The sequence below is a fragment of the Grampus griseus genome, assembly GCF_964374135.1.
Source record: "Grampus griseus genome assembly, chromosome: 1".
Classification (NCBI taxonomy): Eukaryota; Metazoa; Chordata; class Mammalia; order Artiodactyla; family Delphinidae; genus Grampus; species Grampus griseus.
The window spans coordinates 83316202-83442259 of NC_139017.1; the positions used below are offsets into that span (position 1 = coordinate 83316202).

The 126058-nt window shown below is 42.2% G+C and overlaps 5 protein-coding genes across 8 annotated transcripts; 2 read left to right on the forward strand and 3 right to left on the reverse strand.

The window, feature by feature from the left end:
- Positions 1 to 18422: 18422 nt before the first annotated feature.
- On the reverse strand, positions 18423 to 21390 carry OLFML3 (olfactomedin like 3). Its single transcript, XM_082672306.1, has 3 exons — positions 21015 to 21390; positions 20023 to 20308; positions 18423 to 19710 (listed from the first exon to the last, which is right to left on the reverse strand). Exons 1-3 carry the CDS (start codon positions 21126 to 21128, stop codon positions 18890 to 18892), a joined length of 1221 nt encoding a protein of 406 aa, XP_082528432.1. The 5' UTR covers positions 21129 to 21390; the 3' UTR covers positions 18423 to 18889.
- Positions 21391 to 23159: 1769 nt separating this feature from the next.
- On the reverse strand, positions 23160 to 70313 carry HIPK1 (homeodomain interacting protein kinase 1). Of its 2 annotated transcripts, none has more exons than XM_082648278.1 (16): positions 70129 to 70313; positions 58954 to 60031; positions 51391 to 51514; positions 45093 to 45212; positions 44226 to 44312; positions 43320 to 43504; positions 42916 to 42976; positions 41726 to 41951; positions 37797 to 37918; positions 36717 to 36851; positions 33944 to 34086; positions 33353 to 33535; positions 32654 to 32860; positions 30851 to 31092; positions 29041 to 29171; positions 23160 to 27954 (listed from the first exon to the last, which is right to left on the reverse strand). In XM_082648278.1, exons 2-16 carry the CDS (start codon positions 60027 to 60029, stop codon positions 27466 to 27468), a joined length of 3531 nt encoding a protein of 1176 aa, XP_082504404.1. In that variant the 5' UTR covers positions 60030 to 60031; positions 70129 to 70313; the 3' UTR covers positions 23160 to 27465. The 2 variants fall into 2 exon arrangements, with proteins under 2 accessions (XP_082504404.1, XP_082504403.1); XM_082648277.1 differs by having other exon boundaries at positions 42814 to 42976; positions 70129 to 70311.
- A 10946-nt stretch (positions 70314 to 81259) lies between these two features.
- Positions 81260 to 86337, reverse strand: DCLRE1B (DNA cross-link repair 1B; the record flags this gene model as incomplete). The annotated part of the gene is made up of 4 exons (XM_082648300.1): positions 81260 to 82341; positions 84695 to 84877; positions 85363 to 85528; positions 86149 to 86337. The coding sequence occupies 4 exons, from the start codon at positions 86335 to 86337 to the stop codon at positions 81260 to 81262; spliced, it is 1620 nt and encodes a 539-aa protein (XP_082504426.1).
- A 525-nt stretch (positions 86338 to 86862) lies between these two features.
- Positions 86863 to 97017, forward strand: AP4B1 (adaptor related protein complex 4 subunit beta 1). Of its 3 annotated transcripts, none has more exons than XM_082647237.1 (11): positions 86863 to 86937; positions 87159 to 87348; positions 89601 to 89825; positions 90472 to 90602; positions 91201 to 91348; positions 91891 to 92387; positions 93414 to 93497; positions 94391 to 94494; positions 95235 to 95442; positions 95791 to 96072; positions 96334 to 97017. In XM_082647237.1, exons 2-11 carry the CDS (start codon positions 87236 to 87238, stop codon positions 96759 to 96761), a joined length of 2220 nt encoding a protein of 739 aa, XP_082503363.1. In that variant the 5' UTR covers positions 86863 to 86937; positions 87159 to 87235; the 3' UTR covers positions 96762 to 97017. The 3 variants fall into 3 exon arrangements, with proteins under 3 accessions (XP_082503363.1, XP_082503362.1, XP_082503364.1); XM_082647236.1 differs by having other exon boundaries at positions 86894 to 87026; XM_082647238.1 differs by lacking the exons at positions 86863 to 86937; positions 87159 to 87348 and adding an exon at positions 87741 to 87804.
- A 4568-nt stretch (positions 97018 to 101585) lies between these two features.
- BCL2L15 (BCL2 like 15) lies at positions 101586 to 107230 on the forward strand (the record flags this gene model as incomplete). The annotated part of the gene is made up of 4 exons (XM_082661654.1): positions 101586 to 101712; positions 102033 to 102160; positions 106300 to 106524; positions 107111 to 107230. The coding sequence occupies 4 exons, from the start codon at positions 101586 to 101588 to the stop codon at positions 107228 to 107230; spliced, it is 600 nt and encodes a 199-aa protein (XP_082517780.1).
- Positions 107231 to 126058: the final 18828 nt, after the last annotated feature.

A 126058-nucleotide genomic window follows, 5' to 3' on the forward strand; every position in this document is an offset into this window, starting at 1 on the left:
GTGGCAGCAGAGGCCGGTGTGATGTTGCAACAGCCTGAGGGGCGCCGTGCGTTCTCCCGGGGAAGTTGTCCCTGGATCACGGGACCCTGGCAGTGGCGGGCTGCACAGGCTCCTGGGAGGGTGTGTGTGGATAGTGACCTGTGCTCGCACACAGGCTTCTTGGTGGCGGCAGCAGCAGCCTTAGCGTTTCGTGCCCGTCTCTGGGGTCCGAGCTGATAGCCGCAGCTCACGCCCGTCTCTGGAGCTCATTTAGGCGGTGCTCTGCCTTCTGTGGCAGACAGGGAAGGAATTCCCTCTCCTCACGCACCCCGAAACAATGGTCTCTTGCCTCTTAGGCAGGTCGAGACTTTTTCCCGGACTCCCTCCCGGCTACCTGTGGTGCACTAGCCCCCTTCAGGCTGTGTTCATGCAGCCAATCTCAGTCCTCTCCCTGGGATCCGACCTCCACGTCTTACTCCTCTGCCATCTTGAAGGTCTCTCATCACTCCCATTCTTAACACCTTCAACAGGTCCCCCTTGTTGCCAGAAAATGTCAATTTCCTCATTGAGGAAATTTAAAACTTTGTGACTCACCGCTGCCCAAGGAGAATGCTCTGCCCTCAACAATGTGAAACCTATTCGAATTCCCTGTGTGGACCCAGCCTCTCACCCTGTATTTTTTCCAGCTGCTCCCTCTGCTTGAAGTGTTCAACCCCTTTCCCTTCCCTCTCTACCCACCAAGTGCTTCCCTAACCAGCCTCGGGGTTGGGAGGGGCCAGGAGGTTCCCCTCTTGTGTGTATCTCTACAATAATGCTGCTCCATTGCTTTCTCATTGTTCATTCATCTGTCTGCCCTAGAGATGCTCTGAAGACTAGACTGTCTTTTTCAACTCAGTGTCTCTAGTTCTTGGTACAATTCCTTGCATGTAGTAGCGGCTCAATTAAATTTTAGTTTTAAAATGAGTGATCTCTTTCCTGCCCTCTTCAATCCCAACCCATTAAGCTAGAATTAATCTTTCCTCTGCTCTTCAGCAGTTTCTTGCATTTAATTTTTAGCTGTTATCACAATCCAACCTTCATTAGTTATGTGTGTACAGCTGTTATAGCCCCTCCGGGGATATAAACTAACTGTTCAGGAACATTGGAATTAATTTTTGTTTAATTAATTAAACTTTCCACCCTCATCCCCACACTACCTAGAATGATGCCTCTCACAGGGAGATTCTAATAGAATTAAGAGCACAGGCTTTGGGATCCGACTGGCATTTGATTCTTGGCTTCCAGGCCTGTGTGGCCTTGTCCAGCCATTTTACCTCTAAGCTTTTTTCTCCTTTTTTGGGAAATGGGGATGAGGATGGGGATGCCTGTTTTGTAGCGTTATTGAAGGAGTTAAATGAGCACAGGGCTTGCCCCTGATCAAGGGCTCAACAAAGGCAGCTGTGATCATTAGCGGCCCTGTGCAGAATTTCTCAAGTTTGTGTGAAGTTCTGTCCTTTATTTTTTTAACATCTTTATTGGGGTATAATTGCTTTACAATGGTGTGTTAGTTTCTGCTTTATAACAAAGTGAATCAGTTATACATATACATATGTTCCCATATCTCTTCCCTCTCCCTCCCTCCCACCCTCCCTATCCCACCCCTTCAGGCAGTCACAAAGCACATAGCTGATCTCCCTGTGCTATGCGGCTGCTTCCCACTAGCTATCTACCTTACGTTTGGTAGTGTATATATGTCCATGCCTCTCTCTCGCTTTGTCACAGCTCACCCTTCCCCCTCCCCATATCCTCAAGTCTGTTCTGTAGTAGGTCTGTGTCTTTATTCCTGTCTTACCCCTAGATTCTTCATGACATTTTTTTCCCCTTAAATTCCATATATATGTGTTAGCGTATGGTATTTGTCTTTCTCTTTCTGACTTACTTCACCCTGTATGACAGACTCTAGGTCTATCCACCTCATTACAAATAGCTCAATTTCGTTTCTTTTTATGGCTGAGTAATATTCCATTGTATATATGTGCCACAACTTCTTTATCCATTCATCTGTTGATGGACACTTAGGTTGCTTCCATGTCCTGGCTATTGTAAATAGAGCTGCAATGAACATTTTGGTACATGACTCTTTTTGAATTATGGCCCTTTTAAAGGAGAAAAAGTTTCCTAAGATCCCTTAGAACACATGTGCAAAGACATCGACTTAAAAATAAGTTGTATTTTTATAAATGGTGTCAGGACTTTTGTAAAGCTTACCATACGATTGAAAAGTCAAAATTCAAGCAATTGGAGAACTTGCAGAAGCTCAGACTGTGTCCACAGACTCAAATGGAGGAGCCTTTGTTTACTAAGTGGCCTTGGGGCAGAACCAAAGGCAGAGGCCTGAGGAGCAGTTTCCCTCCAGAAGGCGTTCATCGTGTTGGTCTGCAGAGCTGGGAGCCCTTTGTTCTTCCCGTGGAGGGAGTGGGGAGACTAGGGAGGAGGAGCCAGAAGGCCAGTGGTTTGTCCTTGGCGACTCTAGCCGGCTGTGGAGCTGGCCAGTGGGAGTGAGTGACCTCCCACCAGAGCCCTGGAGCCAGCAGCACCTTGCAGAAGACTGAGTGGAGATGAACTGTGGACAGAGGCAGAAAGAAGTCCAGGGAAAATGATTTAACTCAGAAATCTTTTATCTGCAGCAGATGGGAAAAATCACCTAGTCAAGAGAGGGTCATCCCAGCCAAGAAGAACCATGGCAACTAAATAGAAAGCCAGACCCCCGTCCCCACTCCTTCCTGGCCCCAGACTGGGCAGGGGCCGAGGAGCCTTTGGGGTCTGCTGCACTGCTGGTCTCTACAGGCACTTCTCAACCCCACGCCGCCCAGAACACACTCCTCACCTCCCCTCTCCCCTAGCAGAAGCCAATTTCTGAGACTTACCCTGGCCACAGACCCAGCGTGGAAACATCCAGAGATTCGCAACTTGCATTTCAAAGAGATCTCGAGAGCTCCCTCCCCACCAGCAACATATGGCAGCTTCTCCCACACAGTCAGACAGGTTTCGGCCTCTGTAGTAAACAGACCAACCACGCACCATTCCCCCTCCCCCAAACCTAAATAAAAGTCTAAATGATCAAGACAGCGCCTGGCAGACTCATTCTGCAAATGCAAACAGAGATCATTTTACATTCGGAATGAATCTGCAGAGGGCAGCGGCCTCTCCAGGCTCCTATTTCTCAATCAGAAGAGGCTATCAAGTTTGGAATGCTTTTTTCCTCCCGCTCAGGAGACTTTGGAAGGAGTACAGATGTGAAGCCAAGCCTGGCTCCCTAAAACGTCCCCAGTAGCAACTCTGCAGGGGCAGACAGTGCCCTTGTCCTACAGCAACTGAATGTGACACAGCTCCTGGGAGCCCTCCTTCCGCCGGCTGTCAGATCACCGGTGACAGCACTGGCAGAGGCAGGAAATACCAGGATCAGAACGCTGGAAATGTTCTGGATTAGTGGAAAACTAGCTCTGTTCCAAATCAGTGTAGTGTAGACCACGATCTGAACCTGAAAGAGAAACTCCGCTGTTGGCCCAGAGCCCAAAGGCCCAAGCAGAGCTCCCTTGTGTTCTATTTTCTTCTACCCCTCCTTTAACCCCCTCCCTCCTCCCTTCCCCACTGGAAATTGGAACAGTTTTCCGGAGGCCTGTTTGTGATGTGTGCCAGAGGTCTGAGTCTGATTTCTAGGAACTGTCCCAAGAAAATGATCTGTTTTGTTTTGTTTATATCTGTGTGTTCTCTTTGGAGTGTTATTTATAATAAACATGAAATGACTCAACAGTAAGGGACTGAGTAAATGACAGTATCCTTGTACACTAGAGTACCATAAAATCTGGGGGAAAAAATATGGGGAAAACCCCTGCTATGTTGGGAATTTTTTAAAAGCATTTTCCAAAACATTAGTTCCACATATTGTCAATGATATAAAGATAGAGGAAAACAAAAATATGTACAAGAGAGGACTGGAAAGCTATGTTGTCGTGTGGTAGGTATATGGATAATTTCTTTTTCTTCTTTGTACTTCTCAATTTCTCCACAATTAACATGTATTATATTTTAATCAGGTGTAAAAAGCAATAAATTGTCCATCTTTCTAAAACACAGACACATAGTTTTACCTAATACACATATTTGTATAGCAAACATCTTATCGTTTTTTCCTCTGAGAAAAGCCAGAGTTGGAAAGGGCAGAAGACACAGGGCAGGTGATGGATCAATGAAAGAATTACCGGTCGGTTGGTCTGTCTACATAATTTGTAAGGCCCCGTACAAAATGAAAGTGAGGGGGCTCCTTTTTCAAAATTAAGAATTTCAAGACAGCAATAGCAGAGCAATAAACCAAACATGGGGTCCTGTGTGACTTCAGGGGTCACACGCCCAGGAAACTGGCCCCGGTCACTAGCCTGGAGCAGGACACAATGGCCCAGCCGGTGAGGGCTTGCAGGTGGGCAGCAAGCCAGGATGAGTTGCCAGGAGGTCCCACTACTTCCTCACCTGTTGCTAAACAGATTTCATTCTTCATGAGTCCAGCTTCTCAGCAATCAACCTCTGGAACAGTGGCATACTTCATCACATACATGCAAATCAGAAGCCAGCAAAGATGACTTGAACCCTGGATCATAATCTCTTTTTTTTCTTTTTTTTGCAGGTAACTGCTTATTTATTCCATTTTAAGGATACCAGAGGGACTTCCCTGGTGGTGCAGTGGTTAAGAATCTGCCTGCCAATGCAGGGGACACAGGTTCAAGCCCTGGTCTGGGAAGATTCCACATGCCACAGAGCAACTAAGAGCATGCACCACAACTACTGAGCCTGCGCTCTAAAGTCCGTGAGCCACAACTACTGAGCCTGTGTACCACAACTACTGAGCCCACATGCACAACTACGGAAGCCAGCGCATCTAGTGCCTGTGCTCCGCAACAAGAGAAGCCAACACAATGAGAAGCCACCGCAACGAGAAGCCTGTGCACCGCAACGGAGAGCAGCCCCCGCTCGCCTCAACTAGAGAAAGACCCGCACAGCAACGAAGACCCAACGCAGTCAAAAATAAAACATAAATAAATAAATTCATAAAAAAAAAAGCATACCAGAAAGATGCCAAGCCGTCTTCTACCCTGAAATTAATGACAGTCCCTACTGAGAATAGAAAGTGGAAATTTTTAAAACAGTAATTTCTGATTGTTTTCTCTCCAGAATCATCAAGAACCCCTATTTGCACAGTTTCATGGTCTTTTTCTGGTCCCAGTCCGCCCCCCCCCCTTTTTTTCCCCAATCCCTTTATTTTGAGAGCAGAGAGGAAATTCATTAACAGATTCACTACAGAGCATTATTCATCCCACATGTCTCACTCAGCGATTTTTAATATCAGGAGTTACAGTAAATCACCCCTGAGTTGTGATCCCATGAATCTAACGAGGTGCACAGAGCCGCATCCCTGCTAATGACCAAGCGAAGGCAAGGTTGGAAGAAAGCGTGTTGATTCCCCTTCTGGGGCGGGGTGGAGGGGGCGGGGCGGCAGGCAAACTCATTGAATTAAATTACGTGCAAAGCAAATCTCTCCCTCTGCAGTCAGTTGCAGCAGCCGCCTGCTGCAGAAATGCAAACAAATCAGATTCAAACCATAGCCAGACACCTGCCTGAGACAGAGCTTGTGAAAAATGGATGGGGAGCTGCTCAGGCAGAAAAGCACACACTAACTTCTTCCTCTAACTTCTCCAGGAGACTTCACCAGGTCAGAGGTGGGTGGGGCAGGGCTCCAGTTCTACCCCTTGCCCCAGTGGCCAGAAGAACCCCTCTCATTTTCTAAAATATGGCACGTGGAGCTTTGACCCATGGCCAGCCATTCCAAGGCCTTTGAACCTCTTCCCTCATAACTTTTCTTCTTTTTATCTTGCTGAAAACTGGAACAAAATCTGAATGTTGGAAAATATTATGAGGAGCATCTATTCCACTCCTCTAACACTTGCATCCTCCATAAAACCCCACCCAACATTCATCCAGACTTTGCTTGAACACCTCCAGAAACAGGGAGCTCACTACCACCACAGGTAATGCAAAACATTCTGGCACAGGGCTGACTGTTCTTCCCTTTGTTAAGTGGAACTCCCTCTCTTTGTGTAACTTACCTCACCTCTGTTGAGAGCCTTGTTCTACATTTTTGGGCCAGATAAAACAACTATTATGATGACCTTTCTGATATTTGAAGAGAGTGTTCTTCCTTCCCATAGGTCTTCTTTTCAGTGGGTGTTAACTACACCAGTTCCCAGTGATCTTGGCCTGTGACAGGAGGCTCAATTTTTTTGCTTGTAAAATGGAGATAATAACATCAACTTTTCAGGATTGTGGTTGGCATTAAAAAAGAATGCATGCAAAGCATCTCACAGGAGGCTAGCACACAGTAGGTGCCTAACCAATAGAAGCAGCTCTAACTATCCTCTTCACCTAGGACAGAAAAGAACATTGCTTCTCAGACCTGACCACAGCAGAGCGGCCAGACTGTTTCCCCTCCTCTCCTGCTAACGCTGTGCTTCTATTCATTTGGCCTAAGGAATATCATCTTTGGGGGCAGCCATACCACACACACAGCACCTACTAACATAAACCTTATATCAACCAAAACCCCGAAGTCTTTTTGCTTTAAGCCTATCATGCAATTAAAGATGGTTGTGAAATAGGAAGATGCCTGTCTTCCTATTAATTAATTGCATGATAGACTTAAAGCATGGTAAGGGATCAAAAAAGTGAGGAGCTATTAGCTGTTAGCAGTGGACAAACATCGTCCAGAAGGAGGAGGATAGGGGATGCTGGCCGTGAGGTGACTCGCTGTGGACCCCGGCAGTTTCAGCTGGCCCTCACTTCCCAGCCATATATCTCCACCATCTCTCACTGCCTTCATGCCAAATTCCCTTTAGCGCTGGCTATTCCCCTCTTCTTCCTTCTCAAAGTCAGAGCTACTTCCCAGCCCATCACCCTCACCTTCCCAACAAGACAGGGATCCTTTCTAAAGCCAATGCTCTCCATGTCACTTGGTATCTCGTCTCCTTGCTCCTCTCCGAGAAGCCCTGTCCCTTCTCCTCCCCACACGTCTGTCCTCATCCTAAATAGGCTGGTTCTCTCTCTCCATCACACCGTCAGCCTCTGCCCAGACACCTGTCTTTCCCCTTCTGGAAACAAACACTGAGGATAATCAGGAATAGAGCAGCCACACCACACACACTCCTCGCTTTGAGGAGTCCTAGCGCCCGGTGAAACTGAAGACAGACATACCGTGATGCACAGCTTGCCCCACTTCCGGGGTCTATCGAGGACCTTCCGGGTGGGCACAGGGAGGCCTGAGCAAGGATGCCCCACGCTGTGTGTAAGAGTGAGAAGTGGAAACAACCCTCAGGAGGGGAGGGTCATGACTTATGAATACAGCGGTAGTTAAAATGAAGGAACCAGAGCTCTATGATCATCCTGGGCAGTCTCCAAAATAATGCTGGGGTTTAAAAAGATTGCATACATGTATTTATAGGAGATACCTTTTAGGTGAATTTTAAAACATACAAAAGAATTCTACAAGCTGCATTGGTACAGGTATGTGCAATAAACATGTTGTTTTAAACACAAGGGGATGATACTAACTGAAGGATGGTAATTACCTGTGAGGAGGGAAAGGGGCCAGTGAGGATGGGAAAGGGGAGGGTTAGCCAAATCTGTAAGCTTATATGTCCTTTTTTTTTTTTAAAAGAAAGAAAGAAAGATCTACAGCAAGCATCAAAAATGTTAACGTTTTAAGTCTGAGAGGTGGTTCATGGTTGCCAATTATATTATTTTCTGTACATTCAAAATATTTCATAATTAAAAATACACTGAAAAAAGAAAAGCCTTCCCTTCACCCTGCTTCTCTTTCTCCCTCCTGCCTCCTGACCACCCCGGCTGCCTGTTGAGCACGCAAATTCTTCAGTGAGCAGCCTTGTTTCATGACCTCCCCTCCCCTCGCTGACTTGTGCTCCACGGCGAAAGCCTCCCAGCCCCACTCCAGCTCTTTCCCTCGTCTTCCCGACCTCTCTGCATGTTTGAGGGTCCTGCCTGCCCCCTCCTTCTTGGTCCATCCTCCTCTCTCGGATTTAGAGATGAGGACTTTTCCTAGTTCTACTCAGTCTCTCTCCTACACTGGCTTCTCTTCATTCTCCCAGCCCCTGAGTATGCGGTGATGCTGCCTTGAACCTCAGATATTTTCCATCTGTGCTGTCTCCCTCGTCAGGCTCATCCACTTTCATGCCATCACCTCAGTGACAAAGGTCGAGGGCATGACCTTTGGTACAAGAGCCAGACAGACTTTGGTACAAGTTCTGGCTCTACCGCTTTCTAGGTGTGTGACCTTGGACAAATTGTGTATTTCAACCTCAGTTTCCTCATCTGTAAAATGGAGACATCGGTCCTAATCTGCAGGGTTGTTGTACTGTTAGCTCAATAAATGTTAGCCATTACTTGCACAGCTTCAACAAGTTTACCTCGACTCAAAAGAGCTCCCTCAGCAATATGGCTTGATCGGGGTCTTTTAACTTTTATTTCCCTGTGCACCCTTAGAGGCAATTTATATTCTCATGAAACTAACCTAGTAGCTCTTTCCTGAATGCACTTGTACCTGACCATCTCCACCCCTGGGGCCCTGCCAGTCCCCCTCCTGGAGCGCCCTCTCCGTCCAGCCCTTCCTCTGAGGCCACCTCAAATGCTACCACTTGATGGCGTCTCTTCAAAGCCCCCTCCTTGGAGTATGACCGCTTCCTCCTTGGAATTCTCATGAGGCACCCCTCTCTTAAGGCACTTATCCTAAACTCCTCAGGCAGTGGGTAGCAAAGAGAAACGTATACCTGTCTTATCACCTTACCCTTGGCCGCCTCCCACTGCCCCACCCCAACTAAGCAGTCAGTTTCTGAGGCACAGAAGTCATTACCATGTCTTCTCAGCCCCCAGCACAAAGCCTGGCTCTCGTTAAATGCGTTGGAATCATTGTTTTGAAGGCTGAAACCACTGCATTTGTGCCGTGTAGGGTGAGTGCCAAAGGCTCTGTAAACAGTGCTGCCGTTTATTATTTCTGTAGGTGGCAGGGCCCGGAGGTGAGTGCCCTGCAGAGGCTGCAGCCCAAGGCAAAGGTGAATTCGAGGGAGAATCCAGTGAGACTTGCTCCAGGGCACGCAAAGCTGGCAACAAGGTCCTGTTCCCAGGAGACTTGCAAAGAAAACTGCAAAAAAAAAAGGAGAACTGGCCTGGGTTCTGGCTGCTGGCCGTCCCACGAGGGAAGCTGCTGCTTCAGGGAGAGCTTACACCTGTGCAAACTCCCAGTGTCCGGGGCACTCACCTCTCAAGCTCATGGAGAACGAGCTTGGAAGGAGAGGACAGTCCTGGACCCTCCTTCCTCCTTTGTGCCTTCCTGCCTTTTCCTCTCCCTGTTCTCCTCAAACATCCACTGAACCCAAGAAGTAGGTACCAAAGCTATAAAGAGGAAGTCACTGTCTCCGTTCTCTGTTCTCTGAATCCCCCCAGAAAGGGAGAGTGTCACAGTCTAGTCTGGGGAGATGGGTCCATTAACAAACAATGACATAGAGTGAGACATAATGACATGGGTGCTGGAGCCAGGAGAGACCCTGGGGCAAGGAGGTCAGTTGGGATCCTCCTGCAGTGGTCCAGCTGAGTGATGATGACAGCAGTGGCAATGGTGTGCAGAGCGGTCCTGATGGGTGTCCCTCCAGCCAGGCTGAGGACCCTCCAGAAGTTGACCATCCCCCACTGCAGGAAAGGCTTGGGTAGAAGGTCCTCCTATAGCACAAGCCCTACCGCACTGCAGTGTGGTTCCTATTGATTCATCTTTTTAACCACCAGTCCAGGAGCTGTGAAGATATGTCCATGACTGTCTTATTCACTGTTGTGAGGAAGCACTTAGCACATAGTAAATACTTCACCAATATCCATTACATTTTTCATTAATCAATTGTCTGTCCAAGTGGCTTTGACACTGAAGGGTCCCCACTGATGCTGCCTCTCACACGGGCTCCATTCAGACTTCAACATCCCTCAGTGACCTTCCCAGACGCGGATGTGCATCTCACCCCCAGATTTGCTTCCTGCTCTATAACTAGGCATTGGGTCTCATTCTACACAGTCATGGTGTTCTGACTTTGCAGTCTGAACACCGTCTCTGACTTTGCATTTTCTGCCTGCTGATGACCACTCACAGCGATTCAATTCCATAACAGGGTCCAGGTTCCATAGGCGTCCTATCCCCCTTTTTGAGTCTGATACACCTACAAGTTCCTTTTGTTTGTAATAATCAACTTTCCTAATGATGACTTTTCATTTGTGCAGCAACCCTTTGCTCCTTCTTGCTGGACGGGCTCCTCAGCCTGTCCCATTCCTTGGCTGCCTGAAACCCAGCACATACACAAGACACTCTACGTTGACTCTTAACTGAGTAATCTGAGCAGTGAGCACTTGTGTGGCTGTATGATTTACAAAAACTTTCACATGCATGATCTCATTTCAGTCATCACACTGCCCCTGTGAGGAAGATATGAATATTGGTGTTCTCTTACAGATGAGGAAACTGAGATCACACAGGCAGAAAAGAGCTGAACTACATCTTGAACCTCAGATGTCTGCTCTGTGCCCTGCCACTGCCTTGTCCTCAGGGAGAGGGTAAGCCAGGCTGATCTTTCCCAGACCATGAATCAGTAAGTGTTGAGCTGCCTCCCTTGCCCTCATTAAAAACTCACAGAACATAAAATCCCACTTTGTGCCTGATAATTTGTCTGCAATTTACAGGCTTTCAGATGAATACTGAAGTCTGTTTAAATGAGATTACTCCTACCTCAACTTAAAATCCAGTGATAGGGACTTTCCTGGCAGTCCAGGGGTTAGGACTCTGCGCTTTCACTGCTGTGGGTCCAAGTTCAATCGCTGATCGGGAACTAAGATTCTGCAAGCCACGAGGTGCGGCCAAAAAAAAAAAAAATCCACTGATAAAAGAAACATTTCCCCGATGTCTCCCCTTATTTACTTAATTATTAAGCTAGTGTTTCTAATTTACGTCTTTAAAGATTCCCCTAGATATCTAAACAGTATACAACGGTAAAAAGTATTTCACCTCCATCAGGGCTAAGGAGGGCTGGAAAGGACAGAGAGAGGAAGAGAAGGGAATTTCTAGGTCATAATCAGGCATGAGAGGAGAAATCCACATCTGTGTGTTTACCTCCCCTCTGCTGGGAGGGAAAAATGCTCAAGAATCCAGGTCATTGGGTAGAGATTCCAGGGGGTAGAAACCATTGAATCCTCAGTCACTGCCAGCATAAAACATGCAGCTGCTTCACAAGTCACTGAGTAAACCGATCACACCATGCTAGAAGGCTCTGGAAGTGTACGGTGAGTTAGAAAACACTTGCATGACTTGAGGGTCCTAGACCAGATGACATTAAGGCCTCTTCCAGGTTAAAACAGGCTATGCTTCTAGTCTGCGGAATACTCTGCCACACTCTTCGTGATGCCAGTAAAGGTACCTGGCCTGTGTGCCAACTTTACGTCTTTCAAAGCCCTTTAACTCTTGTTCTGTCCCAGCCTGAGTGGACAGTCAATTAGAAACAGTGAGGGAGATTTCTCAGAATGGATCCAAAGGCTACAAGGTAAACTGACAGGTGACAGTGCGGGAGGAGAGACGAGACACACAAAGAAGAAAAGCATCATAGCCACATCCTGCACAGCATAATTGGCTCTGAAGGCGTCAGGGCACAGAGGCACAGCACAGTAATTGATGTTGATAACCCTGAGTCATCGAGAGGTTAAATCATAGACATGTCCCTGCGAGCTGATTGCTCAGCTCGTTTACAAAATATTTGTTGGACACCCAGGTTGCGCCTAACTCTGTCTGTATCCCCAGGATAGAGAGATGAATAAGGCATGGTCCCTGCCCTCAAAAGGCTCTCTGGACTTCAATTTCTTCAATTGTGAAATGAGGGAGCTAAACTCAGTGATTCCTAAGATTCCTTCCTGGAGGTCCTAAAAGCTTTATGCATTACGACTTGAACTTCCACAGTCCTACGAGATGGTAATCCAGGTAACATAATCCTATTTTGCAAGTGAGCGCTGAGACTCAGAGAGGTTAGCATCTGACTCAAGGTCACACAGTTAATGAGGAGCAAAGCCAGGACACTCAGCCACATGAACCAGTCACACTGAAATAGAAAGGTCTTCTTCCTCCCACCCCTGTGCTCTCTCCACACTGTCTTCCTTCCTCCAAAAGGGCAAGCGGAGTAGACGGAGAACAGCTCATGCATTTGACAGCTGCCTGAATTTACAGGCCTGGAATACAATATTCAGCAGCCACAAAACAAAAATCATGTGCAACTGGACACTAATAAATATCTGTAAGACAAAGTGCAACCAAAACGGCATCGAAGGATCTGGCAAAGTCAACAGCAAGATCAACAGCAAGATAAATCCGAAAAGTCAATAGTAATGGCTACTAGGGACACACACTGAACAACTAGAATATCTCTGAGAGAGAAAACGTGGTAGAAGGAAAAAGGCAGCTTGGGAGCACTATATTTAAAAGAAAAGAAAAGAAAAGAAAGAAAACCAAACACACACAGCACTGCTGGTGGAGTTGGTACAGGCACAGAGAAGAGGTGGGGATGTTCCCACACAGCCTGCTTTCTTCCCTCACCCCTGGCACAGGACACCTGTCAACCCCGCTGTTACTGATAATGTACAGATTACGGTGGGAAACACGTGTCCTGCCTTCTTGTAGACAATGTACAAGTGGAGAGAGAAGGCTGCCAGAGAGCCACTGGATCAAGACAGAGGGTTGATCACCAGACAGAGAGAATCAGCAGCATACTGTCCAATATGAGACAGCAAGTCACAGTCCTGGGAATGAGTATGTCGTGAGCAACTTTATTGTTCTGGATGCTCTGCTAGATATTTTACACACACTAGTCCACCCATCCCTCACAACAAGTCTTTGATGCTCAGACTCTCAGAGGATTGGTTTGCCCAGGATTACCTGGCCAGCGAGCGGCTGAGCAACCATTTGAACTCAGCTTGTGTTCAGAGCTCCAGTTCTCCCCGCTCCTCCACACAGCCTCCAAGACTAGGTTCTGGCCCTACTACCTTTATTAGCTCTGCAACCTTAGACGAATCATTAAATCTCTTATAATCCTCGGGTTCCTGAGAATTGCCTGTCTCACAGAATTGTTGAAAGGATCCGAGAAGATAAAAAGCACGAACATTTCTTAATCTGAAAAGACTCCTGCAATCAAGATGATATTGATAACAAGACAATACTTACTGAGCACCTACTATGTGCCAGACACCGGTTTACTGCTTTACAGGGATTACCTCGCTTAATTCTCACAGCAATCTGTGGAATTGGTATTCTCTACATCATACATAGATGAAGAAACCGAGGGTCACAGAGAAGTAACTTGGTAGCAAGTGGCAGGGCCAGGGTGGGAACAGACTTAACTACTCCACAACCCCTGCTGTGAACCAGATGCTGAACAACAAAGGTCTTCCCACTGCCTTCCTTCCGTAGTTTTATTGCCTTCCTCCCCCGTGGCCACAGGGCTTAGCTGTGCTGGCCTACTTTGAGACGTTCCCCTTAGATGTAGGAGCTAGAAATCGCCACTGTGGGAAGGCCAACACATTCTGCAGTTGAAGAGAGACTGCTTTCTGTTTTTATTATTTTTTTAATTAATTCATTAATTTTTTTGGCTGTTTGGGTCTTTGTTTCTGTGCGAGGGCTTTCTCTAGTTGTGGCAAGCGGGGGCCACTCTTCATCGCAGTGTGCGGAGCTCTCACTGTTGCGGCCTCTCTTGCTGCGGAGCACAGACTCCAGATGTGCAGGCTCAGTAGTTGTGGCTCACGGGCCCAGTTGCTCCGCGGCATGTGGGATCCTCCCAGACCAGGGCTCGAACCCGTGTCCCCTGCATCGGCAGGCAGACTCAACCACAGTGCCAGGGTAGCCCTGCTTTCTGTTTTTATCTGTAGCTTGTCTTTGTCCAGCTGAATTGAAAAATGCCACCAAGAACATTTACTGCTTGCTGGTCTGAGTTAGGCCCTGAGTTAGGAGACAAATCTGCCCAGAGTTCCAAGGGTTCACAGTCTCCTGGGGGAGCACGATACAAGTATTTACTGAGTCCTGTCTCTGAGCCAGGCTCTGGGTTAGGCTCTGGGGACACAAAGATGAGCAAGACACAACACACTGTGGTATCGGCTCCAACTGGGATGCACACAGGGTAAGTCAGGGCCCAGAGGAAAGGCCCCTGACCCTGCCAGGTGGGATTGAGAACAGCCAGAAAAGCGTCCCAAAGGAAGTGGGGCTTGAGAACTACATTCTGATTGTCTGCACTGCCAAAGAGCTGGCATATACCATCTCTGATCCTCACAGCAACAATCCTGTTGGGCAGATATTATTACCTTATAGATAAGGTATTAAATAACTTGCTCAAGGTATCAGAGCAGTAAGTAGCAGAGGCAGACTCTCACCCCAGGAGCTCTGACTCCAAGCTTGCCGGACCCTAAAGTTATGTCAGGTTGCCTCAGAGAACACTGTGCTACAAGCTACAATGGAGAAAGAAACGCCACACCATGAGACGTCAGAACAGGAGAGGGTAAGTGAGCTGCGGTCTGTGGGGTGTCGCGGAGGATGAGTGGCGTGGCGAGCCGTGGTACAATGATTCAGGACAGGCCTGCACAGATTCTTCATCACTCTAGTGAGTCCTCTAGGTCATGGGCAGGGAGAAACACTCTAAAGGCTGAAGGCCATGTGCCCGGCCATCCAGCGGATGGGGTGATTTTTTTGGTGGGAAGGTAAGGTGTAGATGAGGAGTTGGATCTGGGTTGTAGGAAACAGAAACCTACTCATATTAACTTGAGCAAAAAAATAAACACGAACAAACAAGAAAAGGGAGTATTTAGTTTAAGGATTCAGGCATTTTGTAGAACCCAAGGGCTAGCAATGTACTGGGACCACAGGAGAGCTGGTTTGAGATCAGACATGCACACTGGCCCTGATCAGTCACCCCTCACTCCTCTCCTGTCTCTGCTTCTGTCTGGTGTCTCCTTATCCTTTTCCCTCTGCAGTCTGGCTCTCATTGTCTCTCCGCAGCAGGGCAAAAGATGCTTCCAGACACTCTCTCAGACCTAACATCTCTGATCTGCAATTCTAAATCCCCGGGAGAGAGAATCTGATTTGTTCCCATTGGGCCACATGGCTATGGATGGGAAGGAAGGGTGTCCGTTCTCAGAGAAGGTGGAGCTGGGGAGGCTGGAGGTCATGACCCCAGAGGTCAGGCTGGAGTGTTCTGGGGAGATGTGTCCAACTCCAGATATCGTCAGACCCATGTTCTGGAGAGAGGGTGCTGAGAGGTCTTCGTTTTTACCTTCTCATTCTGCCCTCTAAAGTAATACACTGTCTGCCACATTTATAATTCTTCTGTGGAGTTATTAAATCCATAAATAAAGATTTAATCTTTTAAGCTCTGCATTGTGAGAGCAGAAGTTAAAAAGCAGGCAGAGGAAAGCTTACCAGCCTTGGTGGCCGGGGGTAGCAAAGGAAGACGCGTCCAGGCTGCTGGGGCAGAGGATCAGGAGAGGCTGCAGCTGCAGAGCGGGGCGAAGGGCGGAAGGACGGCCCCTGCCTCTGGCTGAAGGTCAAAAACAGCCCTCCTGGAGCAGAGACCACATTGCCGAGGCAGCCACAGAGAGGCTCAAGAGACCAATCCTGCAGGCTGGGAGAAATACCAGAACAGTTTCAAGAGCTCTCAAAATGGGCATGTTTTGACCTAAAGCAGGTAGAGAAATGTGGAGCAGTAGAAGGGGATGCTTCCAGGCGTCTCGGGGAAGGGCGCCTGTACAAGGAGAGGGATGAGAAGGAATCCAGAAAATCTGAGACTGGAGGAGGAGGAAGAGGGAAAGGCCTCTGCTTCCTGTTTAGCTCAGAGCCCAATTCCAGAGGAAGCACTGTCAGCTGAATCAACAACTTCATTCCTTATATATCTCTGCCCTCTCCCTCCGCCACCATCTGGGGCTCTGACAACACTGGCTCAGGTTCCCTGATGAAAATGACAAGGTGAACACGTTCGTTTCTCTCATGGGCAGACACCAAGACCAGCACCAGGGAGGAAAGGATATTGAGAACAAAGAGGAGAGCTGGGAAGTTAGGGTGGGGAGTTCTGAGGGCAGAATAGGGGTAAAGGGAGTCCTCTCAACCCTGCCTTGTGATAGAGAGGCAGTGCCTGGACCAGAGATCTGGCAGACAGCTGTCCCCACAGCAGCGGCCCTTCCTGCTTCTTGATGCTATTCCCACAACCCCATCCCTGGCTTTTACTGTCTTAGGGCCGGGTGTTGGGGACACACGTGGAACTTCTCTTTGGACTCTTAGCGCCTTTTTACCCCATAGGGCCTCTGCTTCCCACTGTCTTCCCACTGTCAACTCAAACCAGAGGTCATAACCCGTTTCTGTCAAGTGACATGTTATGGAGGGTCTGAGAAGGAGCAGTGAGGCTGCTTTTTGATGATAGGATTCAGCCACGGAGGCTCTGTCCTTGAGCAGCAGATAATTAAGCTTAATGAATTTGGACAGTTCACTGGATCTGCCCACACAGTTCCACTCACCGTCTAAAACGCTTCCAAAATAGCACTAGCTATTGTACACAAGCCAAAAAAGAAAAACAAAAAGGAAAAAGTAGTAAGTGACAAGGCCCCAGAGATTTCTGCCCTTTCAGAAAAGTCTGAGTGAACTTTTCCAAAGAAACTTTAAGCAAGAAAAAAAAAAAAAAAAAAAAAGCTGCGTCTTCCCTCATTGAGGAACCAGGGAAAAAAAGATGTCACAAAGACAGGCACACACGTTGTGAGGTGGAAGGACCCGGTGTTGGTACTCACTCCTCACACTGATGTCATCTACACACAGAGTCTCCGAGCTATTCCCTCCCCAGGGTCGTCAAAAAGCCATTTCTGGATCAAGATGCCTCTACAGACGGGGCCTCACCCTCTCACACAGTGGTGTCACACTAAGGAGACGAGCTCCCCCCATGTGTGCACGTGCCCACACACCCCCTCCTCGGGGCCCGGCCCCCACCGAGAACTCCCTCCCTCCTCCACGCCCTCCTCAGCGAACTGCGCGCTGCTAGAGCCAGATGTTCCGTGGGCAGACCCCTCTGTGGGCTGACAGGCGGTGATTACTGCTGCCAGCCCCACATTAGAGAGAACTGAATGGGAGCGAGCCTCCGCCCGCCCAGGCTCCCCACAATAGCGTCTTTGTGAGGTGCTTCACTGCCTTTCATTTCCCCTGCCTCGCCAACCTACGTCAGGAGCAGCTCTGCCTGGGGAGGGAAGAAGACAAAGGGAGGATCACAGGGTCCTGACTGATCCACCCTACCCCGGGGGTGGGGGAGGGGTGGGGGGAGAAGACCGGGTCCCTTTCTCCTCCCCCCCACAAGCGATAAATAACCAGGAGGACTCCCAGGGCTGCTTGAGGTCAACTTCACAGTCTAAGCAGTGGATCTTGTCCATCAGATGGCCTTGCTCCGGAGAGTTGGACATGAGGATGAGGCTGGAGCGGGGCCTGGTACAGAGCTCAGCAGATGCCTAGAGACTGGAGTCCGAAACCGGGGTCTCCTCCTGTCCTTTCTCCCTTCTCCCTTCCCCAGATGGCCTTCTGCAATTGCAGCCCAGAGGCCAGAGTGCTAGGCAGGAAAGGGTTAAGTTTCCGGGACTTCTGGACAGACTTCAGCCAGGTTCCAGGACTGGGGTAGGTAAGTGGGGGTGAGGAGGGTGGCGGGAGGGATGTGTTGGGAAACTGGTAAGACTAACATCTGGGACGTGGTCACTGCCCCTCCTCCTCACCCAAACCGCAGACGCCGTGGCAGCAGGAAAATCAGAGCGGTTCAGACCAAGCGCGATTGTGCAACCTGGCCCTGGTGATGAGCTTGATGCTGGAGATGGGAGTGGGGTTCCGGTCCTGGGGGCAGAGTCCACTTCAGATGTGAGGCTTAACGTTCTTACAGAACCCACACGCATTCAGTGCTCTGGTTTCCACATTCGACTAAACCCCATTGTCTACATCAAAACCTCGGAGAATTGGAATTGGAAGCTGTGCCCCTGGGCCCCAGTCTCGCAGCCGGAGGCGTGGTGCCGCTGGTGGTTCTGGGAGGGCTGCTGTGGAGGATGGTGGGCACCGGGGGCTTTTGCCCCAGCCTCTGGAAGTGCTGGTATTCTGCCGCCTCCCCAGGCACCTCCCAGTGAAGTCTGAAACTGGAGAAGCCCCTCTCGCTAGGCAAGGGAGCCCAGCCAAGTCCCTAATGCGGCTTAAGGAGCGGGGATGTGGCAGAGGAGAAGATGGACGATCACAGGGAGAAATCTGATCTGAGGGCTACCCCAAACAAACACAGGCAAGGAGCAGTGGATTTTCCTTTTAATGCAAAACGCTGCAGTACAGAACGAGTCCCATCCTCTAGGGCACTGAAGGGAGAAGGGAGAGAGGGCAGAGTCTAACATCTCCTCCTAGCCCTCTCTCTCCCCTGACTCGCACTGAGGCAAGAAATATTCTGTTGCCTGTTCACTGGGGTCACCTCCATATGTATAAGGGTCAGAGCTCTGGAACTGGCTCATCTTTCATCGGCCTGAAATCTGCTGACATGGGGCAAGACAGGAGTGAACGTTTAGGGCTTTCTCTCTTTTAGCTCTAAAAGGATTCCCCGAGATCTGGAGTCCCATGTGAAATGAAGGGGCAATGAGAATTTGGCTTCCATTGGCTGAAAATATGAGATGTGAATCACAACTTGCCCAGAATGACGAGCAGGAAATTTAGTCGGGATATAAATGTATGGAGGTGAAAGAGATTCAAAACACAAGACTAGCTCCCTCAAACTTCTTCCTCTTTCTTCCTCATCTCCAGCTTATAGACAATCTGGTAGCCATCATCCCAGGCGTAAAGCTGGCGCTCTCGGGGGTTATAGCGGAGGCTGGCGTGGGCACCATATCGGCGGGGGAAATAAGGGAGTGCTGCTCTTTCAGGGGTCAGGGTGCCACTGGCATCAAAGGAGCACTGGATGCGGGCCCGACTGGCAGGGCGGGTATTATAAACAACGTATAGGGTCCCACAGATGACAAAGGCAGCCTCAGCATTCTCTCTGGGACATGGTGTGTCCCACTGCTGCTCTGTGTCCAGTGTCTGCGGGTCTAACTTGGCCAGACACAAGTGCCTGTCGTCCTCCCGGGTGGCATAGACAGCCCAAAGGCCCTCCTCATCAGCCGCCAGGTCTATGTACGTGTCTGCCGTCAGCCCGTACGGGGGGATCAAACCCTCTGCTGGGAATACGGAACTGTCCACCACTGTTCGGTTTGCCAGGTGGAATTTGATGAGCTGCAAAGTGTTCTCCAACTCACCGCCCCCTCCAGGTCCTCCAGGGGGCCTCCGGGCATAGTAAAGAAAGCCACCATATACCAGCTGGCCCGTGCCTACCCAGGGGAAGGGCACCCGGACTCGGGAAGCTTTCCGGGCAGCCATGGCAAGGGTGAAGTCACGCAGCCTTGGGAAGACAAAGGCTGTGTCATTCTGGGTCCCATCTAACACGTAGATCTTCTCTGCTGGCCCCAGTGGATCCTTGGTCCACAGACCAGCTGGGCCACCAAACCGCTTCAGGATCTTCATTGATCTCACCTGAGAGATTGTGTAGCCACAGTCTGGTGGGAAAGGAGAAAAGCACAGGACAAGGAAAAACAGGCAAGAGTTAGATGCTCACTGCAGGAACCCCCCAGGGTGGGCTATTTGGAGAACAGTTGGGCCTTTGCCCAGTGGACGCCTCCACTCTCATGGAGGATTGGGACAAAGAGCACCACAGAGGCCTGGGTCCCCAGAAACTCTCCTTAATGAACCTCATAGTACAGAGATTTCCCTAAAACAGATTCTAGAAGACAGAGCCAAATGGACTGGGATAAGGAGAAAAAAGGGGAAGAACCAAGGAAGAATACAGGGGTCTGTTTCAGATTGCTTACCTGTCACCATATCGTACTTCTCGTTTCTTCTGCCCTTGCCTTTGGCCCCAGGGCCTCCAGTCACCTTCTCATCAACCTCTACACAGGGTAGGGCTGGGTTCTGGGTCTCCAGATAGTCCACCTCCCGCTCCAGACGGTCCACTCTCCCAGAGATGGTGTCAGCCTCAGTTCTGAGTGCCTCCCGCTCCTTCTCGGCCACCTCCAACAGCGGCAGCATCTTGTTCTTGAAATCCCGCAGCTCAGCAGCATGCCGACTACTCTGGTCCTGGCACTGGGCCAGCCGTTCCTAAAGGGATGGGGCAGCAGGAAGGAAGGCCGAAGGGTTACAACTCTCAGGCAGGGAAAGGCCCAACCAGGGAGTCAGGAATGGGAAAAAGCAAAACTCAGCCAGGCATCAGCATCCCCTTCAACCTCCACAGAGAGAAAACCAAATGTTCAAGACGCTAAAATGCGCAAAGAGCTCAGCTAAGATCCATCTAGGCCCCCATCCCGACTTTGCATCCTCCGGCCGTGCTGTGAGCAGTGCCACTGACTTCTCTGAGCCTCTAGGGCAGTCTAAGTGCATGAGGGTGAGAAGGGACCTCTGCTCCATTATACGATCCTCTTCTTGGGAATTAGGATGCTACAGACTCCAAGCTGTTAAAAAGGCAGAAAGTTGCAGATTCTCTGAGAACTTCCAGCTTTTAAAAGAATCACCAGCTCATCCTGAGATGCATTCCCATAATTCTAGCTCTCAATTTCCACTCTCTTCCCTTATCCCATCTAATCCCAGGGGTGAAACACAAAGGTCTATTTGCTTTGGAATTGCTTTCTGTATGTGGGGAAAGAGGAGGACTTGCAATTTTGAGGATCCTCTTATTAAAAGATGGAGTTTTCTGGAGGTTCTTACAAGAGCCCTAATTTGTCATCCCCATATCCCTGACAAACTGGTTGAATCAACAGGAGATGTGGAATCCTTCCAGGCTGGGCCAGAAGAGAAAGGAGACACCTACCTCTAAGGCAGCTAGTCGGCGTTCCATGTACTCCACAAGGTGGTGCTGCTGTCCTCGAAGGGGTCCCGACCAAGACAAAAGGAACAAGATAAGGAGCGGGGTGCGGGGCCCCATGGCTGCGGGCGAGTAGGGCCAGGGTAGACCAAGTGTGTAGTCGTGTGCACACGGCCTCTTCCACTCAAGCCGGCGGGTTAGCTTCGGAGGCCGGGCTGGGGGCGGTGCCTTCTCTCTTGCAGGATCTCGGGGCTCTCTCACTACTCTGGAATGCTTTCACAGTCTCTTTACGGGCCCCACCCCCTCCTTTCCGCTTGGATTGATCAAACACAGATGGCCCTATTGCAGAGCAGCCAGAAGGCTTAACCGCCTCCCGCCTAGGCCGTGGGCTCCCCAGGAGAGGAGAAGGAGATTGGAAACCCTAGGGCAAAGGCCTTCTGGGCAGTCACCCAGGAAAAGGAGCTAGCAGGGGGAGGCAGAGGCCCCGGAGGAAATTTAGCAAACTCTATTCCTGCTTTAGAATGCTTCCAATGCTGACTTAAGAACCATCCTTCGTTAATCCTTTCCTTTCCCAGCAATAACAGCATGGATTGTTTTCTGCCTTTAGTGGAAGCTGGAAGCAGGGGAGATGAGGTTTGAGGGGAAGGGGTGGGAAGAAAGGCCACAGTGGTCAAGTCTGTAGTACCTTCTTCTACAGCTCACTGGCGCCATCTTGTGCTAAGCACCTGGTGTCATCTCAGAATTAATAGGGAAACCAAGTTCACCTCCAGTGGAAAATTTCCCACAAAGCAAGCTAAGTAGATTGAATTTACAGGGGTTTTCATGATTAAAATGCAGCTTTCCCCACGGACTATCCAATTTCTTATGGGGCTATCCCAATCTCTCTCTGATTTAGCCTAAGAAAGAGAATGTATCTGAGATTAAAACTAAAAACAAAAACCAAAAAACTCAAAACAGGTCATTGAGAAATTAGTAAATTAATTCTTGATTATCTGGAAGTGAGACTGACTGCAGTCTTTCTATATACAGTTTTCCTTTGCCTGAAAGTTTCTAGGCATATTCTCTTACCCAAACTGGGGAGTGTTCAGTGAGTTCACACTAATTTTACATTCATTTATTTAGGAAAAAAAAATGAAAAATATATATGGTGCAGTTTAAATCAAAATAAACATACTCTGACTTCCCTACTAATGGGAGAGAACAGACTATTGATAACTTCTCTTGGTTATGGCCCAAAAGGGTGTTTCTAAATGTTTCTCATTTCCATATCCCAACTATGACTACAGGAGCCCAAAAAATTAATGGCCACTGTAAGACAGACTTGTCCTGAAACACATGCGTCAAAAGAAGTCAAATGAGCATAGCATTTATTCAGAGCCCCGCAGTGATGAATCTAGACAAATCTCTAATTCTTTATCAGGAGAAATTTTACTTTAATCACTCACTTAAGAGAAATCTGAGCCAAAGTCCTCCTCTAAAGAAAAAAAAAAACTACTCCTTGGACTTGAGGACATGGGGAGGGGGAAGGGTAAGCTGGGATGAAGTGAGAGAGTGGCATGGACATATACACACTACCAAATGTAAAACAGCCAGCTAGTGGAAAGCAGCCGCATAGCACAGGGAGATGCGACCATCTAGAGGGGTGGGATAGGGAGGAGATACGGGGATATATGTATATGTATAGCTGATTCACTTTGTTATACAGCAAAAACTAACACACCATTGTAAAGCAATTATACTCCAATAAAGATGTTATAAAAATAAAAAAAAAACGATTCTTCTAACAGTGCAGCTTTCTGAAAGGAGGGGAAAATAGCATCGTCTTGTGGTTATTCTTATTTGCATTCTGGTACTTTAGATGTTTGGTGGAACATGCTAGGAAGCAAAGTTTAATTAGCCTGTGTCAGAAGTTTCTGCATCTTTCAAAGGGCCAGATCCAGATGATCTTAAGTTAGGGCCCTGGACACTCCATTCTTGGGAAGTATTCCCTACCGACCCCTATTTATTTCTGGGGCGGAGATTTGTATGAAGAATGAAGTTGTCTCTAACACTCTACTGGCGTTCAGATGCAATGTATTTAGTCACTCCAAAGATGCCAATTGTTGATCCCCTTTGTACCCCTATAAGAGAAGTCAAAAACAGCCACATGAATCAGAAAATTTACCCATTTTATTGATGCATTGCAATTGCTCTACATTTTACCATATTATGTAGAAAATACTGAAAATACAAGCTACTTTGTAAAACCAAAGACAAACATTGAATCCAAAGATAAACTATGTTTTTACACAATGGACCCTTTTCCCGTAGTTAGTATTAAATTTTAAATATCTATTTCTTTTTGTTAAAATGATTATTTTACATACTCCCTAAGTACATCTGCATTACAAACATAGCTCAGTAATTCTCAGAAACTGTTTCTAGAGGCTTGTCATAAAAGGAAGCGCACAACCAGAAAAGGGAGAAAGCAAAAAAAGTTTAAATCGCACACAATAACTAGCATATCAAATACATTTAATAAACTTGGAATTCCATTGCAATATCAAGGATTCAAAGCGGAAATACTAACGTTACATATAATGTACATAAAATGTACTGCTACATGTAGTGAGATTATTTTTCAAGCTGAATCAAAACCACGTATTATATAAAGTTTAGCAACGAACAACCATGTAGACATGCTGCACCATCCATCAGTTAAAAAAAAAGAAATTGAAACAGGAAGCAGGCTTGGGTCATTCCTGTCACTGAGAGGCAATTTCATTTCCTATCCTAAAACAAACCATCCTAACCAGTGGGTTTTTGCATAATAATGCTGAATAAAACACACACTACTGCGCTTGCCTGGCTAAGGGCAGTCAAGTTTAGCCCCTCTAGTGGAGGACGATGGATGGTCAGAACTGTTTAAGTGAAGTTCTCATTCCTGGGGCTGGGATTTTAGCTGAGCACTGACCATAGTATCACTTCCTGGAAGCTACTAAAAACTCCAGAGTGATCAAGTGTCCAGATGAGCCTAGAGTGGCTGTACCTAACCCTTCCCATTTTCTCTCTCACCCTGAAGGGGAGAAGCTGGAAATACAAGTTCTGACAGGACTTAAAGCCTTAAGCTGGTCTGAGGTCAGGCCACTGTGACCTGGGCCAGCTGCTCACTTTATTCTTGGAGCCTCCCCCATCCTGTCAGGGCCAGCAATGTTAAGCCCCAGAGACAGAATCTAAAGCCACACTGAGCACATACACATTCAGCAGACACAGATGGATTTTTATCTTGGTAAATCTGAAATGCCAATTTGCAAAACTAATACTGAAGATCTCTAAAATTCTTAAAGCCACACACTGCTAGTAAGGTGATTATGGTAACAATATAAGCTCTTGGTATTGTCTTCTCCCCGTGAAGACTCCTATCTTAAGTGGTATCCACTTACTGGACTGAGGGTGGGGGGTAGGGTGAGCAGGAGTGGAGTGTTTTTTTCCTGCATCTCATTTCTTACAAAAACAACAAATCTTATCCCTTGTAAAGATAAGGAACAAAAAATATTTCCATTAGAAACTAGATCTGCCTTTGAGCATGAAAATGAGAATGCGCTTGGCAAAAAGAGACACAAAGATTGCACACACAGACCAGAAAACTGTATAACACTAGTGACAGAAGCTATACAAACTGCTTGGGTATCTTGATCAATATAATGCTGAAAACACAAAATAATGATAAAAAAAAAAAAGTAGAAAACACCAACATGTTCCTGGTAGGCTATACTGACTATCTGCCCCATCTTGAAAGCCCTTCCTCCTTACAATGAAGAAATTCCAAATACCTTGACAGCTCCTCGGTGTTCAACCTGGTACAGAGCTTGCCGACCAGGCTCCATGAAATCTCCCATCTCCATCCTGCACCTCCTTGACACCATCTCTACAAAGAACCAGTCCTAGACTTATCCCTCAAATACATAATTTTCAGTTCAGATGGAACATGTCTACATCTTAGGGTTAACCTTCTTCCCCCAAATCTTTAATGGGCAGGAACTTTGCCATCCCCAGTACTCTCTACTTGACCCAGATCCGTGTAGGAGCTGAGAGTACAAGGACACTTTCACAGTTTGAAGGGCCCCAAGAATACACAAGTTGTTAAAAAGAAACCTCAAAAGCCCGATGGCTCAACAGGCTTTGGTTCCTTCTAAATATTCTTCACCGGCTAAGAAACCTTTCTTTGAGTTCCCTGTCACCAGCGGCTTCACAAAACTCCTCCTCATAGTATTGGGGATGTGGGAAGCAATACAACAGGCTCTTTGGTATAAACACATCTGTTACATGTTTTTTTCAACAAGCAAATATTTTACTAGGAATATCAACTATTTGCAGGAAGGACTGCCACATGGGAAAAGGAAAAAATAAATCTCATCTAAAAGTGATTGCACATACTTAAAAAAAAAAAGAAAGAAAAAAATGCATATTTAATATTGGCTTGACTCCTCTCACCTGCTTCCCGAATTCTCACAGAAGCAAGGTAGCAATGCACAGTGAGAGAGCCACATGGGGAAAATGCTTCTGTGAGAACTCGGCTGAGAATCCAAAATGGAAAGGGGTAGAGGTGGCAGTAAAAAAGAGAAGCTGCTGTTTTTATTTTTCAGTGTCGGCAGGGAAACTGAGAACAATGCATATACACAACACAGCTATTAATCCTGTTCTGATAAATCCCAGTGAACAGCTTAGGGTCCACGGGGGCTTGCTGGTCCGTCCTAAGGCAAGCTCACTGTAAACTCTATTAACCACTACATTATCATATAAGGCACTACAATAAGGGAAGGAGGAGAAAGGGAAGGAAGAGACACACACTGAACAACTCCTCACCAGACACACCTGTGCAAAACAATTCCAAGGGTCTCCTCTCCTTGCAGGCAATGCCCCTGCTCACTCAGCACTACAGTAATATGCTCTAATATAATTGCAATTAGTTCACATACATTCCAACAAGTATCAGTTCATTTTGGTTTAAATACAATGGAGACATCAATTCCATCTCCGGGGTAACACTGGAGGATCAGAAACACACTAAATACACAATTCAAGTGTAATCACTACACATCTGATTACAAATAACATTTTGGGTTAGCAGGAAAAATTGCTTGTTATATTCTTCTAATCAATATGTACATATTTAATTATGCAAAATATTAAAACACCACCATTACAAAACTTCTAAAATATTTTTAAATTCAGTAATAAATTTTTAAAATATTTTTTGCAATTCCTACATGCACTTATTATATAAGTCTTAATAAGAGAGCATTCAATTTGCTGCTGGCATACAAAGAAAGCTACTTTAAAGTATAAAAGCTATACACAACGTTTCTTATCCGGTTTCAGATCCTTTAGCTTTCTCCCCAAATAAATCACATAGAATGAAGGGAGAGCTGAGGCAAAGAGAGAAAGAGGTGTATTATTGAAAATTCATACTAATATTCAGGCAAAGCTCATCGATGCCAACAACCTTTAGGCAAAGCTCATCAATGCCAGTATCGCATAATACAAAGAGATTTTGCATATAATAAAACAACTACCACCATACAATAATAACCACCTTAATGGCTTTTCCAATAATAAAATTTAAGCTAAATCAGAGAGAGAAGGACTTTTTAAAAATAATTTAAAAAGAATGCACAGGGTTCATTTAGAAAGAATACCTGGTGCTTTCACGGTAGGTATGGATTCTCTCACACTAAGTCACCAGCAAATGGTGAGCTGCCTTTTTAACACTACTTTAATAATAAACACAGGAGCAACTGAGAGAATCCCAACAGTAACAGAGAGTAGTATGTAACCAGTTTTGCAAAAATAACAATTTCCCACTAAATATAACATGACATGAAAACAAAATTGAAACACTGTAAGCTTAAATGTCCCATTAGCAAAGGTAAAATTTTGAGGAGAAATGCAAGATAGTAAAATACAGACTTGTGCAAGCTGCTCTTAAGATAAGCAATTAAGTCTTGGTTTTTAAACAAGCAGAAAGTAATGATTCTTCTTTTCTTGTTAACAGATTTCAAGTCCTTCTATCAGCATTTTTCCTCTGACCAGCAATTACAATAAAATAAAGTTAAATAAAGAGGAACTTCACTTGTTTTTAAAAGCATTTATAGAAATCAAGTCAGAGAGAGAAAATATTTTTCAAAGGTTAACTTCAGAATGATCTCTCTTCCTTGGTAACTGCAGATGATGGGCATCTGAACTCTTCCAAATACCAAAAATGCTGTCATAAAAATAAAGAATTAAAAAATAGGGCAGACTTTGGGAGACTACAACAATGCAGTCAACACTGAGACAGGTTCCCCAGAGAAAAGCCTTCTGCTTCAGTGGGCCCCTGCAGAGCAAGTTGCTGGCTAAGGAGTTTCAGGAGAGGGTGAGGGAGGAGCTCATCACAGCCCATTAAGAACTCTGACCCCTCCTCCCTCATACTCACCAACTACAAGTAAGAATACTGGCTGATCTTGGTAGGGCTCAGTGGGTATCCAGTGTAAATGGTTGAGCCTCGGGAAGACCCAATGTAAGACTGGGTGGCAAATTGGTGTTGGTACTGAGCAGGGGCCACGCTGGCAGAAGTGAGGAGACTGGGCCCAACACTGACAGGGACCTGGTGCACCAGAGTGCTAGGGTGGGTGGTATACGCTGCAGCATGCCTTGAGGAGCCCTGCGGGGAGAAGAGATGAGCAATGGAGCTGGTGGAGCCCAATGCAGCAGCAGAAGTGGGGGCAGCATACGTATACAGGTGAGGCTGGCTTGGCAGGTGAGCAGGGGCTGGGGCCAGGTGTGGGTGCCCAGTCGAATGTAGTGGGCTGCCATGCTGGAAGGCGTAAGGGGCTTGGGAGAGCGGGGCCACAAACGCCTGCTGCCTGCGGGGGGCAGGGTTGCTGCTTCTCTCTTGCGAGGTTGGAGCTGATGATGATTGCTGGTTCTGGAAGGAGGAAGAAGGAAGTGAGGAATCTTGAGGTCACCCTGGCTCAGGGCACCAAAGGCCAATTTGAGAGTTGAGGTTCTAACTCATACTGCTTCTGGGCTGCCATAGCACAGAATCTCCCAGACTGGCAATGCTGTCAGAAGTCAGCCATCCATCCCTCTGCCTCCTGGCAGAATAGATCGTAACCCAGCCCAGACAGCAGCAGTTTGCTCTCAAGTATGACAGAGGAAAGGGGGAAATCAAGAGTTCATAGGGTTACTCACTCCTGCAAGTAAATAACTGTCGACTCAACTCACCCTATTCTGGCATCAGTGACTGAATTTTTCCTAACCTTTCTTCCTTGCCATTGTTTTCTCTTGCTTTCCTCTAAGTTTTTCATATCCCTCTTGAACTGTGGAGCCCAAGACACATGCACTAACTCAAACTTACATTTGCACCTGCATGTGCTCTCTCTCTCTCTCACACACACACAACCACACAGTTACACCCTCATATTTACACTTTCTCACTACTAGTAGACATCATACAAGCACCAGAATTTCAGCTGAGGAAAAAGTGAACACAAATAGAATAGTGACCCTCCCCACCCCATCAGAGGATCAGATGGGGAGAAAAAAGCCCCAAATCCCAGACTCAAGCACCATGTAAGACTAGAACCAGTTGATTAAGTATCCAGAAAGCTTTTTCACTGTCTCTTGCTTCAAGTAAACAGAGTAAGGCTCAGGTTATTTATGACCCAGAAGATAAAGAAAGAGAATCTAGTCTCAATGCATGTGGTGGTGCAGAACGAGGCAAGAACTAAAGCATCCTAGGCACTTTCTAAATTCCACACATTTCTCTCATCTTCCAGGATAGACTAGGGAGGTCTGATGGAAAACCTGGAACGTACATTCTGAACACATTTACAGAGGGAATGAAGAGACACAACACATACAGATATGACACAGGCCATGGAACACCAAATTGTTTGACACAAAAGGGACTTCATTTGGCTTTATTCAGCAGTCCAGCCAGAAGCAGGGTTCTCCAGAGAGTAACAATAGCGGGGGCCCCAAACAGAAGGCAGCAGCCCCTAGTGCTTACCTGGCTAAGGTTGAGTGGCTGTGCTGCGCTGGTCCCCCCGCGCTGAGCTCGATATCCTGTGGGGGTGATACAGCATCCAGATGACTGCCCGCTCACTGAAGCCACTGGCTTGGTCTTACTGCTCAGGAGACCTAAGAAAGGGTCAGGCTTTAGTTATGAGCAGACGTGGACTCAGTATCACTGAGCTAAACCTCAGATGGCATCATATTAATCAGTCCATGTTTGTATGAGGTTTGCAAGAGTTAAGGTTTCATGTGTATCTTATTTCCTCAATTACATTTACACTAGAAGAACAAAAACTGTATTATCCATTTCTTTTCTGTCTTTCTACAAAGCTCCATAAAGATCTTCAAAAGGTTCACTTCAGTAAATATTATCTAATCTCCAGTAATGTGAAAGGTACTATTAGAAATATAAACACAAGTAAGACATGGTCCCAGCTCTCAAGGAGCCTAGAGTTTATGTAGGAAGGGATTAAACAAGTACAGAAATGACAATGTGAAGCTGAGTAAGATACTGGTAATATTTAGGAACATTTAGGTGTCAAAGGGGTTTAAAGGAAGACAAGATTATATCTTGTTGGGCATTCACTGTCTTCAAATTCTAAGAAACTGCAGAAAGTGCAGCTGAATATAAGCACGATCAATTTTCAAAATTTTGCTTCCTTCTGTGGTCCCACTAGGAAAACTGGAGCATTTATTCAGTGACTTGTGGAGCAACCTATTTTCTTTGGACCCAATAGTGGACAGAGCTCCTAATAATGTTTCTCAGTAGCCTGGCATCAGGAAGTTTTGCCCTGTCTGCAATGGACAGTTGTCTACTTCTCAGGAGGAGAACCACACGTCACCCTCAAACTAGAACACTGTTTATGTCTTCGGCAGTATTATAATTCATGGTAAAACACTAATTCATAAAAGTACGAAGAGATGGCTATATCGATGCCAAAATTTCACAGTCCTCGCCTTTGGTGTATAGAGTTGCCACTGGAAAAGAGCTGCCTAGACTAGGACTACATTTTTCTGGGCCCCCTTGCCTCTAGGTGGGGCCATGTGATGAGTTTTCACTATTTCCGGGGCTAAAGAGGTTAAAAACTGTGTGTGCCTCCTCCATACTTTCCTTCTCCTTCTGATTGGATGCTGAGGATTCCAAGGCTCTGATCCTTAACTCGCTGCCAGGCCTACCAACCAGGAGCACTTGCACTGGGAACTCACGTGACTAAGAAATAAATTTCTATTATGTTAAGCCACGAAAACTGGGGCTTGTTACTGCAGTTAGCATTTCATTACCCAATAACTGAACCCGGGAACCTAAACCCAGCATCTCACAGAGCAAAACAGATGGAGGTAATTTGGTTGATAATACAACCCACAAAAGCATCACTGCTATGCCACTGGGCGAGAAAAGATCTAAAGTACATATTGTTTTCCAAAATAACTTCTGCAATCACTTTTAATATTATCAGTTCCCATTCATTTCTGGATTGTCAAATCTGAACCACCTGTGGCAAAAAAACCTGCCTGTTAATTCTCCCTGCCATCTAACAAAAGTCGTATCTACCTTCTCCCATCAACAGTGAGTGTATTACTGAGTCTACAAACTCATTTTTATATTGATCCAAGCAAAATAAACACAGGAAGATAAACTGATGGCCAAAAACAATTTCATATCACAAGGAACTGATTTCTGAACTAGGCAATTTTTAGGAAAATCTACACCACTGGTCTGTACCATTGGCAAAAGCAGATTATAGCAAAATACTAAAGATACACACATCAAAGGAGCATTCAACTCCAGTTGTGAACAAACTCACCTGAGGCCTGGGTTGCTACAGTGCAGTCACCAAGCTGAGTTTTCAGTGGAGGTACAATGATGGTGCGGGTGCCAGCGCCATCCCCCACGACTCTGCCGGGACCCTCCGGAAGGGGTCCACTATTGCCCCGGAGAGCACTCAGGGTATCAGTGGAATATGGGCTGCTCAAGGAAGAGTCAGAGTCTGGAGAATCATTGACAGTGACATAACTGATGACATTAGACCTTGCCTTCAGGCCAGAGCTGAGGAGAAGAAAATACATGAAAATTCAACCCCCTTTTAGCAATGTTTCTTTGCTGGTCTCTGGTCTTCCCATAATAAAAATGATGATAATCATGATGATAGTAATAATAACAACAGTAGCAGCAACAAATTTCTGAGTGCTTATTATGCATCAGGCACTATTCTTACACTCTACACATAACTCACAACACTTCCATGAAGTAGGTACTTTATCCCTGTTTTGCAGATAAGGCAACTGAGGCAGAGGGAGATGGAGATTAAGAAACTTGACCAAGGTCACACAAGTGATAAGTTGTGAAGACAGGATTCAGATCCAGGACAGAATGACTCCAAAGTACACACCTCTAGCAACTATTCTATGTTGCCTCTTAGCCATTCCCAACAGCATTCTTCAAACACCACTTTATTTTCATATCACCCTGCTAGACTATAAATGGTTCTTTACTGTATCTAATCAAACTTCTCACTATAGGTGTTTTTAAAAAAAGTTTCTTCACAAAATGACCCCTACCTTACTAACTTTACCTTTTCCTTAATTTTTAATAGGCTTGCCTCCGGTCAAAGCAATCCTGCTGGTTACATAATTTTTGCCAGTACTAGGCCCCTTTTCTTCACTGGAAAGTTAACTTTTTTCTTCCCCAAATCAGTTCAATAACCACTTTCAAAACTTAGTTTCAAGTCTATTTACCATTTGTAAATAGCCATTTGTAAATACCATTTGTAAATAGCCCTTTTGAAGTATTTCATTCTAAATTTACTCTTTCAAGTTCATTTAAACTTCATTTACACGTGACTCCGTTAAGTCTCCTAAGTTACTTTCATGCGTGAATCCTTCCTCCTCAGGTAAAAGTAGAGTTATTGCTTCTTCTATATGCCTAACACCAAAAACACAATGAAGAAGAACACAGATCAAGGCAACTGACTATGTTCACACCAAGAGAGGTGTGTATCACAGTTCTTAAATGTATCCTATCTCTCTTAGTTAACTGCCCAATTAAGGACTTGGATTAAGGTGCTGGGATAAGAGGAAATAATCTGGTACTTAAATTCTTAAACTGAATGACCATATAGCAGAGGGGGGAAAAGAAGGTAGCCCTACTTAAAGTTCTACCTCTTCCAAAGAGGTCTGTTCAGATTAAAAAATTACACAAATTTCATATAATCTCATATCTACCAACTTGTTCCAATTAATTGTTTTTTACATGCTTCTGTTACAGTATCTGTTTTCAGACTCTAAAGTTCCTTAAAGGCAGGGGATCATGTCTGTAGTACATAATGTGCATTCCAAGCCAGAACAGCCTGACAACGTAATCTATACCTTCCATCTAATGTATCTGAACGACTGATTTAACTGATGAACATGTATAATATTACAGAAAACTTGACAATGCTCAGTTATGGAAACTTGAGTGTTCTGGCTCACTCATCCACGTCCATGCTTCCTAAATACCCCTTTTTAGTCCTTCCTTTCATAGCCAAAATTGAGCCACTTGTGTGAAGCCAACAGACTAAGACCAAGGGCAGGAGCCACAGAGCTAGGGAACCATTCACCTGTCTTACCTATTGGGCTTATATTTGTTGTCCTCTTCCTCATCAGTGTCACTGCGGATAGTGATGACACTCACAGGAGGGCTGGGAGTATCTGGAATGATGATTGGCTGATGCTGATCTTGTACAGGGACTAGGGAATTATAAGAAGATGTGGTACGGAGGGGGCTGCTCCCAACCAGAGAATAGACTTGAGAAGGCAGAACATCCAGAGAGGACCTGTAGGAAAAGGTCACAAGAAAGATCATTCAGTGCTTGGTCCCCAAAACTAGATATCTTTTCCCCAGAACTCTTTCCAATTTACTCTTTGATTCCTCCTTACCAAATCATTAAGCCAATATACTTAACTATAAAAGTCCCAATAAAAAATAAACTAACCACTCTAGCCAGGGTTTCCAGGACAAGAACACCAAAATTAGAATATAGATTTTATTTTTGTATGCCCTTTACCCCGTGGTTAAATTTCACTCTGTAAAGTGGGTAGAAAACTAAAAACATCAGCCAAAAGAAGGCTGGATTCAAAGTGGCAGCAGAGAGGAAGGATCAGCATAACCAGAACACCTCTGCGTGCATGCCCGAAGGTTAGCTCTTTTCAATTTGGCAGCTTCTTGCTGCTTCATACCAGAAGTGTCTATACTCCAACACTCCAGATGCCAGGCGACATATCTTTCAAACTGGCAATTTTAACTATCAGCCCTAACAGAGACTTACTTAGAAGAGACTGGAGCAGACTGCTTATTCTTCTTTGAAGGGAGGGAACTGGATTGTTGTTGTCTGACAACATGGGCAACGCCAACATTAAGGGGCTGAGCAGTGGCCAATGTCACATGGTTAGTCAGCAAGGATGGCTGCTGCATAATAGTGCTGTACTGGTTGCCATGAGAGTGGGCATTCCTGTATCATCAGAAAGAGAAGTATGAATGCTGAAAACACTGGGAAGGCAGGACCAAATAGGTACTAAAAGCAATTAAAACAACCAAATAAAGCTGTGTTTTATTTTTATAGTTGGGCACCTGGATTATAAGGCTTTAGGGGGTTTCACTGTATGGTTTATTGCATAACACTTTCTTTAAATCTGAAGTAAATAATTTCTGAACTTAGAACCTACTGTTTTCCTGCATTCAAAGTTTTCTTGTAACTCTGTCTCCTAGCCTGATATGGATTCTTTTCTTCAAGGATTTCACACAGAGATAAATCTCTCCTTTCCTTTACCTTCTTCCTGTCTCACCAAATCCTCAAGTAGTCCTTCCCTAAGGGACCTGCCCTTGCAAATTCTCCCAGAGAGGAACACAGGGCACTTGCCTCCAGTCTGTGAGCTGCTGGCCACTGCCCATGGCCTCTGGAATCACTGCAGTGGGCTGGACTGAGTTGTGTAGAGCTACCCCAGGCAACTGTTGCCAAGTTGAAGGCAGGAGAATTTGTTGGGTTCCTCCAGGCCAAGCCTGCTGTAAGGAAACAAACACAAAAAGATCCAGACTTGACTCACTCTTGGCTTTTTCTTCTGTTTTTTAGATGAAAGAAAAATTAATAGCTTAAAAGAAGTTTCTTGTAGATTGTTAACTTGCAGAGATTTAAAAAAGGAAGGTCAGAGGGGCTCAAGGTTACAAGTCTTATGAACAGGGAAAAAGAACACGCTGCCTTCTCTTGGCCACCTCCATAACCTGACCACCAGGGTATTAAAGAAAAGAAGATCCCTGTGGTTAAGAGTTTCTATTATACTGCAGAGTAAAGGAATCTGAAAGTTCAGAAGTAAGCTCTAGTTAAATGCTGGAGTAACGTTTTTGCAAAGAGTCTAAAAACATCCCAAGAAAGAGTTAAGACAACTCCCTTGAGATTAAAAATAGGAATTTAAAAATTTGAGTGCCAATCAGATAAAAGACATCAGGTCAATTCAACCCATAAAACAAAGAGGAGAATTGTTCCTTTTTAAAAGGGTAGTCCTTGGAAAATGGAGCCAGATGTGGATGACCAAAGGCCAAAATCCTTTGGCAAACAAGCTTAATGCCAGCAAGAGAAAGCTAACTTCATCATTTATAGCCATGTGATAGCATTTTTAAAAAATGCAATAAGAAAAATATTTAAGAAATAGATGCGGAGAGTACCATATTTTGTTTTTAGTAGTTTCCTAAATATGTATCATTTGTAGAAACATAACTCGACATAAAAACTAATCACTAAAAGAAAATATATTGTTTGTAGTTCTTAACAAGCCATGCCACTTGCAATAAATAGCAACAAATATGTTTTCTGTACTTCTTACGGAAATTGTGGCATTTCCTAGAAAAATGGGAACAGATTTGAAAGTCTGCTTTTTAAACCTGAATTCCACAGTACAATCACCTACAATGCTTGGGTACATATGGTTCTGTTTCTGGAATTCCAAACTGCAAGGCCATCAACACACTGTTTTAAAAATATTTCTGCAAGTAACAGATCCACTTGTTACAAATACCGGTTCCAAACAAGAAGCCTTCAAATCGGAGAAACTGCAAACATGTCTGCTACCATAAGCAGAATTCAAAACAAAACAAAACAAAACAAAAAGTAAGAGAAGTATGTTAAGTCACACCATGCGTCTTTCCATAAGCCAACACCTGCACAAGACAAAGCATGTAGTTTAATACAAAGCAAGAAATAACATTTCAACGTGAGGCAGAAATCTGGCGTTCCAAGCGACGAACTGTTTTGACAGAGGAAGAACAAAAATATGCAAAGCTTAGCAAATGGCTAGTGCAAACTTAAGAGAAGCAGCAAAGGAGAAGTGTCAACTAACATTCCCAACCTCAAAACTACAGGTGTGCAAGTTAAAACCAGTGGCTTGGATCAATCAAGTTGGAAATATATCTGACTCCCTCACACTCAGGGCTTATGCTTATGATGTAATTAATTTGGCAGTGACAAAGACTCTTAAATTGAAAACCAAAGAAATTCCAGCAACTAAAGTATGTATTCTGAAAGTGTTTTTCACTCACACGAGTCCTTGAGAAACAACAAAAGAAATTTAAAGCCACTCTGAAAGATGAACAAATATCAGGGGTCAACAGTATCAATTAGGTTTTCGAATGCTTATCTAATTTTAAATTTTAAATGATAAAATGCCAGATGTCAAATAAATAATTCTAACTCCCCCAAATAAACCAAACACATCCAAAAATCACTATTAAGGTTACAAATGCTGAAATATACCTCAAAGTCCTATTTGTTTGTTTTCCTATCTCTAAAACCCACACTACATTTGCTGCTATATTTAATAAATTTTCCCCATGACTTTTGATAACAAAGATATTCTTACATAAAGTTTTTCAGTATAAATAGGTCTTTTGTATAAAGACCTATTTGTAAAATAATTAATTTCTCCAAAACCCCTATAAACGAGTTCACCTTTGATTTCAACCAACAAATGAAATATGATCTAAAAAGGCTCTAAAGGGAAGATGTTTAAATGGAAGATATTAGCTGTCACTGATCATAAGTGGCAAAGAGTTATCTTCATGTGTTCAGAGACGGAAAGTTAATGTCAACTAATAAGGAAATAAAGTAAGAGCATCTTAAACATTTCTACATACACAAAAGTTTTAGAAGCTTAAAACAGTCAATAAAGAAGGAAGCTAACTTGCCAAGGAGTTCCAATTTTGGCCATCCGGTACCTGTAGCAGAGCCAAACTAAAGGCCATTTCCTTCATTCTCAAGGTTCAGAGGGTAAAAGGTAGGGCAGAGAAACAGATAACAGTGTTGAAGCTCTTCTGAGGCTACACCAAGAGCTTTTATCACACTAGGCTGGCAAAGAAGAATCAAGGGGTCTGACCCCTTTCAGAGCCACACTGAACATCAGAGTCAAACAGTGCTTCAGCAAATGTTGGGGAGGAAAACAATGAGACATTAAAGATGTAGCAAGAACACAGCCACAAGATGGCACATGCTTCCATGCCCTCTGCAAAGACTAAGTTAAAAAAATTTTTTTGGAGAAATGAGAAAACCAGAAGAAAACAGAACAAAAACAAACAGGAAAAAGTAAAAAAAAAAGAAAGAAACCAAAGAAACTCCGTTAGTAACACAATCAAGTGAGGGGAATTACCAGTACAGCGGCAGTCTGTTCAACCAGCGCCGGCCGGCCGGCTGCGCAGCTCAGAGTAAAGGGCACCGCATACTGCGGTGTGATGGTGGCTACTTGAGGGTGGAGAGTTGCTACCATTAGTGGTGTACAGCTTCCCTGAAATGTAGATTAGGCAGGTGAGTGAAACAAACACGGAGGCAGGTTATCTGGATTCAGAAGGGTTTTCATTCCCCCCAAGTTATTACCAACAATAAGCAGTAGTTTCATATCACTTAAAATGCATGTACCAAACATAACTTTCCCCTTCAACTCCGCACAGCATTGGACCACTAGGTCAAATGTCAATGGCCTAAAGCAAAAAAGTATGGGAATCCTTCTTGGGCTGGATTCAGAGGATCAGTTCTAAAAAACTCAGTTAACAAAGGCATGTATTAAGAATTCTTCCTCTTCCTACTCACAAAATCAGCGTTTTGGATTTCAGATTTGCTATGTGTCACGGGCCACAAACATTTATACACAGAATTAAAAATATAGTATTTGTTGCTTATATGAATATTTCATGAGTTTCTTGACCATCTTAGCTGCGTTTTGCATGGCAGGGATAAAGTTTTAAACCTTTCTACAGCCTAGTTAAACACAAGGAATGAAGGAATGTAATACTCGAAGAGGCATCCTGATATAATCCAGCCTCTCAACTGTGACGAAATTCTCAAAGAGTGAGTAATGGGGACACTAAGAGAGCAAAAGGGGAACCTTTTACTTTTAGAATCAAAGTGTTGTTACATGTGTCCTATACCTTTAAGAGCATCAAGATAAAAAATTAACTTCATCCCACAAAATTAAATTTACTCAGTAGACAATTTCTCAAAGTCTGGATATTTATGTCTCCAAGTCTAAGGAAGTCACTGGCAGAGTTGCAATAGTGTTAGGAATGAGTATGTCATTCCATTATAGATGTTTCATTTTAAGTCCACTGAATCGTGACCAAGAAAGATCTTACAGTCAAAGCAAATACCATTTTCTAGGACAAAATATCTGATTCTCAACAGTGCTTCAGAGAACTTCAGCACTATTGAGTATCCAAGCTGCTCTGTCTTTTACCTGTGTAAGAACTCCCGACTGTATCTGTAGTGGCTGAGCAGCTGGTGCCTGGGGTACAATTGGCACAGCGTTATCCATCCTCACAGGGAATCCAGAATGCTTTGTTGTTGCTTGTAGTCCAGCTGTAAAAAGTAACATCACAGTTATATTGCTTTGCTAGGTCTGGGGATACTGCTTGTTTGGGGGTTTTGGGGTTTGTTTTTAGCTTTTTGGTTTGAAAAATCTACCACCCAGGTTTTAGTTCTAGACACTTAAGACAAAGGCGTTTCACCAAAGTCTGAGAAGTTAAGAAAAGGGAGACTTGATTCCCTTCAGGTTGGATTAATGGAAAGATGCCTGACAGAGGGAGGGCTGGCTTCAGGAAATTCAAAACTTTTTTTTTTTATCCAACAAAGCTTAAAACACAACACTCATCCCACTCCCATTAACAGCAGAGGCAAAAACAAACAAAAAACCTTCACTTAGTAAGTTATGTTCAGCTTTTAATCCTAGAGGGAAAAAAAAAACTTAAGCATTTAAAAAGTGTAATCTATTAAAGGCAAAGACTTTATAACTTCTGGTTAATTAGATAAGAAACATTATGAAAAGCTCAATAATTTATTATCTTGGTTACCCTTTTATTTAGACTATTTTAAGGGGATGTTTTTACCCAACTGCTCAAAAATATATAACCTAGTTCACAATTTAGTCATATATTTTATCTTTAACCAGTATGTGAACTGAAGGAATTATGTCTAGGATAAAAATATTTTAAAAGCAGACATTGTGGTTTACAGAAACACTTTTTTGTACTTATTTTAGAAATCTGCTCTTGTCACTGACAGCTTTCTAAAGCTCTTCTCTAGCTAATGGAAAGCTAGGAAAATTAAGAACTTTTTGCTGCCTTTAGAACAGTGACCATGTCTCTTTATCATTTTATTCATTATCCTCTGGGCACAAATGTTGAATAAATGTTTCCTGCAATCAGGAGTATCTCATTCTGGGGAAAAGAAGGGCTCAAGATAGTTCTCCCTTTTGCCAAGACTTGAGAAGAGAACCTTCAAAACTTTCTTTTAAACCTACCCTATCAAGGCTTTCAACGTAAAGAATTTAAGTTTCTATAATGCCTCTTGATTCACTGATGCTTGCATTTTGTTAAGTGAGGATACAGCCATTTTAATTAGAATATTCCTTCAGTGACACTTTCTAGGCTATCACCAACTAATTTCTCTGAATATTACTATGGAGGTATCAAATGAGCATAACTCATAAACTCTAATATTGTTGTTTTCAGCAAGTTAAGTCTTCCAATTTTGCATTTCAGTAATTTAATTTAGTAACTAATTGTCACATGGGAAAAGATAATCCAGAAATGTACAAAGTAAAAGAGACTAGTAAAATCAGAATTACAACACTCTAATAATAACTTTTTTAAAAGTGCTACTTACATAAAAAGAAAAGGAAACAAATCCAGGTATCCAGATTAAAAAAAAAAAAATTGCCAGCCATTCTTCCTAAGGCAATGCTATCTAATCAGAAAGCTAAGTAACATCAAGGATTCTTGTCTATATTTCCATGGTTAACTACAAGACAACATTATTGCAATAGCCTCCTACGGCAAAATTTAGGAAGAAATGTTCACTACAGAAGCTCATCTTTGTGTCCCAGGATGATGAAATAAAAGAGGACAAAATTACAGAATTATAGTTTCCACTGAGCAAAATGTCTATTTTGGTCAACTGGAATACTATAGAAAGTAGTATTTATATACTGACCCACAAATGTGACTCTAAATAAGTATTAGATTGCTATAGTAATTTAGGCTAAGCCACAGCAGTCAAGCTAGTTTAAAACTAGCTTTTGCAGGGAACCCCAAGTGGAAACAAAGAATTAACAAAAGGCAACCCTTTGGGAAGGTTCTCCCTGAACCCTGAACTTGGATTAAAGTTTTGTTTTTATTATTTGTTTTGTTTTTTGTTTTTGTTGAACATAGCCCTTTAAATTAAAAAAAAACATGAAAGTATGGCAAGAAGAGTAAAGCTGTCAAATGGATGAGGGTCTATTCTCCTCTAAGTGTAGGCATCTTGTGAAAGAGCAGATGGTGAAAGAAAAGTAGGCAACCTGGTACAGAGGCCTGCTGGGCAGAAACCAGCATATGGCTGTGGTTGGCAAATGAACTGACAACTCCCTACAGCTCTTTGAGTTTAGACACTGAAAGGCAGTACAGAGTATAACACTTCAAGATGTATAAGCTATGGGCCCACTGCCTGGGTTCAAAATCATGGCCCTACCGCTGACTGGGCATAAAAACTGGGCAAATGAGGGAATCACGATCAGTTTTCTCACCTATAAATTGGGCATAATGACATTATCCACTTCCCAGGGTTGTTTGTGAGTATGAATACATACATGTAAAAGCACTTAGAACATTATCTGGCATGTAGTAACTAATACATATCAGTTTTCATTACTGTCATCACTTTCATTTTAAAACTCCCTTTCATTTGTAAATTTTAAAATTTGCTCTATCTAGCTCCTCAGGTTATTTAGACTTCCTAAATAGGAAAAAAATTTCCAAAGCTTATACTTCCCTAATTATACCAAAAGGGGTTAAACCACTTTTCCCCTCTACCTCTTCTCCTTACATTTTGTTTTGTTAAAGGAACTAAAAGTTCTTCTGCCTCATCTCTTAAATATCTGAGAAGCAGCAGAAAACTTCAGTTGCACATCTGAAAACTGTTCCAATGAAACTTACTTTGGGAAAGGTGAAGGGGAGAGGGGTGGCTATTTGCTAAGTTCAGTAGAAGAATCACTCAACATATGACAACCCAAAGTATAGAATTTACTACTATGAAGCATACGAAAAAAATAATTGGGTAAATTAGGCTAAATTTGCATTTACAGGTTTTGAATCTGCTCCTCCTCTCTCCCTGTGGTTTCTCCCTGATTTACATTGCTATCGCTCTCCTGTACTCCCGGTAATCTCTCAATCTCCCCTAGCCCCTCTTTTCCTTCTGTTTGCTCTGACTCTGTCAGAAACCAAACAAATAAGAGTCACAGTCAATAAGTAGCTGAAGTAAAAAGATAAAAATGCTAACTGCTTCTGTGTGAACTGCTATGAGAAGCTTGAATCCTGGTTTATTCCCAGAGGGCATGACATTGACTTTCTATTGGGAAAGTCAAGATGTCATCAGAATATATCCTTAAAATAATTTATTTAACCTTTTAAATAGCTCACCAGATCAATAAACACGGAACAACGAGAAAATGAGGAAGGATGGAAATGTAAAAATTAAAATCTTATTGCAACACATCAGGTGAGAGCCCCCTTCTTCAGCTATTCTGTTCCTCTACTGATAGGAGTTTGCAGGAACAATATAATTCATAAGCTGAAGCAGATAATCTTAATGCCTTACCCACACAAATACCTCAGCTTGTAGAATTTTTCAGTTCAATAATGATCTTTACTTCTGAATGTAACTTAAGAGGTTTCTACATTCTTAAACATGATTTTTACATTTTTTAATAGAATTACCTTTTATTTGGAATACTAATTTTATTTTATAATGGAATGATACAGGGAATAAGATTCAATATATAGTAGTTCTATTTCCAACAAGTTTTTTCAAGATGTATATACTCTGCACATTGAGAGATACGTGTTTATGCTAGATATAGGACATCAGTACAAGGTCTCAATGGGCAAGAAAACTGGTTATCAGGCAGTTCAAATAAGGAAACATTAATTGAATGCCTATGTGTCAGATAGCATCATAATTAGACAAATAACCAATGTAAAAAAGATCAACCTACTTCAGTTATCTTCATAATCAAAGACTGAGTTTAAACTTGTCAAAGATCAAAACTAAACAACTAGATACTTACTTAGGATCTGCCTAAAGCAGGTAGGTCTGATATATACCATATGATATAGGAGTTTCCCCACTTACTTTGAAAAGCAGGTGGACATACTATAAACGTTTGTTGGAATGGATCTGTCTGAGTGCAAATCTGGGTGGTTCCAGGCTGCAAGGAAACACCCTGCTGGGCAACTCCAGGAACTGGTGCTGCAGATGATGGGTACAAAGCCGACTGGTAGTTTAGCAGTGAGACATCTGAATTAGCCAGAGAAAGAGTAGCAGCTGCTGCAGTAGAACTGGAAGCTAGAACACTGGCCTAAAAACAAAAAGATACTGGTATAAACATTTTTACATACATAGATTCTATCCAGAAAAACTAACAATGAAGTTTTAAAATGTAATGTTAACTGGCTTTGAAATAACTCTCTGCTTAAGAAATTCTTCCTATCTGTTAAATTTAAGGTAGATTATAAAGCTGAAAAAGAAAACAAAGAATAAAAAAAACAGTCCTGCTCTGGTTGAGGCTATATAAATAAACCCCTACTTCTTCTTTCTTTGCAAAAAGTTACTGGATGTGAGATCCCACCAAATCTCATATGATCTTCCATTTAGAAAGTAGACCTAGCTAAGAAATTAGGAAACTTCCATCTTCAGAAACAAACTTAAATGTAAACATCACTGGCAAACAAATGCAAAACCACTCTTAAAGTTAATTATTGGAATTCACAGAAACAAAGAGTAGATCAGTAGTTGGTGGGGCAGGGTAGGAGATGGCTGGAGAGGTGGTCAAAGAGTACAAACTTCCAGTTATCAGATGAGTAAATTCTGAGGACCTAATATACAGCATAGAAAAAAATGATTGGGAACACCTTTCGATACATGTAATGAGAGCTATCTAACAAAAAGAGAGTCATTTGGCTGAAGTCAGTACAATCAACAGCAGTAAGTAGTATAGAAGCCAGGTTCCACTTATTTGGCTATGCTAAGACTATGAGGGCATGGATTAGGCCTTTGTTTTTAATTTTTGTCAGCACATGATGTGTAGGTATTATCAGTCTGAAAATTCTTACGAAGCTACAAGACCACCAAAGCAAAGACGGGTTTCTCTACCTCACCCTGTACTCTTACTAGTTTTTATCCCACTTAGGTCTGAGTTCCCAAAATCATTTACTGAATACCTGATTGTGCACTGTATTGAGTTGGTTGCTGAAGCTCATGGTTAGATTTGTGCTTGTATTTGGGGCAACATGCGTGGTGAAGGGACTCTTGATCTGACTCACTGTATCATACATGTGAACCCTCCGTTTGCAGATCTCCATGTTCTGAAAACAAGACTTAACACTGAAAAAAGAGATTAAAAATTCAATGAAATAAATGCCGAGATTTAAACAGATAGCAAATAACTCAAGATAAATACAGATTAATGGTTTTTTACCCCTGAGTACTTTCAGAGAAAATGAACCAAGAGTTTTTATAACCATAAAAAGGAAAAATACACATCTAATTTTTTTTTACACATCTAATTTTTAATTTCATGATTTTTCAATGAGAAGGAAAAGCATCAGTAAGCCAAATATGCAAGTATCAAAGCCACTACTCTTGTGATACTTCCATTTAGCTGTAAGATGGTAACTCAACAGAAAACCACATCATGGCAAAATGCCCCAGACCATACTATACTCACTGATTGCTATGTGGAAAATCCAGAAGGTGAGTCATTGTCACAAACTGATGGTTAAGAGTTTTCAGAGGAGTAATTCTCTTATCCGCATCAATTGTTAGCATTTTTTTTAACAGATCTATGTATTCTCTTCGATCCGCCTTCTCTGCCAACATATCTGTTCCCTCTAAGTCTGTGGACATGTTCACCTTACAAGGAAAATTTAGAAATATTATACTTCATCACTCAACCTTTAATGCTGACATTTAACATGTGCACTATGTATACATATTTATATATATAATATTCATATGTATAATATGTATATGTGTGTGTGTGTGTGTGTGTGTGTGTGTATATATATAGCTCAAGAGAAAAACCTGAGGAAATTTTTTCACAAATGGAAGCTCTTCTTATACTGTCTAATTAAAATCTTCAATTTGGTACAGTTTGTTGGTAGAATAAAGCTGAATAAGCTCTTTTCATTCAAAATCCAGATCAAAGAAGTTAAGTAAAAATGATTGTTATTACTTAAATATAGTTTCTATTGCTGAAAAGATTAAATGATATAGTATGTGTTTAGACAAAGTTTGGAACAAAAGCACTAAATAAATGTTAGCTCTTATGTAAGTATTTATTTAGTAGAAAAAATGGACAAGAAAGGAACCTTCGTAAATAATATTTCAAAATACTGACATGCAAAAGACTAGTTAAGCAAAAGCAAAGGAGAAATACGTAAATTCTAAAAATATCCTTTGCTAGGATTCAAACATTCTTTTAATATGTGGAAGAATATTAATGTATTTATGTAAAAAATGAAAACATATATTAGACGATAACAAATTGAATCTATCTTTAACACCAATGGAAGTGTATCTCTGATTAAAGAGATACATAAATGTCTGGCTTTCTGAAACTTTCCATGCTTACCTGAGCCATATCATCTAAACAATTAAAAATGTACTTTCGAGCTTCTTTTGATTTGATCCCAGTCTCCAATTCATGTTCTTCAGGTGTCTACAAAATACAGATTTTTAAAAAATTCCATCTGTATGTTTTCACCTCTTATTCTAAATTAAAGTCAGAATACAGAGATACAAGTGTTGTCACCTTGCCAACCAGAGATCACAAACGTGAAAGTAATTTACAACAAGAAAATCTTCTGGTAGAGAGATGGGACCTTGATACCTGTCCACCCTTTCAACAATGATAAAATAAATGTGCAAGCAATGATGTAGCACAGTTTCTGAAGAATGTCAGTTAAGAAGAGACATTACCATTTTTCTCTAAAAGCTACTTTCAAATGAAACAATATTTCAAATACTAACTATTCAATAGGCTCAGAGACAGAGTCACTGGGTTAATCAAATTACTCAGACATCTATTTGTTTTAAGAAAATAAGTAAGGTCTTAATATGGGCAGTTATAAAATTGTGTTGTTTTGTCATATTTATTGAGAATTCTCTAAAAAACAGCCACTACTAAATTACTCTAGTTCTTCCTATCACTTAATGATAAGCACTACTCTCCATACCCCCTTCTTAGCTGCTGATTCAAATATATAAAATAACCTCAGCCAATTGAACTGGCATTTAATGTTTTGTTTTTTTAACTAAGGATAAGGCCATACGGGTACAATGATATAATTTCTCAAAGTATTTGCTCCTGCAAATGAAAATTCCCACTGTCCCCCCTTTTGCCCCCCTCCACCTCAAGAATTTAATAACTAAACTTTGAATTCAAATTGGAATTAAGGAGTACAGGAATGAATAGTATAGTATAGCAAGGGAGTCAGACCTTAAGCCTCCACAGTGGGTACCCCAAATTAGGATCTCTGTTGAAAAACCTGGTTGTTTTTGTTCCGGCACTGAGAAGATATTCAGCTGGCAGGCCTTGTGTTTGTGAAATGTAACGAATCTGGAATGTCAAAACCATCAAAACATTGATTTGGAGTGAAAAGGTAAATTATTAAAAACTTTTACACTAAAATATTATAAATATTAGCTCTAGTCAAAAAAAAAGAAAGGTACTGCAAAGAAATTAACTATTTGATCAATACAAATGAAATTTATCTGTAGATATATATGCTAACCCACTCACAGATAATTCCCAAATATTTATTCAGTAACTTCCTTGTTACTATACCTATTATTTACAAGGAAAACTCAGTTTTGAAAATTTTCTGTGTGACCTTTTTTTTTGGTAGATTTCTGATACAGAGTTCAAAAAACTATAAGAAATTTCTAGGACAGAACAGAATAGTTTCCAACAAACTATTTCATGGATTACCAAGGTTTTGTTTGTTTGTTCATACATTATCAAATTTAAGAGATTAGGAAAAAATTTCCATAAACCTCTTCCTTCCTTGGCTACTCTAGCTCTTGTCAATTGTCCCCACTCTAAATTGCTCATACCATAAAATTAAACAATTTAGTTTCTCTATCCCCACATCAATAAAAGGCAGGTACTATGTTCATTCATTCAATTTTTATTTTTATTTTTAGTTGCATTAGGTCTTCATTGCTGTGCATGGGCTTTCTCTAGTTGTGGAGAGCAGGGGCTGCTCTTTGCTATGGTGCACGGGCTTCTCATTGCGGTCGTTTCTCTTGTTGTGGAGCACAGGATCTAGGCGCACAGGCTTCACTAGCTGTAGCACGCAGGCTCAGTAGTTGTGGCTCGCGGGCTTACTTTCTCCGTGGCCTAGAGAAATGTGGGACCTTCCCGGACCAGGGATCGAACCCGTGTCCCCTGTATTGGCAGGCGATTCTCAACCACTGTGCCACTAGGGAAGTCCCCATTCAATATTTATTGAACACCTACTTTGAACTAGACCAGCAGTTCTCAAAGTGTGGTTTGGGAAACACTGAGGGGTCCCCAAGATCCTTTCAGGGAGTCTATGAAATATAAACTATTTTCATAATAATACTAAGAAGTTATTTGCCTTTTTCATTTCTTTCTCATGGGTATAGAGATTTCCAGAGGTGATGTGTGATGATGTCACTGCTCTGATGGCTAATGAGACATGTGCCTGTATATTCTTGTGTTATAAAAGTTTCCCAGTTTTGGGACTTCCCTGGTGGCACAGTGGATAATACTCTGTGCTCCCAATGCAGGGGGCCCAGGTTTGACCCCTGGTCAGGAAACTAGATCCAACATGCATGCCACAACTCAGAGTTTGCATACCACAACTAAGGAGCCCACCTCCCACAACTAAGGAGCCTGTGTGCCACAACTAAGAAGCCCACCTGCTGCAACTAAGGAGCCCACGTGCCACAACTAAGGAGCCCACCTCCCGCAGCTAAGACCCAGTACAACCAAATAAATATTTTAAAAAATAAAAATAAAAGTTTCCCAGTTTTATTGTTCACATTTCTGTTTGCTTTCACAATTCTCCCTATCCAAAAAAGCAATCTGCTTCTTTCCTGACCTACTGAAAGTAAAACAAGAGATAATTTTTTTAACCATCCCCCCCTCCACATAAGAATGGCTATATTTAATGACGAAATTAGAAAGAAACTTTTAAGCAAGGAAATCTTACTTCTCACCTCTCCTCCCCAAAAATTTCAGTTTTAATTTCTAATGCAATATATATTAATAGATATAAGCTACATAAACAGGGCTCTTTGGGGTCCTCAACAATTTTTTAAGAGTGTAAAGCAGAGGTCAGAAAACTATGGCCTACAGGCCAAATCTGGCCGGCCGTCACAAGACAATTTTAGAAAACAGCAGGATATTACTCTGAATCTGTGAGAGGTACCTAACTGGAAGCCAAAATACAGCATTGGCAAAATAGAAAAAAAAAAAATTGATGTGGATGAGAACATTTTAAATGTGAACTTCTTTTCCATACAAAAAGGGAATTTAAAATCCAGGATAAAATCTGTACAATGAAATACTATGCAGACATTTTAAATGATAGGGTAAAAGTATATTTATCGACATTGTAAAGAAAGATATTTCATAATATACTAACTGAAAAAGCAGATTACAAATTAAATATGACCTCACTTAAAAAAATTACACTTCACTGATTCTAAGAGGCACATTTTTTCACATTAACATCTCTGAAATGAGGATATGTCTTAAAACTGATAGCCATGATAAATCATGGTTTAATTGGAAGCATTCTTTCTTAGAGGTACAGAAAAGTAGTTCATCTCTCAATCAACAGTGTCTTAGATTTGATGAAACACAGTATATGTATTCCTCTATGTCCATAAGTTTATATATGAAACATAACTATATGTAGCACATATTCATTCTTTCAGTAAGTACTTATTAAGCCAGGCAGTGGTGATTGTTAAAATAGACATGGTTCTTGCTCTCATGGACTTTGCAGTCAAGTGAGGGAAACAGACACTGAATGCATAATTCAAACTGAATTGGCATCCTGAAGAAAATAAACAGGCTTCTATAAAAATACATAACAAAGGAACCTGACCTAGACTGGGGACTGGTGAGGAAAACATCCTTGAAGAAGTGACACGTTAGCTAATAAATGAGTAGGGACTGACTAAACAAAATGAATGGGTGGTGGAGAAGCATTCCAGACTAAGAGAACAGTATGTGTGAGGGCCTGTGCTAGAAGGAAACATTCTTAACCAGTGCTGAAATGATGCCAGTGGGGCTAGTGCAAGAAAAGCAAGAAGAAATGGTATAAGATCAAATCTTGAAAGGAAGAGAGGAAGAGGAGAACAACCCAGGTAGAGGCTCAGAGGCCATATTAACGATTTAGCCCTTAATTCTAAATCATGGGAAACCACTAAAGAGCAGGAGAGTGGCATGATCAAATTTGTGTTCTGAAAAAAAATCACTCTGGAAAAAAGACGTAGAGGGAGGCCAGAGTAGGTAAAAGGGAGGTTGTCTAGTAGCCCATGTAAGTGATGAAGACAGCCTGGACGAGGGTAATAGCAATAGGAAAAAATGAGTATAATCAAGAGGCATTAGGACATACATGGTCAGGAGATACAGGCATGTCCATACATGCATGTGCACGCGTGTGCGCGCATGTCCACTCTCTCTCTCACACACACACTCTCTCTCTCTCTCTCTCACACACACACACACACACACACACACACACACACACACATAAACTGCAAAACTACATTTCCCTTCATAGAATTTATCTCAATTGTACTATATTATTATTTGTGTGATTATTTACTTAATGTCTATTTCCCACCACCAAACTACAGCCTCCATGAGGGCAAGGACAATGTTTTATTCAGCACTGTATCCCCAGTAACCAGAGTACCTATGACAGTAGTCAATAAATACATAAAGAAAATTAACAAATTAAAATATATAAATAAATACAAAATATAACAAAACGTAACAGGTTACCTTTGAGGGGTAGAACCACTAAAGGTTGAAATTTTTGTCTCTTGGCTTACTGCATCTTTTCTAATTTCTCTACAATAATGCACTTACAATATTAAAACATTAAAAATGTTTAATATTATAGAATGAAAAGAGTTAAACTGTGAAAGTAGAATGGGAACTATCATACAGATACTGCTTTTCACATAGCTTAAAATAAAGCAACAACAAAGACCCCACCTTTATGCAAACAAAGTATTATTGTCATTGTTTATTTGTTTGTTTGTTTGTTTTTTGGGGTTTTTTTTGCGGTACACACGGGCCTCTCACTGTTGTGGCCTCTCCTGTTGCAGAGCACAGGCTCCGGACACGCAGGCTCAGCGGCCATGGCTCACGGGCCTAGCCACTCCGCGGCATGTGGGATCTTCCCGGACCGGGGCACGAATCCATGTCCCCTGCATCAGCAGGCGGACTCTCAACCACCGTGCCACCAGGGAAGCCCTCCCTTGCTGCTTTTAATGTTTTTTCTTTGTGTTTAATTTTTGACAGTTTGATTAATATGTGTCTTGGCGTGTTTCTCCTTGGATTTATCCTGTATGGGACTCTCTGTGCTTCCTGCACCTGCTTGACTATTTCCTTTCCCATGTTAGGGAAGTTTTCAACTATAATCTATTCATGTACTTTCTCAGACACTCATAGAATTAGCAAGACACTCAGCGATTCTACTTCTAGCTTTATACCCAAAGAAACGGAAAACAGGGACTTAAACCCTGGTACACCAATATTCATAGCACCATTATTCACAACAGCCAAAAGGTGGTAACACCCCAAGTGTCCATCAACAGATGAGCACATAAAAAAACGTGGCATATATACATATACATACACACACACACACACACACATATACATATAGACATACACACAATGAAACACTGATCAGCCATAAAAAGTAATGAAGTTCTGATACAGGCAACAGCATGGATGAAAAACATCATGCTAAGTAAAAGAAGCCCAGCACAAAAGACCACATATTGTATGTGATGAATATGCTATGCTAGAATAGGCAAATCTATACAGACAGAAAGTAGATTACTGGCTCCCAGCGTGGTGGTGGGGTGGTTAGGGAAGAATGGGTACTGACTGCTAGTAAGTACTGGGTTTCGTTTTAGAGTCATGAAAATGTTCTAAACTGATTATGGCTATGGTTCACAACCCTGTGAACATACTAAAGACCACTGAGTTGCACACTTTAAATGGCTGAATTATACGGTATGTGAATTATATCTCAATAAAGTTGTTTTTAAAAAAACTCAGCTGTAAGAACAAGGATCCTGCCACAGGAATCTTTCTGTATAAGCAAAGATGCATCAAGATAAAGTATTCCCAATCCTGCTCTACAACAGCAACACCCTATTTATTCATTATTAAGCATGGGAAAAAAACAACTTTCTCCTACAACCCATTTTCACATTTGTGCACGAGGCAAAAATTCTCAAAACTAGTATATCATTTCTTTACAAGGTAACCCTCCATTGTACCTTAGCTCCTAAATCTAATTTTATTTGGTTCCACTTCCTAGGAATATTTACAATGCAATCTGTTTACTAAGGTTAAAGAGATGCCACAAAACATTTGGCCTAGGAATGGCACTTTAGAGGCTATAATTGCTCGGAGCAAGTTTTCTTAATCGGGGGGTCCACGAATTCCCTAACTTTGTATATAAAACATTGTGAGCATATTTTTCTGAGAAGATCCATAGCTTCATCAGATTCTCAAGAGTCTAAAACCGAAAGAGGAGAATCAATGGACTGGTTCAAGTAACTGTGGTTTTGCATCATTTAATCTCCCTCACACTTCTTTGTTGTTGTTGTTAAAATAAGGAAGGTGGTTCACGTCTCACAAGGTGGATGAAAGACTGAAAAATTACAAAGCTCAATGTAACTGGTTACTTATACGAACAACTCATTTTTTATGTCTCACTCAGAGACAAATCCAAAGAGTCAAATTTTTGGAAGTTGGTAAATATTACATCTACTGTAAAATGGACTGAGGAGTCAAAATTCCAGGTTGAATAGGGAAAAACACTGTTTTGCTCTTTTCTCTTTTAATGGTTTAAAATAACCATAGAACCATTTTTTTTTAAGAACAAAAAATGAGAATTCACAATTTACTTCCATGGCAAAACTTTTTTCCTTAGGACCAGTTTCTTAGGAAGTTGTAGCATATCTTCTAAAGCTTGTCTGTTTTGAAACATAGATAATTTGTTACAATACTTTTCAACTCATAAGATTTCCCTCCTAAATCCTATGTTACAGAGACCTAATACACATCACAATTTCTAGGGTCCAATGTGTTTCAGTATGCGGACAGTAATTACTTCAGTGTGTGTCATGTATAAAAAGGAATAAAGAGCACTAAATGAGCCAAAGTTTGCTCTTAAAATTCCAACTTCACATCCTTACTCTACTTTCATATCCTAATTCACAAGACATATTGGCTGACAAGTTAAGTCTCTAATAAATCATTATAGACCTGGAAAAGTAGCAACCTAAAGTAATATAAAATAAAATCCTTTTTAAAGTTTAGAATTGCAAATATAACTTCAGACTAAGAAGCAGGTAGAGAAAATTCTATTCTTTAAAAAATTATTTTTAATTGGACTATTCTTTCCCTACAACCTAAATAAATACTTCACTAGTACCTCTATTCCTCTAGAACCTTTCATCAGTAACTACTTGCTTTCTATTGCCATCCAAATAAACACTCTTACCTGATCATATTCTGAAGCACCAGGATAAAGAGGCCACCCCAGGAACAGCTCAGCTATCACACAGCCCAATGACCACATATCAATAGCTTCACAAAATGGTAATCCAAGAATAATTTCAGGGGCTCTAGCAAAAACAAAAATAGCAAATTAAAAAAATTACACATTATTTTGGGAAACTAACTATGTTGATTAAGTCTTGTTTTAGTATCAGGTAAAGGTACATTGATTTAATGAAAATGAAAACAATCTTTGGTATAAAATCCATAATTCCAAACTCTTGGCCCCAGATGTGTTTTGAAATTCAGAGCTTTTTGAATTTCAGAAAGGTACTACCCATGCATAAACTACATACTTTATAATAATCCCAATGGAGTTTAGGGAAGCATCCCATAATCAAACACATTAATACTTCTGCAACAAAACATATGAGCAATCACACTAAGCCAAATACTTTAAACAGCCTTACATTGATTCAAGCCAGGTCTTGCCAATAAATAAGTTTATACCAAACTTAGAAAAAGATTTTTAGCTTTGAAAGCTTTCTGAATTTAGAAATTACAGATAAGGGATTATGGACTTATTCTTTTTATTCTTACTTTTTAATTACAGAAAAATCAATTAAATGGCCTGATCAATAAATACCCCTTTATGACAGAAATGCTTTCTGTAGAGACACAGTGGTTCAAATCCTAATTCCATTATTTAACAGCTGTAGGCAATCTTTCTGAGCCTCAGGTTCTTTTTTTTTTTTTTAACAACTTTATTGGCGTATAATTGCTTTACAATGGTGTGCTAGTTTCTGCTGTATAACAAAGTGAATCAGCTATACATATACATATATCCCCATATCTCCTCCCTCTTGCATCTCCCTCCCGCCCTCCCTATCCCACCCCTCTAGGTGGTCACAAAGCACTGAGCTGATCTCCCTGTGCTATGCGGCTGATTCCCACTATGAGCCTCAGGTTCCTCATTCATAAAATGGAGATGAGTACCTCTTACTACATAAGGTTGTGGTAAGGTTAAAATAAATAAGTAAAAAATAATGATGATAATGATGTCGTTCAAATATTAAAGCTCTTGACCAGCACCTGGCACATGGTGTGTTATGTAAGTGTTAGATAAAACAATGACTATTATTATTATACCATCATTCTTTTAAAACTTTGAACTCTCTGTGTGCCTTCAGAAATATTCATTTCCACTAATGCTCCATGTGAGAAACCCAACCCTACGAAAACTTAAAGAGAAAATTATGGTAATACCATAAACTAAGAGCTCTCTCTATATGAATATATCCAAGGCAAAATTATTATCCCCTCTATGTTATACTTATAGAGGAGGAAACAGAGGCAAAGAGATTAAGTAATTTGCCCAAAATCACACAGTTAATAAGTGGCAGAGCTAGAATTTGAATCCTGGTGGCCTAGCTCTGAAGTTGAGTACATTATACTGTCTCTAAATAAGTAAAAGTTAAATACATACCTATCTATTTGGCATGGTGGTATACATGGTATTTTTCAAATTGTAACTAAAATTAAGAGATAAATGGATTCAAAAGGGGGATGATAATAATAGGTTATATTAATAATAGATGACATTTATATAGTACTTAGTATGTGCCACGCACTAAGTTCTTTAAAATGTGGGGTTCACTTAATTCTTACAACAATCCTATGAAAGTATATCTTATCACTGTTAAGTCATCAATTATAAGGTACACATTTTTCACATTTTAACATCTCTGAAATTAAGAAGATTCCTGCAAATGATGATATATTTTAGTTTAATGGCAGTGCCTTTACTTTCTTATTGGTACATAAATAATATTATATTTCATCTTACAATCAATGGCACCTTAGATTCTATGTAAGAAAGTATTATTTCCATTTTACAGATGTAGAAACTGGGCACTGGCAGGTTAAGTAACTTGCCCAAGGCTGGAGCCCAGGCAGTCTGGATCCAAGGTCTGAGCTCTGAAACACTTTATCATCTCCAAATAATTTCCTTTCCTTCTTACAAGTCACAGAATTTGAATCTGTAAGGACACTCCAGATCCAGATCCCTCATTAATCAGGAGCTAAATGGAAAAGCAGATCTCTCCATTAGGAACCATTGGCCATGGCTGCTCATGAAGTGCCTAGGTTTCCCAAATTTTATTCTTAAGTAGTATGTGCTTATTGTTGTGTTGTGTGTATGGGGGAGGGGGGGCAGACAAAGACTGAGTGGGGAGGGTATAAAGCTATTTCCCTAAATAAGAATATCCTCCCAGAGTAATTTTCTAAGTAGCCCCTAGAAAATGGTAAATTAGAGGACTCCAAAGGGTCTAAAAACTTTCCTGATCCTTGCACAGAAACAGCAGAAGATCCAGGCCTGCTGGGACTTACACTATTTGACAGCTAAGGGTGGAACCACTAATACCATCAGTTTTGGGGCTATTTAATGTGAACTGTGGTTCTGTTAGCCAAAGAAAACAAAAAAGTGATATTCCTATTGCAGGTGGCTAGAGCCCCATATTACTGATGGAATTTCAGAGTTCAATTAAATACAACCACTGTGGCATGTTTGATAGCATTAATAAACTAGAGGGTAAGAGTACCCAGAAACATAAAAGCCTTTCTAAAATTGAAAAGGAACACAATTTTTACTTTCACTGAGCAGACTCATTAATTTCTAAGTTCATGACAGTGCCAAAAATAGCTGGCAGGGAGAATGCAAATGGCTTTGTGCCAAAATAAAAACTGGGCTTAGAACATTCCTAAACATCAACTGAAGAGCAGCAGATTAATTTTGCCATTCCTACTATACCAGGAAGACATTTTAAAATCCAAAAGGCAGGTCACAGGGAGGGGCCAGGCCACCCAATAACTTACTTCTTTAAAAAGGTAGCCATAAGATGTGATAACTGTTAGGCTTCTAAGGCTTAAAGTTTAAGGGAAATTAAGAAAAACACTAATTCCATCTCCCAAGCCCACTAAACAAAAAAACCCTGAAGACTGACTGGAATCAGTTTTTCCATTTGGTCTTGCTCTGCTTCTGGAGTAACAAAAGCAGCTTAGTATTTCAAGTAAAAGCTCACCCAAAACAGTTAACTCTACCACATCTACCATGCAAAAAGGTAAGTATCAAAAGAAAAACAAGGAAAGCAGTAAAAATAAAGTAAAATAAAATAAGGCTGCTCAGTCTATTGAGGACTTTTCACTTTCATTAGAGCCTAAAAATGTTAGACTTATGTAAACTCCAGGAAGCAAAAAGACTTAAGTTATCTTCTTTTACTGAACATCATTTAGAGCAGGTTCACCTCTAAAGACTGAATGTTTTAACCTCTGAATTCAAATCAAGATTCTTGATAATATTTTCATTACTATATCATCTTTCCCCTTGGCCTCCAATATTTCTCAATCCCTCAATATAAACTATACACTGAAATTCTTGTTCTACTTCATCTATATAATAAGTTAATTACTCTTCTAGGTCCCTTTCCAGCTCTGACATCCTAACAACTGGGCAGTAAAAAAGATTACCTATTAAAGCACAGAAAAAAGGAAAACAAAACTAGCAGTCTTCCCTTTAGTAGGAAAATGGCATTAATTGTACTTTGGACATGGTGACTCTCCTCTTTGAAGATACATCCCATCCTTTGAGAACAAATACTAAACAGGCTCTCACTGCTATAACCAGGAGGTAGAAATAGCAATCCTTCCATTTTGATTTCCCAACTTCAAACTCCTTTAAATTGAAAACTTCCACCTAAGTCATAAAGCTCTATTTCACTGGAACCCAGAGCAAGCTAAGGTTGGAATCACTTAACAGCACAAATCATTCTCTGCTCATCTTCATGAACACTCTTGTTTCTTCCCACCCATCTCAGAGGCATCAAACCAAATAAGAGATGTTATATAAAGTCTAACTTCCTACATCTGTGGCTTAGGTGTTAACTGTGGTTTCAGTGTCAGATGAAACTGGATTGTTTGTTTGTCTAGGATAAACTGAAAATATGTTTTCCTTATCTAGATCTTGTCCTTCCGTACATAACAAAGTGACCTCAGCTTTAAGGCCAGCTAGCCTGTTCAGAATGGAAAAGCATTGAGCTTGTAAGCATGACAAACCTTTGTGCCTAAAACTCAAGCCCCAAAGACAGCAACTTTTCTTGGAATTAGTCTACATTTACATTTACAGTGGGCTAGGAAATAAAGTACTTTATTTTAACTGCTTGAATCATTTAGCTGTGCCCATGGCCAACAGAGACAGCATGGTGGCAAAAATTTACATCAACTGATAGTACTTTGGCATGTTATCAGCAAGATGAAGCAATGTAAACAATGCAATGTAAAAAGGAGGGTAAGAGGAAGGCTGGCTCTGGAGCCAGAATGCTTCAATGGTCAAAAGGATTTGAGAGGTTTTCTGAAAGACAAGAGGGTGAGGATTTAATGGACTCTAATAAAGCAACAATGCAACATGCACAGGACCACTGTGGATAAAATTTATATAAAGAAGGAATGCCTGAGCTGCTATTCTACTTGCCTTAGGCTCATCAAGTATTACTGTGATAGAGCTTTAGAAAACTATAAAAAGAATAGATAAAAACAGATTAGGGTGGATTGGAAGACAATGTTGTTAAGACGTCAATACTGCGCAAAGTGATGTGCAGACTCAGTGAAATCGCTATAAACACCAATGATGTTTTTTTCAGAAATAGAAAAGTCCATCCTAAAACTCATATAGAATTTCAGGAGACTCCAAAACAGCCAAAACAATCTTGAAAGAAAATAAAACTAGAGGTCTCACACTTCCTGATTTCAAAACTTATTACAAAGCTACAGTAATCAAAAAAGCATGGTACTGGCATAAAGACAGACATTTAGAACAATGGAACAGAAGGAAGACCCCAGAAATGGACCCTCATATATATGGCCAAAGGATTCTGACAAGAGTGTCAAGACCATTCAATGGAGAAAGGACAGTCTTTTCAGCAAATGGTGCTGGGAAAACTGAATATCCACATGCAAAAGAATGAAATTGGACCCATACCTTATACCATACAAAAATTAATTCAAAATGGATCAAAAACCTAAATATAAGAGCTAAAGCTATTTGAAGAAAACATGGGGAAAAGCTTCATGACATTTGTTTGACAACGATTTCTTTTTTTTTTTTTTTGCAGTATGCGGGCCTCTCACTGTTGTGGCCTCTCCCGTTGCGGAGCACAGGCTCCGGACGCGCAGGCTCAGCGGCCATGGCTCACGGGCCCAGCTGCTCCGCGGCATGTGGGATCTTCCCGGACTGGGGCACGAACCCATGTACCCTGCATCAGCAGGCGGACTCTCAACCACTGCGCCACCAGGGGAGCCCTGACAACGATTTCTTGAATATACCAAAAGTATAAGCAACAACAAAAAAGACAAATAGGACTTCATCAAAATTTAAAACTTTTGTGCTAACAACACTATCAATATAGTGAAAAGGCAACCCCATGGAATGGGAGAAAATATCTGCAAATCATATATCTGACCAGGGATTAATACTCAGAATATATAAAGAACTCCTACAACTCAGCAACAACAAAAAACAATCCAATTCAAAGATGGACAAAGGACTTAAGACATTTCTCCAGAGAAGACATACAGATGGCCAATAAGCACATGAAATGATGCTCACCATCACTAAACACTAGGGAAATGCAAATCAAAACTATATGAGATATCATTTCACATACATAAGGATGGCTATTATCCAAAAAAAAAAAAAAAAGAGAGAGAAAGAAAATAACAAGTGCTGGTGTATTGGTGAGGATATGGAGAAATTGGAATCCTCATGCATTGCTGGTGGAAATATAAGATCATGCAATGGCTGAGAAAAAAGTTTGGTGGTTCCTCAAAAAGTTAAAGAATTACCATATGACCCAGCAACTCTACTTCTAGTTTTATACCCAAAAGAATTGAAAACAGGGACTCAAACACTTGAATGCCAATGTTCATATTACATCATTATTCACAATAGCCAAAAATGTGGAAACAACCCAAGTGTCCATCAACAGATGAATAGATAAATAAAATGTGGTATATACATGCAATAGAATATTATTCAGTCCTGAAAAGGAATGAAATTCTGATACATGCTACAGAATTTCAGAGATTAACCTTGAAAACATTATGCTAAGTGAAGTAAGTCAGACCCAAAAGGAGAAATATTGTATGATTCCACTTATATGCAATATCTAGAATAGGCAATTTCGTAGAGACAGAAAGTCAAATAGAGGTAACAGGGGTAGGGGGTAGGAGGGTGGAGTAGTTACTGCTTAATGGTTACAGAGTTTCTGTTTTGGGTGATAAAAAACATTTGGAAATAGTGGTGAAGGCTATACAACACTATGAAGATACTTCACAACACTGAATGGTACATGTTAATGGTAAACTTCATGTTAGGTAGGTTTTATCACAATTAGAAAAACAAAAATATGTAGATGGCATATTTTCTGAGTCCCTATACAGGTTAAAATGTCCTTACATTATTTTCACACATAATATAAAATTCTTAGTTCAGAATTTCTATTTCCTCAAAATTTATTATAGGCATTTGGCATGTTGGACATATCTCTTGATAAAACTTATTTTGTGGGTTATCTTTTTTTATTGTTTCACTTCGTGATTGGGTGAGTGTACAATCTGTGTTTAATGCACGACCATTAAAATAAATATCAGATTCTTTAAAATTAATAACTAGACAGATAAATGACGTACTGAGAAATAAAAGCTCATTTAAAGACTTTCCCGTCTTCTCTCTTTCAGTAATGCTCCTTGATTACAGTACAGACAAAATTCTACATACCAGCATTTAAGTTCTGTCCCAATAATTATTATATATTGAAAAGGTAGCTTTATTAGAAGTATCAATATGGAAATATAAATCACTAAAGTATAAGGTGTTTGGGTCAAGGCCATTTTAGGATAACCAAATAAGTTCATATGCAAATAAGTTCAAAGGACTATGGAACCAAATAAGTTCATATGCAAATAAGTTCAAAGGACTATGGAGAATATTAAAACGAGAAGAGACCTTAGCAATCATCTAATCCAATTCTATCATGCAAGAAAGAAAATGTAAAATAATAAAACGTTGCTAGAGTTAAACTTGGAATTATTCCCAAGGCATCTTACCTGCCAAGAGAGGAACCTGGGAAAAATAGCAGCATATGCCCAAATTCATCACATATAAGTAAACATCTTATATATTTAAAGATACTTTAAAATGGGAAAATTAGGTATAACGGTAGTAAAGAAGGAACCAGATGCTACTATAATTCAACTAGGAACAACCTTCAGAATCAGACTGAATTAATTTTTCTAGAGTTAAAATTTCAGAAATAAAATAATGTTACATATAGGAATGCCACACACATGGAATATTAAATACTAAATATATTTAGGATAATACTAAAGTATATTATCCTATTCTGTGTTGAAATCTGTAAATAAATTCATTGTTATACATAGCCCTTTGTAATATATGTTAAATATAAAGACAGATCTCTAGTTGAAGACATGCTCTTTAGCATTTGCCACTTGCCTGTAGTAACGTGACTGTAAGTAGGTTGAGCACACAGCTTTGGAAACGTGACTAGCAGAACCAAAGTCAATGACCTTCACTCGGTAGGGTTGGCGCACTGGATCGACCAGCATTATGTTTTCAGGCTTAAGGTCAGCGTGAATTAGACCAAGGCTCTTGAGCTTCATCAGGGCTGTGGCCACCTGCTGCAAGATTGGTCTGATGTACTTGAGTGGCAGTGGGCTAAACTTGTTCTGCTTTAGAAAATCATATAAGTTCTGCTCCAGCATCTCAAACACAAGGCAGGTATGATTCTTATGCTGAAAGCACTCATAAGAACGGACAAAATTATACTCATCGGCATTTTCACTGCTTAGGCGGGAAAGGATGCTCACTTCAATCTGTCCTTGTCTGGCATAGGAGGGGTGGTTCTTCAAGATTTTAATAGCCACAATTTCCTTGGTGCTCCGCTTCCAGCACTTAGCCACCTGTCCAAATGTTCCCCGGCCTAAGAACTCCAAGACTTCATAGCTGTTTGTCATAGAGCAAAGGATCTCATGCTGGACCAGCTGGTAATCCCCTTCTCCACTGGAACTGCTACTCTTTGTGGTCACAGTGGTGGTCGTGGCAGCGGCACCCACCACAGTCCTGTTTTGCAGCATGAGAGGGGGATGTTCTTCTATGATTTGCACGCTACCGTTGCTGTCAACTTCCTCACTTTTTCTTTTCAATCCACATTTTTGATATGGCTCAAGCAAAGAAACGTTGCTTCTGTGAGTCAGGGTCTGGCTGCTTTGGAAGGTTGATGTAGCAGCACTGGCAGAGCTATCAGCAGCTGTTACAACAATATGCTCCACTGCAGGAGCTGGGAGGAGGAGGCCCTGGTCGTAAGCAGGGATGTTGAAATTTGCTACCTGGTGAGAAGAGTTGGCTTGCCCTTGTGTGGCTGGGAGGGTTTTGCTGTGGGTATAGTATTTGTCGTTGCTGCTCTGTCCAGAAACATCCCAACCAGAAGGCTCTATTTTCAGTTTCTTTGCACTGCAGAAGGCACTCGACGACACTGATGGGGGGGAAAACACCTGCAGCTGTGATGCCATACCTACACCAAGAAAGAGGAAGAATTAGGCCCTCAATTTTATACAACCCCTCAATTAGTATATCAGAAAACTTTCAGTTTAGAAAAAAACAAGTAAACGTATATCTGGCTGAGGTTTTATTTTATACATTTTCCAAAACATGTTTCCTATTATAGAAGGATAAACTTTTTGGTCTAATTACACATCCTGAATCACTTTTTTGAGACTCAGCAATAATAGGACATACTGTTAAAAGAGTATGAACATCTAAGATGGTTTATAAGATAAAAACAACAATAGCTTAGATGATTGATCACTTAGTATGTGTCAAGTGGTAGTCTAAGCACTTCATACACATAACTCATTTAATTCTCACCACAACCTTTTGAAAAACATACTATCATTATTTCCATTCTACAGATGAGGAAACTAAGACACAGACTGGTTAAAAGAATTTGCCCAAAATAACACAGTTCTTAAGTGGCAGCACTAGAATTCAAACCCAAGCTCTTTGGCCCCAGAGTTCATTCCACAGCTGTCTTCATTCCTGCCCTGATTAGCCCTTAAATCAATTATTTAAAAGTAGACATAGATGACATGCTTATAAAATTCATAGATGAACCAGATTTGGGCAGGATACTCAATATTGCTAAGTAACAGGTCCAAAAAGATCACAAAGAGCAGAAACCATAAGGTAAATCTAGCTGATGACATTTAACACAGATATTGACTTCCTACTTAGGTCCAAAATCTGGCTAGCACAAAGCACAAGGATAAGAGATACAAGGTTTCACAGGATCATATATGAAAAACACTTTGTTAGCAAGAGAAACATTATGTAATAATGTTCCTCTCCCCTCAAAAGCTAATTCAATCTTAAACTATATTCACAGAAAAAGTAGTGTCCAGAATGTAGCAAAGTGAAGGCAACCCACTCTGCTCAGATCACAAATAAAACAGTGTCTAGCTCTGCCCACTATGTTGTAAAAGGACCATTGATAAACTGACCAGAAGAAAGTAATCAGGATGAGGCAAAGCCCAGACGGGATCTTCTGAAGAACCTAGGGAAGTCATCCTTAGAAAAATATGGGGAAAAGTAATAAGAACTGCCCACCTTTCTGTCCCTGAATGTCCCACAGACACCTCAAGCTCAAAAAGCCCAAAGACTAATCCCAAAGCTAATATTTTCAGAATAAAGTCCAAACATTTGACCTAGCATACAAGCCATTTCATATTTATCTTCTTCCTTCTGAATCACATAACCCTCAGGTGCCTCGGGCCTCCACACTAATCCCTCTTCTCTTGCTCCACATGTTCCCTCTTTTCACTACTTCCCAGCATTAGTCATCTGCGAAAAAGTAACAAATTTCCCTCTCTAACCCAGACTTCTCTCTTGAACTCCAAATCCTTATTTTCAAATAACCACTCCACACTTCAACTTGGATATCTCAGAGACATCTCAAATTCAAGATGTCCAGAATTAAACTTCTGAGCCTCCACCCCACGCCCAGTTTTTTACCTCAATTATGAGACACCATCATGCATCTAACACCTCAAGCTAAAAAATCAGGGAGGCAATAAGTCTCAGTTTCCTCATCTATAAAATGGTGAATTAAATGATTTAATACACATGACATGCTTAGTGCCAAAAACTCACTTAATATTATTATCCTGACTCATTCCCCTCCCTTGTTTCCCTCTCTTAATCCCCATATCTAACCTATAACAAATCTTATCTACTTCCTAAGCATATTTCAAATCAGCCATTTTTTCTCTACCCTTATTGGAACCTTTCTAGTTCAAACTGCCAGGAGCCTCCAAACTCATCCTGAATGCACTCAGGGGACCTTTGCTTTTAAACTATGTATTATATATTGGAGGACTGCTCTTTGTTAACCATCTCCCTCCTTCTGCCTCCAGGGTCTTTCATTGCTTTAGGGATAAAATCCAAAATCCTCAACTTGCCTTAATAAGCTCCCCACAAATCTAGTTGCTGTCTTCCAAAATCTCCCCACCTCGATTCTTCCACCACTCCAGTCATACTGTCCCTTCTTTCAGTTCTTGGGAGGCCCTCTATGTTGGAGACTCTCTGCTAGGAAAACTGTTTCTTCCCTCCCTCCCTCCCTCCCTCCCTCCCTCCCTCTCTCTCTCTCTCTCACACACTCACACACACACACACACACTCCCCACAATCATCACCACCACTGCATTCCCACAACACCCTGTACCTATCTTATAACATTATTTATTTAATGTTACATCCCCGGATACTGTAAAAGTTCCATGAGAGCAGGTACCATATCTGTCTTGTTCTTTTGCTTTTATCACCAGAACCTACCACAGACTCTGACAATATACAGACACTCAGTATTTGCTGGGTGATTTGACCACTGCCTACCAACTTCATTTCTACTCCCTACTACTCATGTTAAATTGCAGGACTCTCAAATGCTTCTTTTGTTTTGGTTTTTTGACATCCCTCTCTTTTATCTGTGCAGTCCTTGAGATATGGGGGAAGCCTCCACTCTAGTACACACAGTGTAATTTTATTAGTCATAAGAGAATAAACACACACAACTAGAAAGGAAGGAAACATGACAAGGGATGTTACAGAACATAAAAAAACAAAGTGTACATTTCTTTGTGCTTGAATGCAACTAAAAACCATCTGCACTGGACCAGATAGCTAGAAGAAAGAACAAACCCTCAACCTTCAATTTCTAAAATGCTGTCTGGATTTACTTTAAACAAGAGTTTCTATAATTTATATGAACCTTGAAGAGAAAAAAAGTATAAATTAAAAGAATGTTATTGCGGGACTTCCCTGGTGGCGCAGTGGATAAGACTAAGCGCTCCCAATGCAGGGGGCCCAGGTTCGATCCCTGGTCAGGGAACTAGATCCTACATGCATGCCACAACTAAGAGTTCACATGCCACAAGTAAGGAGCCCACGGGTCGCAACTAAGGAGCTCTGGAGCCACAACTAAGACCTGGAGCAACCAAAATAAATAAATATTTTAAAAAAATGTTATTGCAATTTAACTCCTAGGTTACAGATTTACAAATCATCTTATTCTACCTATATCACTGACATAATACCAAACTATAATAAGAGAAAAACTGAAATCAAGTAGTGCCTTTACAAAATTTACCTATTAATATATGCAAAAATATTTCTTGTCATAATATCAAACTAATTTCTGAACAACGAAAAGGAAGCAAATTTTTGAAATTTGTTTTCCATCGTGTATTTGTTGAGTTACTACTTTTAACAATCTATCAAAATACATAAGCACAACCTCATGTACCTAAAAGTATTTAGTAAAAAATTTGAATACTATACAAAATTTGCAGTTTGTAGCTATGTATAGGAATATGGGGGCTTATACTGAAAAGAATTCAGGAAATGTAGCTCCAAGTTTTTAAAAGTATGATGATCATAACTGGACACTTTTCAAAAGTTTCCTCTGTTTACCAGAGGAATGTTAATGACAACCTTTCACCCAGTGAACAAAATAACAGATACTGATGGCTTCAAATTCACACTGAGTACTGCAAAAAGCACAAGTTCTAGGAAACTGCTCCAAAAGTTTAAGTATATAAATAAATATAATAATTCTTACTCAGTAAGACAAACTTAAGTCCACCCATAGGGAGATAACAACCCAGAATTTCACTGGCCTTCCCCCCAGCAAGGGTGTATGGTACTGAAGTCAATGTCATGCCACCAGGACTCTTACAGTGTGGCTGAGACTCAGCCTGACCTCAACAAGCACTAGGTGAGAAGAAAATACAGAATCAAAATTGCCTAGAAAAATCTATACTCTTATTTATATAACACTCTGAAATTCCGCTAAAAACAGCCATTTCTAAACACGAAATAAAGATACTATGTCCCCAAAAAATTTTTTCTTTTTCTTTTTTTTTTTTTGCAGGGGGTGGGGTGGGGGGGTGAGAGGCAGTTTTCTCCCTAGGCTGAGACTTCCCAAACAAAACCATGGAATAGAATTAACATCTGTGGGAAATTTACAATGTATCACACTCCGTTAAGCACATTACACTATTTTCAATTCACATGAGAACAGCTCCCAATAAATTAAAAGCTAACTTCCTGAAAATGTTTCCCCTCTTGACTCTAGCAATAAACTAGTCTTTTCATTTCAAACCTGACTTTCCAAGGATTTAACCATGGAAATATAATGACAAACTTTCCCACTGCATTAATCCCAAACTAGAACAAAAGGCAAAAGGCTACTGGTACTTGTACGTATTGCTAAAAAGAGAATTGAGTCTTGCTAGACTCCAAGGCTTTCAAAAACAGTCAAATTAACAGCTTCTCCACTCCCTGTCATGGGCACATCTATTTAACAACATTTACTGGGTGCCCCATCCTCTGGGCACTACAGTTAGATAATCTTACCATAAAGAATTCAAATATTATAACTATGAACGAAATAGCTGAGTATGACAATGGAGGTAATCATTTATCAGTGTTTTGCCCTTAGTCTTGACTAACTTCCATCTTTTCCTGGACATACCAATAATAAATTCCTAATGCTTTTGCTTGGAGTCATCTTTGACTTTTTGATACAATTTAACAATAGATGATCTAAATAACCTACCATCAGTACTGCATATTGATTTCTTCCTCTAGCACTTGTCCTCAGCTGACATGTACACAGATGTACGTATTCTCCAGCACACTGATATATAAAGAGTATTCATATCATTAAAGTGGGTAAATAAGAATACACATTCTGGAAAAAGATAAGATTGGAAAGAAAACTCTCACTGGAACACCAAATATCTCCCACCTACTGCACAATCCTGCACTACTTAGTTCAACAGCCTAACTTTCCCAAAATGGTACTCTCTAGCCCTTCTCAATTCATTCTTCACCTTACAATTGAAGGGTTTTTTTTAAGGTCCCTTCTCAATTCATTCTTCACCTTACAACTGAAGCTTTTAAAAATGCATTATCTATCCCTCATTTAAAACTTTAGGATAGGGACTTCCCTGGTGGCCCAGTGGTTAAGAATCCGCCTGCCAATGCAGGGGACACGGGTTCGAGCCCTGGTCCAGAAAGATCCCACATTCCACAGAGCAACTAAGCCCCTGCACCACAACTACTGAGCCTGCGCTCTAGAGCCGACGAGCCACAACTACTGAGCCCACACGCCCCAACTACTGAAGCCCGCACACCTAGAGCCCGTGCTCCACAACAAGAAGCCACCGTGATGAGAAGCCTGTGCACCACAACAAAGAGTAGCCCTTGCTCGCAGCAACTAGAGAAAGCCCGCGTGCAGCAACGAAGACGCGACGCAGCCAAAAATAAATAAATAAAATAACAAAATAAAATAAAAACTTTAAGATAAAGTCCAAAATCTCTAATTTGGATTGTCAAGCTTTATAAGATCTGGACCCTGATTATTTTTGTAGCCACGTTTCACTGACTCTTTCCCCCAGGCACTCTCTTTTCTAGTAATTCGAAATGTTTCTCCTGCCCCAGTTCCTTCATACATAACATTCTCTCTCTGAACTTCATTTTACCCTGTCTTCTCTTCTTTTAACTACTACTTATTCTTTTAGCCTTTACTTAAAGCTCACTTTTTCAATGTGGCACAGGCTGTTGGTCTGGACCACAATCTACTTTCTCCTTCATCCCAGGCACAAGGCTAGACAACATTTTACCAGTCCCTCCCTCCAATAAAAAGTGACGTATGAGCCTTTAGTGTTCCACTCCCTTTCCACCAGGAGGAACCCATGGAGATCCAGTTTCTGCCCTGAGACAACACTCAAGGGTTGGCAGAGCAGCAAGATGGAAAGAACATGGGTACCTGAATGATCATGTAGAGCAGAGTAACCTGCCCAGCAGGAATGCTCACTTCAACCTGGAACATTTACTTTAGGCTGTTACATGAGAGAAAAACAACTTTCCTTCAGCAAGACTGTTTAGCCAGCCCTACGCTGACAAATACATTCAGGAAAGCCTTCTCCAGACCACTAGGTTAGATTTCCTGATAAAGGCTCCCACAGGATCCTCTACTACAGAAGTAGTAGCACTTACCACACTTGTACTTATTTATTTCATTTATTCATTGAACAAACATATTTTGAGCATCTAGTATGTCTGCTGGCACTGTTCTAGATCCCAGGGATAACAGTGGTTCCAGATGGACAAGATCCCTTATCTCCTGGAGTTTACTTTCTACTGGGGAGATAAACACCTCTTCTCCAAGAAAATGGCAGCTAGTGATAAATGTTATGATGAAAACAAACACAATGACATGATCGAGATGGTGGGAGGGGGAGAGATACTCTTTGGTGGTCAGGGAAGGCACTGTAGGATGGTGGCACTTAAAGCTGAGACCTAATTGACAAGAAGAAGCCATCCCAGTGAGAGAACAGTTAGTGCCAAGATACATTCTTGGTCTATCTGAAGAAGAGACCAGAATGGATGGAACGGAACAAGGGAAAAAATAGTAGAAGCAGAACACAAAAAGGCAGACAACGGCCAGAATACATACTGACTTGCAGTTGCTCTGGATTTTTATTCTAAGTATGACTATTTGTAGTCATACTTAGAATAAATAAATAAATACTTATTTAAAAGTTGACTTCTCTTCTAAACTGCAAGTTCCATGATGGCAATTCCCAACAGCAGAATAGGTATCTTCTTCTTTTGTATCATCGGCATCGATCACAATGGCTGGCACACAGCGTGTGTCAAATGTTTGCTAGAATGAATGACTATAAAGAGATCACATTACTGCTCCAAATATAAACATAAGGGGATCTCAGAAGTCATTCTGGTTAAATTAGAGAAATACTCACATGAGATAGAAATTATAGTCTGTTGTCTACAAGAGAATATTTATTCTAAGTATAGTGATACAGAAGGAAAAAATAAGCTTGAAACCCTGAGGACGGCATTTGAATCAAAGTTCCCCACCCCCTTTCCTGTAGCACTTCCTTCACATGGAACCATGTGAAAGAGCCAGTTCCTCAACTAGTATGCAAAAATAGGGTGTGGAATAGGTGGTGGTAGCTGACAAAGAAGGAACTCTACAATTCTATGTAATTTACAGCCATTTAAACCAATTCTGTAATATTTTGGTAAACTGGCTGAGTGGCGTTTTCCTTCTAGGCAGGATATTTTTTCCTAAATTTCAATTGCTCTCTTAGATTTATTTGGAATGAAGAATCTATAGCAACAGAACAAAAGAAAAGTGTTTTTTGTATTTGGTAAAATGGCACTATCTTAGTATGTGCACAGGACAGTCTATAAGGTCTATAAAGTTTAGAATAAAGAAAACTATACCTCGGAGTTTCAATCATAAGAAAAATGACAAATTAACAAAAATGACAAATTAGCAAATCAATATGAAACATAAACACTAAGATAGAACCCTGTTTGGATCAGCCAGAAAAGGCCTAAGGAAAACAGGACTCAACTAAGGTAACGACAGTTTGGCAGATGGAAGGTAGAAGGTCTTAGATGAATGAGATAACTTTTGCCAGTATGCCAGGGGATATGGAAAAATGAAAAACCATTTAGAGTAATGCATTTGATTGGAGCAGAAGACACTGGCAAAAAAAGTACAGGGATTCTAACGGCTAAAATGGACCTTAAAAGACTTTCTAAAACCCTGTAATTCCAAGATGAGAAAAAGTAGACCCAAGAAAGCCAAACAAGTTTTACACAGAGCTAATGAGTAGTAATGCTGGCAAAGAATTCAGGTTTTCTGATTCTTTTTCATTAAGTATGGTGGGAAAGCACTGTACAAGGCGCTCTTAAAGAATCCAAAAGAAATACACCTAAGTTTCCCTATCTTCAAAGAACTTAAAATGTTGCTTAGGTGATATGACACAAAAAATATATATATAAAAACAGGATGTAAAAATTTTTAAGTGCCAAATTATGCTCTACAAAAATACATAAGGCATTTAGGGAGATAGGAGATTAGGAACAAAAACTAAAAAACAAAAAAGGAAGCGAAAAGCAAATCAGTGATTGTTGAAGTGGTACTTGACAGAAAAATTATTTTGATGACTTGTGTTCAGAATGGCATAACATTTAAGGGAAGAAACTGGGGAAGAATTAATAACTGTAACTTTTTAAAAAATGGATTGCTTTATATAGTCATGAAAATGAAAATAAAAGGGCCAATCAGGAAGTTCATGTTTGCAAAATTACTTCAAATTACAAAAGAACCAGTTACGATATATAACTAACAACAAGCTGCACAAGTTCCAACTGTAAGAAGTTTATAAGGCAGTTTTGGCTCACTGATTTCTACCAACACAACCACTGACTAAGCTGTGCTTATGAAAACAAAACCAGAGAATAAAAGAAGTCTATTTTCCAGAGAATTGTGAATGTTGAGATTATCTTTTTTTCTTTTAGGAGAGAGTTCTGGCTTGGTTTTCAATCTCAAGTTACCAATCAACTTGCTCTGCAATCCATAAAACTACAATGTCCAAAGACAGGATAAACTATTCATGAAGATATCGCCAGCAAAAGTCCTACTTACTAATCAGACTCAGTATGTTTACAACATCTCATTCACCATTCTACTGGTAAGATGTTTTACTGGCGTGGCTGCCTCCAGTTCCAGCCACAAGTACTTTACCAAAATATCCTTCAAGCCTGGAACAGTGTCTTAAAGTCAGTGATATCTTTCATCATACCATCATACCAGTTTTATAACACAGAACCCTGAGATGATTACAGGTATCTCCAAAATCACCAGCTGAATTAACAACTATTATTATGACTTGTTAGTAGATTTTTAGATGTTTTACAGAAAGCTTTAGACCTACATATGAAAAAGAGCTGGTAAAGATTTGCATTCTCTATAATCTTAAAAAAAAAAAAAAAAAGAACCCACTACAGACCAGGAATCAAAAATAGCTTTACACACAAACAAGAGCAAAACTCTAGGTTCTACTGAGGGCATCAGCCACTTAATTTAAACCCCACTTCATCAGAAGAAGGAAGCCATGCTGCTGTTTTCATCAGTTACCAGGAAACAAATAAGATAAAGGACAGATTGGGCAGAAGAGTCTACAGCTGAAATTAATATTTTGATGCAATGACTGAAAATTCCCCCAGTGTCACTAAGAAAAAGCATCTAGGGCTGCCTCAAAGAATATCTACAACTGAGTCAGGGGGTTAAGTGGAGGAAAGACACTGGAGTTTGGGGTGTTTTTTTTTCCCTCCTCTAGCCCCTCCTCCCTTCCCCCACCTAAACAGAAAAGAAAGCGCGCCGAGCGTAAACACAGGCCAGAGCTCACGGTTTGTCACCACAACAAATTGGAGGTTAGACCAGCGCTCTTGGAGACCGAGCCCCAAGTCTTGGTTGCTAGGCACAAAAAAACGGCCTCTTTCCCACAGACCTGTGAACAGCGGGGGGCCTTACCAAGAGTTTTGGTTGTTTCCCCGCCCCCCTCCCTTTTTTTTTTTTTTTTTTTAAACGAAAGCTTTGGGAAAGTGGCGTCGAACAGCAAAAGTTTCCCTTTGAGCCAGACATCTAGATCTGCCTTGCATAGATATACATTAGGTGGGCCGGTCCCACGCAGTCTCCACCATCGTTACAATTTACCAACCTAACGATTAAATAACAGCAGTGGAGAGGATAGGAGGACTCCCACACCCACATCTCCGCGGCCGTCCGTTCCAGACACCGCTTCCTGGTCCCCAACAGCACAAATAACCCCAAACACGGCACTAAGTAGAGCTGTGAAATTCACACGCACAAGCCACACACTGGGAACCGGCCACGACAGCCGAGAAAAAACCGGCCGGGTGAGAAAACGCCAGGCGGTCCCCTGTCATCTGAGGACAACAACACGCCCAGGAGAGAAGTGGCAGGACACGGGGGAGTTGCCCCGAAAACAAGCCCGCAGCCTCCCCACTTTCCTGGGAACGCTATCCCCTCCGCGGCCGTCACCGGCCGGGGCGCAGGGCTCGGCGCCTGGTCCCGGGTGGGGTCCGCTGAGGGAGGCTCCCCCCGCAGGCCGGGCGCCCCGGAGAGCCCGTGGCCGGCCCGGCCCCGCCGCGGGAAGCCGATGGGAGGTCGCTCCCTGCCAAGGCCACTGCCCCCCCGCCTCGACTCACCGCCGGTGTGTCTGGTTCTCAGCCGCGAGCTGGGGCTGCAGTGAGGAGGCGGCGGAGGAGACGAGATCCGGGGCCCCGCCGCCGGATCATCATACCCCCCGCGCGAGCCGGCCCGGGCCCCGGCCCCCGCCCCCCGGAGCCGTCCCCGCGCCCGTCCCACGGGGGGAGCCCCCTCAGCCTCCCCCCAGCTCCGCCGCCCGGCCTCTCGCCGCCGCCGCCGCCTCAGCACCGCGCGCTCCCGCCTCAGCCTCCCGCTGCCGTCCGGGGCCACCGCCGGGCCCCTGACTCCGCAGCCGCCGTTGTCGCCAGACTCGACGAGCTGAGCGCCGAGCGGCCGCCCCCATCCGGCCGGCCCCTCCTCGCGGGAACTAGTCCCCAGCCCCGCGCCATGACACCTACTGAGGCGGAAGTGTCGGAGAGCGGGCGGGTTAGGATGACTTCATAGTACTGGTGGGAGGGGGAGGGGAGTGGGAGTGGGAGTGGGGCGGCCTCCGTGGGGAGCCAGCGTGGATCGAGTGCGGGGATCGGCTCCCCGCCCCCTCCTCACGGCCGACTCCGCGGTGATTTAAAGGTGCTTGGTGGCGGTGTGGCGGTCCAGCTTTAAAATGTCATCCCCGCCAGTGTGACATCACCACCGCCTAGCGTGACACCCCCAGAGATTGGACAGCGCGCGGGGAGGCAGTGCTTACCGAGGAAGCCCCCTGCTGGTGAGGAATTACCTCAGTTTAGGCTTTGATGTATCGTTGCAATCTAGGGACGTTCTAGCTGCTTGACAGCGGTGTATAGGATCTGTAAGCCTCCACACGCATTAGGAGCCCCTGAGCGGGCTCTTCCCTTGCCTCCTTGGGAACCTGGATTTGCATTAGGAGGTGAGAAAGAATAGCTGTGCTCTGAACCCAACCCCCTCAAAACCTGCAGTGAGCTAATACACAATTTTCTCTCCTCTACCAGGAGATAGCAAAACCGGGTATTCAGGAAACGGAATGCGTTGGGCACACAACATTCTGGAAAAATAAACACTGCGTGAAAACTAGGTTATCCTAATAGAAAGACAGTTGCCATCTCCCTGGGCCAAGAAATTCTGGAAAACTTCAGATATACCTCTTGCTGATTCCTAAAGAGTGGGACATTTGTAGGGAGATGGTAGTATATTTTTTTCCATCCCGCAAGTGCTGGAGGCGACAAGGATCTGTGCCCTAGAAAGTGGCTGGGCAGCACCATGGGTATTTATTTGCATATACGCTTTAAGGAGAGGGCAGATGTGGCTAAGACAAGATTCTGCTATCAGGTTATATTTCTCAGATGTCATTCATTATACATCCTTGACCTCTTTGGATGGAAGACATAATTTTTGTGAAGATGTGCTAAAGTGGTTATGCTACCTTTGGGTTTCTCTCCTGGCTTAACAGCACTGGGAGCAGTTCTGTTTTGTTGGGAACAGGGAACTTTATTTCCCTAGAAGACCAGGGTTAGCAAGAGTATTCAATCCCACAGGGCAGGTTTGTTTGCTTATTTTCACAGAAACTTAGAGAGCATAAAGTCCTACAATGGACTGACCTGGGAAACCTCAAGACATGGAGAGTTGGTGAACATGCCTGCTTGGGGAGCTAGGAAAAAGGCAGAACTTGAGCTCTGGGGTAGAACAGATCCTGCTTGAAAACCAGGCTTCCAAAATATTAATTGCTTACCATGCCTTGGTTCAACCCAACTCCATGACAGGCCTCTAAGCTCCTACTCTCCCACATTATGTCCCTTTCCTCTTTTCAAACACATCTCAAAATTTGCCTTTAGGAAGACTTTCCTCTTTGACTCCCACTTGATTCTGGTTATTCAGTTCTGCATCATCATTTGACTACTTCATTTACTTCTTGTACCTTATTTATTTATACTCGTTGATCTCTATTTTCATTGTTCTTTGGTCATTTCCTCAGTCTGTCTCACTACACTGAGACCTTCTTAAAATCTAGTATTTTCCTCTCTCCAGTATTCGTATATCCATCCAACAAACTCTCCCTGCTTGATGCCAGGTACTCTCCTACACATTGACTCAGATGCAAGATGAATAAGTCATGATCTTTTCCCTCAGAAAGCTTACAGTACAGTCTAGTGAGGAAAAAAAAATGCATGGGGACATATATCTAAGATTTGAATGACAGAGTCAGGGAAGATCTTCAGAGAAGGTGATGTTTAAACATGGTACGCTTAAAGAAATTTCAGAGTTTAGTGTAACTAGAGTTCATTTGTCAATTCAGCAAGTATCTATTGAGTATCTTCTGTATGCCAGATGCTGTGTTAGAATTAAAGATAAGAAGAAAAGGGTATGGTCTGTGCCCTGAAGGCGCATACAGTTCAGCAGAGAAGTGGCAGAATATGGAAACAGGTAGGCCGAGTCAGATTTTGAAAGGCAATGCGGAGCTAGTGGAGGTTTAATCAGACAGGTAATATGAAGGAATCTGTGCTTTAAAGAGAGAACTGGTAGCAGTGAGGAGGATGGCAGGCTGGAGTGGGCAAAGACTGGACAAAGAGAGTCTAATTAGAAAACTGTGATGAGGGTTTGATCAAGCAGGGAACATGGAGAGAAGGGAGAAGATATGTGAACTATTTCCTCCCAAAGTCGGGCAGCTGGAGAGGGAGATGGAGCTGTTGCCAGTTGGAAGCATTGATGTGTCATCTAGGGTGTGATATCCCTCTAGGGCCTAGATTCAGCGTTGTAGACTAGAAGTCACTGAGGAGCTGCAGTGTTTAAGGCCAAGTAGGAGAAGCTGACCAAAAGGCTGTGTCTTGAGAGAAATTGAGTCCGAAAGCTAGGCAAACTATCCAAACAAGTAGTAAATCCAAGGGACCCAGAAGAAAAAGAGAATTCAAGTAGAAACCAACAGTTCTAAAACTGGGAAAACCAGATGAGAGTGAAGGCCTGAAGTAAAGAATAGGAGGCAGAACGTGGGCAAATCCTTTGAATCAACAAGAGAGAATCCTCACTGATTTTTCAAATCTAGACTCCAGGAAACTTTTTATTTGGAAAAGATTTCACACTCATAGAAAAGTTGCAAGAATAGTAAAAGGAGCACCCATATACCCTTTACTCAGATTTACTTATTAACATTTTGAGCCTGTTGCTTTAACATTTGCATTCTCAGCCAAATAGATTACACACACATTTTTATCTGACCGTTTGCAAGTAAATCGCATACGTCATGCCCCTTTATCCCTTAATATTTGAATGTCCTGAGAATAAATACATTCTTTTACAGACACAGTATGTACAATTATCAATTCCAGGAAACTTAACATTGATAAAATACTTTTATCTCATCTACCATCTGTATTCCAAATTTGTCAATCCAATAATGTCTTTCTTACCATCTTTTCCTCTTCCAGCACAAGATCCAGTTTAGAATCAAATATTCCACTTAATTGTCAGTCTCTTCAGTCTCTGTTAATCTGAAAGAGATCCTTAGCCTTTCTTTGTCTTTGATATTTTTGAAGAATACAGACTCCGTCTTTAAAATAACACAATGCTCCTCATTTTAGGTTTGTCATTTATGTTTATCTCATGTTTCTTCATTACTAGGTTCAAGTTATCCATTTCCGGCCAGAATAATGACACTGCGTTCTTCTCAGGGTATCACACCCAAAGTTAGATGAATGTCTCTGTCCCTCATTGGGTGATAATATTTTTTTTAATTGAAGTGTAGTTGATTTACAATAGTGTGTTAGTTTTCAGGTGTACAGCAAAGTGATTAGGTTATATATATATATTTTTTCAGATTATCTTCTATTATAGGTTGTTACAAGATATTGAATATAGTTCCCTGTGATATACGGTAAATCCTTGATTCTTATCTATTTTATGTATAGTAGTTTATATCTGTTAATTCCATACTCCTAATTTATCCCTTCCCCCCCCATTTCCCCTTTGTTAAACATGTTTGTTTTCTATGTCTGTGAGTCTGTTTCTATTCTATTCCACAGGGACGCTTCCTTGACCTTTATCTGAACTGCACTTTACCCCCATTAGCCAGTCTTATTTTCTTCTTAACAAGTATCACTATCTGATATTTATTCATGTATACTGCCTGTCTCTCTCTTTTAGAATTTAAGTTCCATGTGGGCAGGACATTTTCTGTCTTGTTCACTGTTTTATATCCTCAATGTCTGGAACACATGCCTGGCACATAGTAGGTATTCAATAAATATTTGTTGAATGAACAAATGAATGAAGGGATTTATGGACACTAGTTTTCACATAGGGTAGTTGCCAGTTATAGAGATAATATTTATACAGTATCTGCCGAACTAAGCATTCAGTGGTTGTCAGCCCCTTGAGGGCTATGAACTCTGCTTTATTCCCTCTTGGAGAGAAATAGTATTTATTGAGGAAGGATTGCCTAAAGGATGTGCAATCCATCCATTCCTTCAGATTGATTCATTTATTCATTCACCCAATGTTTATCATTAAGAACGTACTATGTATTCTAGACAGTAGGGATGAAATAGTGAACAAAACAGACAAAAAAAAAGAGTCCTGGAGTTTACATTCTAGTACAGTGAGGCACACACTAACCTCAATAGGTAAATGATATCATATGTGAAGTGCTCTATGGAGAAAAAGCAAGGCAGGGAAAGAGGGAGTGGCAGGCAAGGTGGTTGTAATTTTAAATACGATGACCAGGAATAGCCTCACTGAGCAAAACCTTGAAGGAGGTGAGGGAGCCATGTGGGTATCCTGGGTGGAAAAGATGGTAGGGAGAGGGAAGAAGTGAGGTGAGTGCTTACCGGGCACATTGCAGTAACTGCAAGGAGGTCAGTGTGCCTGGAGCAGAGTCAATGAAGTGTGGGAGACGAGGAGGAGAGGAACCGGCAGATGGTGGGCACCATTCAGACCACCAGGAGAACTTTGGTTTTTATTCTGAGTGAGCTGGGAAACCATCGGAGAATTTGAGCAGAGAAGTAACATGCTATGATTTATGTCATGGCTGCTGTGGGGACTCTACTTGTGTATTTGGAGAGGAGGGGGGCAGTGTTGGAAGCAGGGAGAACATTTAAGAGGCTACTGAAGAACTCGGACAAGAGACAAAGGTTGCTTGGACAAGGGTGATAGCGGTGAAGATGGTGAAAAGAAATAAGATTCAGGATATGTTTCAAGGTACAGTCAACAGGATATACTGACAGATGATAGTGTGGGTAGGAGGGGAAAGCAACAGGAAAGGGAGAATAGGAAACCAAGCTTACTAGAGACACATAATAGGGTTACTCAGCAGTATGGAACGCCATTCTGGTGTATGAGATCATGACTTTAAAATGAAACCAGTCAACCTGGTTGAATGATTTCTCCAGCAACATCTAGCTGCTCTAGTGCAGGCAAAGAGTAGATAGATATTATGATTTATCCAGAATTGGAGTTTTTCGAGGCAAGTTTGAGTGAAAGAGAGCAAGGGAGTGATATTATATTGATGGATTGTAGCATACAGTCCAGTCAAGGTAGGAAGTGAAGCTCAGAGAGAGCTTATGAACAGTAAAACATTGGCAATGAGGGTACTTGAGCAGATAAGCTGGGAGAAAAGAGGGTTTAAATTTGAGATTTCAGATGTAGTACAATTTATGATAATGACAGGGTGGTAAGGTAGAGAGAGGGAAATAAGGTCTTTGGAGATGAGGAGGTCAAAGAAACTGAGAGGCCAGAATGTTGAAGTCATCCAGGATGAAGACAGAGTTCTGAAGGAGGAAGTGAACAGGTGGAGATATGGGGAGAGTGGCACTCAGAGAGGGTGGAAACTCCTGGCCCTTTCCCACATCCTTTGCCCTATGCATCGCTTCCATCTGGCTGTTCCTGAGTTACATCCTTTTATAATAAACTGATGATCTAGTGAGTAAAATGTTTCTCTGAGTTCTGTGAGTTGCTCTAGCAAATTAATCAAACCCAAAGAGGGGGTCATTGAAACCTCCAATCTATAGTGATCGGTCAGAAGCACAGATGATAACCTGGACTTGTGATGAGCATCTCAAGTGATGGCGGGGGCAGGCTTGTGAGACTGAAGTCTTAGTCTGTGAGATCTGATGTCCTCTCCGAGTAGATAGTGTCAGAACTGAGTTGAATTATAGGACACCCAACTGGTGTTAGAGCATTGTTGGCTGGCAGGGGAACCCCTGCTTGCAATTTTGGGTGCTCAGACCTTTCAGCAGGTTTTCTCCAAACCTTATATTCCCGACTCCCTAAGCACCAGGCGTCTGGTCTCACCCTCATGCTTTGTTTCTACAGAACCTGGTTAGTAGGGTGAGTGAGCCTGACCCAATTTCCTTGGCTTCTTAGAAGCACACCTTTCAGTGAGCACATTAAGGATGCGGTTGTAGCACTGGAGACAGACTTCATCCTCCACTCCCCAAAGTTACTATAAATTGATGGGAGGAGTTAGGACTGGTTAGATAGCCCTAATACAATAGTGTTTTAAATATGTGGATACTGCAGGGGAAACACTAACCCAAGGCTAACCAGAAGTTTTGTGTGATTGAAAGATGATTCAATAAGCTATCCGTTTAGGGAAAGAACCAAGCCCAAGAATCTGGGAGCTTTCTGTGATATGGTGGGTCCAGGATGTGGTCAAAGAAGAGAAAGTTACCCAGGAATGAGATAGTCAAGGTGGAAGGGTGTATCCAAATAAAAGCATTGTGGCCAAAATAAAGACAAGCTTAACCATTCTGAGGATGAGAATCCCCCACGGGCAGCTGTAGATACAGATACTAATAAGGGCAAGCAGAATCATTCTGTAGTGATGTAGGTGGGATATCTTATGGAAGAGAAAGGGAGAAGTGCCATGAACCCAAGACAAAACAGCTTGTGGTGGTGGTGGTTAGAGAGGGTGAGAGGTGGGAACAGGTTACGGACTGACAGTTACTCACTAGTGATAGCATCGGAAATATGTGCACATACAGGGAACTATATTCAATATCCTGTGATAAACCATAATGGAAAAGAATATGAAAAAGAATGTATATATATATATATGTGTATATATATATATGTGTGTATATATATATATACACACATATATGTACATATATATGTATATATACGTATATATATATACGTATAACTGAACCACTTTGCTCTACAGTAGAAATTCACACATTGAAAATCAGTTATAGTTCAGTAAAATAATTTTTCTTTTAAATGGACCTCCAGATGGAATTTCTCCTGCTTATGAACCACTCCAAGAATGCAGAGAGAACTGTCTCTTTGGGGGTGGACTTGAGATAGAGAACCCAGGTCTAAATCCCTTTTCTTGAACAAGTGGATTCACTTATCTTCTATTTCCTACCACAAAGGGTAGTCTGGATCAGGAGTAAGAGATGGTTCCCCAAGGCCAGTCAGGCAGATTTTCTTCCCTAAAGGGACTTAAATCACTTTCAGTCTCCTTGTGGAAAAGTACAAGTTTTCCCACAGATCATGAAGCAAATAACTAATTGATCTCTAGGGAACTTCTTGTCTCCCAGTAACTTCAAGCTTCATTGCAAGATCTTCATAGATCTATGGGGTCATCCTTAAATTCTAAAAATAAATTAAATTGGCTTCTTAAAGATGTAGCAAAGCAGCATGTTTATATGAGGGAGTGTTGAGAAATGAAACAAATAAGACAACTGCCAATCTCTATTATAAACCAGACAAATTTAATTTAGAATAGTATGAAATCTTCCCATTATTTTTTTTAAATTTTATTTATTTATTTATTTATGGCTGCGTTGGGTCTTCGTTGCTATGCGTGGACTTTCTCTAGTTGCGGTGAGTGGGGGCTACTCTTCGTCGTGGTGTGCAGGTTTCTCATTGCAGTGGCTTCTCGTTGCAGAGCACGGGCTCTAGGAGTGCGGGCTTCAGTAGTTGTGGCATGCAGGCTCAGTAGTTATGGCTCGCGGGCTCTAGAGCGCAGGCTCAGTAGTTGTGGCGCACGGGTTTAGTTGCTCCGCGGCATGTGGGATCCTCCGCAGCATGTGGGATCTTCCCGGACAAGGGCTCGAACCCATGTCCCCTGCATTGGCAGGCAGATTCTTAACCACTGCGCCACCAGGGAAGTCCCTTCCCATTATTAATACAGAAACATGCCACCAACAACTAAATTCCTCAAAGCCCTTTGCTTCTACCTCCCACCCCCCCATCTGAATTCATATAGATCCCGCTTCTATATGGAAGGTATTCTATAGGAATACGTGTGACACAGCACATGCCAAGAGTTGACAGGTTTCCTTGTTGCTAGAAGATAACTCCCATCTGGGGGCCCTTGTACTGAAGACTACCTTATCTCTCCCAGCCACCTTCGAGTAGCACAGAAGTGAGACAGCTAGAGGCTCCCAGATGAAGTCAGGCTAAGCCTTGCCCACACAGCTTAGTAAATATTAATGTAGCACACAAGATGATTTTCTACGTACCATTCTAATGACACAATTTGAACTTAATGAGTCTTCAAGGTATTTTAATGCTATCCTCTTCTGCAGAAAGGATAGTAAGGAAACCTTTCTGGAGGGCACTGGGCACAATTTGCATCAAGAACTTAAGACTGTTGGGATTAGCAGATACAAACTACTATATAGAGAATGGATAAACAAGGTCCTACTATATAGCACAGGGAACTATATTCAACCTAATGGAAAAGAATATGGAAAAGAATGTATATATATGTATAACGGAATCGCTCTGCTGTACAGTAGAGATTAACACAACACTGGAAATCAACTATACTTCAATAAAATAAATTTTAAAAACTTAAAACTGTTATCCCACTTCCAGTAATTTACTCCAAGAAAATAAACACAAATGCCATGATATATGCATAAGAATGTCCATTGTAATATGTGTAATTGTGAAAAAAAGAGCACACAAAATGTTGAATAAAACAGAAATAGTTTTAATTAAGGTATACCCATATGATAGGGTATTATACAACTATTAAAATAACATTTTGAATAATATTTAATGATATGAGAAAATGCTTAAAATATTAAGAGTAAAATGCAGGATATAAAACTATATACAGTATTACCCCAATTTGGAAAAAAAATTATATATTTAATATATTTACATGCACAGAAAAAGACTAGAAGAAAACAATTGATCTACATGGAGGAATTCTGATTTTTTCTTTATATTTTGTATGACTTCCAAAGTTTCTTATTTTATATAGAGAATAATTTTTTTTTAAAGAACCAGAGGCTGAGAGAACCAATATTTAAAATATCCATCATGTGATAGGCACTGAGCTAGGAATTTTACCAATTCTCTAACCTCCAAAGCAATCAGGAGAGTTCCTGGTTTACAGATGAGAAACTGAGGCTCTGCTATGGAAGCCTGATATCTCTATTTGCCCAGGTACCCTGGATTCAAGCCCAGGACAGTGCCCATGTCCCCTGCTACCCCACATGCCTCACCTGCTATGGCTCCTAGTGGGCCCATGGGAGGCTTACAGTGAAGGTCACTGACAAAACAGAGCTGTATACAGCTTGCCCAAGAGAAAGGCCTTATTTTGCTTTCTAAACTCTTTGTATCTTCCTCCAGAAGTAGACAATTTCCAGCCCCCTGGACAAGAATCAGAGGCTTCTTCGTTGTGAAGGCTTGAAGCTCCATTGTGAAACAGTTTTTATCCATGTGCCCAGCTCCACATGCCTGTGCCCCCTGTGACTGTGGTATCTGCTGTCCTGCTTATTGGTTTGGCATTTTGTCAGGCTGTGAGCAGTAGGTCAGGGCAGAACTGCACACCCTCACCCCTTCCACCAGCTGGCTCCTTCGTCTCTGCCCTGGTTACTGAAACAAACAGGCTATGTCCTCCAGCTCCCTACTCAACCCAAGGATGGAAGGGGGGGACACTGGGTGGAGGGGGGCAGCAAATATCCCAGCTGTGTGAACAATCAAGACTATCTGGCAGCACATTTGATCTTTTGTAACCTTATTTCAGCCAAATAGTCAGGGCCTCTAGGCAGCTGGGAGGCCCATCTTACCCTAAGCCTAATGTTTGGCTGGGTTCCAGATACTGCCTTGGTGAGGGGTGCCCAGTCCCCCAGCTGGCTGTATTCCAGGTAGGTCCTCAGGGACACTAACTGCAAACTCTCACGGAGGCAGAGGTGGAAATTGTCTCCAGTTTTTCAAGGATCTTCATCACTTCCTGTTCCCTCCCAGAGGCAGAGACAGGAAGTGACTTGGATGGGGTCACAGCAAATCAGTGACCTTCAGGATTGGAACGTGCTGCCTGGGTCACTTTATCCTCCTGCACCACAGTTCCTAAATTAAAAAACAGAACTACCTAGGGACTTTTATCTAGGAAGAGACAGAAGGGGACATGGGGAATGACACATGACACACAAAACAATGGGAATAAACTGGTCCTTTTTGATCAGACTCTATCTCTTTCTGCAGCCACACAAGAGGACTGCATGTTCACAAAGTCTGCAGAGTGGTTAGGACTCTGCTTCCACTGCAGGGGGCGCGGGTTCGATCCCTGATCAGGGAACTAAGATCCCGCATGCCACACAGCCAAAAAAAAAAAGTTTGGAGAAATACTGGGTTAAACAAAGTTAAACAGATTAAATTACTGCAGGACTTCCCAGAACATTTAATGTGCTCACATATACTGTAAAGGGGTTATAATGTAAAGTGTTTCTTAAACACAAGTCAATTATAGAACTAAGGATTCCATAGACACTAGGATTCCAATGAACACGCTTTGAGAAGTCTTGTTACAGGGTGGGCATGTACCACAGAAAAGTAAGGCCCCAAATAAGCCATCAGCCACTATCTTCAAAAGTGCAGTGTTGGGCTTCCCTGGTGGCGCAGTGGTTGAGAGTCTGCCTGCCGATGCAGGGGACACGGGTTCGTGCCCCGGTCTGGGAAGATCCCACATGCCACGGAACGGCTGGGCCCGTGAGCCATGGCCGTTGAGCCTGTGCGCCTGGAGCCTGTGCTCCGCAGCGGGAGAGGCCACAGCAGTGAGAGGCCCGCGTACCACAAAAAAAAAAAAAAAAAAAAAGTGCAGTGTTGATGTGGCACTGCCCATTTGTTAGTGGTAGAAATACAAAGAGTGCTAACTTTGAAAATAAACAACTCTTGATGAATTTTTTTAAAAAAAGTGCAGTGTTGGATCAAACAAGGTTGTCATTCTGTACTCTCCTGTCTGTACTTGAGCAAGAGTTGATGGTATTTTTCCGCTTGCTGGTCAAAGCCCCTGGAAGAGAACCCTACCTGGAGAAAGTTCACTGGAGTCAGAAGGTATTTGAGTGCCAGGCCCCTGTACTCAGGAGCCAGAAGAGGGGCAGCCTTGCTGCTGTGAGACTGGGGAGAATCCTGGCCCATCCAGGCTCTCTGGTTCCCGGTGGCTGCTGAGCCCGCATTGTCTCCCCTGGGTACCAAGTAGGGCCCTACACTGATTTCCTCCCCAGTTTCCGGAGAGGAAAATTCTTTATCTGTAGACCCTAAGTGCACTGAAAAACCCGAGGGGGCAGTCAATACAGTCACCATCTTCTGGGACTCGGAGGAAGGGACTGCACCCTCCCATTCTTTGTTGCGGATGTCCGGGAACGGCTGCTTCTTGATCTTCAAAGGATGGTGGGAGGGCCGCTTCTCAAGCTCCCCAGAAAGGTTCTCATTCTTGGTCTTCTTCAAGCCCCTGTCAGCTTGAGAGTGATCAGCATTTTCCTCAAGGGATTCAAACACGACACCCTGGGTTCTCAGTCTCTTTAGCTTCCTTTCTAACAATAGCCAGAGAAAACTTGGATTTCTAGAGGAGGAACTCATGTATTGCTGTACAGAGTCTGGAATCAGAGGCACAGAGAGCCTGGGGCTCAGGCTGTCCTGAAAGTAGTCCCTACAGGGTTGTCGCCTGACAATGGGCACCACCTGGCAAGGCCTCAGTGCTTCGACAAAGGCACGGAGCTCAGGGTAGGAGGAATGGTCAGAGTAAGGGATGATGTGGATATCGGGGTGGGAACGGTAGATTTTCCGGCTGGTGGGGAGGATAGCAATGGTAGGGTGGGTCTGGTTCCAACGCAGCATAGCCGAATGGCAGATCTCCATGTGGTCCACGGCATGGATGCGGCCAGCCTTCTCCTCCACTGTGAACACATCTGCCAGGCCCAGCAGCTGCACTAACTCCAGGCGCCGAGGACTCAATACCACCCAGGTCCGAAACTCCAGGGCCAGCTGCTCCAGCAGTGACTCTTTTCCCAGGCTATAGAGTCCTGAATAATGTTCAAGGGATTGGGGAAAGTAAGAGAAGGAAGAGGATGAAGCTAGTAAGTCAACCAAATGTTTAATAGAAATACACAAAATTAATGGGACTACTCCCTGACTGTCTATCGGGAAGGAGGTGGCATTTGAGCTGAGGTATATGGAGGGTGGGGTAGGGAGAAGTTTAGCACAGAATCCACTCATTCATTCAGTTCAACAAAGGAAAGCATCTATCAGGTGTTAGGCACCGTGAAAACAAACAAAAATCTCAGTCCTCAAGGAGTGTAATCTATTTGGGGACCCAGAAACAATGCATGCTACAGACATGCACAGAGTATTATGAGGGCACAGAAAAACATCTACCAGTTGATAGAGTTAGGGATAGCTTCCTGAAAATGACAACTTAGATAAATCCTAAATGATGGGTGCAAGTTAATCTGGCAAGGGAAGGGTATGGTAGAGAACATTTTAAGAGAGGTCGTTTCAGTGTTACTAAGGTACAAAGAAACTGGTAAGAAATGACACTAGAGAGGTGAGCAAGGGCCATATAATAGGGGGCTTTGTATGTACTGCTAGGGAGCTTGTTTTTAATTCTGTAAGTGAAGGTGTCATTAAGGAGTTGCAAGCAGGAAAATGGCTAATTCTAATTATAGGATTCATAGGATCAGAGCAGGGCTTTAGAAAAAAAAGTGGCAGCAGTATTATTCAAAGACCTGCATGAGAATATACTGAAAGCAGAAGTACCAGTTAGAAGGCCCAAGCAGTACGTATAGAGAAAGAAATGGAGACCTGCATTTGGGTAATGGTTATGGTAACAGATATGGGAGATGTTGTTTAAGTCGTTGTTCTCAGACCTTTTCTGAAGGTGTATTTCAAGTCTACAACCAGACTGTGAACGCCTTTAAAGAATCTATATTTCCTTTATATCCACCTTATTCCTCATCATGGTTCAAAATCTCACTCTTTGGGCACAAAGGTAGCTGATTTTCTTTTCTCTCTCCCTATCCTTCCCCCTTTTATTTTACCTCTTCTAGGCCCTTTACTACTAGACTGTAAGTCCTCATATTTTATTCATTTTTTTCTATTCCCACTGCCTATCAGAATACTTGGCACACAGTAGGGGATTACTGTATATCTGCAAAATTAATCAAGCCCTACTACAGTACCCTACTCGCCAGCTGTGCTTCTCTGGGAAAACTCTGCATTGAAAACTCCAAGAATAGTTAGCACTGATATTTCTTCATGAGTAGTCAAGCAATCCTGAGAGGGAAAATCTCTCCATCAACTTGGTAGTCACTCTGGAAGGTACATAATTTTTTTTTTCAATGCCTTTGTTTAAACCTATTTTGAAACTCCTTTCAGAGTTGGGGCATATCCTTTTAAAATGTTCATCACGGTGGCAAATTTTTTTCCTTTTGTGGATTTACTACAATTTTGGAAACAATCAAAAAAAATCATTTGGAACTAAATCTATTACTATTACATTTTTAAAAATAAAAATGGATTTTCATCAACTATCCCAAAAGGCAATTTCAAGAAGCCCAAAATGTTTTGTACTGTTGTGGAGTCACTAGAACAAGCAGACAGCTGGGTTTTCAATGTATCTAACTGCAAGAACAACACTCACCTGAATATCTACATTCTGATAAACTTCATTCACTTGCTAACAAATATTTACCGGATGCCTCTATCAGACATTAACCTAGGCATCTGGGATATATCCATAAGTGAAACAAAGAGCCTGTCTATTGTGAAATTTACATTCTAGCACAGGGAGACAGATAATAAAAACTAAATACAATAAATACATAAATTATGGAATACACTGTAAGGTGATAAGGGCAATAGTGTCCCTCTCCACTTAAAACCCTTCAATAGCTCTTTGTCCTAAGAGCAGTGGTTGCATTTAGGATCAAGTTCAAAATGGCTTACAGGTACTTCAGCCCCTCCAGGCTTTCCAGCCTCCTCAACCACTGTGCACCTGTCATACTGCTGCTTCTCTGTTCCACAAACACATAGGACTTCTTCCCACCTCCATCCACACCCTCAAGGAATGTGTGTGTGTGTGTGTGTGTCAGAGAAAGTGGAGATAGACAATCAACAATAAGCAACAGTATATTAAAACATATGGAGTATATGGGAAGTTGATGAGTGCTATGAAAAAGTTGAATCGGTTTAGGAGATCAGGAGTTGGGAATGTGGGAGTGCAGATGGTGGGCAGATTGTAACTTTAAATAAAAAGGTCAGGGTAGATTTCATGGAGAAAAGGACATCTGCACAAAGACCTGAAAGATGTGAGACACTCCAAAGAACCTAGATTCACTAGCTCCATGAGTGAGAAAAAAAGGAAAGGAAAGCCCTCACCAATCTTTATGTTATGTTGTGGGTGCTTTCGAATGAGCTCAACAATCTGGCGGGCAGCTTCTTCTTGGGAAGGAAGAACCAGAGCTGGGTTGCAATTGGTGTTGTCTAGGTATAAGGTATGGATCTGTTTCCCCAGTCTCAGGGCTGGCTCCTTCAGCATGGACGGTGTATACCGAAAATCCCCTGGAAGAAGAATATATGGGAGGCAGACAGTCAGAGACAAAAGTATAGAAGACAAGCCTCTCCCAATTCCAACAATGGGCATTTGCCTACTGGCCTGTTGGAAAAACCTAGAGTCTAGCAATGATGAATGTAGTACAGCTTCTTTGTGGAAACGTCTCTATTGTGCTTCCGTTTTTTCATGATTCTCTGCAAAGTTCATACCCTTAAAGAGTGGGAAATCAGTTGAGAAAGGGTCACTGTGCTCATGTGGCATGAAGCTAGGAGGTCTCCAGACTTCTACTATAAGTCAAAGATGCTCAAGAAAAGTCGTGTTGGGAATTCCCTGGCGGTCCAGTGGTTAGGACCCCACGCTTTCACTGCTGAGGGGGCAGGTTCCACCCTGGTTGGGGAACTAAGATCCCGCAAACCGCGGGGCTTGCCCCCCACACACACAAAAAAGTAGTGTCTAGGCTGGGAAAGTGGAAAGGACCCCTCCGGAAGCCCACCTGTGTAGAGAATGGTTCCAAAGTATCCTTCAAACAGAAACATGACAGAGCCAGGGCAGTGATTGGCATCGATGAGGGTTACAGTCATGGTCTCTCGCCCAACTTCATCTAGAGGCAGGACATGGCTCTCACCAACCTCCAGGGCTCGGATCCACTGCTTAGATACCTGAGGAAACAGTTGGTCATCCCAGGGAACACAGCCTCCCCTCCCTGATACCTCCCTGGATCAGAAGCTGTGATGGGGATTCCCAAACAATCCTCCCTTCCTCTTCCCACCCTCTACCTCACCCTTCGTACAAGTTTAAATTAAGAGTGCAGAAAACAAGTCTAGTCAGCGATTCTCAAACTTTCCAAATCATAATAATCCTTTGGGGGGCACCTGTTAAAAAAAATTCCAACCAGATTTCCACGACCTGTGCTAGCTATGTCTACTGAATCAGATAGGGGAGAAGGGAGGCGCTGGAGAATCTGTATTTTACTCATCACATTGGGTGGATTCTTATGATGAGGCAAGTTTGGGAAACACTGGCCTAGCTTATGTGAAGAGGTAGGAACAATTTTCCTTGGCTGGACTAAAAGTCCTCCCCAATTTACCACTGAAACATCCCAAGCCGGCCAGTTAGAAACCACACTCCTATTCTGGGCTAAAGATGCATTCTGGGTTCTCGCTTTTGTAAAAATCAGTCTCCCTGGCCCCAACTCTATGACTCCAAGGCTGTGACAGATCGGAAGTCCCCACCCAGCTGCCGGGACCAACTCTCGGAGGCCGACTCCAGCCGCCCATACCTGTCGGTGACGGTGCAAGAGGTAAGCGGTGATTGGGGAGCAGTAGAGGGGCCGGGTCCAGGTGCTAGAGAGACCCACGGTGTGGTCCGAGTGCATGTGGGACAAGAAGAAGAGCCGGGCGGAGGCAGCCCGGCGCAGGCTCCAAAAGTCCACAGCGATGGGCGTTTGAGGGATCAAGACCCCGTTCATGGTGGCGGGGTTGGAGAGTCACCAGTGGGATCTTCATGGGAACAGAGCTCCTGCGGGAGGCTCCTACAACGGCGCCCTGAAAAAAGTCATGCTGGGGCAAGAACAGGGCCAGGGGCCGTAAGGAAAGCCAGCTCAGTGGGGAATGAGTGACTAGACTGGGCAGAAAGAAGGAAGTGACCGTGCTGTGGGAGTCTGGGGGTGGAATCGCAAACCACAGAAGGCGCCCAACGGAGCGCCACTCCCCCAAGCGCGCGGGACCAGGGCCCGAGGCCCTGGTCTCAAAGCGCGCGCTGCTGGGCGGAGACAGGCGGAAGTAGCCGATTTCCGATTGCCCGCCACCGCTCTGCCTGAGGTAGCCGCGCGGCGGCGCCGGGAGGTGAGAGGTTGGGGGAAGGGCACGCTAAGGTCGTGATCCAGGCTGCGCTCGGCGCTCACTGGGAGAGGGTGATTGGCAGCTGCTCTGCGTGGTCCCCCTGGAGGAGGCGGGACTTCCGCAGAAAGGTTGATTGGGCCTCTTGGTGACGGCAACCGCGTGGAGGCGCAAGAAAGGCTGGAACTGGAGAGGGAGGGGTCCACGGACTGTTGGCTGCCGGGCTGGAGGTCGGGCCGAGGGCCTAGAGGTTGCGGGAGAGCTCTGTGGGCGGAGCGAACCAGCCTGCAGGTCCCCGGAAGGATCCGCAGAGCCTAGGGTGGGCCTCGCCAGGGAGCGAGAGGGTTGAAGTTCGAGTGTGGTAGGGCCCGGATGGCGGCCCTGGGGGAAGCCAAGGCTGGGCCAGATCGCGCCTGTAGTCTCTTCACTGACTGACGTTTCCTTTACCCAGGTCCCCACATCGGGGCTAGAAGGAGCCCACGAGTTACCTAGGGATCTCTGGGAACTGCCCCGTGACTATTCGAGAAGATGCCGTACCTGGGCTCCGAGGACGAGGTGAAGGAGCTGAAGAAGGCTCTGTGTAACCCTCACATTCAGGCTGATAGGCTGCGCTATCGGAATGTCATCCAGCGAGTGATTAGGTATCGCCTAACGCTCTAACTCCCCCATTGCCATCCCCATCAGGGCTCTCTACCCCTGGCCGCTTAGAAAGATTAAGTGAACTCGCATCCATGGCAGTTGTATGATTTGGTCTTCCTGCTTCTCTGGACTGCCGTCTAAGTCTCCCTTGTGGGACATATTTTGCTTCTTTTACTCAGCTGGGTGGTTTCATCCATGTCTTGAACTTGTACTGCTGACTTCCAGATCTATGTCTAGCACAGACCTTTTTTTTATCGTCAGACCCACAGATCCTACTGCCTGCTTGGCATTTCCACCTGGATATTTCTTCAAAGACATGCAAAATAGTACCTACATCCTTCCGCCCTCCCCAAACCTGCTCTTCCACTTGTATTTGTGTTGATGAACGTCACCACCCAGCTGAGCAAATGTGGGAGTCAGTCTTGGTGACACCTGATTGTCACTGTTCAAGTCAGATGGTATGGATTCATGGTTCTAAGTATCCATCCTCTTTTTCTTTTTTTAGCATCTTTATTGGAGTATAATTGCTTTACAATGGTGTGTTAGTTTCTGCTTTATAACAAAGTGAATCAGCTATACATATATCCCCATATCTCTTCCCTCTTGCGTCTCCCTCCCACCCTCCCTATCCCACCCCTCTAGGTGGTCACAAAGCACTGAGCTGATCTCCCTGTGCTATGCGGCTGCTTCCCACTAGCTATCTATTTTACATTTGGTAGTGTATATATGTCCATGCCACTCTCTCACTTCGTCCCGTGTCCTCAAGTCCATTCTCTATGTCTGCATCTTTATTCCTGTCCTACCCCTAGGTTCTTCAGAACCTTTTTTTTTTTTTTAGATTCCATATATATGTGTTAGCATACGGTATTTGTTTTTCTCTTTCTGACTTACTTCACTCTGTATGACGGACTCTAGGTCCATCCACCTCACTACAAATAACTCAATTTCGTTTCTTTTTATGGCTGAGTAATATTCCATTGTATATATGTGCCACATCTTCTTTATCCATTCATCTGTGGATGGACACTTAGGTTGCTTCCATGTCCTGGCTATTGTAAATAGAGCTGCAATGAATATTGTGGTCCATCTTCTTTTTTTTTGATTGGCACTGCTGTTCTGGTTCCCTTTTTAAAGCAATTGCAGTAGCTTAGTAGTAGGTCACCTTAGGCCCTCATTTCAGCCAGATTGATTTTCCAGCATATGAATTTGACAATATAACTCTTGTGTATAGCTGTGGATCACAAACTTCAGTATGCACAAAAGTCCCTTGGGGTGCTTTTTTTGTTTGTTTGTTTGTTTTTGTGGTACGTGGGCCTCTCACTGCTGTGGCCTCTCCCGTTGCGGAGCACAGGCTCCGGACGTGCAGGCTCAGCGGCCATGGCTCACGGGCCCAGCCGCTCCGCGGCATGTAGGATCCTCCTGGACCGGGGCACAAACCCACGTCCCCTGCATCAGCAAGCGGACTCTCAACCACTGTGCCACCAGGGAAGCCCCCTTGGGGTGCTTTTTTAGAAAATGTAAATTTTTCATCCAATCCAGTAATTCTGATTTCAGTAGGGTGGGATGGAACCCAGGAATCTGCATTTTAAACAGACATCCCCTCTAATTGCTATAGGAGATCACAGTTTGAGAAACAGTGATCTACAGAATAAAGTCCAGATTTCTTATCATAGCACCCAAGGAACACCCAGTTAACTACCGGCATACTCTGAAAAGAATGTACCATTCTTGCTCATGTCCACATGCATCACAGTGTGTATCGTTACCTATCTACTACACCTGCCTGGAGCTCCTGCTGATTCCGCTCAAGCATTTCTTCCTCTGTGGAAACATTTTATGACTTTTTGGCAGTGTTAGACCTCCTGATCCCCACTGCACCTTGTCTGTTACTTCTGTTATAATACCAATCTATCATTCTGTAATTAGCAGTGTTCTTGTCTGCCTCCTTGGTAGACTTTTGAGTTCCTTGAGATCTGAGACCATGCCTTCTTCAAGATTATTCCCCAGAACATATCCCTGGAATGTAAAATCTGAATGTGACTGGAATGTACTAGTTTGTTGAATGAATAGAAGAACGTTTATTGCAGGCCCGTTGTGAAGTATTGTGTGATATGATAGACAAAGTAGACCTGGTTGCTCTGCTCTAAGAGATCACAATCTAGTTGGATATCCAGGGCATATAAGTAAAAGGCTTTCTGTTGTAGGTTGGGAATTATGTATTTTACTTTTTTCCTGCTGTGTGTGTTGGTTTCAGGCACATGACTCAGGGCTCGGACATGTCTGGTGTTTTCATGGAAATGGTGAAGGCCAGTGCCACTATAGATATTGTTCAGAAGAAGTTGGTTTATCTCTACATGTGTACCTATGCCCCCCTGAAACCAGATCTGGCTCTCCTGGCCATCAATACACTGTGCAAAGACTGTTCGGACCCCAACCCAATGGTGCGAGGGTTGGCACTACGGAGCATGTGTAGCCTCAGGTGAGCACTCTCCTCCCTTCCTGTATCTCAGTGGCTGATAAGTTCATGTGGTCATGGGGCAGGTTTTTAATGACGACAATTTATTTGAGCTCCTTAATAATGGGGAAGACACTGTTGTAACCTGAACTCAGGTTTTCGGCCATTGCTTTGGTTTAAAAAACTATATATGTGATTTCATTAAGGAATTTTTCTATCCTTACTCTCAGTGAAATAGTTAAATATTTATTTATTCATTTATTTGGCTGCTCTGGGTCTTAGTTGCGGCACACGGGATCTAGTTCCCTGACCAGGGATCGAACCTGGGCCCCCTGCATTAGGAGCACGGAGTCTTAACTGCTGGACCACCAGGGAAGTCCCTGAAATAGTTAAAGATTTCTAAATGTGTGTGTGTGTGTGTGTGTGTGTGTGCGTGTGTGCGCGTGTGCGTGTGCGTGTGTGTTTTTTAACCTGCCTATGTGGCATTATTCCACGTGAAAAGTCAAGTGAGGCTTTTTAAGTTTGGCAGCAGCTTTCTCCACTTTGTTGGAGAAGAATCTGACCAATGCGTATTCAAACATCTACTAAACCCTCTGTTAAGTGAATAGGGGCTAAATTATGTCAAAACTAGTACCTTAGGATCTGACTGACTCTAGGATGTGTTGCTTAGGTTGCCTGGTGTGCAGGAATATATCCAACAGCCAGTTCTCAACGGTCTGCATGATAAGGCTTCATATGTCAGGAGGGTAGCAGTCCTTGGCTGTGCCAAGATGCATACTCTTCATGGAGACTCTGAAGTGGGTAAGTTTCAGTGTAATCTACCATGATCAGTATTTATTTGTACTTCCATTATATGACTTTGTAGAAGAGTATGTAGCTTTGGTAGAAAATAATAATGTGACCCTACTTCTGCATGTCGCTTTTTTTTTTTTTTTTTTTTTTTGCGGTACGCAGGCCTCTCACTGTTGTGGCCTCTCCCGTGGCGGAGCACAGGCTCCGGACGCGCAGGCTCAGCGGCCATGGCTCACGGGCCCAGCCACTCCGCGGCATGTGAGATCTTCCCGGGCCGGGGCACGAACCCGTGTCCCCTGCATCGGCAGGTGGACTCTCAACCACTGCGCCACCAGGGAAGCCCTGTATGTCTCTTTTAAGTAGGACGCAGGGCTTGGTATTTTCTGAGATTAGAGAAGTCCTTTCTTTGGGGCCCACGTGAGATCCTGTGCCTTAGCTGCTTAGAACAGTCTGGAAATGACCATTGTTTTGGCCTTGCACTTTGTTACTGCCTTTGTTATTTTTGTGGCAGAGAAGTTCAGCTTTGTCTGCCTGGAACTGTTATTCTGGCTCTATCACCTTGACTCTGAAACTTTTCTTTATGTGAGATCTTTGTTCCGTTTTATAGATGGTGCCCTGGTAAACGAATTATATAGTTTGCTGCGTGACCAGGATCCAATTGTGGTTGTGAACTGCCTGAGGTCTCTGGAGGAAATTTTGAAACAGGAAGGAGGTGTTGTCATCAATAAGCCCATCGCCCACCATCTCTTAAATCGGTTTGGATGCCTCTGTGCTCTTTTATCATGATCAAATCTACATCCTAATGGGATCTTGTTGATGTATTGAATGAAGGAGAGGTCTTGAACAACTTCTGTAGAGTAGTAAAGAAAGTTAACTGTAACTATTAACTTCCTCATGTTTCATTGAGATAATTTTTTTTTCATTTGTCTTAGTTTCTTTTGGTGATATAGAGAGATGGCAGAAGGATCCTTCAGGGTTCTGTCCTCTGCAGTCGTTATGTCCTCCAAACTAAGCCATTCATACTATCTTAAAATGTAGAGAATCTGGATCTAGGATATGGTGATCATGTCTTTGGCCTTCGATGAGTGTGCATTTGTACCGTAAACTCATCTTGGAATTTAAAGCCTTATTTTGTGTAAACTTTCGTACATCAGAAGAATAATTTGATTATGGCACAACCTATTTTCAAGAATTCTCCCCTTGTTGTGATGAACAGATGACTGGTGACATGGCAGTAGCATGGAGGTGGTCCTAATTTTGTTGCTAGGATAGCACTTTTGTTTTCTTTTTCGGATAGAATGTCAAAACTGGACCAGTGGGGCCAGGCTGAAGTATTGAACTTTCTGCTACGCTACCAACCCCGCAGTGAGGAGGAGCTGTTTGACATTCTCAACCTGTTGGACAGTTTTCTCAAGAGCAGTAGCCCAGGTGTGGTGATGGGAGCCACCAAACTCTTTCTGATCTTGGCAAAAAACTTCCCCCATGTGCAAACTGACGTGCTCATGCAAGTCAAGGGAACTTTGCTGGCTGCCTGTTCTTCAGAGAGCCGCGAGCTCTGTTTTGCTGCCCTCTGCCATGTGCGCCAGGTCCTGCACAGTTTGCCGGGTCACTTTAGCAGCCACTACAAAAAGTTTTTTTGCTCCTACTCGGAGCCCCACTACATCAAGCTCCAGAAGGTGGAGGTGCTGTGTGAGCTGGTGAACGACGAGAACGTGCAGCAGGTGCTGGAGGAGCTTCGCGGGTACTGCACTGATGTGTCTGCCGACTTTGCGCAGGCTGCCATCTTTGCCATAGGTAGGTATCTGTTGCTTTTCCTTTGTGAGAGCCTAGACCAACCAGCTAGAAAGCTGTGGAACCACAGAGAGGAAAGGGAGTGAATCTTGCTTCAGAGGCAAAGTATCTTGCACCAAACAGTTAGGTCAGTGACTACAAACAAGGTGGGGAGAAAGGTTTTTTTGGTCAACACTGGTGTTTCCACATCTTCTAGGATATAGACTATAGGTGATGCAAACTGTAACACAATTTATATTGCCTTTTGTCGTCTGTTATCCAAAATGCTTTTCTGTATATCATCTTCCCACAGCCTTGTGAGGCAGTCAAGAAGAGTGGACAAGTGTTATTATTAACTTCGTTTCAAAGATGAAGAAACTCAGGCACAAAAAGTTTCTTAAATTGCCCAAAGGTCATATAGTTCCTGAACTGGGACTGGAACCCAGCCTTCCTGACTCAAAGTCCTTTGAAAATTTAGCAATCTTTTATCAAGCTTCTGCTCCGGGCTACGCATTATGATGAGTGGACCGGCACAGAGTAAAACATAAGACTTACAGACCTTTTCATGCTACTCTGTCTGGAATTTAAAGGGCTAGAGTGAGTCAAATGCAAGCAGCTGTGGAGCTAAGTTTTGGAGGACTTCAAGTAGAGGAGGAGAAGGAACCCTCGGATGTAGAATAAAGTATGGTTATTTTTAGAGGCAGAGAAGAGGGCACAAAGAGGGGAGTAGAAAGCCTGCAGTCTGGAGGCTGTTGCACAGTGTTCCCAGCAGGAATATTCCTGTACAGGTGTGCTGCAACAAACTGGTTGCCACATAAATACCTTTGTGACTAAAAGTTTTCAACCTTGTTCAATGGGAAATTCATTTTACCAAAGTTCCCTTTATAGTAAACTTAGATTCTTATTTCATCAAGCAAGGGGTGATTTTCTTTTTCTTTTTCTTAGATATTTCTGGTCCTCTTGGTCTTTCTTTGGCTGGTGGGAAATTATTTTAGAATGAGGTGCTAGTATCTGACTTAACACATTTTTCTGCTTTCCCTTCCTCTGTAGGTAGCATCGCCAGGACCTACACGGATCAATGTGTGCAAATTCTAACAGAGCTGCTGGGGCTTCGACAAGAGCACATTACCACAGGTAATGGCTACCTTTCTAGGATTTTTTTTTTTTTTTTGGTCAATTTCCCGACCTATAGTATTTGCTCAAAACATATTTGTTGTTCAATAACAGAGGTTTAAACTCTTCTTTGCATCATCATCTGTTACCATCAGAGAAACATATAGATCTAACAGAGTAGGGAGTCTTCAGGTTGCCATGAGTCTACAAGGCTGTTGCATAGATCATGAAGGGTGCGAGGGTGACCTTGCTTGTTATTTCCCCACCTTTACCCCTCTTTTTGCTTTATGGCAGCATACTGTAAGCAGTGACTTCCAAGACTGGGACTAGGGTGAGGCAAGCAAATCGCCTAGGATGCAAACATTTAAAGAGGCACTCACTTTTATATAGAGAATGGATAAACAACAGTGTGCTACTGCATAGCACAGGGAGGTATATTCAATATCCAATGATAAACCAGAATGGAAAAGAATATATATTTTAAAAAAAGAATATATATAAAGAGGCACTCGCTCTCAAGTTTGTGCAAATGCTAACTCTGTGAGTCTTCTTAAATTTTACACCCTGGCACCTTGCTTGCTTCACCGTAGCTCCAGCCCTGGTGGCTCCTTTTATACTGTCCTCAGAGCATCATTCGACAGCAGCACTCCCCCACATTTGTATATGCTTTCTGGTTTGCCAAGTGCTTTCACATACGTTAACTCATTTATCCTCATGGCAATCTGATGAGCAACACTTATTAAGAAATTGTTGCCCATGTCAGACATTTCTCAGATAATTATTGACCACCCCACCAAACACCCATTTTACAGAAATTGCCCCAGTAATCTAGCCTGAATATGTGACTTTTCTTAAGATTCTTTCCCGTGCGGGGGCTCTAATCCTGTGCTCTTGTGTCCTGAGCTGTGCTCTAGTGGTTGTGCAGACTTTCCGAGACCTGGTTTGGTTGTGTCCTCAGTGTACAGAAGCTGTGTGTCAGGCCCTGCCCGGCTGTGAGGAGAGCATTCAAGATAGCGAGGTAGGCTGTAATTCTCCTTTACTTCTAGGCAGAGGGGGAGTGCTTGGGACCCTGCTCTGTGAAATGGAATCTAATTATTCTTTCCACCCAGTGTCTGAAGTGGAATTCTTAGAATTGATTGCCACCTCAGATTCTGTTTTGGGTGTACGTGGGATATAAATTATAAAAACATTAGGATTTAGCTATGGTTTTCTTACAAATATTTTGATACCATTGTTCTTGTGAACAGTTTTGAGTCAGAGATTTAGACCATAGGGTTTTCAGCTGGCATGAAAATCAGAATCGTCTGTGAAATTTTTACAAATATTTGGGCTTCCAGTATCTACTCAAATATTCAAGAGTGGAAGCCCTAGACACACAGAGTTTTAAGAAACTTTGCAGGTGACTCTGATGTGCACACTAGGTTCCCCTAACTTAGGGGAATCTTCCAATAGCTTCCACTGAAGCATTAAACCCCAAATTGGGGAAGAAGCCTCAAAGGTGAGGAAGCCTTATTGCTTAAGCAACATAGGCTGTGAGAGTCTTAAGTCTCCTTTTGTGTGGTAGAATTTCATTCCTATTTGTTGTAGAGAGTTTAGTAGGGGGTGAATTAATAAATGCAAGTGGAAGTAAATAAAATATTATACCTTTTCTACTGACTCTAGGGGAAAAGCAAAACCTGCTGCTATCTACTGCCTGCTCTGGCCTGTGTTCTGGACAGCCAAATGTTGAGCACCTGTTCTTACTCCCTTATTACCTAGGGGAAGCAGGCGCTTATTTGGCTACTCGGTGTCCACGGGAAGAGAATCCCCAACGCTCCTTATGTGTTGGAGGACTTCGTAGAGAATGTGAAGTCGGAGACATTTCCAGCTGTCAAGATGGAGCTGCTCACGGCTCTGCTGCGCCTTTTCCTCTCTCGACCCGCCGAGTGCCAGGACACGCTGGGCCGTTTATTATACTACTGCATAGGTAGGCTCTTCAGAAGGAAACGGTTGAATTGGGAGATTGGGATTGACATGTATACACTAATAAGTATAAAATGGGTAACTAATGAGGACAGGACCTGCTGTATAAAAAAATAAATAAAATCAAATTTAAAAAAAAAAAAAGAAGGAAATGGTACTTGCCATGACCAGTCATACAGGTTCTCACAGCTTTCATTGTTTGGTGAGCCATCTGGGACCGAAGAAGAAAATGTCAACGTTTTCCAGGGTTTCCTCCCTCCTTCATTTTGTTCTCCTATTCTGGTGGGCACAGGGGTAGAAAGAGTGTTTTCATTTTTGTTTTTAATTAACTTAGTCTGTTATCTTACCTCAGAGGAAGAAAAGGATATGGCAGTACGGGACCGAGGTCTCTTCTACTATCGCCTCCTCTTAGCTGGCATCGATGAAGTGAAGCGGATCCTACGGAGCCCTCAATCTGACCCTTCTCTCAGACTTTTGGAGGATCAGGCAGAAAGACCTGTGAACAGCTGGGCCTCGGACTTCAACACACTGGTGCCAGTATATGGCAAAGCCCGCTGGGCAACCATCTCTAAATGCCAGGGTGTGGAACGTCATGGCCCAGAGCTTCCTAACACTGCATCTTTTGCCACATCAGGTAAAAATAGTCCTTACTTTATACCTTGTCATGAAAAATCTTTATCTTTTGCAATGACTGGTAGAGAGTAGAGTACCCTAGCTAAACCTCAGACTGTTGCCCGAATTTTGTCTCTGTGAGCAAGAAGGAAGTTCATCATTGGTTATTTAAGCCATTTCTCTGAAGATGAGAGTCACATTGTGTACTGCTGGAAATCTAGATTTAAAAATGTAGTTCTACAGATTAAGAGCATCTCTTACACAAGCTTTCTGACTCTTGTAGGACCCCTGATTCCTGAAGAGAACAAGGAGAGGGTCCAAGAGCTCCCTGATTCCAGAGCCCTCATGCTAGTCCCCAATCACCAGCTTACTGCTGAGTGTTTTGAGAAAACTTGGCTGAGCCTCAAAGTTGCTCATCAGCAGGTGTTCCCGTGGCAGGGAGCAGTCCATCCTGACACCCTCCAGATGGCCCTGCAAGTCGTGAACATCCAGACCATCGCGATGAACAGGGCTGGGACTCAGCCGTGGAAAGCCTACCTCAGCGCTCAGGATGACACTGGCTGTCTGTTCCTGACAGAACTGCTGTTAGAGCCCGAGAACTTGCACATGCAGATCTCAGTAAAACAAAACAAGGCGAGGACAGAGACACTGAACAGTTTTATTTCTGTATTAGAAACTGTGATTGGAACAATTGGAGACATGAAATCATAACAGCTTCTTGCCTATCCTGAGTGAGATGAATAGCTCTCAGAGTTCCTTAGTTTTTCTTATTATAGCTGCTTGTAAGTCCAGATAATATCAAATGCAAAGGAGAATGGGAATCTGGGAATGAGAATTCTTACATTCTTGTCCAAAGATCATTGGTGAATGACCCCATTTTTCCAGGTGATGTGGTAAAGGTTAATGTTGTTGGTAAGGGGGTGGGAATGGGGTGAGAGTAGGATTTGGATTCTTTCCAAATCAGTTTAAGGGATTATTTTACTCATTAAAGATGCCTGATGTGTCTGGAAACTGACTGGGTCATCATTTGTGGGGGTCATCTTTTCTTCCCTGGATTATTGCAGTGAATTCCTGACTGTTCTCATATTTCTAATCATGGTTTTTAGGCCAGAGTTCAGAGTCCTTAGCCTGGCGTCTCAAGTACCTCTTCGGTGCCATGTCTCAGCACTCCCCAGGATACCCTCTGTTCTGGCACAAGCAAACCACTTGCAGTTCCCTGAATACGCTCGGCTCTCTCTCACCTCTGTGCCTTGGCACCTGCTTTTTCTTCTCGCCTAGACCATTTCCTCACCCTCATGTCTTCTTTAAGTAACACCTAGTCTATCTTTCAATGTTCAGCTCAGGCATGAGCTCTTTCAGGAAGTTTTCTGTGACCCTCCTGCCTTCATCAGGGGTCTCATTCAAGCTGTGAAAGCAGTCAGTGCACATTTCTAGCAGCACTGTTGTAATTGTTTTCTTGTCGCTCTTTCTCACGTTTAATTTTATTCATACCTGACCACGTTTTAATCACTGAGACAACTTATGGCAAAAACAGATGTAATAAAATGATGGTAAAGTATAAATAACCAGATAATCCAGCACAGGAAAAATAAAAATACCTGTGAAAACCAGCTGGGTCAGGGATGGGAACATATACAAATGTTCAGGCTGAAAGGGCCTACATAGTTGATATCGTTGCACCTCAGATTTAGCTCTGTAAGTGATTTGGCAGTCAGAATAAAGAGAAACGGTCGTATAGTTGTTACCAGAGAGGAAGAAACATTTCAATTCTAATTTCGAAGAGAAATTTACATGTAGTTTCACATGGATGGCGCTGAGTGATACGCAGAAGATTCCTATGGGAAGTTAGTAAAGAGTTTCACATGGTTTTCTTATGGTGTTCTTCAATACAAACAGAGAGCATAGCTTTAGTATAGAGCTTAGTGAGGGCATTTCTTCAAGGACTACAGATACTGTGACCCAAATATCATCCAGCTTAATTTAAGGACTTCTACCTAGATACATAGATGGACTGCATATCCTTCAAATAATGCTTCACCATCATTTCTCTCAACCAAGCTTTTAATAAGAGTAGATAACATTGCTGAGTTTTCTGGCAAGGGCCTGGGTTTGTGAGTTGTCTGTCTCAACCAGACAGTTTCTAAGGACAGTGATTATCTTTCTTTCCTTCTATCTCTACAGTGCCGACCACATAGTGATTACTCAATAAATAGCATTGAACGAATGGCTGTAAGTAATTAGATTCTGATGGTGTTTGGGGGTTGGTGTTTGAAGTGTGTTTTATTATATTGTGTTGACCACATAGAGGACAATAGATGGAATTCCATCTAGACTAGGGTTTCTCAAAAGTGGTACTACTGACATTTGGGGCCATATAATTCTTTGCTGTAGGAGGTTTTCCTATGCACTGTAGGATAATCATTAGCCATATCTCTGATCTATACCATTAGATGCCAGTAGAACCCCTAGTTGTGACAACTAAAACTGTCTTCAGACATTGCCAAGTTACTGTGGGGGTCAAAATCACCCCCAGTTGAAAAAGTCTGATCTAGACCATGGATCCCCAGGGACTGGAAGTAGGGGGATCAGAATAGCTTCAGAACTGCTTTCCATGTTTTGACTTGTTCAGTTAAACTGTGAATGTTTAATTAGGTATTAAAACAAAATCGAAGTGCTAAGTGCTGCCAGTTTTAAGTGTTACAAGGGAACAGAATGTAAGTGGTAGAAACTGAGTAAATTGATTGACTTTTTAAAAAATTAAAGACTATAATTGAAATATTGACCTAAAGAAAATTAGGTACAGCTCAGCAATTGAATGTTGCTAAAGTGATCCCAACTATTGGAGCCTTTAGAAGATTAAGCCCCACCTGGTTGCTTTTCTGTAAAGTAGGGGCATAGCAGAATATGCAACTGTTGCTTTTGAAAAGTGTAATTTTAAAATGATCTCAATGAAGAACTGATTTCTCTTAACTGTAGTCTGGTTTTACTAATTTACAAGCAAAATGACTAAAGCTTAAGTATACCATGAAGTTAATTATTTAATATTCCTTCTCCCTAGGATCTCTCTAGCTTCTGCAGTTATATGGTTTGATGATATAAGTGGATGCTTATCTTTAAAATCCATGAGGGTAGTTGATACTCTGCTTTTAGAAAAATGGCCTTCTAATGTCTGTCTTAGTTGGTAAATAGTAACACATACGATGAGTGCCCGCCAATGACAGTGGTGCTTTGGAACATTACAGAGGCAATCATTTGCATAGTTCCTGATGATCATTTTACTGCTATGGACCAGCGACTGTTAAATGTCTCCATTCCCTCCTCCTTTTTGAATGGGAGTTCTGTTACAATTATTTTGTCCCTTTCTCATATATTGGGTGTTTGGGGGAGGGGAGACAACTTTTTTTCTTAGTTATAGGTCTTCATGTTGAGAGGAGCTGTACCCCAGGATCCTCATTCACATGCGGACCTGGTGCAGATGACAAGATCCTGGATTTTGAGCCAATGATATAATGAGATGAGGCTTTGGGAAAGGGATATTAGTTGTTATTGCCAGAACAGCAAGAGAAGCAAGTGATAGTGAAAAAATTCTGGCCTCATTTTTCAGTAATAATTAAGAGTACAATATTTGAACTGTAAGAGTGAAGGGTATGTGGGCTGGTAGGGAGGGGAAGGGGTAGTTGGAAGGGTGCTACATTGAAGGCCCAGAGAGAAATAAACAAAGGAGGAAATTTTACCCCACATTGCTCATAAAGGGTATACTCTGTTTCTGTAGCCTTACAACATTGATTGTACAGATAATGCAAAGAATAGATAAGATTATGCAAAGATTAGATTCCCAAGATGGCATTTGCCCATAAGCATATCAGTAGTGAAATGAGGAAGGTGGTTTATTATTGTGGGAAAAGGTTTATTGTTAATGGTAAGACACACTTGGTTTTAAATTTCTATTCTGCCACTTACTGATGCCACTTACCTTGGGCAAGCTATTTAACACCAGTTGGATAGTATCTTATAATTTTTTGTTTTTGTTTTTGTATATTATTTTGGGAGTATGTCATAAATGTACTTGTTGGAATCCTTAAGTTGTCAGTGGCTCACTCTAGTGTGAAAGGAGGTTGACCTAGAATTATCTCTGACATTAGAGGTCTGAAGGCTGTTTAGTAGAAACTGAAGTTTCAGCCCTAATGATTGATAATGACAAATAAAAATGGCCCTTCAGCTACATAATTCCTGTTCCTAGTCTGAAAGGAATTTATGATTTTTTTTTTTTAGAATGGAATAGAAAGCAGAAGATTGGCTCTGATTATCTTGCAAGCTAGAAATTCCACTTTGAACAACTAACTTACTGTTTATGCTTGAATCTCTTACTAGTTCACTAGTTCTGGAAGGGCTGATAGGTTTGAGTGCTGCTTCTGAGATACAAACCCAGAATCTAGGTGTAGTTACATTAAGAAGGCAGCCACTATGAAGTGTCCAATCCTGAGAACCTGTAAAACGACAATGGAGTCCAACCCTATTAGGAAAATCCCAATTAATTCTATTAGAGATATCCCAGATCCCTTTTAATCCTGGTCATTAGACCTTGGGCTAAAAGGAAGATATTTAACACTTGCTGTGTGTCAGATACTCTTGGGTCATTCCACATAACATTATCTTATTTAATCCTTGTTATTTCCCTGTGAAATACTTTGTGTTGTCCCCATTTACAATTCCTCAAATGCCCAAATTTTTATTCATCTTTTCAGCTTTTATATATCTTATACCCTCCATCTGGAATGGTCTTATTCCTACTCTTTGCCTAATGAATCCCTGCTTGTCCTTCAGAGCTCATCTCAGATGTTACTACTCAAGGAAGCCTTCCTTACCCCCAGGTTTGTTTCCTTATTATACACTGTAGTAACACACTATATCTTAATAAGCACAAGAAATTATATGATTAGTCATTTAATATCTGTCATTCATGCTGAAGTATGACCCCATGAGGATGGGAACTGTATCTGTGTCGTTTTTCTGGGTTATTTATAGTGCCAAGTATGTGTAGTTTCTTACACACTGGTACTCAGTGAGTAATCGGTGTGTGATAGTGGCAAATGAATGCCATAGTCAGGAGTTGAATGTTTGTGTAATAGAACTTCAAAATTTCTTTCTTTAAATTACACCATACCCAGAACCCAGCAGGAAGTTTCTCAGTGTTGCCCAAGAGCTCTTCCTTGACTCTTTCAGTTCTAGATTGGCTATCTAACTATTAAAGTTATTCATTAACCCTAGGTACTGGCTTGGGTGTGGCTCTGAGATAAGGAACTGAAAGTCTTCAACAAACCTCCCTAGCTGTGTGTGGGTGAGCTCTTCAGAGAAGTCCCATCTTTCTGAGCAGCTGTTTTGTAGACAGGTGGTGGGAAAGGCTCCAGGACTCCATGTCCCATTAAGAAACTTTACAAGAGGGACACATCTGGTTTACCAGTGTTTCTGACTTCCTTCTGAGCTGAAAACTGCTTTGTTTTGTAGAAAAGCAAAACTTGGCTATAAACACCTAAAATGAAGAGCCCCCAAACCTTTGAGGAGCAAACGGAATGCATTATAGACTCTCTACTCACAGACTTCTTAGGTCCCACTTGTCAGGTTGCTAACCGGACCCTACGTTGTGCAGACGAAGTAGATTCAGGTAAGGCTCCTGGCCTGAGGTGGTAATTGCAGGTCAACAAGAGAATCTGAATATTCTTACTTATTTCTTCTTAAGTTTCAAAAGGTAAGCTCTAAGCTTTCAGCAATATCTGAAGTCTTTATAGAAGGGAAAGAGATTCTCAGTGAAGGGAGATTTTCTGTCTTCTATTGGTGTTGACAGAATATTGAAGATTTTCTTGGGAGAGAATGATGCCCAAATTGTTTAAAAAGTCTAGAGAACTTTTTTCAACGCCCAGATTCCTGGGACTTGCCATCCCTTCAAGCATTGTGACGAATGTGCCTGTGTTCCCTCTGTTTTAGGAGAGGTCTGCTCTTTTGATGTGGCCATCATTGCTGGTCGCCTTCGGATGTTGGGTGACAAGTTCAATGGAGAATTGGAAGCTTCTGCCAAAAACATCATCGCAGAAACCATTCAGGGACAGGTCAAGTTTCTGCTACTTCCTTCTATTGTTTGCTGCTTTTTTTCTATTTCAGATATCCTTCTCTTACTACTCCTATATGACTGTGACTAGAAATGTTCTGTGAAAGATTTGGGGGCTTAATGCATCCAAGGAGATACAGCAGGAATTCTTCAACTGCCGATTCTTTAGCAGTTAATCAAAGCCTAGGTGGTATTGAGGTGGAGAGCTTTTGGCATAGGCTGATCAGCCTTCAGATTGTTTCTATTTGTTTTTCATCAGAGCTGTGCTTAATGGCATAGAGCATATATATAGCATTTTATTCTTGGTAAAGCATTTTATTCTTTTATGCACCTGTTTTAGTATTTATTTTGCTGGTAGTGGACATCTTTTTTTCCTCAAGGTCCAGCAATAAAATTATATACAGGAAGGATAGGCATTTGACAAATCCGACGCAACGAAGGATAAGTACAGCAGCCACTAGGGCGTATCTGGCTTTTCATCAGTGTCCTGATTCCTGGACTTTGTATGGGATATAAATACCATAGGCAGTGTTCTAGAAGAGGTTGCTGATTAATATCAATAATGACAGCTAATATTAACTCATCACTTACCATGTGCCAGACAGTATTCTAAATGCTTTACATTTATTATCTCATTTAATCCTTACACCACTCTATGAGGCATTATAGAAACTGTTATCCACAGTGCAACCTCTCTCATCTGTGTGTAACACTGTGAGAGCAAACATTTAACCCATTTTGTCCACTGCTATATTCACACAACCTAGAACAGAACATGATATACAATAGGCCCTCAAAAAGTATTTTCTGACTTAGTATCCATTTAAGCTGATAAGGAAACTGAAGAATAGGGAAATAAGTAATTAGATTATTTAGTAAGTGTTGAAGTTAGGATTTGAACCCAGACTGATTCCAGAATCACACTTTTTTTTTAAATTGAGGTAGCATTGCTTTATAACTTTACATAAGTTTCATGTGCACAACATTATAATTCCACTTTTGTATACACCACAGCATGCTTGCCACCAAAAGTCTAGTTTCTCTCTGTCACCATAAAATTGACCCCCTTTACCCATTTTGGTTCTTTTTGTTTTCTAAATTAATTAATTAATATTTTATTTTTGGTTGCGTTGGGTTCTTCGTTGCTGTACGTGGGCTTTCTCTAGTTGTGGTGAGTGGGGGCTACCCTTCGTGGTGGTGCGCAGGCTTCTCATTGCAGTGGCTTCTCTTTGTTGTGGAGCACGGGCTCTAGGCGTGCGGGCTTCAGTAGTTGTGGCCCACAGGCTTTGTTGCTCCGTGGCATGTGGGACCTTCCTGGACCAGGGCTCGAACCCATGTCCCCTGCGTTGGCAGGTGGATTCTTAATCACTGTGCCACCAGGGAAGTCCCCCCTTTACCCATTTTGACCTCGCCCTATCTCCTGGTCACCACCAATCTATTCTCTGTATCTCTGTGCTGAACCACACCCTTATGCTTTATCTTCCTACTGAATGCAGCTCAGGCAGAACTGGACTTATCACACCTAATTGCTTGCACTGAAGCTTTCCTAGGTAGCTGGTAGCTGGATCTACTTTTACTTTTTAATTAAAAAAAATTATTTTGGGGCTTCCCTGGTGGCACAGTGGTTGAGAGTCCGCCTGCCGATGCAGGGGACACGGGTTCGTGCCCCGGTCTGGGAAGGTCCCACATGCCGCGGAGCGGCTGGGCCCATGAGCCGTGGCCACCGGGCCTGTGCGTCCGGAGCCTGTGCTCCGCAACGGGAGAGGCCACAACAGTGAGAGGCCCGCGTACCACACACACAAAAAAAACCCCCAAACAAACAAACAAATTATTTTGGAAACAGCTTCAAACTCACAGAAAAGTTGAATCGTTTGAGAGTAAGTAGCCAACATGTTGTTCCATCACCCCCTTCAAACAAGGACATTCTCTTATATAACCACAGTCTAACCATCAAAACCAGGAATTTAGCATTGATACATTATCATCTCATCCTCAGATCCCACTCAGATTTTCTCAGACTTTCACTTACAGCTGGCCCTTGAACAACACAGGTTTGAACTGCATGGGTCCACTTATATGCATTTTTTTTCAATAAATAGCACAGTACTACACGATCTGCACTTGGTTGAATCTGCAGATGTGGAACCGCAGATACGGAGGGCCAACCATAAAGTTATATGTAGGTTTTCAACTATGCAGGGGATTGTTTCCCCTAACCTCTGAGTTGTTCAAGGGTCACCTGCATAGCAGAAGGATCTAGGTCAGAATCAGATATTGCACTTAGTTGTCATGTCTCTTTCGTCTCCTTCAATTTGGAATAGTTCCTCAGTCTTTCCTTGATTTTCATGACCTTGACCCTTGACGATTATGGGCCAATTATTTTGAAGAATGTCCCTTAACTTGGGTTTGTTTGATATTTCCTCTTGAATCGATACAGGATATGTACCTTTGGTAGGAATTGCACAGAAGTGTTGCTGTGTTCATTTCACTGCATCCTATCAAGTGGTGCAGATTTCAATTTGTCCCAGTACTGGTGTTAACTTTAATCACTTAAAATAGTGTCTGCAAGGCTTCTTCACTGTCAAGTTAATCTTTTCACCTTTAATTAGTAAGTGTCTTGTAGGGAAGTCCTTTGAAACCATGTAAATGCCCCATTTCTCACTAAAATTTTAATCTATTCATTTATTTATTTTTTATATCAACGTGGACCCATGAATTCCTACTTTATTCAGTGGGTTGTAATCTGTTACTATTATTATTTATCTGTATGCTCAAATTGCCCTAGCTTCCACCTTTCAACCTGGACTGTGTCTTTTTGGCATGTCCCTATCATTCTCTGAGCACTTCTTTAATTTCTGACAGAAGATCTTGTATTTTCCAAGCCCCAGCCTGAAATTAGCCATTCGCCAGGGAGCTCTAGTTTCTTTTAATGGAGAATGCTATTTGGAAAACAGGATCTAGGTACTCTCACCGTGGATGCCCTTCTCTGCTTGTTTAGGTTCTGACACCCTGCTTTGACCACCATGGGTCCCCTACACTACACCACAATAGACCTTACTCAGCCCCATCTAATGACTCTTGGATCGAACTTTTGGGGAAGGAAAGAGAAAGAGGAAAAGCTAATCTATTTTTTACTTTAGAGTTTCCCAGACTTCAGTCATTCAAGCCATACCTTTAGAATTTGACCAACTCTGCTATGATGTACTTGGTATTTTTCTTTCAAATCATTTTGTTTTTCCTTTAATCATTTTGTTCATCCTGAGCAAATCATGGGTTTGATTGGCTGCTTAGGTTTTTTCTAATACCCATTACAATCAATTAAAAATACTAAAGTAAGAAAAGTTTATCCATCTACTTCTTTTTTTCTTCTGTTCTTTTTTTTTTAACATCTTCGTTGGAGTATAATTGCTTTACAATGGTGTGTTAGTTTCTGCTTTATAACAAAGTGAATCAGCTATACATATACATACATCCCCATATCTCCTCCCTCTTGCGTCTCGCTCCCACCCCTCTAGGTGGTCACAAAGCACCGAGCTGATCTCCCTGTGCTATGAGGCTGCTTCCCACTAGCTATCAGTTTTACATTTGGTAGTGTATATATGTCCATGCCACTCTCTCACTTTGTCCCAGCTTACCCTTCCCCCTCCCCATGTCCTCAAGTCCATTCTCTAGTAGGTCTGTGTCTTTATTCCTGTCCTGCCCCTAGGTTCTTCATGACCATTTTTTTCTCTTTAGATTCCATATATATGTGTTACCATATGGTATTTGTTTTTCTCTTTCTGACTTACTTTACTCTGTATGACAGACTCTAGGTCCGTCCACCTCACTACAAATAACTCAATTTCGTTTCTTTTTATGGCTGAGTATTATTCCATTGTATATATGTGCCACATCTTTATCCTTTCATCTGTGGATGGACGCTTAGGTTGCTTCCATGTCCTGGCTATTGTAAATAGAGCTGCAATGAACATTGTGGTACATGACTCTTTTTGAATTATATCCATCTACTTCTTAAGATTACCTTAGATACAACCAATGTGCACTTGCCACTCTTTGAGAAACACTTGTTTTATTGGATTCCTACACCTGCAGCCTACTGTACTTTTTCAGTGATACTCCACTGATAGATCTCATATCTTACCCCAGGCAGGAGCTATACTTCAGGACACAGTTAATTCTCTCAGCAAGGCCTGGTGTGCCCAGGATTCCAGCTTGGCTTATGAGAGAGCCTTTCTGGCAGTGTCAGTGAAACTTCTTGAATGTGTGGTCCGTATGACTCCTGAGATGGCAAGACAGGTGGCTACGCCCATGACAAATATGATCATTGGGAACACTGCCATCCGAGAGTATATCCAGGGCCAGGGAGGTTGGGTAAGTATTTTGGGGCCCCTGGCTTTGCTAGACATTTGCATTGTTTTTGTACTAATCTCTGGGACTCCAATTCGTGGTTCTTTCCATCAGTTGGAAACCATGCAGGGAAACTGGCCTTCCAACTTTGCTGAAAATGCCGGGATTTTTTTGCCATGGAAAAGGGGAGGAGTCAGAAGCTCAGCCAGTGGGTCTTGGACCCCAGAGCCAGGCTGCCTAAAATGTTGACTGCTTACTTTGTCAAGCTAATTTCCACTTCCTGTACATAATCATCTATGAAGTATATTAGTGGTGGAGTTCTAATCTCAGTGTGACTTTGCTCTACTGGTAAATTTCTGGGTCTTTTTTCCCTAACATCTTTTGGGTGTGTGTTGAGGAAGTTCAGAATCATCTTACTATTATCTAACAAAAAAACAGTTAGTGACATCTGCTGTAGTGGTAACAGTAGGAGGCATTCTAAGTCCATGTCTTAGTAATCATTAGAACATCTGCTCTCTTAGAGCACTCCCCTTCATTTCCAAGATCAGCAGAAGCCTTAGTAAGAGCTCTCTTCCCTGGAGTTATCTGTGGGTCATTCTGGCTTCTTTAGGGAGTTCCTGAAGACCATTCCTTTGACTGTAGGATATTCATTGTCCTTCCTAGGAAAATCTGGAGAGCTGAAGAAGAGGTGGAGCTGTTTTCCAGCCTGAAAAACTTTGATCTTCTTTGACTGATCGGGTGATAGATCTCTGGCAATTAAAACAGAAACAACCAAATCAAGACCTTCTTTCTCTTGGACAGAACTGAACTTAGCTGAATAACCTGTTTTCTACTGATTGTTAAAGTTAGGAGCAGCTCCCAGAGGTCTGTAGAGATTTTATACTTTCTGTTTTTACATGAGTTTTAATGAGGTTTTGTTGAAGCAAAGACCTCCAGACTTAAAGTAGTGACTCATCAGTAGTGGAATTCCAGGCAACAGGGCAGGCATTTGCTGGAGATACTGTGGGGAAAAGGGAACACACAGTAAACCATTCCTTCAGATTTAGTCCTGTCCTCTGGTAAGGATCTTGTCTACTAATTTTGCAGTCTAAAGGGTTTCAGGGAGATCTTTGGTTAGAAAACCTTGTTATTTTAAGTTGAGGATTTTCTTTTAAATTCATAACCTAAATCTCATATTAATTTCACCTGAGCCAACTTATTTTATGTATTTTCAAGGCTGGAAGCAAAAAAAATAGCACTTTGTTCATCTGCTCTTCTACTAGGAAGGCCAAAGAGCAATAAAACAGTTGCTGCATTTTTATTGCCACAGGATGCAGGAAGTGCTGGCCCACTTCTGGGACAGTAGGGCCATCCCAGCTTAGATGAGGCTAGCTACATACCACAGTGTTTTTCAAAGTACAGTTTACATACCACTTGCATGTGACCTTATATGTTGCTGATTTCCAGGCCCCATCCGCTAGAGATTCTGATTCTGTAGGGGAGGGCTGGGGCCCAGGTTCCTAACTTTTTAATCAGATCCACTGGTGATTCTAATATACACATAAATTTTGAGAACTGTCACTTTAGAGCAAGGGTTGGGAAATTAGAGTCCACAGGCCCAATCAGCCCACCGCTTTAAAAATTTTTTTTTGTAAAGAAAGTTTTATTGGAATGCAGCTACACTCACTTGTTTACATATTATTTATGGCTGTTTTAGCATCGCAGCAGCAGAGTTGAGTAGTTATAGCAGACACCATATAGCCTGTCCTGTAAAGCTTAAAATATTTACTATCTGGCCCTTCAAGTTTGCAGACCCCTGCTCTAAAGCTAAATGAACATTTCTCCTTGTGTAATTTAAACTCTGTTGCAATCATGATAATTCCAAACAGAGCTGTAGATAGGATAACTCCTTTTTCAGAATTTAGTCTGAGTGTTTGTTAGTTTTTGCATAGTCCACACTTTCTTTAGAACCTTTGGCAAAAGGAGCTCTGTGACTCCTGAGTATTCGATAGAAGGTATACATTTCCCTGGCCCTGCCACAAGTGATTGGAGGTAAAACATATGGTTTCTATGGTCTGTGTATCTCATAGCAGTTCTTAATAATCTCATAGATTAGTAAGCAGTCATCAAATAGAGACTTCTTCATCTCTAAGTCCCCAAACCAGACGATTTACCTGAACATCAAGAAGAAAATCACTACTAAAGCATTACTATACCTATTTTTCTAAGAGAGGCGTTAATGGCTTTGGCTAAAGTTTAACAAAGTTAACCACATCCCCTCCCTTCACCCAGCCAGCCATCTGGCTCCTCTAGATACACAGAAATAAAGCTGTAGTGCTGTTAATGTATTCTGACTTTTTCAAGTTATGCTATTTCCTCTATTCTTCGATAAATCACAATTAGGTTAGTAATCCAGAAATGAGATTTCATGTTTCTCTTTAGTAGAAATTATCTGTTTTTGCTACCAATTTAAGACACTTGATGTATTCCTTTGTCCCTTACATTACTGTAAACTCAGCATGGTGAGTTTTGTGGTATTTGACCTCTTAAGTGAAATCATTATTTTCACTTTGACTAATGCTGTTCTGTTCCTGAAATAAAATTCTTCTCTCTATGCATTTGAACTAATTCTCAGCAAGTGTAATCTAAATTGAATGGTATAAAAATAAGGAGCAGATTGGTGGTTGCCAGGGGCAGGGGGTGGGGGGTGGGGTGGGGTAGAGGAAACAGGTGAAGGTTGTCAAAGGGTACAAACTTCCTATGAGATGAAAAGTTCTGGGGATGTAACGTACAGCATGGTGACTATAGTTAACAATACTGTAATGTATATTTAAAAGTCGCTTAGAGAGTAGATTTTTAAAGTTCTCACCATACACACAAATTGTAGCTATGTGAGGTGATGGATATGTTAACTTTGTTATGGTGATCATTTTACTATATATGTATATCAAATCATTACACTGTATACTTTAAACTTACACAATGCTATAGCTCAATAAAACTGGAAAAAAATAAATTGTAGTATTTTTTTTTTTCTGGCCATGCCACACAGCTTGCGGGATCTTAGTTCCCCAGTCAGGGATTGAACCCAGGCCACAGCAGTGAAAGCACAGAGTCCTAACCACTGGACCACCAGGGAACTCCCCTATACTGTAGTATCTTGAGATAGAGGATATGGTGCCCCTGGGGAGTATACCAGGCAAATGGGTAAAGCAGCTCTGGCCTGGGTGTTGTGTTTGTTGTTAGGCCACCCTTTATCCTAGGAATGCTGAAGTGATTTGGGCTGCAAGAAGAAGACACTGTAGCCCAGAGATCAAGAAGGCATTTAGGTTGTCTGATTTTAACAACTTAGTTTCACCATAGACAAATCATGTGACATTGGGCAAGTAATCCAATTTCTTTGTGCCTATGTTTCCATAATAGGGTTATTGTGAGGGACAAAAGATACAGTACACTTTGTCAAGGGCTTAGCCCAGTGCCTGGAATATTTTAAGCACTGCTTAAACAATTTGGAGCCCCTGTGGTTTGGAATTCATAAAGTTCTAGCTTGACTTTTTTCTCTCCATTAACTCTGTCTCCCACAAAGGCAAGCCAATCTTACTTTACCTTTCACCTCAGTGTGAGTGATTCCTATGTCTGACTTATTTTCCTTCTTGCTAAATCCATATCCACAAACTCTAATTCTTTATTTCTATCAACCTTTCTTATCGCCACACTTTCCCAGATTACCATCCAACTAGCTCAAATCCTGTCATTTTTCCCTTCTCCCTCCCTCCAGTCCTACTCCCCCAGTTAGTCTTTCTCACTTATTCCTTCCTTTTTGTCCTGACTCTCCCTACAAGAGTTGATAGGGACTCTTGTCCCTGCTTGGACTACTGGCAAAGCCTTCTAGTTGTGCTTTCAACTGATTGTCCTGTTGCAAGCTTGCCCCATTCCAGTCTGTCCCATATACTGCCACCAAATTGGCCAAAGCTGTGATTTCTTTGTCCCTTGTTCTGATTCAGTTTTCGATATGGTATAATTCATTTTGAAATTTTACACGCCACTGAAGGAGATTTTGAGACAAAAAAAATGTATCAGAAGGAGGCATTTACTTTTTAAAAACTATCATTTTCCCAAAGCATTGCTTTGATTATCATTCTCTTAAAATCTTTCAGTGGAACTTTTGAAGATAATTGGATATATTCATTACCTTGATGGTGGCAATGGTGTCATGACTGTGTACGCGTGCCAAAGCTTATCACACCTACACTTTGAAATGTGTAGTTTATTGTATGTCAATACTACCTCAATAAAGTTGTCTTAAAAAGCAATGGTTTTCCATTTCCCATCAAATAGGGCCTGACTTTTCAGCCTGGTATTCAAGTTCCCCCAGGGTCTGGCCCCAACTGCCCTTTCTATTGTTATGGCTCTACATGTGTGTAGAGCATTTTTCTCAGGCTCTACTCACATCTTCAAGACCCAACTCAAGGGAGTTTTTCAAGATGGTGGAGGAGTAGAAGGATGTGGAGTTTCTGCCTCTCCACAAATGCAACAAGAATACATCTACAGGGCTTCCTGGTGGCGCAGTGGTTGAGAGTCCGCCTGCCAATGCAGGGGACACGGGTTCGTGCCCCGGTCTGGGAAGATCCCACATGCCGCGGAGCGGCTGGGCCCGTGAGCCGTGGCCGCTGAGCCTGCGCGTCCGGAGCCTGTGCTCCGCAACAGGAGAGGCCACAATGGTGAAAGGCCCGCGTACCGCAAAAAAAAAAAAAAAAAAAAAAGAATACATCTACAGGCTCCCGACGTGCGCAGGGCGGGCTGGAAGGCCTGCAGGTTTGCACCTGCCCGGCTGCATCGAGGCTCCAAGGGGCGCTGTGAACCACAGCACGTTCTCGGCTGCTCAGCGCTGCATCTCGGGCACGCTGGCCTCAGCCTCCCCCTGCTCCTGCACTGGCCGCAAGCCCTCGTCGGGCCCGGGGGTGCCTCGCTCCTGCAGTCCTGGGCCCACCTCGAGGCTCGTGCACGTATCCGGGAAGCACGGCACGAGGCCAGCGAACGAGTCGCAGCAGTCCTCCTGCACCGGGCAGCCCACCGGCTCCCCCGTGCCGCTGCCCAGCCCCACCGGACCCTCCTGCGAGTTCTGACTGATGTAGACCACGATGATGTTGCCCTTGAAATTCATCACCTGCCCGCTGGAAATAAACGTGGAGTTACTGTTTCCAGTCACATTTACTACAAAGGGAGAGGAAGAGAGAACACGCAGAGGACATGATCCAGCAATCCCACTTCTGGGCATATATCCAGAGAAGACTATGGTTGGAAAGGATACATGTATCCCAATGTTCACTGCAGTGCTGTTTACAAGAGCCAAGACATGGAAATAACCTAAATATCCATCAACAGATGAATGGATAACGAAAATCCATTGTGGTACGTATATACAATGGAATATTACTCAGCCATTAAAAAGAATGAAATAATGCCATTTACAGCAACATGGATGGACCTAGAGATTATCATACTAAGTGAAGTTAAGTCAGACAGAGAAAGACAAATACCATATGATATCATTTAAATGTGGAATCTAAAAAAAATGATACAAGTGAACTTGTTTACAAAACAGAAACAGACTCATAGACTTAGAAAACAAACTTATGGTTACCGAAGGGGAAAGGTGGAGGGGGGGATAAGTTGGGGGTTTGGGATTGACATATACACACTACTATATTTTAAATAGATAACCAAAAGAGACCTACTGTATGGCATATGTAACTCTACTCAATGTTTGCAATAACCTAAATTGGGAAAGAATTTGAAAAAGAATAGATATATGTATATGCATAACTGAATCACTTTGCTGTACACCTGAAACTAACACAACATTGTGAATCAACTATCCTCAAATATAAAATAAAAATTAAAAAAAAAACATAGGTGCTCATAACATCGAGCGTACTCTACACTACAGGTTTACTCTCTATTATGCCTATGTCTTTCTGCTCTCACCAGTTACCAAGTGAGTTCTTAAGTCTGTTTTTAACTAGTTGAACCTATTAGGAAATCTAATGAAATACAAGCGTACCTCATTTTCTTGCTTTTGAATTTATTGTGCTTTGAAAATACTGCGTTTTTTACAAGTTGAAGGTCTGTGGCAACCCTGCATTGTCAGATGATGGTTAGCATTTTTGGCAATAAAGTATTTTTAAACTGAAAAAAAAAAAAGAATACATCTACAGATGGAACAATTCTCACAGAGCACCGGCTGAACACCATCTGAAGACCTTGGACACTGGAAAGGACAGGAAAGGTCCCCACATAACCAGGTAGGATGAAAGAAAAAAGAAGGAAAAAAGAGGAGAGGAAGCAGCATGGGGCCTGTGCCCCTTGGTGGGGAGCTGAGGAAGAGGAGAGGTTCCTACATCTGGGGAAGGCCCCTCACCAACATGGAAATTAGTTGGGACAGAAGGGGAACATCTGAGGCTGTCAGAGGAGGGTGAAATGGCTGGTCTGTGGCAGCCAGGACAGGACAGAGTGTGACCTACACAGATGGTCTGTGCCACATCCCTGCGTGCCCCAGACTGGGACATGTGTCTGCTGGTGTGCACAAGCGCTGGGAGCTGGAATGTGGGTATTGGAGAGCAAACCCAGGGAGAAGACTGCTGTTGGCTGTGAGGAGACAGCCTGAGGGGACGGGAGGGAGGCAATTGCAACCGGAATGCTTATGGAGGAAACCTGGACTGCCACAGAAGCCAGGTGCCACTGTTGAGTGACACGCAGGGGGTGGAGCTGCCATTGCAGCTTCTCTCTTCCCATGCACCACCCCCTGTCCCCCCAAGTGCTAGGAAAGGTCCCCACAGAGGCTGCACGCACACACCTGCCACCAGGTGCTAGGAGAAGCCCCTACTGTGGCTGGCTTTCTCGTGCCTACCCCTAGGGCACTAGGAAGGGCCTCCGCCAGTGCTGATCCTCTCACAATGGCCACTGAGTGCTGGGAAAGGCTCCTACTAGGGCCAGATCTCTCATGCCCATGGCCACCGGCTTCCCCGGGCACCTCCTCACTGACAGAACTGGATCTCTCACAGCTGCCAACCCCCCAAACCCTGCGCACCTGTCACTGCCGAGGCTCCCACAACCCCAGCAGCCACGCCACCTCTACATCTTGTCGTCACCAGGGCAGTCCCGAGTGCTCCAGGGCAGCTTCGGGAGCAGACCCCTGTGGGTGGCGCATGTGCAGAGCTGGGACTAAAATCACAGCTGAGCCCAAGGGGCGGGGCACCTAAGAAAGAGGAATGAAAATCTTTACATGCAGCTGCACAAGTCACAGATTAAATCCCCGCAATCAGCTTGGTAAACCCTGCATATATGAAATATCTGAATGGACAGTGAGTGTTCCCACAACTGAGACTGGGGGCAAATACAAGCGACAGTTGGGCCAGGTCAGAGTCTGAGCTACTGACACAGTGCCCAGAGTGGGTCCAGAGACCTACCCAGAGGTACTGGAGGCCTCCTAGGGAAGTGGAGGTTGGCTGTGACTCACGGTGGGGGCAAGGACACTGACAGCTGAGACCCCAGGAAAATACTATTATTACTATTTTTTTAATGTTTTGTTCTGTTTTTTAAAATTATTATTTTATTTTTTATTAAAATTTTTTTATTATGTTTTTTACTTTTCTGCTTTTACTTTTCTTTTTTGGTGTTTTCTGTTTTTTCCTTGTTATGTTTTGTTTTTAATCTTTTTAAAATCATTTTTGTGTTTGTTTCATGTTTTCTTTGCTTTTTGTGTGTGTGTGCATTTGCTTTTGTTTTGTTTCTTGTTTTTTGTTTTTGTTAGTTTTGTTTTTAATTGTTTGATCTCGTTTTTTGGGTTCTCTTATTTGTCTGGTTGTTCTCTTGTGTTTTGTTTCCTTTGTTTTTGTTTCGTTTTTTGTATGTGTGTGTGCTTCTAGTTTTTGTTTGTTTGGTTTCGCTTTTACCATTTGTCTTGGGTTTTATTTGTTCCTTTGTTTCCTTTTTTTTAAACTGTTGTTGTTACTGTTTGTTTGTTTTTGTCTTTGCTATTTGTCTTGGGTTTTGTTAGTCTGTTTTCTTCCCCCCACCTTATTTAATTTATTTTTTTGCCTTGCAGCTTGCAGCATCTTGGTTCCCTAGCCAGGGGTTGGGCCTGAGCCTCTGGGGTGGGAGCACCCGAGTCCAGGACGCTGGACTGCCAGAGAATTCCTGGCCCCAGGGAATATTAATCAGCAACAGCTCTCCAGGAAGTCTCCATCTCAACTCCAAGACCTGTACCCACCTAACTGCCTGCAGGCTCCAGTGTTGGATGCCTCATGCCAAACAACAAGCAAGACAGGAACACAAACCCACCCATCAGCAGACAGGCCTAAAGTCATATTAAGCTCATAGACCCACCAAAACACACCACCTGATGTGACCCTGCCCATCAGAAGGACAAGATCCAGCTCCACCCACCAGAGCACAGGCACCAGGAAGCCTACACAAGCCACTGAACCAACCTCAACCACTGGGGGCAGACACCAGAAGCAAGAGGAACAATGACATTGAAGCCTGTGGGAAGGAGACATCAAAAACAGTAAGTTAGACAAAATGAGAAGACAGGGAAATATGTTGCAGACGAAGGAGCAAGGTAAAAACTGACAAGACCAAATAAATGAAGAGGAAATAGGCAGTCTACCTGAAAAAGAATTCAGAGTAATGGTAATAAAGATGATCCAGGATCTTGGAAATAGAATGGAGGCATGGATCGAGAAAATACAAGAAATGTTTAACAAGGACCTAGAAGAACTAAAGAGCAAACAAACAGTGATGAACAACACAATAACTGAAATTTAAAATACAGTGGAAGGAATCAATACCAGAATAACTGAGGCAGAAGAACAGATAAGTGAACTGGAAGATAGAATAGTGGAAATAACTGCCATGGAGCAAAATGAAGAAAAAAGAATGAAAAGAAATGAAGACAATCTGAGAGACCTGTCTCTAAGATTATAATCAAAAACTTTCCTAACATGGGAAAGGAAATAGCCACCCAAGTTCAGGAAGCACAGAGCGTCCCATACAAGTTAAACCCAAGGAGAAACATGCTGAGACACATATTAATTAAGCTAACAAAAATTAAATACAAAGAAAAAATATTAAAAGCAGCAAGGGAAAAGCAACAAATAACATACAAGGGAATCCCCATAAGGTAATCACAGATTTTCACCAGAAACTCTGCAGGCCAGAATAGAGTGGCAGGATATATTCAAAGTGATGAAAGGGAAAAACCTACAACCAAGATTACTCTACCCAGCAAGGATCTAATTCAGATTCAACAGGGAAATCAAAAGCTTTACAGACAAGCAAAAGCTAAGAGAATTCAGCACCACTAAACCAGTTTTACAACAAATGCTAAAGGAATTTATCTAGGTGGGAAACACAAGAGAAGGAAAAAGATCTACAAAAACAAACCCAAAACAATTAAGAAAATGATAATAGGAACATACATATTGACAATTACCTTAAATATAAATGGATTAAATGCTCCAACCAAAAGACACAGACTGGCTGAATGGATACAAAAACAAGACCCATATAAAAGCTGTCTACAAGAGACTGACTTCAGACCTAGGGACACATACAGACTGAAAGTGAGGGGATAGAAAAAGATATTCCGTGCAAATGGAAATCAAAAGAAAGCTGGAGTAGCAATTCTCGTATCAGACAAAATAGACTTTAAAATAAAGACTATTAGAAGAGACAAAGAAGGACACTACATAATGATCAAGGGATCAATCCAAGAAGAAGATATAACAATTGTAAATATTATGTACCCGACATAGGAACACCTCAATACATAAGGCAAATGCTAACAGCCATAAAAGGGGAAATCGACAGTAACACAATTATATTTGGGGACTTTAACACCCCACTTTCACCAATGAACAGATCATCCAAAATGAAAATAAATAAGGAAACACAAGCTTTAAATGACACATTAAACAAGATGGACTTCATTGATATTTATAGGACATTCCATCCAAAAACAGCAGAATACACTTTCTTAAGTGCACACAGTACATTCTTCAGGATAGATCACATCTTCTGTCACAAATCAAGCCTTGGTAAACTTAAGAAAACTGAAGTCATATCAAGCATATTTTCTGACCACAACACTAGGAGATTAGAAATCAATTACAGAAAAAAAAACAACTGGAAAAAAAGCAAACACATGGAGGCTAAACAATATGCTACTAAATAACCGAGACATCACTGAAGAAGTCAAAGAGGAAATAAAAAAATACCAAGAAACAAATGACAAGGAAAACACGACAACCCAAAACCTATGGGATGCAGCAAAAGCAGTTCTAAGAGGGAAGTTTATAGCAATACAATCCTACCTCAAGAAACAAGAAAAATCTCAAGCAACCTAATCTTACACCTAAAGCAACTAGAGAAAGAAGAAGAAGAACAACAAAAAAATTAGTAGAAGGAAAGAAATCATAAACATCAGAGCAGAAATAAATGAAATTGAAACAAAGAAAACAACAGTAAAGGTCAATATAACTAAAAGCTGGTTCTTTGAGAAGGTAAACAAAATTGATAAACCTTTAGCCAGACTCATCAGAAAAAAAAGGGAGAGGACTCAAATCAATAAAATTAGAAATGAAAAAGGAGAAGTTAAAACTGACCCCACAGAAATACAAAGGATCATAAGAGAATACTATGAGCACCTATATGCCAATAAAATGGACAACTTGGAAGAAATAGACAAATTCTTAGAAATGTACAACCTTCCAAGACTGAACCAGGAAGAAATAGAAAATATAAACAGACCAATCACAAGTAATGCAATTGAAACTGTTTAACAATCTTCCAGCAGGGACTTCCCTGGTGATGCAGTCGTTGAGAATTCACCTGCCAATTCAGGGGACAAGGGTTGAATCCCTAGGCTGGGAAGATCCCACAGGCCGTGGAGCAACTAAGCCCGTAACAGCCCGTGGAGCCTGTTCCTAGAGCCCGTGTGTCACAACTACTGAGCCCACGAGCCACAACTACTGAAGCCCATGCACCTTAGAGCCCGTGCACCACAACTACTGAGCCCACACACTGCAACTACTGAAGCTGGCATGCTCTAGGTCCCACATGTCGCAACTACTGAGAATGCATGCTGCAACTACTGAGACTGCATGCTGCAACTACTGAAGCTGGCGTGCCTAGAGCCCATGCTTGCAACAAGAGAAGCCACCGCAATGAGAAACCCATGCACCACAACAAAGAGTAGCCCCACTTGCCGCAACTAGAGAAAGCCTGCACGCATAAATGAAGACCCAACGCAGCCAAAAATAAGAAAACAAAAAACAAAAAAACAAAGAGTTGAGTCCTTTAAAAAAAAATTTTCCAACAATCAAAAGTCCAGGACCAGACAGCTTCACAGCCATATTCTGTCAAACATTTAGAGAAGAGCTAACACCTATCCTTCTCAAGATCTTCCAAAAAATTGCAGAGGGAGGAACACTCCCAAACTCATTCTATGAGGCCACCATCACCCTGATACAAAAACCAGACAAAGATATCACAAAAAAAGAAAATTACAGACTAATATCACTGATGAACATAGACGCAAAAATCCTCAATGAAATACTAGCAAACCAAATCCAACAACACATTAAAAGCATCATACACCATGATCAAGTGGGATTTATCCCAGTGATGCAAGGATTCTTCAATATACGCAAATCAATCAATGTGAGACACCATATTAATAAATTGAAGAATAAAATCCACATGATCTGACTTCCCTGGTGGCACAGTGGTTAAGAATCCACCTGCCAATGCAGGGGACACAGGTTCAAGCCCTGGTCCCAGAAGATCCCACATGCTGCAGAGCAACTAAGCCCGTGCACCACAACTACTAAGCCTGTGCTCTACAGCCTGTGAGCCACAACTACTGAGCCCACATGCCACAGCTACTAAAGCCCATGTGCCTAGAGCCTGTGCTCCACAACAAGAGAAGCCACCATGATGAGAAGCCCGTGCACCACAACAAAGAGTAGTCCCCACTCACTGCAATTAGAGAAGGCCCATGCACAGCAACAAAGATGCAGTGCAACCAAAAATAAGTAAATTAAAAAAAAAAACAAACCACATGATCATCCCAATAGATGCAGAAAAAGCTTTCGACAAAATTCAACACCCATTTATGGTAAAAACTCTCCAGAAGGTGGGCATAGAGGGGAACCTACCTCACCATAATAAAGGCCATATATGACAAACCAACAGCAAACTTTATTCTCAATGGTGAAAAACTGAAAGCATTTCCTCTAAGATCAGGAGCAAGACAAGGGTGTCCACTCTCACCACTATTATTCAACACAGTCTTGGAAGTCTTAGCCACAGCAATCAGAGAAGAAAAAGAAATAAAAAGAATCCAAATCAGAAAAGAAGATGTAAAACTGTCACTCTTTGCAGATGACGTGATACTATACACAGAAAATCCTAAATATGCCACCAGAAAACTACTGGAGCCAATCAGTGAATTTAGTAAAGTCGCAGGATACAAAATTAATCACAGAAATCTCTTGCATTCCTATACACTAACAATGAAAGATCAGAAAGAGAAATTAAGGAAACAATCCCACTTACCATTGCAACAAGAAAAAATAAAATACCTAGGAATAAACCTATCTAAGGAGGCAAAATACCTGTATGCAGAAAACTGTAAGATGCTGATGAAAGAAATCAAAGATGACACAAACAGATGGAGAGATATACCATGTTCTTGGATTGGAAGAATCAATACTGTGAAAATGACTATACTACCCAAAGCAATCTACAGATTCAATGCAATCCTTATCAAACTACCAATGGCATCTTTCATGGAACTAGAACAGAAAATTTTACAATTTGTTTAGAAGCACAAAAGACCCCGAATAGCCTAAGCAATCTTGAGAAAGAAAAATGGAGCTGGAAGAATCAGGTTCCCTGACTTCAGACTATACTACAAAGCTACAGTAATCAAGACAATATGGTACTGGCACAAAAACAGAAATATAGATCAATGGAACAGGATAGAAAGCCCAGAGATAAACCCACACACATATGGTCACCTAATCTATGATGAAGGAGGCAAGAATATACAATGGAGAAGAGACAGCCTCTTCAATAAGTGGTGCTGGGAAAACTGGACAGCTACATGTAAAAGGATGAAATTAGAACACTCTCTAACACCATTCAGAAAAATAAACTCAAAATGCGTTAAAGACCTGAATGTAAGGCCAGACACTATAAAACTCTTAGAGGAAAACATAGGCAGAACACTCTTTGACATAAATCACAGCAGGATCTTTTTTGACCCATCTCTTAGAGTAATTACAATAAAAACAAAAATTAACAAATGGGACCTAATGAAACTTAAAGGCTTTTGCACAGCAAAGGAAACTGTAAACAAGACAAAAAGACAGCCCCCAGAATGGGAGAAATTATTTGCAAATGAAGCAATGGACAAAGGATTAATCTCCAAAATATACAAACAGCCCACACAGCTCAATATCCAAAAAACAAACAACCCAATCAAAAAATGGGCAGAAGACCCAAATAGACTTTTCTCCAAAGAAGACCTACAGATGGCCAACAAGCTCATGAAACAATGTTCAACCTCATTAATCATTAGAGAAATTCAAATCAAAACTACCTTGAAGTATCACCTCACACCTGTCAGAATGGCCACCATTTAAAAATCTAGAAACAATAAATGCTGGAGAGGGTGTGGAGAAAAGGGAACTCTCTTGCACTTTTGGTGGAAATGTAAATTGATACAGCCACTATGGAGAACAGTATGGAGCTTCCTTAAAAAATTAAAAATAGAACTACCATATGACCCAGCAATCCCACTACTGGGCATATACCCAGAGAAAGCCATAATTCTAAAAGATGCATGTACCCCGGTGTTCACTGCAGCACTATTTACAATAGCCAGGACACGAACACAACCTAAATATCCATCAACAAGAATGGATAAAGAAGATGTGATACATCACATTGTATGGAATATTACTCAGCCATAAAAAGGAACGAAATTGGGTCATTGGTAGAGATGTGGATGGACCTAGAGACTGTCATACAGAGTGAAGTAAGTCAGAAAGAGAAAAACAAATATCGTGTATTAACGCATATATGTGGAATCTAGAAAAATGGTACAGATGATCTTATTTGCAAATCAGAAACAGAGACACAGACAGAGAACAAACGTATGGATACCAAGGGGGGAAGGGAGGGGGCGGAATTAATTGGGAGATTGGAGTTGACATATATACACTGTTGATATAATGTATAAAATAGATAACTAATGAGAACCTACTGTATAGCTCAGGGAACTCTACTCAGTGCTCTGTGGTGACCTAAATGTGAAGGAAATCCAAAAAAGAGGGGATATATGTATACGTACAGCTGATTCACTTTGCTTTACAGTAGAAACTAACACAACATTGTAAAGCAACTATAATACAAATTAATTAAAAAACAAAACAAAACAAAAAACAAACAAACAGGACTTCCCTGGTGGCGCAGTGGTTGAGAGTCCACCTGCCGATGCAGGGGATACGGGTTCATGCCCCGGTCTGGGAGGATCCCACGTGCCGCGGGGCAGCTGGGCCTGTGGGCCATGGCCGCTGGGCCTGCGCGTCCGGAGCCTGTGCTCCGCCATGGGAGAGGCCACAGCAGTGAGAGGCCCGCGTACCAAAAAAAACCAAAAAGCAAACAAACAAAAAAACAAACAAAAAACAAAAGTGGAGTGGAGCTTTAGTGACTAGCTCCTTTCAACACTCACATTGTGTTACAAACTTAAACTGTGTTTCCTACTTTAGCATTCTAATCATTCCATGAGATGAGTCCTTTTATATTTTGTTTGGGGAAAAATAAATTAAAATTTTAAAGTGTAAAGAAACAGGCATAAGGATGAAAAAGAAAGCAAAATATACGGAAATACAGTTGTTGAAGTATTTTTAAATATTTGTGACATAAAAATGCATAGAATTCCCTATTAGCAAGTTAATATTAAACCTAAAAAAAAAAAAGACCCAACTCAAATGTCACTTCCTCCATGAAGACTATCCAGATAATCCAAGTAAGAAGTGATCTTTGCCTTCTCGTTGTTTTGTTTTTCTGACCCTGACCCTGACCCTGACTGCCTTCTCATAATTTTGGTTGCACCACATTTATGGTCTTATCACAAATGGTCTTCAATTATAGTTTTTTGTTTACTTACCTTCCCTGCTAGAATAAAGGATCCTTGAATGAGGACAATTTGTTGTTCACTACTGTATCTCCCCTCTTCCCCATTCTCTTGCATGTATACAGACCTCATAAATATTCATTAAATGAACAAATGAAGGAAAACTAAATAAACAATCAAATGAAAGATGAGACTTCAGGTTTGATTATATTTTGAACAAGACTCCAAGCCTCACTAAGAGCTCCAGCTCTCTATTTAAAAAAAAAAAAAGGTAAATTGCTTCAATTGCAAGTATCAGTTGACCTTTGCCTCTTGAGGACTGTTTCTGAAACCAAAGGCAGAGTGTGATTCCCTGTGTGGTATGTGGGAAGCTGACTATGAAGCTCAAGACGGGTGGATTGAAGAGCATGATGAGGTCTCAGAATGCTGTAGTGACAAGAAGCCGATTGGAAAATGGGTAGGGGATTTTCCTGTTGTGGATGATGTGAAAACATGAGCAAAGCAAACAAGCTGTGTTAGAAGTGTTTTATAAGCCTCCTCTGTGTCCATTTCTAAAAGGACAAGCAGTCGATTCTGGAGATAAAGGAGGTCATTTTTTTCCCAGCCATTGCAGCCCTTTGGGGATGGACTCTGCTTCGGTAATAGCACCATTCCTTTTGTAATAATAGCCCTGCTGCTTGGGCAGCAGCATTCAGGGAAGTACTGTTTGCCAGGTTCCTAGTCCTCCTCGTAGGAAAGGACCATCTGCTCCTGGCATAGCAAAGGTGCCCAGCCAGAGACGAGCAGAGACTGTGCCAGGCGGGAGCCCTGGAGTAACTGATGGAGTGAGTCAGAGTGGCTCTCACACCAAGGCCTAACCACAATAGTTATTTATCACAGTAGAGCTATTTTAGGTATGCGCAAAACCATGCGAAGCACTGTGGGTTACACAAATGTTTAGAAGACACTATCATTGCCCTGGATAAGCTTAAAACTGTGGGGGGCATTTTATATGCTTTCTTTTGAATAAATTCCTCTTTTATATAAACTTACGAGAGACAATGAACATGTGAAGAAACTAAGAAAACTTCTATAGCGGAATATAAATATTTATATTGAAGGGATTCAGGTCATAGTGAGATGGAGTTAGGGGCAGGATTTTTGAAGAAAAGAGTAACTAGCTTTTATGGCTTTATCCTGGTGAAAATTGGGGAAATGACGAGGAGTGGCCAAAGAAAAAAGTTCTTAAGAACTTTTATCCAGCCTTAGTTACCAGGAGAGGCTAGATTGGAAGGTACATAGATAGGAAGATGACTAAGAGCTTATCGCTGCACGAATCCAGCTGTGAAATGGGGATGGTGGTTAACATGGGAACGGAAAAGACAGGTTGAATTTGAGAGTCATTGAAGAGAAAGGACCAAGAGACCTTGGTAACCAAGGGGATGCTTACAAAGTACTGACTGTTTCACAGATAATACACAAAGGCCACATCAAATCAATGACCGTGGGGATGTAGGGGAAGGCAGGAGTAGTGAAACTGAGGCAAAGATTGGTAAGTGGCTTTCCAAGGGTAAAACGTGCCTCTGCAGGAAGAAGGATGTTCTGAGAAAATTGAATGTCGTTCCTATTAACTAGTTTATGTTGTCCTAATAATCCCCCCGCGTTCTTTTTGGTTAAAGATTCTTTGTCATCGAACTCCCAACCTCCATGACACTGATCTTTCCTCTTAAACTGGCACATTTCCCTCTTGCTGGAACAGGTGACAGTGTAATCAGCACTCCTCCCTGTTGTCATCTTCCTCCTGAACAAACACCATAGCCAGATGAGGAAGCAGTGAGATGTTCCTTCCTCACTCTTCTTCAGGTACTACAGTTTTACTTTCCAGTAGAACTCACCCTTGATGGTTCTGATAAAGTGTTTATGAGTCTTTTACTGCATGGAATTGTTGTGTTCACTTAGGGTTTATGTCAGACTGGTTTAAATGGTTCACTGTAAATTCTTCAGTTCTTTTAGGTTTTTGCTAGTCTTTGCTGAATGACTTGTTTCCCTTCCCCAACTCTTGATCTTCCCACAAGACACAAATGAGTCAACAGAATCTTCATCAAAAAGAAAGAGAAAGACAAATACCGTATGCTAACACGTATATATGGAATTTAAGAAAAAAAAATGTCTTGAAGAACCTAGGCGTAAGACAGGAATAAAGACACAGACGTACTAGAGAATGGACTTGAGGATATGGGGAGGGGGGAGGGTAAGCTGTGACAAAGCGAGAGAGAGGCATGGACATATATACACTACCAAATGTAAGGTAGACAGCTAGTGGGAAGCAACCACATAGCACAGGGAGATCAGCTCGGTGCTTTGTGACAGCCTGGAGGGGTGGGATAGGGAGGGTGGGAGGTTGGGACACACAAGAGGGAAGAGATATGGGAACATATGTATATGTATAACTGATTCACTTTGTTATAAAGCAGAAACTAACACACCATTGTAAAGCAATTATACTCCAATAAAGATGTAAAAAAAAAAAAGAAAAAAAGAAAAAAAAGAATTATGCTCCTATTGTCCTCCAGTATCTGTAGAAAGAAGTGTGAAAAATTAAGTGGTAATTAAACATAAAACAAGTGTTTTGTTTTCACCCTCAATTTGTTTTTTGCTTGCTTGAGTCGTCTGCTCAGGAAATGGCCTTTCAGCTAAGTGGGTTTTTGAGGTTTGGTTATTTCACGGTTTTTCTATATCCTTTGGGTTTAGAGTGGAACAGAATCCTAAGCATTGCTGCTTGCTTTTAAAGAAGATCTGCACTTCTGCTAAGACACTATTTTCAGATCCTCATATGTTGTATCTCAGCAAGTTTTTCTTTCTTACCTAATATCTATCTCCATCTTATCCCTCCCTAAGTTGAGAATAAACTTAGAGAGAGATTGTTCTGAAACATAGGCTTGAGGAAAGTAGACTTGAATTTTATTTTATTAGCTATCTTTTTGTTTATTCATTAGTCAATTTCTTGTTTTGATGGAAGTGAAGACATTCTAAGGTGACAGATTATGAAACTATATGTATTTTAGTTGTCCAAATATAGAAAATCACTTTCCTTTTAGGGTTATGCTTTGCTACTTTGCAAATAAGTTTGGAATATTTTAATTTTTATCAGTAATTAAGTCTATATCTTAGTTCTGAGATGCTTTATAAACTGGTTAAGAGTGTTTTTCACCATGTTCTGGCTTGTTCATTATTGTATATGCGGCCCCTAACATAGTACTTAGCATTCAGGGGGGACTCAATAAATTTGTTGAACAAACGAACGGATTATTGTAGGTCTTTTTCTAATTAAAAATGGCATAATAATTTTAAAAGAAGAACTTAAAAAATCTTTAATCCCAACCCTTCTGCAATTGATTCTGTTTTGCATCTTTTAGTCTTCATTTAACAATGTGCATACTTTTACATGGTTTTAGTTATTGTGAACTTGAAATTTTGTCTTCAAAAATTTTTTCCCATATTTTGTGCTTTTAAAAAGCCAAATGAAATTGCATTATTTAGAGCAGCAAGAAAATCTCCTAAATTTCATGATAGTTAGGAATAGTTTGAGAACTACTATTCTACTCTCATCAAATATTGTTGAGGATATGGTTCATTTTAATTTATTATGTGGATCGGGATTGAAATTCTTCATTGGCTTCACACTGCCTATAAGCAAGATACCTCATGACCTTCCCTTCCCTGTGGTAAGGTTCAATGAAGTAGATGCAGCCAAAGAGTTCAGAATCATTTCCTAAAGGAAGCTTGAATAATGTTGCAAAACAGAAAGGATTGCTAATAGCAAATAGAGGAAGTTCTAATAGCACATTTCCAAATTTTCTTCATGACTATCTTAGACTAATTTTGTTCTCATATCTATTGAACTTCTGTCCTCGAACAGAGGTGTTATGCTGATTTTTGTCTCGTTCTCACACCAAATGAGACACGCTTGGGTAGGTTTGTACCCATTGAGGAGGGAACTTATGCAAGCTGAGATTTGCAAGCTTTTTCTAGAACAGCCTCCCTATCAGGGCCCAAACGCTACATGCACAGTGTGGCTTCCAGAAACAATGGCCTTTCCTGAGGCTTTGGTTGAAGAGTAGAAATACCTTCTCTAGAAATAGTTCTTCAGGCTTTCTGCCCTAAAAGGTGTATTGTTGCCAGCTAGGTGGTTGATTTTACTCTTTTTCTGTTCCTCCATATTTTACTAGCATTACATACAGGGGATTTTATGCCAGATTCCTGGTCAGGTGCTCTTCTTGGGGGCCACCGCGCCCCTGGATCCCCTATAGACCAAGTGCTCTCAGTCTTTATAGCCAGAACCCAAATGAAGCTCAAAAAGTACTGGAAGGTGGGGGTGGGGTCCTGAAATCA

Coding starts and splice junctions, on each gene's coding strand:
- OLFML3 (XM_082672306.1), bottom strand. CDS start 21,128: ATGGGGCCCCGCACCCCGCTCCTTATCTTGTTCCTTTTGTCTTGGTCG. Junction 20,309..21,014: donor GCCGACTAGCTGCCTTAGAG/GTAGGTGTCTCC, acceptor CCATCCCTTTAG/GAACGGCTGGCCCAGTGCCA. Junction 19,711..20,022: donor GAAGTACGATATGGTGACAG/GTAAGCAATCTG, acceptor CTTTCCCACCAG/ACTGTGGCTACACAATCTCT.
- HIPK1 (XM_082648277.1), bottom strand. CDS start 60,029: ATGGCATCACAGCTGCAGGTGTTTTCCCCCCCATCAGTGTCGTCGAGT. Junction 37,919..41,725: donor ATGTCCACCTGCTTTTCAAA/GTAAGTGGGGAA, acceptor TACTTTTTACAG/CTGGACTACAAGCAACAACA. Junction 31,093..32,653: donor AACAAATATAAGCCCAATAG/GTAAGACAGGTG, acceptor TCTTCTCCTCAG/CTCTGGCCTGAAGGCAAGGT.
- AP4B1 (XM_082647237.1), top strand. CDS start 87,236: ATGCCGTACCTGGGCTCCGAGGACGAGGTGAAGGAGCTGAAGAAGGCT. Junction 90,603..91,200: donor TCATGGAGACTCTGAAGTGG/GTAAGTTTCAGT, acceptor TCCGTTTTATAG/ATGGTGCCCTGGTAAACGAA. Junction 96,073..96,333: donor TGCATCTTTTGCCACATCAG/GTAAAAATAGTC, acceptor TGACTCTTGTAG/GACCCCTGATTCCTGAAGAG.